Consider the following 121,896-nt stretch of genomic DNA (forward strand, 5'->3'; position numbering starts at 1 on the left):
CCCCACCTCTCGCCCGTAGTCAGTTGGGATAGGCTCCAGCCCCCTGTGACCCTGACGGATAAGTGGGTATAGAAAATGGATGGATGGATGTTGCTTTTGGAAAAACATCCATCCATCCATAAATAAATAAATTAATAAATTCCTTTGCTCATGATAATCATTGAGCTTCTGTCATACTGAGTCCTTTAAAATGTTCCACTACCATCTGCAGCACCCAACTGTCTCCATAAAACCACTGGCAGGATTAATGATGCTAACATTTTATAAACATTTAGTTGTTCAATTAGCCAAACTACTACATGACATCGTTGGTTGCTATCTGGCAATCATGTAACTATCAGTCTCTAATGTCTGAGTTGTTCAGGAGTGAGATGCCACTGAATTGTTCTGATCTAAACGACTGCATGTTTTTTGCTGTTCATGAAGACCCACAGAGTGAGGACTCCATCAGTCAAAAAACACTCGTGTTAGCTGCCTGCATGTGCCACTTTGCAGCAATACATAAGTAGGATAACAGTCAAGTAGTGACTGGCATCTGATGCTAGCAGATAGCAAACAATAGTCAAAATCCTTGAGGTATACTTTGAGTACGTAACTTGAATTTGACTTCAATTAAAATAATCCTAAAATATTTGTCAGATGAGGCCTGATGAAAGCCAGTGAGCCTATTTTGTCACCTATGTTTGCTCTGTATGATTTGTGGCACTCTACAGGTTTATAGCTTTAATTGTACTGGTTATAGGTTCTCTGGAGCAGTTACGCTATTCTCATTGTTTTATGCCTATATGACTATTAAAATGCAAAATTCTAAGTGAATCTTTCTTTCTGTTGAAGTGCAAATACACTGAGTTTCAAGTATTTTCTTTTGTTGCATGTCTACTATGTTAACATTATTATAAGAAGCACCAGAAACAAATACAAAGTATTACTATTATTACCTCATTTTTGCTTCTCTGAGGTAAAACACTCACTCAACTTTGTCACTGATGTGCACTTCAATCTCTGTGAGTTTTTCCCTCATTTAGCCTAAAGGTAACACCGTATATTTACTCTCAACACCTTGGGGTGACACTGCTGTGCTTGCCAGTGGAATTTAAGCTGTACTTCATACCAAAGAGCTGTTTTGCAGCCCCCTCAGACGTCGCTTGTGTCGATTTGTTTTCCCACAAGCAAAGTAAACACAACACTTGTTGAAGGACCCTCATTCACATATATTTAAAAGGAATGCTGTTAGCCTTGCATGTCCCCCTCTGCCCCCACTTTACTCTCTATATTTTATCCCTTATCGTTCTCAGAATAAATATCCTTGAGATAAACAGAAGATACGACTAAATTTTAGATATCTCAGCCTCATAATAGAAAACATCCCTCTGAGCAGGAAAAGAGGAGCCAAGGTATAGTATTTCAAGGATAGTGCCCCCTTATTTAGAGGCGTCCATGTTACTCCAGAGCAGGGACCTTGTGGGGATCAGATCCTGTCCTCTTGCTTTCACCAAAGTAAGCTTGACAATCTGCAAATCAGAAATTAGCCTTAACAAGGCAAAGTTGAAACAAAAGTGTTTTTTTCTGTAATCTGATGATGTATTGGCCATGAGGGCAAGGTCAGTGTTCATTCAACAACCATAAGATTGTTTGTGTTAACCAGTGAAAAGGCCAGTCACAGGTATATGATTTCACTTTTTCTACAGTTAACAAGACCTTTTGATGTTGGCAACCATATAACATCTGCTTTCAAGTTGGATGGATCGCGGGAGCCCCATTTTCTCTCTCTTTTTTTTGTCTTAGGGTGGATCCGCATTGGGCAACGGAAAAATCTCAGGCCTGCAAAGAGAGGTTGATCTAAAAAAAAGAAAGGAGATTGAGAGGGAAATGAAATAATCATATCCGAGTGGAAATCCAAACAATGACACAGAAATTTTAGGCAAAAGCAAAAGCATAACAACATGCTGGTTGACACTGGATTTTATTTGTGAGAATCTGTGTTTTCAGAATTCAAAATACACTTCAGGGCTTTTTTTGTTGTTGCTCTTCTTCTTACAACTTAAAGATCAAAACACAAAATATAAACAAGAAAATTGTTTGTGTAGTTTAGATAACAGTCTTTGAGCAGCAGTTTAAAGTAATGAATTACAGTTAATCAAGTAGAGTACTGTACTTTACTTATGTATTTCCACTTTATGTTACTTCATAAATATACTCCAGTACAACGCAGAGGCAAAGTATTATACTTTTTACTCCAACAGTCCAACAATATGTAGGTAAAATACATGTGGGACTCCAGCTTGTAACAGAGTAAATGATCTGAGCATTTCTTCCACCACTGGTCTTCAGATAAGGGTGTGTGTGCGTGCGTGCATGCGTGTGTGTGTTTGCACTGAGATCAAAACCATAAATGGTTAAGGAGAGAGCAGAAATGTCAGGTTTTTGTCCATGGACAAGAAAATATACCATCATTAGATCCTCAGCCTGACACGACATGGCTGCAGAGGAGCTGAAGACAAAGACAAATGTTGCAGCAAAAAAATATTTTTAGCCGCATCTGGATCTAGTTGGGAGTCGACCATGGAGGGACTTCCACTGGCTGAGCAGCAAATAAGGAACAGAGGGCCCAAACGATTGAACTGTCATTGGTAGAATTGTGATTTCCACCCCATCAGGGGCTCTGACTGGCACTTGGGGGCCTCAGTATGTATCCAGCTTACACAAAAATCTGTCTGGTACCATTTAATGCTGAGCTGGCACAGTTACCAGGACACGAAATCAATCAAGACAATTTTCTTATACCTATAGCAAAACAAGAGCCCGAAGTTTAAGTGAAGTGATAATGACTGCCAATTGGCGTCTATGTCTTTTTTTTAAACCAGGATGTACAATCAAAAAGTGTCATCATTTTTTTCAAAGGTGTAATATAAGCCTATTTGACCTCACTACATAATTTAGCTTTTTCCTTCCTTTGCCTTGACCTGTGGGAGAAAAATCAAAGTGGCTATGCAAGGGCTTTAAGAGGAGAAACATTTCCCCTACATTGCATTGGGCCTCTGAACTTTCAGCCGAACTTTTAGCATGTGTTAAACGCTACACTGATGTTATTGAAATCGACACTGCTATGCTACGAGAGATGAGGGAGCAGCTCAGCGTTCTCCATCATCATACACCCACATCGTATGCACGCTCTTACACACGCACAACCCGCTGAAAAGTTCACAGCCCAAACCCAATGCCAGGAACCGAGAAGAAAAATCCAAAACAATCTTTTTTTTTTTATTTTTAAAGAAGAGCAAATCTAACTGTCAGCTCAGTGAGGATTATTCTACCACGGTTGGCTCCCCAACTTCCCCACCGTAATCCACCCAAAAAACTCTTGGTGAAGCCTTTCAAAACAATTTATGCAAACAAACATCAAGCACAGCTATTTGTATTGGCACCACTTTGCAGTAAACTAGACTGAACCAATACCAGATGGGGCTGGGCCTTTTTTGTCTCCTTGTGGTGCAACAGCTCAGCAGACGTGCTCGACACAGAGCACTGTCTTGTGTAATGGAGAGTGTTTCAATATTTAGACCACTTCTCATCACATTTCCCACTTCTGGGTGTATATGTGTATATGTGTGGTGGGCTGCCACAAGGACACATAAAACCACAGGGGAAATATTGCAACCATTTCTGTGTTGTGTTGTCATTTTCTTTCAAAATCTTTACTTGTTCCCAGTGTATATCCTTAAAGGAGGCTACTATCCACATACAATGGGTTGTAGATTTCCTTCACATCTCGTAGTGAGTGAGGTCTTGTATCACTTCCTACTCTACTCAGCTCTTGCCCTTGCAAAATGGATAATTCACAAGAGTAGATTATATTAATGTTGATAACCAGTTTTATTAAGCTGTTCTGCATCACATGCAAGTTTCCTTTACTAGAAAATTTGGCTATGCATGAGAGAAAAGATGCCGATACATACTATGACCTGTCTGGTGTTGACAGCAGTGGCTGTGCTGTGGCCGGTAATTGGACTGACAGTAATAGGACCTGTCTTTCTGCCTCTGTGGGCCCTAGAGATGGGCCACAATGCTGCCACGGATTTAGCAGCTGCAGTCGGATGGAAACCATGTAGCTGCAATTTTCCTCGTCTTCCCTTTTCTTCCTCCATTTGAACGCTGACATGATCATTTATGAGTTGAGTGAATTTCATGACCCCCGGGCCCTTGAAACCTGGTCAACCGCCAGTATGCGATTTCAGAAATACATGGTTGTCAATGAGAAAATGAGCCCTCCATTCGTCATTCCAGAGGAACTTGTTTTTTTGCAGATACATGTATTTACCCGACAGCAGCGTTTTGCTGCTGCTGGCCCTGCGCCTCGAGGGAAAGTTCGGTTTGAAGTCAGCATCCTGCTCGGGGAAGACCACACATGCACAAACACGGGCATAGTAGCAGGGAGGTAGACTTCACAGGCTCCTTATTGCTGGTGAATGAAAATACATATTTGATTATATTCATGTCCAAATGTGAACATTAATTCACGAGGAGACGTGGATCCATGCAATGCCACCGCAGCAGCTATGACACGCCCAGAATAGACATGTAGGTCTGCACACACCACTTGCTGACAAGAACACACATAGACAAAGAGCCTCAGGCCCAGAGATGAAAGATGGCACATAGACCCACACGTCATATGATCAACCCACAACCTACCCGTCCACACACACACATATATCTACAGACACCCCAGGGAGAAAATAGACACACATTCCTCCTGCTCGTTCTCCTTCTCTCTATCTCTCTCACACACACCTACAGCCGCACAAGCTGTGCAAGCCAGGCTCTCTCTCCATAAGCAGTCATTTCCCAGAGTCACTGCCAGGACTCTCTCGCTCTCTCAGTGACAAGCTACAAATCCCTGACACCACCACTGATGATAGCTTTACAGTAGAGCCTCAAGGGGACTCTGCCAGCCAGCACACACAAACAACACTCACATGCCTCTTTCTCATTCTGTCGTTCTCCCCTCTGTCTCTCTCCTTTTCCCTCTCCCAGGAGCCCCAGGGGCCTCTGGGATATGCGGCTCCCAACGCAAAATGCCTCGGGTTTGTTTGAGTTCAACATCCGAATACAAGCAATCAAAGTGACGAGGTTACAAATGAAACAGCAATTATGCCTGTACATTAATGTGCAGACTTGTGTTTAAAATGTAGAAAACAAAAGCTAATGGACATATGGATAATTATGTTCTTTCGAAACACACACTGTCTTTGCAAGTCAACCAGTCAAAGAACAGTGGCACTGCTTACACAACAATCAGACTTGTACTGTAATCACATACAGTTATTGTTGTTCGTTTGTCTGCTTCAGATTGATTTACTGAGACAGTGGTCATGATGTCATACTCACCCTATCCCTTTTCTCTCCATCTGATGAAGCTTTAATGACTCCCTCTGCATGCTGTAATTATCCACCAGCCCTGGAGATGTTTGTTTTGGTGTTAACCGGCCACTGCTGTGACCATATCCGCTACGGCTCTTTTATTTCTCATTACAATATTTATTACTGTTCCTTCCATTTTGGATAATTTTGCAGCACTAATAATGCTCTTCATGGGGAAAGTTTGTGTGTATGCAGTGTGTGTGTGTGTGTGTGTGTGTGTCTGTGTAGTAATAATTCCAGATCACAAGTGCCTTGGATTTATTGGCATATACCAATTTGGCTTTAATGAGATCACACACCTCCAGGTAGGTGCAGCTTCATCCCTTGCTCAGCTCAGGCTTCTTCGTCTGTCTGCCCTTATTACCATTTCATACAGCCCCCCCCCAACCCCTCCACCTCCAGCACCATCGCTGCTAACCACCACCACCCCCACCCCACGCATCTGATGAAAAACCAGAAAGGCTTTGTGTGGTTCATTAAGTCAGCATAGGAAATGTATTAAGTAGGAGAATAGGGCTGGGAGCTATTGAGTGTTGACTTAACCTTTCCCAGGTTTTTTTTCTTTTTCCACCCAGTGATGCTTCTAATGGAGGATGCGTGCATTACTCAGTCTCATTAGTAACCGCATGGATCCGTTAGAACAAGATATAATAGAGGTTTGGACTTGCTTTTTCTTAAATAACATGAGTGAAAGTACTATGAGGGTGAATGCCTTTGTCTGCTAGTAGTTAAATGTTCTATTACATGACCAGTCATGGGTCAAATGGTATGTCTACATATTCCCACTGCCAGAGTTTGTTGCAGCCTGTTTTAAGTGGAGGCAGGGTTAGTTTTTCTATCACACAAATGTACGTTTGTAGGATGCTAAACACTGGAAATGATACTAAAGTTATGTGCGTTACTTTTTTGTGATGATCTGAACTTTTTGTGGTCTTTATGTTTACTCTTGTCATCCCTACAAATATGGTAACTCCAACAAAGATTATATAATTGTTTCGTTTTTGTTTCACTTGTTTGCAAAATTGTATTTGACCACAGGCCCCAATTTATATAAACTAAACAGAGTGGCACCTGTGGACAAGGGCAGGCCTTGAACATGGTCACTGCACCATCCTGCTGCTAAAGAAGCTGCTCTCTGTGATAAAATAAGATATTACTGGGAAGGTGGTACTCCTTTAAAATGGCAGATTTTGCCAAAAGTTATTCTATGCAAGAAAATAAAAAAAACATGGGAAAGAACAATCTCTAATCAACACTGTCAGCCATTTAACTGCTAAGAAAACAAAATCTCGTCATTAGCTTATTATGATGACTAAGAAGAACAGATAAAACACTATAAGAAAAATGTCTCAGGGTTGCCCCGTGCTTTAGAGGGAAGGGCACTGTGGTCTGTCTGCAGTTACAGTTAGCACCCATTTCTGCCCGATTCAGTGAGATTTGGTGAGATCTACACTGACTGCTGGACATGCATTATGCATGAATCCGTCCATATGCACTTGGGCCATCATGAATGCCCTTGTAGAAATGCATCGACCACTGGCATGCAATTATATTAAGCTTGTTCCAACCTTCTTCTTGTGCACTTTCTCCAATGCAATAAAGGTTAGGACATGAAAGTGCTTGTTCTCATATCCATCATTACTGGTAAAACCAAGAATGTTAAATTTGACCTACTGTTAAAATGTGTGTTATACCATGCTAAACTCTTTTCACTGGCCAGGTAAAACCATATATAGCCAAATACTGTGATTCTGAATCTCTCTAAACTGACGGATAGGTGGTCCTTTAGGAGTTGGGAAAATTCTACTATTTCAGTTTGATAAAGTTTGATAAACCATTTTAAAAAACAGTGAATTACCTAAAAACTGCATTGTGACAACCCTGAAAACAGGGCTATTTTTCTTTCCTGACAAAATATATGTTCTAAATTGTTTGGCTTGTTCAAATATATTTGATCCTATAAATGATATTTGCAGTGCCTTTTCACATTTTGTCTTCACTTACCCTACTTTATGGTTTCATTCATCCCAAAATAATTTATCTGGAAATCTTGCTATGTTATAATCAAGTTGGTTTGTCCCTTTCATCTTTGGCTATAACTGAATTTACGTTTCCTGTTCCCTGTGTGTGTATTTTTGTGAGAATTTTGGCAGCTTAAAGATTTTGGGTGCAGAATGAACCTGAAATTTCATGGTTCAAAAGTGAGATGGCTGGAGAAATGAGTGGACATCAAATGAATCAACAAGTTGAAATAATGGAAATGGATTTTATTCAAAGAATAATCAGAAGGATTGACACAGTTTGATAACATAGACAGTAATGCTTTCTAATGAAAACCATGGCGTGCTATCCAATAGGTTCCCTGCTGTAGTCACCTGTCACTAGCACTTGTCAGAAACCAAAGACTTGGTGAAAGTGAGAGTTGCTGTTGCCTGTGGGTGTTTACTTCCCTGAGCGTGGACCATAACTGTTCTGTCCACTTTATCTCTGAGGAAAATCTCTTGACGGGAGATCTTCATCTCCTACACGCGGCTCTTTAGCGCCCCTCTGAGAGAAAGCCCATAATCGCAGTTGGGTCTCTAAGGGAGGGAGCCCCATATATCAGATTTGGAAAGGCAGGGTACCGGCAAATTTGGCACAATGTATCAGTCGTGACAATGGAAACTTTACACAGCCTTAGATTGCCAGAAACAGGCAGATCATATGACTCAATAGGAACGATCATCGCTGTCACAGTGAATACTAGTGTGAATAGAGGAAAACAATAGACACACACCCCCACCTCCCTTCCTGTCCCAGCTCAACATCACACGAGGAGGGGGCACGCTTGTTTATGTTTATAGGGGAGAGCAAGAGAACTTGTGATGGTTGAGCTGCTGATCTAATAAGGCTTAAAATTATTTCTCGTTTCATTCACTGTGAGGCAGCATCATTCCTTACCCATCTTTCAAGTGAGCATCATTCAATTAAAATGCAATTCTCGTCGCCCCCAATCCACGGATATTTAATTAGACTCTGGAGCAGGGCTTCACAGTCTTTTTTTCCGAGCACGACTCTTTGGATTTCACCTCTAAGGCATATTTTCACTCGTTACTCGTTGGTTAAACAAGGGCATGTATCCATTTGTTAATTGATACAATTACGCATTACGCGTAATGGTCACGTAGGTCTCCAGGCGCGCATCAATCACTGGTCTATTGACCTGCCAAAAACCCCTCTAACCGTTCCTGCTGGGACTGCCCCTCTCTCTAATAGAGAAAGATAGAAACATCATCGTCATTAACTCCGGGATGGACCTCTGGCCAGAGAACCAGAGGCGAACAGAGGTCGAGATAAAAAAAAAAGTCTTCCATGTCTTCATACAATCATTTCATTGTGATGTATTTTAAATAAAAGAAACTATTTTAATCTGCAGTTTTTCTTAACAGAAAAAAAAAAACAAAACTCTAGTTTACATGTCTGATTCCTGTTTGCCTGTGTGAAAAGGAAAAGTAAGATCTTCTGCCGAATGAGATAACTCACCAGACTGCCAAAAAATACATAACAAAGTGTCTTCTTTTTTTCTAATTCATTTAACTTCTCAAAGGGTTTCCGTATGTTGCCATGCTACAACCCAGCTATAGTGAACAATAATACAAATTATCTCAGCAAGTCGGTGAAGAATTCTATTACAGAAGCGGGACAGGACTGTGTACAGTGCACCTTAAGAAAACCCTGCGTTGGACGTGATTGGCAAAGACATTATTCTATCCTTGGTACCCTGCCGTTCCGGGATTACAGTGACGTCACGCTGATACTCTTGCATGGATGAATGCTAAAGAACTATAGAGCCACAAATAATAGCACAAGCAGAGTCCATATCTTGCAAGTCTTACGTTATCCTTTAAGCCTCCTTCAGCTAACACAACAACAATTTTTTTTTGCTCTTAATGACGCTTAATTTCATTTCTTATCGGGTCCTTGGGGGGGATTATTCATTCATATAAAACAATCTGCAGCTGGTGCCAGCCTAAAGTCTCCCTCCTATGAGTGAAGTCATCTATTATTGAGCGAAAGGCCGTGCGTGGAAATGTGTGTAAGACGGTGGATTTGAAGTAGAATTGGTTGCAATCGATCAAGGGTGAAGAATATTGCTGATGGTAACAAAAGAAGCAGCTATGTCTTTCTCGCAGTTTGGATACCCTTACAATGCAACTTCACAGGTAAGCCACTTTGCTTTTTATTTCTCCTAAGTTTTGTGTACACACACACGTGGGCGCGCGCACACACAACTGGCTTTTTTTGGGCAATTTTTCTTTTATTTCGCTTTAGTCAGAGCACTTTTCTCCGTAAGAAACATTCATGAGAGAGTGACTGCTTTGACAGTACTGACAGCTATTTTCGCGCGGTGTTTTTGTTGATGAACGAAATATCGATATCTACGTACCCGTGTCCAATTACACTGAATTATGAATGAACTCACGTGTTTTTCTGATGACAATAGAGATGAATGTCACCTAGGTGTAATTGGGCTATAAAGCTGCGCACGCTGTAGCGACATATTCGCAAACTTTCTATTTAAATTAGTGGTACGTGTGAGATGTTAGACAAATGTCATTATCCTGAGAGCGTTTAAAACTCCATTCAAGCGGTTTATTTAGATTTTAAGACACTATTATTGCTCCTCATGACAAGTTCGAGGAAGTTCAAGGCGATCAGAGGACAAAAGTTACACTCATGTAAAAGTTGTCACCCAACTTTTATGTCGATTTTATTTTTCAACGTTTAGTAGATTATAGGTAAAAATCAAATATTTTCACATTGAAATAAGATGGTGATTTACCAGGCAGTGGCGTTATTTTCGCTTTTTCTTAAACAGGTGCAAGTTCAAAAATTTTGAAAGCGATGATAAACTGGAGCAGGTCACTTTTACGCACGGATTGCGCACTCTTCTTTACATCAATATCCACTGCTAAAAATATATCCCCAATGTCGTTTCCTGCAGTATTACATTATATATACATATATATTATTTTATTTTTTGTTCACACTGTAAGCTACTTTCTTTCATTCCAGAAATTCTCTGAAAAGTGACTTACCTTGATTTAAGGCAGGTCACAAGTTAAGATAATGACACCTGGTTCATGACAAGTGATGTGTTCAAATGAAACAACAAACGAAAGCAGCGCATATTTTCACTCTTTTTTAGATTTCGGGATTCAAAACTGGACACAGATATCTTTTTGCAGCGCTTCACCCACAGTCACTTCAGAGTTATCACATACATCCAGATAAGAGCTGAAACAGCCAATGACCATGTTTATCCACGATTCTCTTCATGCAGTTTTTCGTGTCGGCAAACCCCAGTACGACTTGCTGCGATTCGATTTCCAGGTCGGTCTCTGACGGGACAGGCGGCTCCCAGACTGCCGCTGCCGCCGCCGCTGCCACCTTCTGCTGCCCGTCCTACGAGAACCGGCTCCTGGCGAGCAGCCGGACGGAGCTGAACGCAGCGCTGGGGATGTACAGCTCCCCCTACGCCGCAGCGGCCGCCGCCAGCCAGAACTACGCCAACTACTTCCCCTACAGCACCGACCCATCCGCTATCTACTCCACTCTGGTGGGCTCTCTTCAGGCTCATCTGATGCGCTAAGGGGGGAGGGGGGCACAGATGATCGATCATTCGGCTTTTCTTCATCAATTTATCTCACACTACAAACACATCCGTCTCGACAAGCAGTTTAATCCAGCATCCATGTCTTATATGCTTGCCTTTTAAAACAAGTACAAAATCCTGTCACTGCGGTGAGAGTAAGTGCACAGGAACTTGTCTCACTTGAATCAAATGCGATTTTATTATTATAAATTGATCCTTCTGATTCTGCCGAACTTCTGCCTAATTCAGAAATTGTGACACTTGTGTTTTACTTAAGTAGCATCTGCAAAAGAAACCATCCTTAGTCAGAATTGTTCACTTTAAGTAGGACCTAGTCATGTCACATTTTGGAGTGGATAAAGGACTAAATTACAGTGCAGGTGAAACTTTTCTTTATTCACTCCTATTTTTAACACCGAAAGTCAGCTAAACTTTGCTGTCCATGGAAATATTGCACAATATACCTGAAAGAAGTAAAAAAAGAAAAAAAATCATGTTTAGTGTATTATTCATTTAATCTATGAAAATACATTAAATAAAACCTAACTGATGTTGTATTTGGGCATATCTCAAGTCACAGTCGACTGATTTATTTTTAGTTTAAGGTCATAACAGAACAGAACAGAAAGAACAACCTTTCATTTATGTTTGAGATTGTTTTAAAAGGTCCTAAAAAATGCTGATAATTATTGAGTGCTGCATACTTCTTACACCTTCACTGTCTTTTACAGAATCCACAGTATGAAATTAAGGACAGCACAGGCACTTTACACTCTGGCATCACTCAGTCTGCTGCATACTATCCTTATGACCATTCGCTGGGACAGTATCAATATGACAGGTGAGTTTTATGTTCATTTTTGCCCACTATATGTAAAATGAGCATTAGCAGACCTGCCAAAATGTATTCTATTGCTGTTCATTAAAAGCAGCCATTCACAGGGAGAGTATGGCACATTCAGATCAAAGGTCACAGTGTAACTCCATACTGAGTGATAACTGCATGGAGTGAAGTTGTATATATACTTCAAACAGCAGGGAGTAGGGATATAGGATATCTGAATGCATAGTCTATGATATCCTTCACTGGCTGCACTAATGGTGGCTATCTGTGCATGTGAATTTGTGTGTCCCTTTTCAGATATGGGACAGTAGACTTTAATGGCACAGCCAGAAGAAAGAATGCAACTCGTGAAACCACCAGCACCCTGAAAACATGGCTGTATGAGCATCGCAAAAACCCCTACCCAACCAAGGGAGAGAAGATCATGCTGGCCATCATCACCAAAATGACCCTGACCCAGGTGTCCACCTGGTTCGCCAATGCCAGGAGGAGGCTAAAGAAGGAGAATAAGATGACCTGGTCACCAAAGAATAAGGCCAACGACGACAGGAAGGATGACCTTAACAAGAGCGACCAAGACTGTGTCACCAAAGGTAAACATCTGTCTACTTTCTGGTAGCAAAACTACTTACACTGTTATGAAAAGCTAAAAATATTATTACTTACACCAAATTTAGGAGATTTCAGTGCTACACCAAACGTGGGTTCCAGGGAAGAAAGTATATTTTCTTTTTTATATATCTTTCTTTCTTTCTTTTCTTTTCTGAATAAACTATGTCTCTTTACATTTATAATAGTCAGTGTTCAAAACAGTGTTGCCTAAAAATCTTCTTTTTCCACCTGCAGATTCCAGTGATTGCAAGGAGGAGAAGGATTTGCATCTTAGTGATCTTGAGGACATGGACGAGGATGACTGTGACAAGCTGGACAGTGACTGTGAAAAGGTGGCTGCAGATGAGCAGGACCTTCAGAGGGCCATTGCAGTATCCGGAGCCCCTCAAAAGAGAGACTGCAGCTCCGAGCTGCACCTGAGTTTAACTAATAGCTTCCACACGTTCCCTTGTGCCATCAAAAGTGTCACCAGTCTCCCTCCTCTCCCTTCCGACTTCCTGGATCCTGTAGTGTCCAAGACCTCCTCTTCAATTGGCCTCACTGGAACGGTGTCCCTGTCTCACTTTGAAACACCGGATAAGCCTCGGATTTGGTCACTGGCTCGTACGGCAGCTTCAGGGGTCATACTGAGTCCTCAGCAGCACGGCTCGGAGCTGAGGACAGGCAGCTCAAGCGGGGACTGCCAGCTCCAGAGTACCAGGCTTACCGGGGCTCCTGCTGGACAGTGTGGGGCCATGAGAGGCCTCCATGATTCTGGCAGTGTCACCAGTACTGAGAGCCCATTCTCAGAGGGCTCATCCTTGCACTCAAAAGTCTATGGCACTGGCAGCTACAGTCACAAGGACCTCCAACTGCACTGTCCATCCTATGCTGCTCTCCCAAACACGTGTCAGTACTCCACTATTGAAGGTACGTCATCTTATGCCTGCAATGTTTACCATATTGCAAGGGATAAAACTGGTCTTAAATCTCCCATGCATAGAGGTTCTCTTTACACAGATGGTAACTTCCATTGTCTGGTACATAGAGGCACATCAATATCGCTAAATATATTTTTTAAAAAGATCCACGCTTTGCTGGATTTAGAAAAGCCTCTGTATTGAGGTTATGGAGCGACAAGACACTTTATGCCCACTTGCATCCGAGGCAAGTTTCTCAGATGTGTTTTTATTTGGGTGTGTAGGATTCTCTGGTGGCAAAACAGAGACACAGCCATCTGACCTCAGTGAAGCTTGTGGGACCGTACAGGATGACAAGGTCACTGCTTTCAGACCAGTGATGAAGAGGTGAAGCAGGTGACAATCTGCACTGAGCTGGAAGAAACCAGAAAAGTCACCACACACACACACACACACACACACACACACACACACACATTCACATCCACACCAAGGAACAGCACCAAGAAACACTCTCAAGCGAACATGGATACACTGAGGGGCTTATTTTTATTTGATCAAATTGTAATTAGTGCTAAAAAGACAGGCAACATTTTACTAATATGCATGTCAAAAGTAATTTATAATAACCATCAAAATATAATACAAAACATAAACATTTCTACTGCAATCAAGCTATCTGAGTATATATATATATACGTTTTTGCCATGATATACCTTATTATAAAGACTGTTTCTCATTTTGGGAGCAAATTTTAATTCCTGCTGTCTTCTTTTTGTCATAGATTACTGGAAACTGTACCACAACAAGTAATGGGACATTTATTATGCACTAACAGCGGCCTCAATACGACACATGGGAGCTACCTGCAGCAGTGAGAGCTGTCAAACTGTGGACGTGGCTATCATTTTGCACAACTTTGTTTTTATGGTGGTGAAGACTTTATGCAAAAATTCTAGATGCAAAGAAACGAGAATGGTCAGATAAAAAGTGGCCGAATTTGTGTATGGCAATCGTGTAGTGTAGCAAACTTATTTATTTCTCTGTGTATCTATTATTTTTTGTTATGTTGTCTGTTCATTATTTAATGTGTTTATGGGTTGAATTCGTAACTCCTTTAAGTATTTTGTTACATGTCGCGTTTTACTGTGGCTTCGTGTCATTTTGCCTGATGTAACAGAGAAAAGCTTGTCGGACATACAGCTGACCACAAAAGGAATGGAACCCCTGTGTTGGCCGTGGACCTGAACAGTTTTGTCATTGTGTTCAAATGTGAGCTTCTTCTGTGTTTGCCACTCATGACATTTTTTTTCTAAGAATACATTTTTATCCAAGAACTTTTCGTTTTCTGTGTCTTGGTTAATTAAAAAGCCGAACGTCCTGATCGGCCAATTAAAACATTTGCGAACGTGCATTTGATCAAAGTTGATCATCTTGACTCGACATGAAGCCGCAGCTCTGATGGAGGGTCATAATTCAGAGGAGGACGTGAGTGAAATCCACAAGTTTTGGAAGAAAGGGGGGTGCGTCATCTCTCTATTGTCAGCATCTAATCAGAAGTGGCATCAAACACTTTGTTACTGTTCAGGCCAGGCAACGAGGCAGGGACATAGGATGAATGCTGCCTTGTCCCCTGTGTAGTTGCTGCCATAACTTCACATTGTGTTGATTAAAAGGTCATTTGTATGATCAAACCCGGCAGAGAAATTCACATGGTCCATCAAAGTTCCTTTGATTTGGCTGTTTTGCCTATAGTCCACCTCGTTATGGACCAACTCTCGTGACTCTCCTACAGACAGCTGTAATAAGATGATCACTGTAGTCAATGATTCCTGCTGACGGTCTGAAAAACTTTTTGATGCTCACATTTCAAACTTTTCAAATCGAACAGTTCCGAAGCAAACGACAAAAAGGCTGCTGTGTAAATTAATTGCGGTCGGGATATTGATTTTGACGCATTATTTTGCATTTTACTTATTTAGTCTGACAAGTCTGTGAAACTTCTTTCACTTTGCTAATTTGCAGGAAAGACCCGTTAGAACGACTCCTCTGCGTAAAATAAAAAGGGAATAGCTCGGTTCTTATATATAATATAAACTATACTATGTAATCGAAATGATTAAAGTAATAATATTAGATAGTGTGGGTTAATATCCTGTTTCCTTTCTCACTTCATCCCTTTTCTTGATTCCTGAAACCAGTGAATCGCGATTACATCAGCAGGCAAAGATTTAGATTGTATGACTAAGTTTGAGTCTGGATCATCACTGAAACAATACCTGCAAATAGTCCAAAACCTCTCAAAACGTCATGTCGGGTCGTATTTGGGGGATTACGCTTGTAATAAAAGTCTTTCCTAGTATTTGGGCAATTCGGGCTCAGGTCTGAGGCGCTGGTCATCCTGTGTGTCCTTGACCAATGGCGGAGCTGTCAGTAATGCACAGAGCCTGGCAAATCCAGCAAAATTACATGATGAGTCTGAAGAAGGTCAGGAATAATAACTTAGGCCTATTTAGATTTTTTTTCCCCAGTTCAATTTCCCCTTCTTCGTTAATCTGAGAAACAATGACTGATCTGCGCGGATCTGAAAGTAAAAACAATTTTGTTTTAAATATAGCCTAAATATATCTGTTTTAAGAATACGGATATTAAGGTCTGGATCCCTCATTACCCTCAATTCTGTCATAAGCAATAAAGAGGACACATGAAGTTGATTGGCATCCTTAACAGTTATGATCTGATATATTTTCAACCGAGGGTCACCTCTGGGAGATTCAAGGAGCTGGATGGCTTTCCACATGCCTTGACTGAAGCAACTGTGGAAGAGCAAATGAAAAGCTACATGCACAGTAATGTGTAGAGGGAAAAGCTACCACTTGTGCGCTTTATGATATGAAGTGTCCAAGTCCAGATCAGTCAGCAGACCGATACTGTAACAGTCGTCCTGCTAATGGCAGGCTGCGAACAGCTTGTACTGACAACATGCACACGAGTAATCAGTCTCTCCTCCTCCTCAACTGTCATCAGTCATGACGCCTGCTGATTCGTTCTTTACATTAGAATGTAGGGTAGATGTGCATCAAATATTTACAACCAAATTCAATTAAATCGGAGGCTGTAAAGAAAAACTGTCTTATGCTTTTGAAGGTAATGATGCATGCGCAATGGGATTACCGCCATGGCGGCGTACCTGGGGGAAAGCACAGATAATGGCCATGATGGGCTCATAGCAGCAGCAGCTAACAGGTCAATTATATGGCTAAAGCAGCTGCGCAGAGCAGAGACAAGCAGGAGACACATCTGTAAATTGAAGCTGGTCTGGATCAGATCATGGATCAGAAAATACATTAATGCTTTTCACATTTATAAGGAAAAAAAACATAATTTAAATAAAAGGAATGAAATACCCTAAAGTCAAAATAAGGCTAAATAAATAGGTGTTTAGCATAATTTTGCGTGTTATTGGTCGTGGACACAGGGGGAGGGGACAAACAAGACATTTTATTTGTCTGACATCTTTAATCTGAGGCGAGACATGAAATCTGTGGAAAACTACAGTGTTGGAGAATAATAAGTTGCTTAGGTAGCCCATATATGCACAACTAAATCTCCCTAATACACGCCTTCCCTCTTGGTAAATTACATTTTTCATTAGGGAGGGGTGAGATGATGGGTGCCTATGAGAGCATGTTTGCATAATCCAAAACAGATTTTAGATAATCTGTGAATGAGGCACAAATATGCCAAAAAAGAAAAACAAGCTATGGTAAACATGAATACTTAAATAGGTTTGACATTATTAATCTGTGACCATCCCTTGTATGAAATCAGAGGGTGTCTTTATACTCATATGTCTGTTATTAGACAGACCCCCCCCCCACACACACACACACCTCTGCTGTCACGGATCATTGATCTTTTAAGGGCCAAGTTGCTGCTTGCATCCTCTGCTCTTTTCAAGTCAAAAGTCCAGCTGACGGTCAGAACTGGGAGGTTTTCTGTTACAGTCACTGCTTAAATGTGTACATGTAAAAAAATAAATATTAAATAGCACATTTATAATTCTGAACATGATAATCTAAAGTAGGGCATTACCTATAACGGGGGTGGGTGTGGCCTACAAATGCCCTCAGGTGATAACAAGACGTATTTATTGTCAAATGATTTTATAATATTAAACAACAACACTGTAAAATAGTGTTTCCAAGTTGCATTTCAACTATTTAAGCATGTAATCTTCACTTACGTAGAATATTAAATTAAAACACTCATTCTATAATAAAGGAAGTAATTCAAACAACCCTGTCAAACCATCTACATGACCCGCATCAGCTTAAGGACCAAATGTAATTTACGATGTAAAAGTGAAGCATACAAATACAAAGTCTTTGTTTTATGCTTTATTATTGTTACTGTCAGTTCTCTCAAACAGATTGACAGTTTAGACAGTTTAAAATGGCTGTAACTGCAGGAAGTTTTATGATATAATACTTTAGGTCAGTGAGGGGTTAACTTCTGACCAAGCACTGTAAGGAACATCCATCGCATGTGCACTTTATATTTAGGCCCCCCGCTTAATGAGCAAGTGCCTGCCATGCAAAAGAATATGAACTATTCTGACAAGATAGCACTGGCCTCTCCTTATAAATAGGAGCCAGAACAACAACAACAACAACAACATCTCAAACAATAATTTGCCCTCTAGTCTGACAAAAGAGCCAGCATGGAGGTGCCATTTGATGTGTCCCACGCTGGGCAGCTAAGGCTCATAAAACAGAATCTTTGTAGCAGTGGCTCAGAGTTCACATGAGGGGGACAATATACACACTTCATTACATTTTGTCAAAAGGCGCAATGAAATGTGTGTGGGGCATTGTTTCTGTGCATGTCTCCCTCCATGGAATTTCTGATTGCAAATGTTACTACAAGGTCTCTGCTAATGAGTTTTGTCAAAGACAATTATGGACTTGGTGGAATAGCCATCGAGGGGATGAAAAGCTGGCTTTGTGTAGTTTGGGTAGATGTTGCATTGCGACCCCTGCTTCTTTCTATACCCTGTGTTTGACCTGTGCTGTTTGTGTCCGAAAGAATCCAGGCCTCCGTTCCATCGCTGGTGCTGTGCTCGAGGCAGAGTGATCTGCTCCAGCACCTTTGCCCTTTTCATATTAGTTCCCAACCAGATCCCAACGTGCCAGCGTGGAGCATGGCACAAAATGATGTCTGTGCTGCCATTTCCCAGGGCATTGTGTGTGTGTGTTTTTCTTTTTTGTTTGTTTTTTAGATCTCATTCCCTCCTTGGAGTGTTAAGTATTAGTTTTTGACAGTCTATTGTCAGTTGCTATATGCTAAAGTCAATCTCACAATCTCACTCCTGGACCACCTTTAACTGCTGAAAGGAGTGCAAATGGCAGTCAGAGGATGACATGAGCAAAGACTGATGTGTTTACTTTGAGCGCAAACAGAAATAAGCAGGTCAAGAACCCCCCACCCCCCATGATAAAAGGCTAACCCACAAGGAAACACAATGAAATAAATTCTAACTGAGTACAAGAGGGGCTCTCATATGCGGCCTGAATCCCTACATAGTATGTGTGGAGTGCCAAACTGTTTGCGCTTTTGTTTTTGTTATCTTGCTTGTTCTTCTATGTTTGTCTCCTGAACTAGCAGTTTTCTGTTGTTGACCTTAAGTTGGCATCACCAACATCAGTGTAATCTTCTGTGTCATTTTAATGCCCTTTAATAATCCCCCCACATCTCATTTTTAATCTCGCTCTCTCCTTCTGTTTTTCTTCCTCTTTACTCTGGGCATCTGTTGGCCTTTAATGCCTGCTGTTGAGTGTCTATTTGACTTTTTAAAAGGGTGGATCTTGTCATAGCTTGACTACAACATACAACCCTGATTCCTAAGAAAGTTAGTTAAACCTATGTAAAACATAAATAAACACAGAATACAAGTACTTGCTAACAAACTGCATCTGCAGACAAGGGTTTACAAAGTGATCCCAAGCTCATATACTAATATCCTTTGTACAATCACGAGTTTCACAAAGTGGTGAACAAGTAAGTCTCTTAAGGATGCCCCTTTACCTGTGACCATCGAACCTATTTACCTGTAAACAGGTAAATGTAAACAGGTGTTTTTCATGTCTTGTGTTGGCCCTGTCCCATAGCATGAGATTATAATATTTAAAAAATAAGTGAAGTTGATGAGATTAAACATTAATTACATTGTCTTTGTATTACTTTCAATTGAGTGGCATAAAAGGCAAGCAAATGATGACATTCAGTTTTATTTATGTTTTATACATCATCCCAACTTTTTTGGAACTGAGTTTGTCAAGCACTAATCCCAAATTCTACAGTCTCTGCAAGCTGTTATGTATCGCACCTAGCACCTAGTCAAAAGAATTAACTATCACCCACCTCTTTTGTCTTATTTTATTTATTGACGGTTTACCTGCCTCCAAACTTAAAGTACTTTGTGACTGAGTCTCAGCTGCTCTAATAAACATCTCTAATCTTATACATTTAATTTACATAATCTTATAAAACTGCTGTACATAACCTGTCCACAACCAGACCACAAGCATGTTAGCAACTATCTGGCGAACTCAGCAGCGCAACTGACGCAGCAATTAAAACTGAACTAAAAGTAGAACGAAAATCGGATCTACTGGTTTAATCTTTAGTTGCTTCATGTTGTTTTCTTTGGTGTTCAAACACTGATCAATGCAGTTTTAAAATAGATCTACACAGATTATTCTAGTCGTTGAACCAATATTGACCAAGGTTATAACTCGTAACTTGAAGCTTTACCTGAAACCAAGCTGTTGCTCAATATTTATACACAGACAATGTCAATAAATTGTGTTATGCAATACTGGCCCTGCATAATGTAGGCAAGATAGCAGAACGTGTATTCAGTGGTGTGTCTATCAGTAGTAGTGTTCCATTGTTTTTGCTTGTCTGTTTAGAGGAACATTCAGTACATAATTCAAGTACAGTGCCTCCTGTTGAAATAGTTCTCTAATTTTATATAATGCTTTTATGGTGTCAGGTTTTGTAGAAGGGATGATAAAACTGAAATTGTGCAATAATTCTGAACCTGTACTGTAACTGTTTCATTGTGTGATGGTTGGTATGATAGCGAAGATCCCATACATATTAAACAACATGCTGACCCGCACTCACAAGTGTAACCTCAAATTACATGGACACAAATCAATTTCAGGGTCAAGCTTTAGGTTTTGGATGATTACGATGATTCAGGTGAGAATTGTGTCACAGCAGGTTTATTTTTGTAAAGCTATATTGGTGACAGCCTGAGGAGAAGTTCATTTAAACTGCAGACTGCAACAATGTTCTGCAACAATATTCTGCAAAGCAGCAGCAGCATTATCAATTCTCTTCAATTTGTGTCTCCAAATTCCAGGGCTCAGCCTGTGCCAACACCAGTGCAGATTTGACAGATGAAGTCGAGCAGCTTGTCTCTCTTGGAGACTCTGCACCTGAATGTTTTTATTCCCCCTTCCTCAGAGATATGCAGCACAATGAGTAGCTGTAGCAGTAACACCTATAATGAACAGCCTCCTCCAACTGAACACAGAGAATTTCCACTACATTAGTTTCAATGGCATCATGTGGGCAGGAGGAAAACTCACAGCAGGGCTGTGTAACAGTATGGCGTCGACAGCACTCTTCTCCACCAGGCTCTGCTTGGGGGCCTGCCTCTCTGTGTGAAGCTCCTGTGTAGGATTAGACACTGGTGTGCAAGTCAAATGGTTGCGAGCTTTAATGGAACATCCACACCTGCCTGATGTCTACATCAGCACTGCTTACTGTTACTCAAGGCCCTCATATATCAAACAGACACACCAAGGAATGTAGAGGCATTTCCAAGAACAGTATCTCCATGATTACGGAACGTATCATTACTGTGACAATGCTGACCTCAAAAACCTATGCATGCAAACTGACTAAAAATTACAGAAGTGCACTTTGAAGCAATTATGTCGTGTTGATTATCTACATAAGGCTCTTGAGCAAAAACATACATAATTTAAGACACTGGGGAGCCTCGTGGCCTGTAAATCAAAATCAAAACCTTTAAATATACAGTATGATGGTCATGAAATTTGAAAAATTGCTTTGTTTATCACAAACCGAATAGGCTCACACCAAGCTGCATCAATGCATGGGCAAGCGCCCCACAACAAGCATCAGGGTGGTTGACAACAAGGTGCTGTTGTTGTGGTGGTGTGCCAGTCGTGATGTGGCTTTGATACTGCGGAGCAATGAGAGGCATCAAAGAGTCAAAGTCAAAACACGCCCCATATTCTACAGCAGCAAGGTAAACAGCTGAGGGGAGAGGAGGAGGAGGTGGTGGTGGTGGTGGAGAAAGACGGGGAGGAGGAGGGAGCAGTGGAGGGAGGTGACACACAGACCACACATTTTCAAAGTTCACTCTTAAACACAGTACGCTCATAAAAGTACAGGTCCCATTATTCACGGGTGGGATTTCTCTCTCTCTCTCCCTCTCTCTCTCTCTCTCTCTCTGTGTGTGTGTGTGTGTGTTATAGCATACAGGCAAACAGCCCAAACCCCCGAGCTGTGTCAAATGATGGAGCATCATAATTACGCCCTTTTTATTGGCCATCTTATTCCAGCTATGACTGATGCAGCTCCCAACCCTAAGTGTTTCCATTTGCACTTTCATGTGGCAAACGAACAGAGAAGCCACGGCTCGCCTGCCTTTCAAAGGTGGGCTGACAAATATTTATGGCCTGACGGGGAGTCACTTTTAATCAGGACTGGTGACCTGTTCTTGAGGAATCTGGCCGCTGGAACATGCTTATCTCCTTGGTAATAAATGAGCCTTCAAAGGGCTCACTGTGCTTGCATTATGCAGTTGTCTAAAAATAATAACTGACACATTTTTTTTAGAATCGCTCATAATCAAAAACCCAAAGGAGGCAAATGCAGATCCCTGCTACAACACGGCAGAAATAAATCAATGACCTCCCTCTACTGGTCAGAGGCCAAACTACAGTAGAGTGAATTACCAGCCCTCTGACTCTGTCTGCTGTCAGGACCAGGGAAGAAAAATACAGATAAGGCGAGCCAGAGCTTGTCGAGAAAATATTGTTTAAACATAAAATACACTTCCTACATTTCGTTTTGGGATAACATAACATTTAAAATATTAAATTAGTTTTAATATGTCTTTTTGAATAAATTTAAGTCATGTTAAATTATGTGCACACGCAGAAAGAACAAGGGTGAAAACTGATATGTTACATTTAAAGGACAAATTATACATATCCTCTGAATGCAAATCCCTTTAAAACTTGTGGATAGCTTGTATTACCTAGCACCAGTCAAAAGTTAAGACAAGTCCTATTCATTTTAAAAATGTGTTGTAAATCCTCTTTATATTACTGTGGGCAGCTCAGGATGTGATGGATGACATATGAAGCCAAGAAGAGATCTGTTGATGAAGCACTTTTAATAGAAATTACCTCAAACTTCCAGACTTCATATCCAAGCCAGTCAAGATGTACTGTAATCCTTTGCTTTGCTCTAACTTCTTTGCTATTGTCCCCATATGTAACCCCGCACTATGTTTTATGCTGTCTAGTTTGAAATCTAGATTTATGACACCAATATGTTCTTTTCCATGCTTTAACAGCCTATAAGGCATTATGGGAGGGCTCCCTTAGTGAAAACAGATATTTTCCTCCATATTAGGAGTTATGGGGAGAGTGATCCTTAAAAATGAAAGCCATAAATCATGTCCCTCCACGATTATGCCATTAACAGGAGCATGGTTTTGTCGTTTAGGTCATGCTAATAGTTTGGGCTTGAGGCCGTGACCATGAGGAAGGAGCATGGAGCTCGTTCCCCTTTGCCAAAGAGAGGGGAGGCGTTGTGAAAGCTGAGTTTGTCTTGGTGGTCCTGTGTTAGTGCTTCAGTTTTCTTAGTCTGATTACTGTAGACGTTATTCGCATCTGCTCTGGATTTCGCCTTTCTTTTTCCCCCTGTCTTCCAGTCGGAGTTTCTATATTGAGCCTGGTTGTGGTCTTCCAGAGAGACCCCATGACAAACTATCGGAGCATTTTGCACTCTACAAAAGGCACCGGATGCCAGCGGAGTACATATTAAATTTGTTACTAATTTTAAACTTGGCATGGAGGACCATGTAGCTGCCACTAGTTCACTGGAAGCAGGCGGGTTCAGCCCCACTGTGACCACAACCACAATACAAACAAAGCATATGGAACAGCAGCTCCCAGTGTACTACTGACAGTAAATGTTTAGAAAAGGAACTTTTAAAAATAACCCAGTGTAATAGAATTAGTGAAGAGAGAGGCGCCTGGCAGCATGTTTTCCCCTTTTTTGACTCCTATACCAGATTAAAATAATAGTTTGACAAGCATAACCCAAACAAAGGAAAGGATGAGGCTGTTTTTGTGTTTTTAAGAGGTGCCAGTGGCTGGGAAATCCTGGGGCATCTCATCTTACTATTTTATTATTTCAATGTTTCCAAGTGATCACTTTAAAATCTGATAATAGTAATTAAATAAACTATGTGCATCCTATGGTGCAGTAGTTATGTGATTAAATTGGGGTTAAAAAATAACAGTGAAAGTCAGTGGTGGAAGAAGTACTCGGATCTAAAAGTTTCAGCGCCACATTGTAGAAATAATCTTTTGCAATGAAGTAATAATTCAGCTTTTACTAAAAGCTGAACTATTGAAAATTGAAAAGTGTCAGGGTCAAAATACTGTATACTTAAAGTACCAAAAGTAAAAGTAATCAATTTCCAGAAACATGGCCCATTTCACAATAATACCACTTAGTGGACTACAATTATTGGAAATGTTATTGTTACTGTTATTGTTTTGTATGTATCACTTTGATGTTGAAGCTGGTAAAGGTGGGACTGTGTTAACTACTTTATTCATAGTAAATTATCACATTTTGTTTGTTAGTTATATTTTAAGGTGATAGTCTGAAAACAGGTAATTGAAGCAACATTATTCAAAAATTCAAACTCCACTGCAACAGCAGTGCACATGCATTGGTTACAATTAAATTACTTCTAACAAAAATGTCCAGCTCGCCAACAACTAAAAGACAGTTTGATATTTACTACAACCTTTTCTTGGTTACTCTCTTGTTCTCTTCCTAGGTTCCTTTGTCGGCATCTTCTTTGGTTTCTTCGCATCTGTCATGATGTCATGAGAGACTGCTGGGTCTGATTCCACTGACAGCTTGCTCAGTTCCAGTTATGGTGTCCATTCTGGTGCCGCTCTCTGACAGAGACTCTCTCCAACGATCCCATGCTAGAAGTGCAAACACCAATGATCTCCCACTACACTGAGTTTCCACCTAGGCAGTCTGCTAGCTGTATGACTACAGTTAGCAATTAGTAGTTACTTCACTATGCCTCACTTACTAGTTGAGGCATGTGTAACTGGAAGACATAAGAACCAAATCGCAAAATGTTTTCCCCATAAAATATGATCCAGTTCCACAGATATAGTCTGTGCTGTGTGATGTGCTTCTGTAAAGCATAATGTACATCTCACAGGAGATTTTACCCGTTTACCCAAGGTAGACAGGCTTACTACATGAAAAGGTAATTGATTCACAGAGTGACAACGACATAGTCGGTACTCTCCCTATGAAAAGCCAGTATACCATTAAAATTATTTTTAATCTGTCATGATACGGAATATATATGCACAGTGTTGCTGTAAAGGTTTAAAATATATCCTGTGAAATAAAAAAGTACCTTATTTACCTTTGAAATGTAGTGGAATAAAAGTATTTAGTATCAAATGCTGAAGTAAAGTACAAGTGCCTCAAAAATGTACTTAAGTACAGTACTTTAGTAAATGTCATTAGGTAAAGTGTACCAGAGGGATGAGAACTTGGATAGATTTCATTTCCTACCTTGACTAACAGCAGACATGTGAGATGCAGTCATGGAGTGTTCTGTGTCAGCGTGAAATCACTTCTGTTAGCACCCAGTAGCTTCATGTGGATTTGGATCTGCAGCTTTTGGTGACAAGGTTCCAAGCTTTGTTTCATAGGTGCATATCTGTCTGTGTGTGGTCTTTTGACACGGTGAAACTCACTGTGATATTGTCTGGTTTCTTTCAGCTCTTGCCTCTTCCCTCCAGTCCATATCTATTGTCTAAGTGGCTGTGTTAAACAGGATGTTTTTGCTGGCCTCAGCTACATCTGTCACCCATGGAACTGCAGTGACCTCTAGAGACAGTTCTCCCCACATACAGTGTGAAGTCAACCTGAGGTGTTTCGGCACAAATGGAGGTGAGGTGAATGTGTGTGTGTGTGTGTGTGTGTGTGTGTGTGTGTGTGTGTTAAGACTGGCTCCAGGGCCAAGTCTGAATGCACTTGCACAGATTGACACAATTGTTGGAACACAATCACACACACATGCTAAATAACACACTCTAACATGTGCACCCATCATTAAAAGTGCATACCAGCGCTCACATTCACTCACACAGTTAAACAAACACAAACAGATGAGACCCTGGGCCACCCTGCAGATCGCCCTGATCAGTGTGAGAGCTGTGTCCTCTCTGATCTAATATGTTTAGCAAACATTCATTTATTCTCCCCCAATCAATAACACAGAGCAGCATGTGTTTATGACTCTGCCTCAACTCATTCAGTTCATCTGCAGTTCACTGAAGCCGAGACACTAGTCTAGCCCCTATCTCTTTTGTCTTGCAGTAAATGACTATGTCTCTGTCACTCTGCTGCCAGTTAAAATCTTTTGCACAATACTGAAGTAAGAGGGAGGCCAAATAGTATTTTATGCTTCCGCTTCACAACTAAAAAATGTTTTGATAAGGGAGCAGATGGAGAGAGACACATTTCCAGCTCATTCTGATGTGCAAAACCACCACAGAGACAGTAGGAGAGAGAGAGAGAGAGAGAGAGAGAGAGAGAGAGAGAGAGAGAGTATTACCTTCAGCTGCACCAGAAAAGTAGAGGGACTCTAGCTTAGAGAAATGATTATACGGCATCTTCAAACATGCTGAATGATTCGCTATGGAGCCTTTACACCCCAAAATTCCCAAGGTAGAAAATGATCCTGAATAAAACGTTCCAAATTGTAGCCATGAATCAATATCAGCTGCAGGGTGAGTTTCATTTGAGGAAAACTGGTGCTTGCTTTAGCTCTCCACTGAGGAACACAGAGCAGGCCTCTCCAGTAAGAATATAGCTCTTTCATACTCCCAAGCGCAGTTAGGATTTTTTTATATGGGTAGTTATTATTGTTATCATAATTATAATTCTGTGTGTACCATAAAAGTGGATGATGGAGGAGATATGGATGGCTGAGGCTGTAAATAACGGTTGTGGTGGAGGGCTTTAAAGCTGCCCCCTCCTTTTTGTGTCAGAATAAATACCATGTGTGCATGTGCTCAGTGCAGATCTACACTCAACTCAAATCTGTTTTGTTCTGTGAGGTCAGTGCTGTGATGCTAAATTGTCATATTGGAAGTTGCTGTCCATTTATAGTTCTAAGTGATTAAAGTCATTCTGACTTTTGTAAGCTGGATAAACCATTTCACATAAAGGGACAAAGCGAATGGATGCAACTGAACCTTCCTGAAATGTTGCAATAACACACATCCCAGGTGTGACTATGTTTCATATGGTGTGTGTGTGCATTTACAGTACAGTACGTGCTTCCCATTAACCGTGTACAGTACAGGGGCCGATGCACAGATGCCCTGAGTGGTGCCATACGGCCGATGGCTCATTAGAGCTCAGATGGAAGACATGAATCAAAGGAGGAGAGGAGAGGAAACAATCAATCTGCCTAATGGGAATCCCCTGTGAGGAGCGTGGGCCAGCCCTCCCAGTGCAGCTGTAGCCGTTTTTAATATGTGACCTCCCAGCTTAAACGACCCACCAAAACGACCCCACTGCTGCCGTAGCCACAGTTGCTAAAGCACACAGGACACACACCAAAAGACACCAAAGCCCCAAAACAAGCTATTACTGCAGGGGCCTCCCACAGAGTGTGTGGGTGCTGCATGGTGGTGATGTGGTTTCTAAAGCGGAGCCTGGGAGACCTGACGTTCCCATGTGTCTCCAGCAGTCCCCCGCACATGTGTTGTCCATATACTTCGTTCCAGGGAATGACACCCAGCTTTAAGTGTTAGGCTATCAAAGAAGCAATTGGGACTGGATTTATAGTGTGGAGGGCGCCTGTGTGCTGGGAAGCATGCAGAAGTTGTGTGCTTGCTGTCATTGTGTGCAGTTGTAGCCAAAGTTAAGACGTCATTGTTGTGGTATAGGGTAACTATCACTTCATGAGGTCAAGGGTTACCTCCCATAGTTTACCTGAACTTGGTCCCCTCCCACTTCTGTCTTCAGACAGCTTCTATAAGCTTTGATGTGGTACACTGCATGATCTCTGCCTGCAGAGGACTACTTTTCTATTCAGCGTGGGGTTGCGAGCAGTGCTCTAAGAATCAAGTTATGCAAAACAGAGGTTGATTTAAACCAGAGGTTGACCTCTGACCTGGGCTTAGAGGATAATGTCCCAGGCAAGGAGAGCAAAGTCCTGTTACCATCCATGAATCAGACCCCCACCGACATTATTTCAAAATTGCTTAGTTGCATGGAACTCCCTTTAGTGCTGAACGGACTTTCATAAAATTGATTTTCTGAGTACACCCTTTTAGCAGCTATAAGCTTGAAATATGAACCCTTCATTGCTGAAAGCATTTCATTTTTTTGCCCCTGTGACTAATGATCCAGGGAAGAAGTGTGTTTGAAATTCTCCTCTGCAGCCATTTCCATAATTAAACACTGCTAATTATAGAGCTTTGGCTGACTTTAAACAAACAGGCACAGTTGCCGAGCATGCTTTCACGCCTTCCATTTGGAAATTTATGCAAATTGTATCCATATCGAGTGTTTTCTTAGATAGACTGACAACATTAAAACACATCGCTCACTCTCACAAAGATCACACAGTAATGCTGAAAGTAATGCTAAGGAGAAACTGACAAGCCATTGGTGGTTTGGAGGAAATACCCAGAACAAGCAGGATAAGGATCAAAGCTTACAATGAAAAGTATGAGATGAGTGAATGTGTTCACATACATATGTGTTTGTGCATACATGAATATGCATTCATTCATTACCATGAGTGCCCTATGGTACAAAAAAAGCCCCTGTCTTGGCCAACAAACACTCCTGCATTGTTGTTTCTAGTGCTATGATACTGCTTGTCAATTTATCAGGCTTTGACAGCAAGCCACTAGAAGCCATTATATCAGACAAATGATAATTATATATGAAGATTAACATCAAGTCATTTGTTAGGGAGAAAATAACACTGCTAGGAAATAAACAGGGCACAGGACTGAGAGCTATGCTGCCAGTAATTCACATATCAACAGCATTTAAATTATTAAAAAGATTGGAAATCATAATTGGCCATATATTTTTCCCATTCTTCTCCACACAAATGGCTCGCCTGGGGTACTTGACATTCACCAGTGGTTTGTAATGTAAATTACAGAACGTATTTTCTCCATATCTTAACAGCGGATGGAGTGATTGACTACTGAATATAAGCAAGCTACAGGTGGGGGTCAATTATCATTTGAATAATCGAGCATCAGTGGCTGCCTAGCTTGGCTGTGAAGTGTGACACATTTTTATCTCTATGCATTTCAATGAAGTCAGACTGGAACATAAAAGGTTATCACCTAGGAAACATATTTGCCTAGGCACAAGTTAAACAGGCAAGTGAGATCAGCATAGATATTCAATTTAACCAGTCAACCCTGACCTATAAATATTTCAACAAAACCCAATGAGGACCCTTCCCTCCACCCCATCCCCCTTCTTTCCTTCTTTGATCCAATTCCATTTCAGCAGCGGGAGATACGGGGGAAGGGAGGGAGGAAGGATGTGTTGGGGGGTTTGGGGGTGGTGGGTGGGTGGGAGGGTATGAGAAAAGAAAGTCAAGCATATTGTAGCTTATCTATTAAGTGAATTGTTCAATGCATCAGCCATCTTCTCACCCAAGGGATGCGTGCCTTGTGAGTGGGGAGAGGGGGGGCAGATTTACACTACAGGGCACTGGTGGCTCCAAAGTTGAGGAGGAGACATAGACTAATCTATAGTTGTGAGCTGACAAATCCAGCCTGACATGGTGCTCTGTAGCAGGTAGACTCAGGAGATGGGCATTAATCACATAGTGAGCTCTGCACAGGCACAGGCACGCTGGGGACACCTCAAAGTGAGCTGGAGGTTATACAGGCAAGGGGATTAATCAATACAGCACCATAATAACAGCCAACCGCCAGCACTTAAAGGCCCACTGGTACCACGGCACAACACTCACTTCGGCCAACTCACACAGATACTCGCTCACAGATAAATGGAGGCAAGAACTTGCCCGCACACCTGCACATTTTCCACTCAAGACAGTGTGAAAGCCATTCTGTAGTCAGGAGCATGTAGGCACCTCAGGCAAAAGGGAAGTGCTGGTTCTATACAAAGACATTCATTTCCTCTCTTTTGTCAGGAAGGGTATTTTATGTTGTGAAAACAAAAGTAAACCTAACTGACTGGTGATAATACAATTTCTCTGCGGTTGTCATAACTGGTAGCAAACAAAGGGTGGACAGTAAAATAATGATTCCTCTAAAGGAATCTCAAAGGTGGGGCCTTTTCATCCAAAGGAATTGACATTCCCACTGTGTCAGTAATTACAGTAAAACCAAAAACATCCACACTGAGCACAGATCCGTTCACAAACAATCACCTCCATCTCGTGACCACACCTCATCTGAGAGATCAGCACACACTCTGTAATGCCTCGCTGTGCTGTGATTACACCACTGCCTCACCAACACCAAACCGACAAGCCCTCTCAGCTGGGAGTATACTGAGACAGGGTTTAGGTGGTGCGCGGGGGAGCTAGAGTGGACCAGGGTGTGAGATAACTACAGTTGCCAGTGTGAAAAGAGCCCAAAAACTGGCTCAAGTGTTCTGTCAATGACCACCCCTCCCTCTCTGTAAGAGTCTGCCACCCACAGAGACCTCGATCAGCAGCCCCTGGCCTGACAGCAGATCTGTCAGCTCTCTCAACCCACCCCCCCTCCTTCATACAGTCAGCGAAGGCTGGTTTAGCAGGAAGCAGACAGTGTAGCAGGAGGTGAAAACTCCAGCTATTTGTCAACGTGGCGCCCGTGTCAAAATGTCAGGCCCAGGGACATTCCCTGTGCAGCTGGGCTGTTAGCTAAGGAGACAGGCCGTATGGTCGGAGCAGGAGCATGCTGTCAGCGACCAGTCAAACTGCCTGAGATTGGCAATCTAGAGGCTCTTTCCCTCTCTCACTCTCCCTCTTTATCTATCTATCACAGCTCTCCTCCATGCTCTCACTAACTCTATTTATCTATTTTCAGCTTTTTTCCCCGATTCTTTCAATTTCTCGACCCATTCACTCTCACTCTGTCATCCTCAGTTTCTTCATTTTTTATTGGAATCTTTCAGTCCTTCATTTTCGCTCCTGTTCATAATTCATCAGCTGACCAGTCTGTCCTTTCTATCACTTTCCTTCCACCATTATGGAAATGGAAATATTTTTATTTTAATTTGTAAATAAAGTCACTAAAATCTCCATCTCCATCTTTACCCCAGCATTTTTTTCACCATTTTGAAAAACAATGGGAAGTGTGGATCAAAATTGGGATGAACAAAACAAAAATAACCTAAAATTACATATTAAGATTCAGTCAATCACTGACAGGGTGCTGTTCTTTCTAAACATTATCCTTACATTGTGAATTCTGTCGCTTGCAGCACACTGATAGCTTGTCAAAAACAACTATTCTGGTTGAAATCTCATATAGAAAAATAGTAAACATCTTAGTATTTGCTTAAAGTGCCAAGTCTGGAGGTAATTTCATTGGCTATGAGCCTGGCTAAGAAACGCTCACCCTGTAGAGTTCCAATCGCAGAAGATTAAGAGCTGAAATAACAAAAACAGAAAATCAAATCAAGTAACATATGAGACGTGAAAAAACAACATTAACTGTATTCATGAGCGACAAATTCATTGCTCTATCTTTTCATAAGCTTCTTTGACTTGGCATTTACTAGGAGAGGGTGGAGGATTTACTGTGGCAAAATGCAAACAGGGTATTTATGGGTCAGACACAGCCTAGCTGGCTTTATGGCAGATTATGCCCTTTTTTCCAGGAGAGAACATAAATTCAGTTTGATAGTGGCTTGATAACAATTTACAGCATTTAATTCTGATTTTTATTAGGTCATATAGTCATAATGCCACAGGATTGGTGCAGGGTTTGGGTGGGGTGTATGTCAAGGTTTGCTTATTGTTCACGACAATTTTGTCAGTGTTGTAATTGTTTTTGTGTGGGAGTGTATGCATGTTTTTCTCTCCCCTTTTCTGTCCATTTTGTTTTTAACACCCCTCCCAGAGTCCATCTGGTACCTTTGCTCCCCCTCAGAACGTGGGCCGATGGAATTCCCTGGCCTAATTAATGAGCAGACTCTCACAGACGGCCAAAGGCTCACATGTCTGTCTCTGTGCACCTCCTTGCCTCAGGAGGCCTTTTATTGAAAAGGGAAATAAATTAGATCAACTGGGCAGAATTTACCAACCAACAGCATGAAATGTCACACACAGTTTTATAGCCGATAAAAGCACTGAAAGATGATCAGACGCTTTAAGACTGAAGTTGCCCAAAGACAGTGTTTATGTGACAATAGTTTAACCATTTCATTTCACAAGGCAGGGGGTCATTTGAAGGGAGATGCCATCCTCCTTGTTAACAAATAACAAAAATTTACCCCCACCCCCTTGTGCTCACGCACAGCGAGTGCAGAGGGAGACGGGAGTTGTTTAGTTGTTAGGATAGTCTGCCTGACTCACTGATCCTTTATCTGAATGAGTTACAATCTATGGCCCTGACCATGGAGAGGAAATATCCTATCCTAGCCTAACTGTGCTATGTGTTGATAAATCCATTGCCCTGTCCGTGGTGCTGAAGGAGCAAACAGATTTGAAATTCTATTTTTCTCTCAGTCTTGCTCATAAAATATATATGAACAACATTTTTCGAAATATCTTCTGAACTATGTACAATATATACTCAATTCAACACTATACTGTTGCCTGCATTATGGCCAAACAGCATGCAGTCTCGGAAGAGTGTGCGGTTCATAGAGCACACGCTGCTGCCTGTATAAGCTTCTGTCATATTCCTTAAAATTTCTATGATCATTCAGTCATCAAATACTGTGTGACGAAGGAGCTACATTTTAAATGCACAGTATGTACTTTCTGTCATTAGGTGGTCTCTCAACCAAAACCATAGCAAAATGACTTTGTGAAGTAGTGTGGGATCATGGTAGTCATTGTTGTTGCTGTTAAACAACCAAAAAAACAGGTTGAGTGAGCAAACAATACTGAACAATACAGTGACTAGCTGGTTATCCAACTCCCTTCCTGTCTCTCTGATAAACCATCTGGTATTTCCTGTGGCAAAGGGAATATGATGCCACTGACAGGCGACCAAAAGTTCTCTGGGTTTAACCACTGTTGGAGTAATTTGGGGTAATACAATTAATTAATTAATGTGGAAATGGTACATATTATTATTTTCAGGTATAACTACAGCAACAGCCATCATGGTGGCACACTGAAGCCTTCATCTGTAGAGTTGCATGTATTTAAGTTTACTTAGGCTTCCATGATGTTATCTGCTTTTTCTCTACAGGCTTAAGACAAAAACACACAGCCTATAGGTGTGAGTTTGACTTTTATATCTGTCTTTCTGTGTTAGCCTTGTGACAAACCGGCAAGTTCTCTAGGGTGGTTTCTTGTCTCTTTTTCTGCACACCCAGCAAGGCTACAGTACACCCATGATCCTGAAGAGAATAAGGGACTCTAAAAGAGAAATGCTAAAGAAAAACAATTATTACATTTTGTTTAACATGTTTGTATGAGGAAGAAAGACAGCATGAGGTTATAGTAGTTGCCAGGCCACCCAGAGAGCCAATCTGGGATCCAAAAATTTACCAATGATTTCATCGCTCTGTCTCTTCCCAGGTGCCAAACAAGGCCTGGATAGCTCACAAGACAAGAGAGGAATGTACAAAAGAAACTACAAAAGAGATACACGCAGAAGGCTTTCTTTCTTGTCTGTCTCTGGCAGAATAAAAATGAACAAGAAATGATGTGTTTGAAAATGTTTGCTTTTTTCTTGTCTTCCTTTGACTTGTGACATTATTAGTCATGAGGGACATCAGTCATGTAGTGAGTTAATGACACATCCAGCCCATGAATCTTTCAGCTCCTTTACCTAACCTCAACAACACATGCTGGTGCTGTTCCTGCTCAGCAGCTGCTGGAGAGAGGCTGTGCTGGAGCCCAAGCGGATTTGCCAGCACCGACACTTTGATCTCAGCTTGTGGAACAGATAGCTGTGATGCTGGGCCTGGATCTGGATAGACTTGAGTCTGGATGCTGCGCTGCATGAGGCACACACACACAGTAACCCCACTCCCACAGGCCCTCGCTCCCCTTCCTCACCCAATACGACCCCTGTATACGACTGAAAACCGGTGCAATTATGTGTGCAAACAACTTGGTTAGGTTGGTTAGATTCAAAATGATTTGAATAATTTAAATATAATAAAAGATATCAAATATAACACAGGCTGATTTTTTTTTTTTTTTTTTTGCCTTCTCCACTACGGAAATATCATAAACTATTTAACTGCAGCAGCCAGCATTTCCATTTCCATTTTTGCAATCATCTGTACAGTCCTTCTCCTATCTTTTTTGTTCCTGAGGTCCAGAATTCAGGAACAGCCTGCTCCATTCACACTCCCTGGGCAGCTCCACTGACATACTTTCCCTTTTAATGGGGCCACCTGCAGGTCTGAGCAGAGCCCCGTCCGGACAGTGTCAGAGGGGAATGCAGACAGAGCAGGCGGTGATGTGGGCGGGCGGTGGTTCTGGGCATCTGTGACTGGCACTAGCATAAGAGCTCTTTCATTTCCCCCTGTTCCGCTGAGTGCCATGGGCACACACACAGAGCCGGGCACGGGTACAGGCCAGGGCACCAACACATGTCAGGAAATACTTTCTCTGTGATCCGAGCGAGCAGGTCCTGAGATAATACTCCCCTGACATTTGGATTGCAATGTGAAAGCTGCACAGAAAAAAGGATCATGCAGAAATTTCAAAGGGAGGCCACTAATTTTACTCAAAACATTTCTAAACACCAGTAAACTGACATACTGTACATTTGTTTGTATGAAGATTCTATGTGCCAAAAGTATTTCCCTGGGGTAAATTATGGTGTATGTTAAACTGCATTACCTCTTTATGAGGTAAACTTAGTTTTTCATTGAGTTCAAATTATGTTCTTATCCCTTCTTTATTCCACTATATACTGTACATCACAGTATGGCACAACACAATGTGAAACCATATGATACAACATGATAGAAGACACATAACACTCTTTTACACAACACAATACAATATGGTACAACAAGTTGTAATACCTTACACAATATAATCCAACATGATAAAATATATTATACAAGACCATACTATGGTGTGATACAACATCAGCCTTCCAAAGCTGTTACAAAGATTTGATGAGATTTAGGCACAAAAACTACTCAGGTCTAGGAAAAGATCATGGCTTTGACCAAAATTACTGTGTTCAGGTAAGAGAGAGCTTCATCATCATGGTCACAATGGTAACCACTTGGATAAGGTGATTGATGGAAACTCAAAACAAACTGCAGCCTCCCATATTAAAGTCAAATATTTTACTGACCCATCCATCCACCCTGACCTTCTCCACAGACTCTGACACGCTATAACATGCAACCTGACTTTGTTTTCCTTATAATTATACACACACGTACTACAGCATGATAGAATAGTGCGTAACACAACATGATGCGACATGATGCCACACCTTGTAGTACCAAACGATCTGATAATTGTGATATCATTCAATACAAAGTGACAAAATATGTCCATCGTCCAAGTCACATGTTTACTCATCAACACCCCGCAATATGCCTATCTGATCTACATACTAGTGAAAATTCACTGTTTGCAGCAAATACATATTGCACAACTTCTGTGACACTGAGTCATTCAACTGCCAAAGAATAAATGAACGCCTTTACCAGTTTAACTTCATCTGACTCTTCTACCTGAGGGCAAAAGCTGTATTTCAAAGCAGAGGATGAGACTAAGGACAGACAGTATTTTTATCCCAGACAGCTCATACAATAATTGTGTTTTAATTTGTGTATTCAAAGCAGTAATTATGAAAACAAAGCTCGCTGTAGGAACGCGTTGGACATCAGTGATGAAAAGGGCATTCAATTAACAAAGCCTGGGAGCGCCTGCTACCTGGGGTGTAATTTCCTTAAACACCATCCTCAGCAGATAAAGAGGGGTGTTAAAGAGAAAACGCCACGCAGTCCTGACACACTGGGCCCTGCCTTGAGGCAGCTGTGCAAATTTATGGGTGTACTTTGCTCATTACACCAGAGAATTATCAGCCTTTTGAATCAAACCTCTAATTTTCTGGGCCTCTTAGGTTCACAGGCCTATTCATATTATTTTGCTGCTCATCCTACTGGAGATTTCAAGAAAATATACCTCAGTCTATTAGTATCTATAGTCTATTTCTTTTTTATTGCACCTATCTTTGTGTACTAAGTGTAAAATATATGTTATTGCTTTTGTGTTTGTAGTTGTTCTATTGGAATAATATAATCAAATCCTCACTCTAAGGCTCATTTGTACATTTTTTTGTAATATGAACATACATTGAAAAGTAATGCACATAAATGAAACACACATATGACAGCCTAATCACACACAGCCCTAACAAGGTACAAATAAGAAGAGAGATTTGGTCTAATACATAACTACCCAACCTGGAAATACTATAGAAAATAAAATTAATATTAAAATTCTTCGCCATAACTTGCTTTATCTTATCAATGAGCCATACTTCTTGGCTACCAAACACATACACACATCTATGCACAGTTCACTAAACACTCCATCACTGAAAGTGGAAACCTGACTCTTCATTCAGAACAAAGTGGAAAAACACGGGCCGAGTTAAAAGGGAATCAAAAGGAGAACGATTTAGAAATTCAAGGGGATCAAATGGTAGCTTTATTAGGAGCTGAAGCCGCAGGGCTGGGTGGAATGAAAGCCTGGTCTGTGCCTAACTGACCAGGTCAGGTGAGACACCCAGCGAGAGAGAGGGAGCACTCAGTCCTGGAGGAGCCTTCACACCGTCAACCAAACCCTCAGGGGTCATCCCACCCTCCTGCCTTTGCATACCACTGCAATAATGTCTTTCTCAACAGGTACAGTGAGCAGGGGGGCAGCCAGGTAACCCAATGCCGATGGGATCATTCAGCCTCTCGGCAGGCAGGGCGGTCGCTTTTTATGATCATCGTGTTAGCACGGTTGCTTATGAGACGCCAAGCTTTTAAGTGAATGGGCTCAATGAGTGGGAAAAGCATTGCACTGAGCAGTGAATGCAGGTGATGACAATTCAGGTCAAAGATTATCTTGCATCGTGCAGGAGTGTGTGGAACAAATCCAATTTTTGCAGCAGGGACAGAAAGTAAAGCAGGCCAAAGAGGATATCATTTATAATTACAAGGCTTAACCAAAGCAAAAGCTCCCCCACAGAGAGCTGCAACAATGGCCTTAATTACATTTTTTCCTCCAACCTAACCTCAAAGTAAAAACATGGATGACAAATTTGGCATTGGGATTCCAGCTCATGGCTACTCTTTGTGCCAATTTCACTTTTTTGCTTGTTGCCAAGACAAATCATATTAACACATTACTAAAGAATACTAAAACCTTTTGGCTACATACCAGCGTACCAGTGCCAGTAAACTTCATTAAAGCGAAAAATGCTTTTAGGAAACCTTTCCTCAGTTGCAATTATAAATAAGTTCCTCATGGAGCCCCTCGTCATGGGTGGGCTAGCAGCCCAGGGGCCACTGGCGTGCAGACAAATGATCACTAGTCTGAAAGGAAAGCAAGCCCAGGGAGCCAGCTCAAGTAACTGCTTTGTTACTGAATAAATGTCGCCTGCACCAAAGTTTACAAAGGACCATTTGTCAACATGTTTATGCTGTAAAGGTTATAACTATGGTGAAGACAGCCAAAAAAAAAAAAAAAAAGGTGTCTGAACCCATCAGGGAGAATAAAAATTGCTTGGTCTGACATAACACAAAATACTCTTGGTGGGGACTGGTTATAGTGCTTGGATTGAAGAGCACAAAAGATTCAGTGCTTTATCCAGTGTGAACGTGTAAGGTGAGATGCCTGGAGCTTCTGTGTACTACAATACAGGAGACTCTTATACATTCCCGCCAGAGCCCCTGTCTCGGTCTGCCGTCGCTACCAATGAAAATAAAATTCTCCCTTAGTGGCTGTCCCAAATTGAATAAAACCTAAACAGATTGAATATGCAATTCATTAGAAGTGTTCACAAATCTGGCAATGCTCACAGTTTTGCAGCCTCCTTATAGACCCCAGAGGCATGGGCAGGCATGTAATAACATATTCATTTAGTCTTAAATTGCATTATTTATTACTTCACTTATTTGCTGATGCCAAAATCTGGGAAACCTTCATGTTTTACCTGCCTGCAAACAAGCAATTTGTTTAAGAGAAAATGTTCCGAACGTGCAAAACATTTCTATTAAAGTGGACACTGTAAAGAAGTGCACTACTACAAGCCTGAAGCACTCAAAAGCCAAACAAATAATCAAATTAAATACTGAATATTTCATTTCAGTGAAACTAGTTAAAATCCACTCATTGTGCCATATTCACAACAATTTTGAAGCCATAAGCCCATAATGATATGTAAAGAGTTAAAACACAGGGAAGTGGCCTCATTCCTGTTTCTTTCCTGGCCTTGATCTTTCCTAACATGGCATGGTAGTTAAAATACAATTAGAGATAATTATCAGACAAAGGAAATCAAATTTTGAAGATATAACCACTCTCATATCTTGTATGTAATTGTTTCTGGTTTGAACAACTTGTTCGGCAAGGCGTTTTTCAAAAAAGTAGCTGAACAAGAATTGGGGTTTGGTTTTATGCAAAGTGTTCTTTTCATACCCTCATTAGATAAGGAGAGCTGCTGAGTGTTGAGATCCACTGACAACCTATTAGGACCTTTTCTTCTACAGTGTGCCTCTTGAGACTTGCTACAGACAGGGCCATGAATGAGAGACCTGTTCGAAGAGGCCAACCAAAGGCAGTCCGCTGTCTCCTCACTACTCCATCACTCAGTGACCCCTCCACAGGACATGCCAAACCAATGAGTGGAAGGGCCTTTAAAAAACTCACCCTACCTGTCCCAGGCAATCGGCGGTGATAGACAGGGCTGAGGTAACTGGAGGAAGGCCCTCATTTCAGAGAGGCCATTAATCTTTCTTTCCTTCTCATTCTGACACCTGAACCAGAGCCACACAGCAGCCAGCCGCTTCACAACAGCTCCTTTCTGGACTTGATAAGATCTGATCAGAGCCACGCGGCAGGCCGCCTGCAGAGGACCAGCACCGCCATACTACCTCCAAACACATGTATGAACACATATGCATGCCATGTAAAAAAATACTTTATATCCTGACACAGAAACATACACTTTTTCTAAGCTCAGTCACAGGAAACCATCTGAGACAGACACTGACAGCAAGCCGATCCCTTCCCCTCACCTCTCCCACACTCACATATACACAAATACATCCCTACCTGACAATTTCTCTCATTGTAGTCAGACACCAAACGGAAGGGAGTTGAGGGGCTTTAGAGATGACTTCCGACGCTCTCTGCAAAGGAGGCGCCTAAAAGATGCTCTTGAGGATGGGGGTTTGCCTAAATGCATGTTTGTTTGAACGCACACACAGGTGCACTCACATCCAGGTGTTATTCCAGTGTTACTGACACTAAAATGATGTTTCTCACTGAAACCCCTGATGCTTCCTCATGAACCGGGTGGATGATGTGATGACAGTAAGTTCAGAGGATGCTCATGATGCGCAGTGATACGACAGCTTACAGCTGTGATACCTGTTTAGACAAACCCTCTGACAACAAGATGTGTCACTAAGCAAGGCTTTAGCACAGCCGATTCCCTCATAACAAGATGCGGATTTGCTTGCCTTAGAAGTGTGGAGACTAGTTTCCAAGCCTCTCTTATGACGGTTAGCGCTAAGCCACAATGTTTACACAGCCCCTCGGGGCTATTTCACTTTCCGGCACCAAAATAGCAGTCATCTCCCAAATCTTCTTGTGAGGAGAGAAAGTCTCATTGATGAGGATAAGAGGAGAAAGGGACAAGACAAGCTTGGGGATTAGAGGCCCCGAACTCCTTCACAGCACACTCCACCGTCTGGTACTGTGCATTGAGCTGTCTTGACAGGAGGGAGCCGTATGGCATTTGAGGAGGTTAGATGGGGTCATGGAGTGTTGCTCAGAAGGGATTAGAAGGCGTGTGGCCCCCTTCGCTTTTAATCAAACCCTTCCAATCAGGTCAGATTACAATGGGATAAGCAGCTTCAGCACATTGTGTGGTTAATACTCCTCTCTTGACAGGTCGGCCTCCCTGCAGAAGGAGGAGGAATGTATCATGTCAGAAGATTGCAAATTATTTTCATAATTGCTTTTGTACAAAGTAGGTTTGGTAAAGAATTATTGCTATAGGGATGTTCCTATGATTTTTGTGTACACCCATTTTTTCCAGTGACTTACAAAAGTTTTCTGTGGTGTCTTTACACCCTGGCTCAAGACAAAAGCTGTGCCCTGTAATACTACTCTTGTGCTGCATATTTGATTAAATCTGAAGTAACTTTATATGAGACAGGTTAGTAATGACTAATTCTTGATTGCTATACATCAACATCAAAAATCTAGTTGTCAGGTAGGGGACGTTATCTCGAGGATTTATTGGTAAAGAAAAGAAAATCAGTTAATGTCTTAGATGAGTGGAGCTGCTGGTTTGATTCACATGCACCTCTTTAGATCTCTGTCAGGCAGATCACAGAGGGGTTTTGTCACAACTGACTGTTTTACTAGTTGTTTCAACTCTGCAGAGCTTTTCTGAAGGGTTAGGTAAACAGTGTTAACAAGGTTGAGGTTTTCATGGTCTGACTGAACAAAAGCAGAAGACGAGGTACTTTGCCTGTGCTACCATCCAGTATGATCACTATCCTTAATCTGGGAGTCAGGCTGCATACCTTCTGATTTCTCTGTTAGAACATGGAGAGGAGAGTGGTCCATGGAACTTCAAAGGGGCAGGGAGACGCACATGGCTGCTAATTTTTCAGACTGGGCATATGTGGCGGAGAGCTTGGATTTGAGGCTCTCCTCTCACTTCAAAGCCAGGCGCCTTAAAAGGTCTGGCTGTGTTTTGACGTGAATCTGCAGAGGTGAATGAGAATCAAGCACCCACTGCAGACCCTTCAGAAGTCAGGCTCACTCTGTTTAACCCCCCCTCCTCCCCGATTCTCCCTCTGCACACACTCTCTCCTCCCTGTCTTGACAAAGAGAAGAAGAAAAACAAGAAAATTCAATAATGCCTTTGAGAGGCAGGATTACCTGAGGAGACGCCTGCGCTGCTATGCCGCGAGTGAAATCTCATGTGCCCTCCTCTCCGTCTGCTCTCACCACACCCCTCCCTCTTTTCACTTCGTTCTCCCTTCTACTCCGAACTTGGCTAAAGACAGCCCTCAAAAAGCACATCAAAACTCTCCTTTGATGCCATGGCAGGCAATTAACCCCTCGAGTCCAAAATTACAGATTGCTGGGGATGTGACACATTTTGGATGGGTTGGGTGGCAAGTGTGCATGTGCCTGCTCAGGGGGAGGATTGGAGTGGGTGGGTGTATTGTTTGTTTGTTTTAAAGCAGGCTACTTCTTTAATGAAGTGATGCCGTGGCAGATTTGAGACAACCCATTTCTGTCAGTTTGAAAAGTAAAGTAGGGTAAATCTCCAGAGAAAGGGCTAGCTTCACCGGAGGAAGTGTTTGCACTCGATTATTTGTACTCCTGCTCACTTCTGATGAACAATGCTGCAATACAGAGGGAACAAAGGAGCCGGGCTCCTTGCGAATTTTAATTAAGTCGTGGGCGCAGCCAAACAATGATGAGGTCTATCCCAATTTCAACTGTGTTTTTGTGTCACTCGCTCCTCTTGTGTTGCTTTGCATAAAAAATAATTAGGCTGGGATGGAACAGCAGTGGTGGATGAAGAAGGCAGATGAAGCCCAGTGTTCCCTTGACTGATGTAGGTGATGAAGTACATTATACGTCACTGGGTATTAAAACAGATTGAATGCCATTTGTTGTTTTGGGACAGCAAAACGATTTACAAAATGTCTCTATTTCGGAAACCTTCGCAGGGCATGTGGATGCATTACTTGGCAAACAAGTCTTGCCAAGTAATGCAATGACACTGTGAGGTGTGACAAGTGCTACACGATGTGACAAGAATGTTGTGAAGTGTGAGCCCAGTCATCCTGTGCCCCGTGACTGGCGACCCCTGGCAACAGGGGCTGTCTCTCCGATAAAGTGCTATGGCTGTTGCTGTCCTCGCTGCCGACATTAAACACACCAAAACACCTGAGACCTTCCTCACGGGGCACTCAGCCCCGGCAGACTGCACGCTCCAGATAAAACACAGCACAGGCCAAATAACCCTGTTAGAGCTGCAAAAACGACTGATGAAGATACACACCTTTATGCTTCTATTATTCATGTGAGGATGGACCTACCGCAGCTTTCTCTCATGGTGAGTGCTGTTTGTGGCTTGCACCCCTGGGTCTTTCACCTGCTGGCTTGAGAGATAGCAATGCGGTCAATCACGGCAGTGGGCGTCCTCAACTCTGTTTCACATACGAGGCCTCAGAGTGTTTCTCAGTACACTGCCAGGCTCTCGCATGCACAGTTACCTAAGTTCAAGCAAACATGCAGCACTCTGATCTTGACAATTAGGACATATCACAGCGGTGGGATACACAGCATAAAGCCGCAGTTTTTCTCCGCTGACGACCAGTGACTCATTTTCCCCCCTCACTGCACACTCCCTGCCTTTTTATCCTGCCAGATACAGGAAAAGGCTTCTGATCTCCCCAAGACAATGTTTTACGGAGGGCTTTCGCGCCGCCCTCCCCTGGCAGACAGTGAGATTACACAGTGATTATAAGCAACTCAATATTGTATGACAGCCTCTTCCACGTGAGGGACTTACGATCATGTTTCATTAATTCAGCTTGAATGAAGCCTCATTTCAAGCATAGAGAAGCTTAAGATTTATGTGAAATTAATAACATAACAGATGTCTTTGGAATATTGTATCTTTGGTATAAATAAGGGAATTCAGATTTTTTGGTCAAAAATGCATAAATAAATAAATAAATACATAAAAACCTTAGACCTCAACTTATAACTTACAACTTGGCTTAGAGTGTTGGTACCTAAGAATTCAAGAGCTCCTGACTTACATCAGACATTATAAAGTACCAGAGGGGGTGTCAAGTGACAGGTTTGTATCAAATGGCCTTATTTAACACTGCCTCTCGGCTTTAATACTGCCAAGCCATAACAAGAATCATGTTGGATATTTCAATAGGATGTAAGCACCCGGGGATCTTGTTGAAACATGCTATGCATCAGAGCTTCCCTTTTTTTAATTTTCATGAGTTGCCATTACTTCTCATCTATTCTTTTCTTCTGTAACAAAATGCATCTGTGTTTCGAAAATGTCTCACGCACTTTGTTCAAGCTCAGGGAGCCCTACAGAAGATAGCCTCAGGCCAGAACTGCTGTACTCCCTTTCCCTTTTGTATGCACTGTCTCTCTGCATAGACTAAATATGGGGACAAGAGCTTCACAGTCTACTGTCTTGCATGGTGCTGCCCTCCCCAGGTACTCCACCAGCGCAGCTCAAACAGAGACAGTGGGGAGACAGCATTTCTCGCTTCAAAGAGGGGAAAAAGATAAATCATTCAGGTTGGGCTTTTGTTCCAATATGCCACGGAGCTGCGATCACAATCCCTTTTTCCACTCCCTTTGTTTTCAAACTAAAGCGTCTGGATGTGACAGGGAATCTGACTTCCTCTGCAGGTTGTTTATGCAGCTCAATCACTATAATTCTTCAAATTTAAAATGACACCAATGACATGCTCACTTTTAGAAAAATAGAGCCTCTTGTGCAAAGATTGGTCACATGTCATTTAAGAAACAAGTATATATACACACATTGTTTTTATATCCAAATACTTGAATATATAAATTTATATATACTGTGGATATTTTTTGCTACTTTGTGACAATACAGTAAGTGAAAGATGAAATGTGATTGAAATATGATGAATAGAAGTTAAACTGACAATAATCACTGTTATTTTTGAAGCTATTTGAGCTGACACAGATATTGATTAACTCTATAATTAATCTAATCACATTTATTCTGCTCCACTAAGTCAGTTAAACTATGAATTCAACTTTTTGTCATCCTTACTGAAGAGGGCCTGTATTTATTCATACTCTGGGTCATTGATGTGAGCCCTGTGTACATCTTTGTCATGTGAAGCTGCAGAACTTCTGTCTATGCCAGCCTGCCATCCAGCTTGGTTAAGTCGTTTAAAGGAATACAATGCAAACAGAAAAAACAATAAAGAAAAATCTGAGTTATTAAATTGGATATTGCAGTAATGCATAATCTAACTTCATCTCAATGGATCTGATGGAAATTCTTTGTTTAGCCAGAGAGAGCCGAGGCACTCTAATAATTGAAAAACCAATTCAAATTTATATGAGAGCCGGGTCTATGCAAAAGTGGGCGGATGGAAGAATGAGGTGTAGGGGTGCATTAATCTTTATAACGTTATTATTTTTTCTTCATTTCGAGAATAACAATTGTCTGCTGTATAATAGGATCAAAGTGAGTTTGCTAATAATGTCTGAAGAAGAAGGGGCTTACAGTATGTCAGTCAAACACTTTCTAATGGTGTCTAATTCAGTCTGAACTCGGCAACCTTCTGCACTGTTCGCTTTGCTTTACACATCAATGGGCACAGTGGCCCTCCAGCTACTGCAGAGAACACAGTGAGGCAGAATAAAACACAGCATTGTGCTAAACTGTCTTTAATCTATTCACCGTTAGGGCTCAGCTAATGTTCAGTGTTTCTGTTTTATAATTACATCCAGACAACATTTAGTACAACTCTTAACATTCATCTTACATTCGTGCTACATCGCACCATCACACCATGGAGGTTGTAAAGAGAAGCCACTTTAATGAAGCAAAGCCTTGTTGCATGCCTGCGTAAATTGTATTTTTTTCTTTGACTGACATCCATATACTACAGGTCACGGAGGTGAGTTAGGAGACCGGGAGCAGGTGGTGGGCAGTTGAAACTGTATCAGCGTGACGCAGTGTAAATTTACTAATAAACAAGGCAACGTGGGTCAAGGGGGGTCCAAAAGAGGGAAAGTTCTCCTGCTTGTGGTCCCTGGGGTGATGTGTGAAGAGACATGGGGCCCAGAAGCTCTGGCCACTTGCCAGCGCTAACTGTACTTCTCCTGCTCCTCCCTGCTGAGAGAACATTCATCTCTCTCTCCCCAGTCTGACACACTGTTTATTCCCACATTCATTTGTCATGTCCCCAATCAGCTGGATGAATAAAAATGTTGTGACAATGATGGATGGTGATTCTAATTAAGACCAAAAAGAAAATCTACGCTCATCTAGAGACACTATTTTCCCTTTTTCTCACTCTTTCTGTTTATCTAATAAGAGGGTAGCTCCTATCTTTTCTCCTGCTGGTGGTGAGAGATGGCCTTTACAGTCACTGTCAGTCAGCAGTAGGTCATCTGACAGCAGATAGAGAGAGTGAGAAAGACAGAGATGGAGAGATAGAGAGAGAGAGAGAGAGAGAGAGAGAGAGAGAGAGAGAGGCGGGATGGGGAGTGGGGGTAACTGAAGTAACTCTGGACCCAGGACGCTTTTGTTTGTTTGTTTGCTGTGTTTAAAACAAAGAGCGCATGGCATTGAGAATTCCATCTGAAGGAACTCCCCTCAGAGATTAGTTATTCAAAGGCATGCAAATGACATTGCCATGTGCTGGTTTACAAGGGGGTTGTGTTCATTTTGGATCTGCTTAATTGCTTCATTTCTAAAATAACTTCTCTGTTGTTTACCAGCACAATACAGATAAAGGCTGCGAACAGCAGAGCAGTAGTGCATTTGATGCATCTTCTTTTTTGCATTGTGTGAGCATTATTTTGCTGGTTGGTCTAGTAGATTTATGAAAATTCAGTGGCTGCTTTTTAAAATACGGTATGATGTGGGTGAAGGCCCCTTTGACATCAAAACTGCAAGCACAAAAAATGGAAACAAAATAAATGAGCAGCAACACAACTTGAACTTCTAAAAATTGTAAAAGTGTCGTCCCACAAATGTCTTCACAAATGATTGTGACATTGTGATACCTTCATTGTATGCCTTTTATTTAGGCTGATTATTTTACATCCAACAATGGTTGCCAAAAATCTCCACAATATTAAAAGTGAGTGCACTCTACCCTTGGGTAGTCTTCAAAGAACCCAAGAGGAAAATTCAGTAGGTGTGTATACCAACACTCCATTTTAACTTGCTTGTTTAGAAATAAAATAAATTTATTTAGATTATTTACAGTCAAGGGGCTAGTGGTGGCCCTCTCTCCAGCTAGCTCTCACTTGGCGTAGCTCTCTGTTCTAGCTGTCTTACTGGCTGTTTCTCTCTGACAGCGTGAAATAACTGTGTTTTGGTTTGGTTGTTATCACTGTTTTGTTTAATTGCAAATTTAAAAAGCTGTTACCACAGAAACTATACAAAATATTTTTACATACTAAGTATGTTAGAAAGTCAGATTCAGGTCTTAACTGAATTTTGAGTTTGTATCTTTGTAGTGCAAAACTAAAGCAAAACAATAATATTTACATTTTCAAAGCCAAACCATTATTAGAATGGGTCATTATGCATGACATTAAATGGAGAAAAGTATTGTCAGTGGGCGTAATCTAGGAGAGGAAATTCAGAAGTACTTGTGTCCAAGGGACGTAATCACCTTGGTTAGGCTCAGAAAGGCCAGATGAATTACAAGAAAGCAACATATCTATGAAAGTAAGCCATGCGTGACATGCCTGCGCCCCTTTTAAACATGCAATGCCGGCAGGGGCCTCAGCATTTTAAAATCACTGAAAAGAATCAATTACTGTAAATGCAACAGGGGCAGTCAAGCATGTAACACATGACATATCTTCACATTTCAGTTTTGGGGAGCATAAAACACCATTTGGACTTTCTATTGTTCGATTCTGATAGCTGTAAGATGTGCCACATACATCCCATTGGTGATGCAGGATACATTTTAATGCATATTTTGTGAAAGACTAAAATCAGCTTACAAAGAGTACCAGATATGTTATATAAAATACAACATACAGTCACAGGTTTTCAGCTGTCATTCAACCATAATAGGTGAAATGACTGTCCATTTAAAGAGAGAAAAAAAATGCAGTTTGTGATAGCTACTTTACTTTAAACATATTTCTTGATACTCATTTACTGAAACATTCTATTGTGTCTTCAAAGCAAAGTCTTTGATGAAAACTGGTGTGAAAGCTGCGGTTTTTGGATTGTACTCAACTAAGCCTTTCAAAATAACCCCAATATTGCTTAAATATTCTTATTATGTACATCACATAACCTGCTTTACTTCCAATCAGCCCAGAAGCCTTACTTCAGCTTTATATCAGCCGTAACATGCCTAATCCCGTGTAAAATGGAATAACACATAATAATGGGGAAAAAAATAAACATCCTCTCATGGTCAAGGCCTAAATCTCTTTTCCATGTCTTTCCTGAGTGGACAAGCAATGTTATTTATTGCGAAACAAGGCGGGGACAAGGATCAGGGCTCCTCTTTGGGCACCATCCAAGGACTGAACCACTGTTTTCACATCATACCCAAGTGTATACAAGCTGTAAACCCCACGCTGGTATGGCCTGGGCCCTTTGTTAACACTTGTATACTGGTCCTCCTCTTGATCAGACATACTCACAAATATTGATCGCTACAAATTTTTGACATTGTCCCCATTGCTAGAACAGAGGTAATGCAGAAGAGGATTGCCTGTTTAGCTCTGTCTGTGTTGTGGAATGACACCCTCCACCCTCCTCCTTCCTCAGTGCCTGTGTATGCTTATGCTGGCTGTTCTTGTTTGAGGGGCATTGCCTGATCATTCATTATTAGCTCATGTCTGTCAAACCAAACAATGAATATACTGCTCAAAATTGATGACTATATAGAAGTGCATATGAGCAAAAAGGCTTTCATTTAGTGCCCTACTCTCCATGTAGGAGGTGACAGCTATGATGGATTTGACACTATACACCAGATTTATCTTTGAAATGGAATAATTATGCACTTAATGCATGACTGGTGGTCTGCATTTATACTGATAACTAACAGGGTAGGCGGCACGATAAGCAGAGGGGGTTGGACAGTAAAATCCCTGAGGGTTTATAGCCTTAGGCCCCATTGGAAATCTTTAACTACGGGAAAATACATTTTCTTTGGTCAAGGTTAAGATACAAGTCTACATCTGGCAAGTGACACTCTGACAGTGTCACCTCCACAGGGACAGTCGGCTCATTGCAAGGTGACCTTAGAACAGCTAATGGTGACTAATACCCCTGTAGAGGGAAGCAAAGGGTCATAACACGCCACACCACTTACTCGAGAACGATACAGAGACACCAGCGAACACGATCAATATGCTGCATTACAAATTCCACCATCTCTCTTTGTTCCCCTCTACAAGATCAGACACAGTGGCACATAATGTAGAAATAATGTAGATTTCCATCCAATCTCCTGTAAAGGCAGAACACAAACACCTGGCATGTATAAAATGCTCACTGTTTCAAAAGAATGACTTTCCATTACAAGTTCTCAGTTTGGCTGTTGCTCAGAGAACTGAACAAACAGCTTTACATGCAGCGCTGCCTTTATAATTGAATGTGCATTTCCCAGACATCAAAATGATCTGAATGTTGCTGCAGAGGCCTCGCTCTTCATTTTGCCTCAGCCTAACTTCAGACATGGGTTTCTGTTCTTATACCATGGGGGGAGGATGGAATCCCTCAGTAGTGTCGCCTGGTGTTCTGTGTAACACTAGACAAATAATCCTCCTTTCTCGGAGACATGAATGTATTTTACAGGTATCCATCATCCAAGTGTCAATCCTGCCGGCAGATTTCACACGCCACTGGCACCGCTGCACCTCTGCTTGCTCGCTTCCTGATTGCATAAATACTCCCAGTGACACAGTGGACTGCATGCAATTCCACAGACACTAAGACATCTCAGGCTGCACATGCACAAGTCATGAGACAGAGAGAGAGAGAGAAACATTAACTAATAAACACACAGCACCAGATAAAGACAGAGCGAAGCTTTCATCTGCAAGACTGCTTCTCAACTTGTGAACTTGTTCTTGTTAAAAACTATATATATGTTTACTCAAATGATGCTGTCAACAAACAAATGAACAAAGTTGAGAAATTTGTGCTTGGGGAAAAGGGTCATCAGAGTGCAAAATAGCTGATATTAGGTAAATACTCTTTGTCTCCACACCTCAAAGACAACTACTCTGTGGTTAAAGTAATTGCGGTCATTAGCCTTGCCTGTTTCTAATAAAAAAGAAAAAAAGAAAAAAAAGAAAAAAGGAATTCTTAGAGGCTTAGTATGATTACGCTGCAGTGCTGCGGCCTTTTCAAAAGCCACAAATCCACCCTGGTGCTAAGCTATGTACAACTGTACAACAAATGTTATTATGCCAAATTCCAGGTACAGGATGATGAACAGCAGCTGAATGGGAAAGGGTTTCCAATCCATCTGGAGGGGTCCTTTTCATTTTTGTTCCTGTGGTTTTAAAAGTGTGCATTGATGGTGTGCTGCCGTGCCTTTGATCAGCTGATGGAGACAATGCCTCTCTCCTCAGCCCTGTGGCACGGGGGTTTACCTGCTGCTAAGTCAGGCATCACAGCCAGGGACCAAGCACCTTAAAGAGGCTTTAACCCTCCTCTGGATCAGGCTGACATGATTCATGTGGGCTGGGTGTGGATTTGTGTCCCTGCTGTGGCACAGTGTCTTTCATGTCAGGCTGTTTATGAGAATATGGAGATGGGTTTTGCGTGCTTGCGGGTGTTCCTTAAAGCAGCGATACGACCTCAGGCTGGGCTTGATCCCTGACGAGTCAGAATCTACCTCTCGATGAATCTCTTGTAGCACACTTAATACCCATAAGAACATGGTGCACGAGGCCCCTCATCTTGGTAACAGAAAAGAATTTGAGAGCAGATTAATATTATGAACAGTAATATTCCCCCGGCGGCATCTGCATGCGCCAGGGATTACAGGGCTCTGGGGTGATTACCGGCAGGGGAAGAGGGGTTACAAGTCCAAAAAACTTTTCATCTTCACCCAGGGCACAAGAGCACACACACAGGAAGACATATAAACACATAATAGAAGAATGTCTATGTGCTTGCATGTCTGCTTAAATCTGTGCCGTGTTACGTTCATCACAACAATATACTTCCCTATATAGGTACCATGTTAAGATGCATGGATCATATTTTTATTTGAACTTTATCTTTTTCATCTTATGTATATCATTTCATTGGTTCTAGCCTATGCTCTAGCCAGACCTGTCATTATTAATTATGAATTACCACACTACATCTAATCTTTACAGCAGCTTCTTTCTTTGATTATTTAATCTTTTTTCTTCCCCCTGATGTGTGAGCGCAATACTAGTTTAGTGAATTAAGAAAGGAAGCATATAAGGCAAAGGGTAGCAAAGCTAATCTCCCATAGGACGGCATCAGAGATCCCTCCGGGCTCCGTGTCCGGCCCACTGTAGATATCAGTTTTCTGTGAGGCATGAGAACCTGCCAGGTTTAAGGCCCTGCTCACTCTAAGCCTCATTATTCCCCTTGCCACCAGGCTGACGCCAGGCCACGCGTGCAAAGCAAGCCGAGGAAATCTCCTTCAGGACTCGTCTTATGACAGAAGACTCAGCAATTTCCTCAGCACCTTTTGCGTGAGGATAAATACAAAGTCCACTTTGCCATGTGCAACCAATAAGTCAGCTTAATGAATGCCAGGCAGCGCAGGAAAAGGGGGGCTAGAGAGGGCTGAGACAGGTCTCTCATGTCTGAAATTATCCAGAGGAAAGTGGTCTGACACGCTGTTCTGCTGCTAGGTGGTGGCGTAAAAGAAAAGAAACAACACTGTTTCCATTTAGAGTTGAGTCTGAATCACAGTCCGCCAGAGATTGCACACATTTGTGAAGGAAAAACAGCAGGATATTTCCCTTCTTTAGACTCTAATGTTGACTTTGTAGATTCCACAAGGTCTCAGGGATTTAGCAGAGGAAGGAAGGCAAGGGGCACTGCAGTACTGCCATGCAGAGTCTGAGTTTGTCAGCAGCTCATAAGACTGAAGTTCAAAGAGCAATCTGATAGAAAAGTTGTCTTGGCAGTGGTTTCCTCCCATGTGTTTGCCAGCAGACTGTTTCCGTCAGACTGCACCCAGTAGTCATCAATTAGAAAACTGAAGGGTGCCATCCACACTCAAGCACAGCCAAAATTTGGGGTGTGATATGAGCAGACAGCATTGCTGAAAAGATTTCAGGCCTACAATCATACGGGACCAATAAACAACAATGTTATATGATAGTGTGTGACACTCCTTACTGTTTTGTTTGAACAGCTTAAAAAAAGCTAAAAACTGTTCTGCTGGTAAAATATTCAGTCTGCTGCAAATGAAACAGAATGAAGTTTTGATAGGTAGTTTAACATCTGCAAACGGAAGACAATAATTGTGAATACATTGTGTATTCATTCTTAATAAACAACACCTTACTGTGTTTCACAAAAGGTATAGTGTGTATAAAGACAGGGTAGGGTCCCCAGCATAATATTACACAGCCATTAGAAAACCAACTTTAAGTTGCAACAAATGTATCTTTATGAAGTAATACAATGTCTGTGTGATTATTATTGTTAGTGGATAGTCCAAGCCAAGCATGATTGGAAATCTGAAACTATTTTGGCTCCATACCTTAACTGGGATGAGGACTTTATTTCCCTAGACAATGATTGGCTACTTCTATCTCAGTCACATTGTGCCGAAGAGAAAATTGAATGCCAAATTTGTGAATTAAATTCTAGTTCTAAAAGTTCCAAAGTAATGCCTGAGTACGCTGTTTATCAAGGATTTACACACAGCATGCTTTTCTGTAGTTTGTCATTTTTGAGGTCAGTTTTAAAACTTTGGGTGGAAAAATCAAAGCGGCTATAAAAGACAGATATTTATATATATATATTTACCTCAGGAGCTGATGAAAACCAGCACAACGATTAAAAAGAGAGAGAGAGAAAGGGAGAGAGAGAGAGAGAGAGAGAGAGAGAGAGAGAGAGAGAGTGAATATTGGCTATCAACTGGCCAGTACTGTTTATACACCGAGCTAACGAGTTTGCCACACCTAAAAGGAGGTAATATGTTAGTGTGTTCACGGCTTGTATCTTCTGCCCTCGAGTGGCCAAAGGAAATCAGTTATTACAGGTTTAAAGAGGCCAGGATATTAAATTTTATTAATGACATTGACACTTGTTCGAAATAAAAATTGTGACATAAAATTGCAAAACTGTTTTAGTACGGGATAATTTAAAAGAAGTCCTGCCAATACTTCACTGTGTCTCACCATGTCACAAATTGTGTTTGAGGATAAAATCTAAAGTCTGCTGCAGCAGCATTTGTATTTTTTTTTTTTTTTAAAGGCAAGTGATCCTTAGACCTTTTCCCTAAATATTATTTAAAATCTCGTGTGAGGAAACATCCCAATTCATAATGCTTGAAATTTATCATTATTGGGATAATGCGTTGAATGAATTACTTTGCAAACGCCAGACGCCTTGAGGGTGACCTGTGACAATTCCATACAACACCTTTTCAGAGCTGAAGGAATTCATTTTCATCTCCCACTGGCTGTCTTAATCACCATGTTTCATTGTGACAGAGAGTTCACTGTGACTGCTCACATTTCATGAATGCAACTTTAAATTGATTTTACTGCTGTCCAGTAACATTCCTCATGAGTAGTAGCAAAGATTTTAACTAAATTTAGACTTCTTGATCATCAGGTTAGTCTCTGCAATGTCCTGGTTTTTGGGGACAGCAAGTACAGAGGTGACAGTCAGCATCAAAAAGAATATGACCTTTACAATATGTCATAATGTATTAATCACAGCTGGCTATGTGAGAGGTTGACAGGATTAGCATTATACCCAACCATCTGTTTCAGTTCTTCTTTAATCCTCTGATCTTCAATTGACAAGTCTCATATTCACAATCAGATTTAGAAAGAACATATTTCAGAAAAAACATTGAAAAAAATCAGCATTAGTTGACTGTGCTGACTAGAATAACATCAAATAAGACATTATGAGTTAAATTTTGTTCAACATAATACAAAACCAGCTTTCAACATTAACTAAAACATAAAAAAGACCAGCTTTGTTGTTCCAGGTTGTTTAAATGACACTAGTTGTGGGGTTAAAGTTGTGGATGGAAACTGCGGGTATCAGTAAAAGGAGAAGTGTGCAAGTACAAGAGCCAGGGTGCTGTAGAAATCAATAGCCCATTGCATTTGCATTGCTTTGATCATGTACAGCAGGACCAAGAGATTAAGTAATACAGATTCTGCCTGACAGGCCAATCATTAACACTAGTTTGCAATCTGTCTGTGCATCTACTCGTCCTGTCTAATGCCTTGGGAAAGACAAGTATTCTACATAAGTGAATTTAAGAGGGCATATGTAAGACAGAGGCTGTAACAGGCTGAACTGCATGCTAGGTGAGTGTTGTCTCTGTAAATCATCATCTGACTTCACTCACAACTAACCTCGTGCCACTTAAGTAAAGATAGAGGTGTAGGCAAAAACAAATGCTGCAGTTTCATGGAAAAGTAATCATCATCCTTGCGTCTGAGCAGGGATGCAATGCTAGAACCTTTGCCCTTTGTTTATCCAGCCAAACAGGTCTTGATCTGGTTCACCCTATGCCATGTAATTCAGTCAAGGGTCATTCTACTAAAATGAGTCAGCACACTCATCCGCAGATGCAAAGTACTTATACTTTTTTATATGTCATTGATATTCACAAAGCTCTGCATATGGATTTTCTGATCATGGTCTGCCCCCTTTTGCTTTGTCTTAACACATACATGCACACACAGATATGAACGATAATACAGAGTAAATCAGGTCTCAATATGGCCCAGTTGTGGAAATCACTGTCCCTGATATATTACAAAGATTTAGAATATAATGTGGTGGATTATACTTTGATATCAGCTCTTATTTAGTATTTTGTGTTAGGAAAAAACACCTGCCCTCTATCCCAACAGGATCAGCGGATTAATCTTGGTAAGACGTAACACACACACAGATGGTCAGACAGGAAAATTAGAAAAATATGCAATATGAATACATTTGTCTTGCGTAATATCAAATATGATTCATCTATCACGGAGATAATGGCTTGATGCATTGGTGTACTTACCAAAGAGACAAAGTTAATTTCTTTATAGGCCAAATATTCCTACCAAGATCTCCCTCATAATAAAAATGATTCTTCTGGGAATATTAAATAAATTAAATGTTAGTCATCTATCTGGTTTGCATAGTAATAGAAACAAGACTACCTTGTGCACTGATTCATTTCTAGTCACATTTCAGTGCTGCAAACACAGTGCACTCAGGAAGATATGTTACCACCTGCCATGTGTTATACTTCATAGCCCGATGTAAAAATCAAACTGAGACCACATTACTTACTTTTGCTAGTTCTTTCAAGGTAAGGAGAGCCCATTGCATGAGTGTCAACAATCATATATCTGACTTTGTTGTTTGTTCGGATGAAAAAGGAAAGGTGATATGGTAATTTTGAGCAGCACGATCACTGCTCCCCAGTGGCCAGTGGGCCTCAGCTTCCTGACAAAGGTCTTTTCAATATCCTGCAAACATGGGCAGTGGCGGCAGCAAGCTTGCTATCCAGCACTTAAAACGCAGGGGGGCTCTACAAGACTCAGATCACAGGTAGCAGCAATAAGAGGAGGCATGGTCAGAACACTAGCTCACACATTGCTGTGTCTCTGCTGCTACATCACAAAACAAAGCTGTTTTCATGCAACGTAGTCTAGACACTGGACTCATGTGAAATAAGCCATTACTAAAGCTAGACATGCAAAATCAGTAATACAAACCCTCTTTTAGTTGAATGGAACCAAGCTTTGAAGGCTCAGAATCTTAGTGCCTGGTAAAATGATCACCAGTCAACCTCTGCAGGTACGTTATGGTTATGGTTGCTATGTGGTTATGTTTGAGTTATGTTATCAGAGGTTTAGAGAAGACAGCGAGTCTGCAGTGTTTCAAGGAAGTCAGTAGGATAAAAAACAAATCAAAACTGTAATTCAACCTGTTTTACCAACAGGGTGACCAGGGGTCAAGCAGAAAAAAGAGAAATCTTTATTGAATCATGCTTCCTCACCTTCAGAGGACATCAGGCTTGTTATTGACAGGGAATAGGAAATTCACTTTTGTCTGGAATTTGTGACGGTGAACCCAAACCATAATAAAGAATGACCCATTGAACTTTAAAGACATGACTGTTATCTTGCAGGAAGCAGGTTCAGTAAGGTGACTGTGAGGATTCGTTTGAACCACTTCAAATGAGACTTATGTTTGAATTTATGAGGTGGGGGTGAAAAAATAAGATTAGGTCCAGCTGTCAAAATTTGCTGTTTCACATAAAGAAGGCATGCCAAACATAAACATCAAATCAAATCAAATTCATCCTGTTTGTCTGTTTGCGTGCTCCAATTAGATTAAACATGATTACTTGGATGTCTTTACTTTTCTGTGAAAAAGACCTTTCAGCTCTAAGGGACAAGCCACAAGAAGCCTCACCTGACTGTGCGGCATCTTCCCACAACTGGGGCATTTGTGAAAATGAAACGAAGACCTGGCTTTGCTTGGTAAGTAAGGCCTCTGCAATGGCAAATGTCAAATGTCAATGTCAAAATGAGGCTATTGGCAGTTTTAAAGGATTTTGACTGGCCATCCTTTTACAAACTGACAATAGATGATAGTGAATCTGATATCAGGGTAATGCTTATCTTCTGGTTTCTGACTTTTGCTTTATCATCTAATTATACACCAAGTAAAAAGTGACCACTTACATAAAAAGCTGGTATTAATGTATGAACTATGGCTGAAGTGGGACTCTCAGATTAAAGACCAAACTATTTGTAGATGTTATTATATAATCACCCCAGGGAAGGAGACACATTTCCACAACCTGTTTCCATCTAAGTGCACTGATATTTAATATAATTAATGTTCAAAATGATAAACTTTAATGTTCTTTGTAAATATATGTTCATTCTGAAATTAATTCCCTTGAGACATTCAAACAAAGTTGGGACAGGGGCATGTTACATAAATTTGTCTTTTAACAACACTTTAGGGACTGCATAAGGACAAACTTATTGAAGTTTGGAAATCTTTTCCCATTCTTGCTTGATGTATGACTTCAGTTGCTAAACAGTGACAAACTATATTTACCAATAATGCTTTTAAGTGTTCCTGAGTCCATGTAATAACATCCTTTCAAAGTCTTTCAAAGATGCCCCTTTAATACCCAATCATGATACTATCACCGATTACCAATGAGTCCATCTTCTTGTGAAATGTTCTAAGCAGGTACTTTGAGTAGTACACAGCTTTCCCAGTCTTTTGTTGTCCTTGTCCCAAAGGGTTTGAAATGTTTTGGTGGCAATAAATTTAGAATAAACATGTATTTACAAAAATCAGTGAAGCTGGTGAGAAAAATATTAAGCATATGGTCTTTGTACTGTTTTCAATTGAGTATATATCAAAAAGTATTTGAAAAATAATTGTATTCTGTTTTATTTAAGTTTCATGGCCCAACTTTTTTGGAATCGGAGCTGTAATTCACAGGCTAAAAGCGACTGCTAGACAGACAGAGGCTTTCCGAGTCGACATGTGCAAACAACATAATAGCTCATCAGCGGCACAGCTCTCAGAAGTGTCAAGAGCACCAGACAGAAGGCAGCATTTCAACACTCCTTTCACTCACTTGCATCATGTAGCATTCATTTTCATCCAGCAATCCAGGTAGCAATGTTCCTGACTTATCAAGGCTATCCATTTACTATGACGGCCAAATCAGATCACTGTTGAAAAATTCATCCCCTAGTGTCAGCCTGCGCACAACACGCAAGAGCCACGGCACTCCAAAAATACCTCTGTGAATATTTTAGAATTACTAAAAGCAATCTGAGGCGGGCATTCATATTTCATCTGCGTGTCTTCGTACCTTAAGATATCTCTGAGAGTAATTTGTTTTTGATGTGAGAAAGACATCAATATTTGAATTTCTTAAAAGATCACACAACAGGCCAATAATGTCTCCATCAGGAAACATTGCACTAACAAACAAGCTGTTTAGTTGTCCTGATTCGTTATAGCTACAACTCATAGTTCACATTAAACCTGAGAGGCCTGAGGATATTTGGGAAAGCTGAGGATTTTATAGTAGAGGTCCTGAAACTGACAACTTATTATGTTCCAGACCTTTCTTTAACAGTTAGGTTGCTTATATATTTAGAGCTAAATATAAGTGTCCACTTCCAAGGCAGGCAGGAAAAACAAGAACACTGGTCCCTGAATTAAAAGAATTAAAAGACTAAGAGAAAAACAGACTTCATCAACGCTTAAAGGGAAATGGAGACACTGGAAAAGAAAGAGAAGTGCAAAACCGTGAAGTGCTGTAGCGAGGTCAGCCCTCCCCTCTCTTGCTTATTTCCATCTGCTGTTGCCAGCCTCTGCCACACTGTGGTGCAGACACTGCTGTCTTGGAGTGAGGCAGGGCCAGCCCTGTGTCCTATAAACACACACAAATCATTTACATGCTGTACTCATCAAAGGCAACTCTTCTTCATCCCCGCCGAGATTTGCTGCTGATCTGAGCTTCCAATATTGCATCTCAGAACGTTGCGGCTAACCTTTGCAACTGCCAAGAATGTGATTAATTTTTTAAATACAGCTGTTGACCTATTATTGAGATGGAGAGGAGCCACCAGAGACACTCATCTCCTCTCTTCTGTATAATGGAATGCATTATTGCATCAGTGTTTACAAGGCGTGCTAAAAGAGAAACAGAATGTGGGGGAAAGCATTAAATAAAGCAATTCGGCTAATGTCGCTTTGGGCCTTGTGCACACACAAAATGTCAATCAAAACTCGCAATTCTTTAATTCATTGCAGTTTGCTCTGGCAGTTGCATATGAGAGAAGATTGGTGACACAATGTGGAACAATAATTACCCTGCAGTGTTAAAGTCCTCCAGTGTCTTGGTGCATTCATAAATAAAATATGTTCAAGATAATGGATTTATGTTCAATAATTCATCATCAGAATGTTTCGAACAGAGTGATATAATATGTGTCACAGTATTCTGTAACACAGTGCTTAGCCAAATTAAGTTATCTTGAAACAGATTTATTGACAAGGCCGTTGCTGCATTCATTTACTCAACAACCATTGCTTAATTACTCCTGCAATGCACATAAAACAAACAATGCCAATAGGCTGATTCTAAACCACTCAGTGTCATTATTAACTACACACTCAGGCTGACTATGTATCCGAGCCTGCACTAAATAGCACTGAACATTATCCTCTCAAGCACTCTGAGTTGAAGTGAGAGGAGAGCAGCAGACTTAGCAGCAGTGGGATTTGTGATATTTGTCATTCATGACCTTGGTGCTAGCCAGCCATACAGGCAGTTTGGTTTGATGACCCATCAGAGAATCTGTCTTGGTCCTTGTAAGAGCCAGAGGACCGGGGTGAGGGAAGACGGTGACATCCAGTTCTACGATCTGTTCCACTGGACTCTGGTCAATCAGTGGGCCTGAAGATCCAGAGCCAGCTGGAGAGCCATAATACAACTGGCCTTCATGTCCAGAATGTCCCATTCCCAGTCACAAGAGGAGGCCATGCTGGCACGTTGGAGGAAGCCACTCATCCTCATAATTAATGACATGAGTTTGTATGGAGTGGGACCAGAGCGAGCATATTGCAACGTTGTATTAAGTTGCATGTGTATTACACATAGAAATCCCACAGAGTCATTCAAACTAAAAAAGAAATTGTCCGTAATGACGATGACATGTGTGATTTATATGTTGTCCTGTAAACTCTGAAGTACAAATCAGCTCCACTGTTGTAAAGCACTGTATAAAACCTAAGTGTGATTAAATCAGCCATCTCAGCAACAAACAAATACAAATGGGAGAGATGCACTTGCAATATACAGCAGCAAGACACACGTTTGTTAAAAAGCCCACAGTGTTACATCAAAACACACACACATACAGGTTGTGAGATTCTTCAATCTAGACGAAGCTTAAGCATTCAAGAGAGGGGAAAAAAGAAAACAATTTACATGCAAATCAAACCTTATCATCTCAATCTCTTTATGCTACTTCCGCCCGCAAAATTGCATTCATATGCACAAAGGCTTTCAATTACTGTATCTGTGGCTCAACTTCTCACATCTCAGCATTTTCTATTTGGAGAGGCAGGCCCATGTACATTTAATAGGTAGCCATTCGGTTCCCCGGCTCTGCCAGAGATCACTATGAGAGTGTCAGTTGGAGGAGATGGCAGCATGTATCAGTGCATGAAATAAAGCTCCTGCTCCAAAGTGACAGGCCCTGGATATTGTTGGCAAATGGATGTTAAATTCACTCTGCAGCCACCAACAGCAGCACTGGCTATGAAAAATTAACTGCACTGTGGCTAAAGGGAAAGGAAATTGCTTTGCTAGATATACCACAAAATCCTGTTTGTGAGCTATCCATCTGTCAGATGTCTCTGCAAAAAAGAAAAAAAAAAGTCTTGCAGTTTTCTCTATTAAAGAGTCATACCGGATTACTCTGAACAGCATATGAGAGCGGAAACAAAGTGATGTCAAAGAGAGTTAGAGATAATGCCATATCTATGCCATAGACTTCATGTCAGTGAAGAAGACTGGCTCCAAGGTCCTCAGAACAGACCCAAATGCTAGGCATATGCTAGCCACTAGAGGGCAGTGAAATTTATAACTCTTTACTGCAACCTCAAGCAACTTTGTACGGTTTGCCTTGAATTTGTCTATAGTTCAGAAGGTGTGAGTCACTGTGTGGTGTTATTACTGGCAATGATTAAGACCTTGTTTCACATAACATTTGGATTGTGATGAGTCAGTGATCCAGACTGATGACTTCTCAGAGTCACCAACATTCAGTGCCTCCCCAGAGCTAGAGCTAAGTAAAGTACATTAAGAAAAGCAATCAAGATTAAATAAATTAATTAATTTATGAAAAAAGGTTTAAAATAGATACTTACAATACAATACTTGCATTTAATTATGAAGACAGCATCTTTTTGTACAATGTACAATATGAAATGTAAAATTAATTAGAATAAAAAGAAAAGTAATTAATTTGTGGGTTAGATAATGAGCAAAGATGCTCCTTGCACTCACAGTGCATCACGGAAATCATAAAGTTTATCTCACAACACTGGAAATGACTCCATCAAACAGTATATGTGTAGACCTAAGTGAATACAAATACATGGGTTTTTCTATCTATTTCAAAATGAAATATAAAGTATGGTGCAAAACAACTAAAAATAAAAAAGGTTAAACCATTGTAAGCAGATGTGGTTGTGGTTTTAGGGACTAAGGTGAATTTTCACAACTGACCACCAGATGTCAGTATATTACTATAAATGACTTTTGGCGTGTTTGTATCTGTAAGCTACTGTGTCTTCTACTAGCAAAGTAATTTATTTGGTTATGTTATATGACTAAATCAGTGATAGAGTCAATTCATTTGTTCCCTTCCTCATGTCATATTAGTGAAAGGACAGAGGTGGGTGCAATTTGGGCTAGATTAATTGCCAATAACTTGTTCATCTACAGGTCCCTCAGCAAAATAGGGAAATGTTGCTATGATTTTCAAACATTACAAGTAACTGCTGGAGAAAAAGGTTTTACTGATATGGAAAAAGTAGTAAAACATCTGTAGCAGCAAAGGGTGTGGCAGGGACATAGAAATAATTAGGTGCAGGGAACAGACAACACCCACTTAACTTTTGTAACGTCAAGTGAAAACAGTAGTGTGAAGGCATTTTGACAGAAGGGCTTAAAACTGAAATGAACAAACAAAATCAAAAAGCATTTTGTTTTCAGTCATCAGCTGGGGGAGGCACAACTGACCTCCCAGCACGAAGTGAAACAGGGGGGAAAAGCTAACTATTCAAGGTTTGCAATAGTTTCCACATTTAGTCCTCATTTTTAGCAAGGGGTCTAATATGCAAATAAGTGACTGAAATAAAATGTCCATCCAGAGCCAGCAGTCAGCAGCTAGTTGTCATTACTGAACATTCTATCCCTTTATACACCCTCTCAGTACTTTGAAGTATGTAAAAACAAGGCTGAGGGAGAAATAGAGTGAGTAAGCATGGAATGATGCCTGTGTTTTATTGTAGACACGTATGGGTCCTGAGTCACTCAGATAATTCACTCGAATCCTACAAACGACAGAGATTCAAGAATCCCTCGCTTCATTAACCCAGATCTGTTGAGTCCTTGGCTACAGTTTTTGCCAGCAACACATATAAATACAAAATGATAAATTGCACCATTCATTCTAAGTCGTTGTTAGTAAGAAACCATTGCAAGAAATAGCATAAATGACATGGACTAGCAGTGATTGCTATCTTATTTGTCAATGGAGGACTCAGGCACCTGACAAAGTCAAATTAGAAAAACTTCCTAGGGCCACTCACAAAGTCAATGAATGGGGGTGAATGGAGTGAAGTTGCTCAAATAATTATTTCCACCTACTTATGGACAAAAAGCGTATTTTAGTTTTTGCAAACATAGTATGGATTATATATCAGAACTGAAAAGAAGAAACTCTGATGCAGATTTGTTTTTGTTTCAGTACAGAAGCTTTTGCCCATAAAGTGCTAGCATTCTACTAATGTATGCTGATTGGTCAGTTAAACATTTAAGCAAGCAATGTTACTTCAATCATCACTATGTGACTAACCACAAAAAGACGGTATTTCGTAACGATAGCTACAGCAGAGCTTAAAAACGTGGTTAAAACAGCATACAAACTTAGTGCTTGTTTGATGTGTGAGACCGCAATACCGAATGCCGTAAACTGGCGTGCATGCTGCAAATACTTCAGTAATAACAGAAAGGCATACCACAAAAAAAAAAACACAAAAATTTAATTTCCTGCAGTGATATCCATTGTCTTTACCACTTACACCGAAAACATAAAGACAACTGTCAGAATTTTTTTTTTTAACACCAAACTACATTTTTTTACATTTTGGGGCTACAGCTCCATAAGCCTCCATTCATTTCCACCTCGCGTGCGCCCCCTACATAAATGGATGTTCCAGAGTGGGAATTCTCCCCACATTAGAGGTTCTGTGGTCGGCTCTCTGAGTCCCCTGATGACGAATAAGGTAGCAAGCACTGCAAATCCATTATGCTGATTGTTGCAACAGCTTCTTGCTAACTTAGAACATGAACCTTTGGAACTGGTTTTCACCAGTAGGTTCTTAGAGACACGATTTATTGGTTTTAAGTGATTGTTAAGTACTTTGGAAACCTGGTTTTTGAGAGGTGACATATAAATAAAGTTATCGCTATAGTTATGAATTGTTGTTATTATTATATACTGACTCAAGTGACTCAAAGGACTCGGTTCAGTGTATTGACTCAAGTCCGTACGCGGAACCGGATTTTCCGTGACTACTTAATTGTGGGCTCCCCAGCTCCTATTTCTCAACCTGGAGACTGCGCAGAAAGCTGTCGGGGAAAAGTGCATGTGCAAGCAGAACTGGGAAAGTTCATAGAGTCGAGGTGCAGGATGTCCCGTTAAAGAGAAAAAAAAGTCCTGCAGAGCAGCAGAGGCAACACGAGCTGACGGGCTGAAAAGACTGCAAGCCAGAGCGAGCGACATTTAGCACGGCTAGCACATAGTAAAAGAGGGCAAAATGGGCTTTCCGACGATATTTAGCTGTCGTCGGATTGTTCTTAAAGTGTTTTTGGTGCAGTACTTCGCCTTTCAAGCAACATATGCTGCCCCCTCGCCTATTATCAGGTTTCCTGGAGACGATACTACCCCCAGAACAGACAAAGAAGTTGCTCTGGTAAGTTTGTTGGCTGTTTTATAAGAAATGTGTAAGTGGGTCAGACAGCTGCTAAGTTAACAGTTTATACTCCTGAAGTTTTTTTTTTTTAGCTTACCTATATATTGCAGTTATGTCACAGAAACTTGTTCTAAGGGAGTCTAACCATGTTTTTTTGTGTGTTTGTTTCTCCTTTAGCACTATCTGAATAAGTTTTATGGATGCCCACAAGACAGATGTAACCTCATGGTGCTCAAGGACACTCTGAAGAAAATGCAAAAGTTCTTCTCTCTGCAAGAAACTGGAGAGATTGATGCCAAAACTGTGGAAATCATGAAAAAGCCCCGCTGTGGCGTTCCAGATGTGGCCAATTACAACTTCTTCCACAGGAAACCCATGTGGCAGAAGAAGGACATCACTTACAGGTCAGCAATTAACATTACCTTTCCTGAAGAAGCATTGGTTTGTCTTTCAGTGCTAATTTTGAGCCTGTAAGGCTAAAGTTTTATGATGGGAGTGGGTGCCAACTCATTTTTAAGTAGTGTTACTCAAATAATGCCATTGTGGAAGCATTAAGCAGTATAGTTTATAAGAAAGGAAATAATATCACATAACAACTAATACTGGCCTAATACTGAAGTGATAGATGGCCTTATACTGAAGTGGTAGATGCCTGTACCGCATCAGGACATCAGATGATGTTTGCCAATCACAGAAAGGTAAACTAACTTTAACCTACCCAGCTACTGCTCGTAAATCCACTCATAAATCATCAAACTGTAAGTATTGAGAAACACTACTTGGAATATGTCTGAGTGCACAAAAGGATTGATGCAAAGACTCGCTTGGAGAGATGGACCACAGCTTGGCCCTGTCTACCCCCCCCCCCCCCCCCCCCCCCCCCCCCCATCCTCCAGTCCACCCCACCCCCATCCAGACAGTCCCTGTGCGCTTGCATCTTGTGTCTTGCTAACACCAGCATTCCTACACAGTATGCGTCAGGTCTTTTGTTTTTGTTCTGTTTGAGGTTTACAACAATGTGGAATTGGTTTATTTATATCAGCGGTTTTGTGTGCCCTGATCATTCCATCCTGTCTGCCTGTGTGTTTGTGAGGGAGACTGTGTGCCAAAGACAATAACAACTAAGAGATCTTAGACTGTTTTTTAGGAAAGGGCTATGTAGACAGGCTTATAACAGGGTTGTGGCTGAACACTGGTTCAGGAGCATTTTCACCACATGATTCATGGACAGTTGTTATCACAGATAGTTTGCTGGGTTATTTTCCATGATCTCAAGAGAGAGAAGAGATATCATCATATTTCTGCCTGATCTTCCAACGATCAAAGAGCCACCATGGCTATTGTGTTTAAACACACCTTTTGTTTTTATGATATGTGTTTCCTTGTGTGTCTTGTTGTAGAGTGAAACTGACTCTCTGTTAACCCTGTAGAATCCTCGGATACAGTCCAGATCTGGATGAGGAAGTCATAAATGATGCTTTCTTCAGAGCCTTCAAAGTATGGAGTGATTTCACTCCACTCACGTTCACCCGCCTCATGGACGGAGAGGCTGACATCATGATTAATTTTGGACGCAATGGTAATGCATGTATATAGACAACAGGCAGCATGTGGACATTTCACTTAAAAGAGTATAGTCAGTTGAACTATCGACGAGTTGTCTGTCAGTACAGTGAGCCTTCGTCTTCATCTGCTCTCTTTTTTGTGTATATAGGAATATTCCATGCTCAGTAATGGGGCACAGGAACAGTATGGGAAATTAGAATTCAAAGACTTTCTCCAAACTTAGAAATAATTTCCGACTACTTCCTAAAGTGTAAAAACAACTCAAGTTAGGAAAGAGTTGGGCAGAAGTTCACAGCCGTGTTGGCTAAAGGTGAAGGAGCACATTTTTACTGTGACTGTGCATCCTGCCAACCTGTATTTTAGGAACACTTTATAACATAATGGGAATTATAGTCTTCATTCCAGCTTAAACAACCATTTGATATTTACTCACAGTGTTGTTATATCATTCTGTCTAGCCACAGCTGATGTTGTCGAGAAAGAATCTGATAATTATCGTGGAACACAAACGAAAGGCAGCCACTTTAGAAGATGTGAAACTGTTGTTTCAGAGACCAAAATGGAAAAGAATATGTTGACATTCTAATACACTCACAGAAATCTTGTGTGAGAAGTATTTTTGCCTTAGCAATTGTCCTCAAACTACTTGATTGTGCCTGTTTGAAAAAGAAAATGGCCTCTTATTTTTGTCTTGAAGTGTTTATATTGCATGATGTCATCAACAGAGCACGGAGATGGTTACCCTTTTGACGGCAAAGATGGCCTCTTGGCTCATGCTTTTGCTCCTGGGCCAGGAATTGGAGGAGACTCCCATTTTGATGATGATGAGCAATGGACACTGGGCGAGGGCCAAGGTAAAGGAGAAACGCTCTAAAACAAAAAACAACAGCATTTGTGTTTCATGTGCTAATAGTATAGAACTCATGTCAATTTGTCTGAAAATGCATGAGGGCCAGATAGGTGGATTTTGCATATTCATATCCAGTTTTTTATTTTGTGTCAGTACCAGCACAAGTGATTCGATTAACAACAGTGAGATGACACATTTGACTTTCAGATACTTACGACGTTTTGATTGTTTTAACTTTGTCTGAACTTTCTGGCACCCGATATGACAAACCTGAGCCATCTGGAAGCTGAATAGAAAAAATAATCTCTGTTGCATGCGTTTGTATTTGCATGCATTGACCCAGATAGTTGTATGTGTTTCTCATTATTCAGGTCCTCTTGTCTGAATTCATTATTTGTGTGGGAGTAATCTGTAAACCTATTTCCCCTGTCTCATGGTGAACAGACATCTCACAACACTTTGAGTGAATGGAATATTTAATGTTGAAATGTTTAAAGTACCTGTATTAAGGAAAAAAAAAACAGTTCCAGATAAAATGTGAAACATTTCATTATGAACCTTTTCAACAGTGGTGAAGGCGAAGTTTGGCAATGCTGACGGCGAATTCTGTAAATTCCCCTTCCTGTTCATGGGCACCGAGTACAACAGCTGTACGTCTCAGGGCCGTGACGATGGCTTCCTGTGGTGCTCAACCACTTACAACTTTGATGAAGATGGGAAATATGGCTTCTGTCCACATGAATGTAAGTTTGTCCCCATGAATGCAAGTTTTCTTTTTTTTTCTGATTGACAATATGGCATTGTGACGTCTCCTCACACATTTCACTCTGGTGTCTGTGTTGATTTATAATTTTGGGGTCTTACTTGACCTCAGCAGCACTGCTGTCGTGCCCTACTTGTATCACACTGAACTAAAGTTAAAGCAGTGTTTCCTATACTGGCAGCGAGTAATACTTTATATCAGATTGTTGCTATATTCAAAGCTGTGCTGCTGATTTTGGACAGAGAGAAAGTAGGTTGAACTGTATGCCAGGAAAGTGTTGTTTTTTGTTTGGAGTGGATTATGGAATATTTCTTTTCCAAGTCTCTGCCCCACTTTAGAACATTGGGCTTTGTTAAACATTTTGTTTATCTGTGTTACGTTGCTGTCCATGGTACTAACATGATCACATGCCTATTGCATCTAAGTGCCAAAGTACACATGTACTAAATTGTTTTATATGGTGAGAACATGAGTTCGTACTTGTGCCGTCTGTTCTGTCAAGCTTTTGAATTGATGTAAAAATAAAATTCCATTGCACTTATTTTCTCAATTCAGATTTCTCTTCTTAGTCTTACACCATCACTCAGGGGTCAAAGGGTGTCATTTGGCTGCATTGATAAAATTTTGGACCTTATTCTTTGTAAGCATTGAAAAAATTTTGTGTAATGTGTAATGTTATTAATCTCTCTCTCACACATCTTTGCATTCGTTGATGTTTGTTTTCCAGTATTATTTACCCTGGGTGGCAATGGAGAGGGCGCTCCATGTAAATTCCCCTTCACCTTCCAGGGAGAGAAGTATGACGGATGCACCACTTCAGGCAGGGATGATGGTTACCGCTGGTGTGCCACCACTGATAACTATGATGTTGACAAATCCTTCGGGTTCTGCCCTGAAACTGGTAGGTGGTGTCATCTGCTGTCTGTTATGTTGAAAACTTACAAGAATATTACCTAATGCTTCAAGTAAAACATATGACAGACATCGTCAAATGTGTGCATGCATGCGTATACATTGTCTTCTGCTCATGTGTCCTGTTTAAAGGTTAAATGCCGGCTCAGAGGCACACGGTGCATTTTAGTGGCTGTGTTTATTTGGATGTACATTGTATGGTGCCCTGCTGTGTGTTGGTTTACAGGAATGCTTCAGCTGGGGTTTTCGGTCTTGCTCGTGGTCTGCTGAGTGGCTGTAAAAGTATTTTAATGTGCAGTGGCAGGGCTTATTTTTCCATTCTGTCAGTAGGGCTGGTTTTAAGGTTGAGGTTGTGTAGAAGGAGGAAGACAGACAGACAGTGAGATAGACAGAGAGGTACAACCACTCGAACTTTCATCTATTTGTAATTGATTAGAGTTGTAGCTTTGTTGTGAAGCCATGTGCGGTAGCTTGTGCTGAATAGGAAATTACATAGCTGAAAGCAGAAAACAACATGAAAGCCGTCTTGCCAGATTGAAAATGATCTCTCTTTGAAAGAAAATCAATTTGGGCAGGTGCTTTTTGGTATGGTGCCCAGTGGATTAGTTATTGATGTCATGTGTGTTGTGCCAGTGCTTTCATGATGTTGTTTTCAGTATCATCTGCACTCATGTCACAATATAACACAAACTGAAGAAACATGTTGCCGCTTGAATGAGTTCATTAGACAGTGAAGTTGAACTGTATATTTCATGTTGACAGTTTTACCTTTTGTTGCTCCGTTCAGCCATGTCAACGGTGGGAGGAAATGCGGAAGGAAGCCCCTGTGCCTTCCCCTTCACCTTCCTGGGAAACACTTATGACTCTTGCACCTCATCTGGACGCAGCGATGGCAAGATGTGGTGCGCTACCACCAAGAGCTATGACGATGACCGCAAATGGGGCTTCTGTCCTGACCAAGGTATGAATAGTCTTTTTGGACATTTCGTGCTGTGGTTCTGGGAAACGGACTTGCCACAAAGAACACAACAGTGAATGCCACATAGTTTGTTTAGATGATTATAGAAAAGCTATGACCTAGTTATTTTGTTAGCCTTACACAGAGCAGAAAAATAGAGCCATTGGTCGGTTTAGTTGTCAGTTTAATTGAGAAAGGGAAATGCACGTCTTTCTTGGGTGTGCAAGTTTTGCACACTTTGTGTATCAGCTTCCATGAAATAACAGCACTAGTAGACTTTAGCTAACATCCAAAAGACCTGTGTATGTTATCCAATTCCCATTTTCTACTGTATAGTATCAGTGGTTATATATATAAAGGAGTGTATAAAGGAGTATTGACTGGCTACAGTGACATGTCTTCATTGTGTTGCGTGTTTTCAGGCTACAGTTTGTTCCTGGTGGCAGCCCACGAGTTTGGTCATGCCCTTGGTTTGGAGCACTCTCAGGACCCTGGAGCATTGATGGCCCCCATTTACACGTTCACTAAAGACTTCAGACTTTCCCAGGATGACATCAAAGGCATCCAGGAGCTCTACGGTAAGATGAAGTGTCATGTGTGACTGGTCACTTCGACAGGGATTAAGCCTAATACTGGGAGCAAAAAACACATTTTTCTCATTAGAAGTCAGGAAAGATTAATGTAATGTGGGTGCGTAATTGCTTCTTCAAAGATGAAATATTCTGTTAAATCTCTCATGAACAGGTGTCCCGACAGACAAGCCTTTGCCTCCAACCCAAGGTCCAGTCACTCCAATGGACATCTGTAACGAGCCAGTTGTCTTTGACGCTGTGGCACAGATAAGGGGAGAGACCTTCTTCTTTAAGGACAGGTAATAAAATCAAGCAAAAGTCGTCCTAATTTTCTTTTGACCTAAACTAGACTTCCGCTTAAGTACTTTCACAATCAAAGTTCTTGACTGTGTTGTTTGGATATGCTAGCTGTAATGTTTTCGTTAGCTTAGTCTATGTTTGACTCTGTTGGAACTTTCATGCACTGCCAAAGTCTGTTTGACTTTCCTGTCTGTGATCTACAGTGAGAGTGACTAACAAAACCCAATAACCTGCAGCTTTTGTTTTGTTTCCTCTTGTGCAATTGAAATAAGGCAGCATACACAAGTTGAATTTCATAATGATTTTCCAGCAAACAATGAGCAGTTTGGCATGAGGTTTCTTGTTAATTATCATTTGTCATATTGCAATTTTGTGCCTCTTGAACATTGTGGTTTAGATGCTTGTTTTGTGATGTGACAATTAGTAAGAGAGGAAACCAAAATAGTCATCAGTTCTAAACAGTCTACAGTCCTCCTCTTCAGCGGCGCCAGTGAAATCCCAAGTCTTGTAAGCTTACTGTGTCTACTGGCTGACCCTGTGTAGAAGTTTCATCAAGTGCTGTGGTTTTGTCAATGTTCTCTGTGAGTCACTGTGTTTTCCCGTAGGAAGGTGACCAGTTTCATCACAGCAGCTGAAGTTTGTTATGTACTAATTCTCCCAAGAGTCACTTTTAACAAAAACAGCAATGTGGTAGAAAAGGAACTGATAGAAAAGACAAATAGAATCCTTTTTAGTTATGATGTCTTCACACTTCTAGCTGGGCTGAAACATTCAAGGTTAACAGAGCTGTATACCTGTCTTGGCCATTCTGGAAGTGTGTCCAAAGCAAACAGGCCCACATACCTCCAAACCAAAGAATGTGGTCTTTTAGTTAGCCTGGTTTTCCTCTTTGAGAACCTTGAGTTCGAAACTGGGAGGAACAAGAAACTCCATCCTGCTCACAAATCCTGCTTTAATAGAAAATTATTTTTTACCTTGCTGTGGCTCTCTTCCACACATTTGCTGTGATAAAGAGAGCACACAGAGAAACATACGCCCATTTATTCAAGCTGGGCTTAAACTTTATTCTCTGTGGCTTGCCAGACAGCTCAGATAATGCTTTGGTGGCCAAAGATTCAGACTGCTGAAAGATAAAACCAACTGAACTGTTCACGATTCTATAATCTCATAAAATAGCATAGCACTGCTTTCCTCTCATCATCAGTCATAATGCCCAGATACCAGAATTCCATGCAGGAGCTCGTGGGGTATTGGTATTCATTATATTCCTTATGCTGTATTTGAGTCAAGGGGCTTTACCACGTTTTGAGTATTTACAACTGGGGCAATTTTAGATGCAATAACAGATGTGTAAACCAAAAGGGAAAAGTGAGAAAGGCACATTCATCTGTACATATCTTGCATTGACGTAAGAGCTGTTATAAGATCAGCTTCAGAGAAAAAGTGTTTCAGGGCTAACGGTCACTTGACCCTCCCATTGTAAAAGTAGTACCCTCCCTTTTCTCCTGGCTCGGCGTGTTTATGATGCAGGGCAAATGTTGACACAATGAGTAATGCTTGTAGGACTCCCGGAGCTTAGCATAAAACTGTGTCTGTCTGGAGGATTAAGGGGAAGACAATTATTAAGTCTGTCTCATGAAAACAGTTTGGACAAGTTACTGTTTAAAGCAACTCATACTTATATGCTTGTATCCTAGCATGTAGCCCAACAGACTCTGTTTGCAATATATTACAGCTTCAATAATTTGCTGAAGCTGTAATCTTTCAGTCTTGGTCGATTTGGTGAAGGGCCAGTAGTTACCGTGGTAGCAGCAAATGGTTTAGTACCAAAGCAAACACTCACCAAGTAGCTACTTTGTCAGAAATAAATAGAAGACCATCTATTGTATCTTTTCACAGCACAGCCAACGAAACTCGCCTTGTTTTAATACAGACGCTGATCAAAAATAATAGCTACCACATTCTGGTTTTTAATGCTGCACACAATGAGAGCAGTTATCTGTACAACAGCAGGTTACAGGAGCAAGTTGGTTCTTGCTTGTTAGTGTGCAGCTTGTAGCCAGCAGCTCTTCATCTAACACAGCTCACTTTGGCTGCTTCATCTTCTTCTCTTATTCCTTTTCAAATTTTAAAAATCATCCAATGTTGAAACATGCTGACTGGCACTGTTTTGCACAAGCATTTTTGATGAATGATCATGGTCAGTACTCACCGTTGTGACAAACACATCACGTTTCCTGTTAGCAATAACCTATTCCAGCTCTGACTGTGAAGACCTTGAACAGAGATAATTCCACTGGATTACAGTCATGCATTTTTCAGCAAATAATTTGTGCTAATTAGGCAATATGAATCAGTGCACTTTTAGTAAAACTACTATATAATAAGGCAATTATAGAATGTAAGCATATTGAACAGAAATTGTAAAAAATAAATAAATGCTGTCTATAAATAATGCAATGCAACCTAAACATCAACCTTCATTACCGTACAATTTTGACGTTACTTAGATAACAACAAATGCAGAGAAAATTGATTACCAACATGAAGATGCATATAGCATATAATATATTTATTTCTTGTTTTCAATCAAATAGAGACGGAAAGACAAGACAGAAAAGCTCTCTGGATATTGTTGGTACATTGCATGAACTGGAATAACGCAGATCAGCAAGAGCACTGCTAAAAAGCAGTTTATAGATGGCTAGTTCAGAGTGAAATATCTCTTTCATACTGATAAATATTTACAACACATATGTTAGTAAAGTTTTGCTCTCATCATTATTGCAACAAATCTTTGCAATTGGCAGATTTTTTTTTTCTTTTTAAAAAATAGGTCAGTGGAAAAGAGTTTGGGAAGCTGCAGTTGTTGTGCAGCTGTGTATTGGAAATCCAGGCAAGATAGGTCTTGTTCCGCTGGCGTCGGCAGCCTTAGTCCTAACGAGAACCAGATGCTCATGAATCAGGCCATTGTGGCTGGATCAGCCAGTGAAGCACTTGCACTAAAACCTCCTCTTACACACACACACACACACACACACACACAGACACATACACACTCACTCCTCATCACCCCCACTGCCCTTCTTTCACTCTCAGCCTCATTTTATCCCCAGCTCATCAACCGTAAGATCGCTCACCCATTCATCTTCTTTGTGCCAGGTTCCTGTTCAGGTCAGTCAACTTTAGAAGCAAGCCCAATGGCCCCATGCTGGTGGCCACCTACTGGCCAGACCTGCCTGCCAAGATAGATGCTGCCTATGAAAACCCAGTGGAGGAAAAAACTGTGTTCTTCTCAGGTATGCTGGAGTAAACAAGAAACTGTGAGGAAATGGCAGATTTAACATTTCTGAATACCAGTGTCATATTACATAAACTCTGGAATCTGTTCATGTACTCCCTGTACTTCTGTGATCATCAGACAAATGAGCAGTTTCGCTGGCATGAGTAATGAAGGCAGCATCTTCAGTCTTTAGTCTTTTACCATTTCAGTGCCTTTCCCTACAAAGTGAAACATTAGGAGAAGCAGGAATGTTGGCTGAGCAGTCTTGTGTGCAGTGTGCACTCTTGGGACACTTGAGATGTTCCACCATAGTGATTAGTGGTTTATAATACATTCTTTGCATTTTACTAATATGACAACCTTCCTGAATACTGATGAAATCTACATAATGTATTTGTCAGCTGAGCTGCTTTGGTTATGGGAAGGGCTTACACCCTGAATGGTTAACTGACAATCTCATGTAATATTTGGCTAATAGATTTGTAAGACTGTGGACTAACACCTTGATTAGACAGTTCTGTATTAGCATAATTACACTGCAACAATAAATACAAAAAAAGTTTTCAGGGTTTTTAGCCATGGTTTTACATTTTCACTTACTCTTCCTTCCCAGGCAATGAGATGTGGGTCTACAAAGCAGATGAGTTGGAGAGAGGCTTTCCCAAGAGTATCTCCAGCCTCGGCCTCCCTACAGACCTGGAGCAAATCGACGCTGCCTTCAGCTTCAGGAAGAACCGGAAGACTTACTTGTTTTCTGGGGACACATTTTGGAGGTGAGGATTGAAGCTACTGCAACTGTTTGTAGGCCTGAAACCCTTGTCTGATGCACCCTAGCTTGTTTTGTTGTTGTTGTTGTAATCACCTCGTATTGCTGTACTGGGTTACATCTGGATCCAGTTAGTGTTTGGTGTGACCTCTTCTGTGTTGTAAACCACCATACCTCTGTTAGTCCTTGCACAGTGCTGGATGATAAACTGTTTTATCACCATGGAAATGTGCGAGTGGTGTGTATGTGTGTGTGTGTGTTATTGAACTGTGAAGCACCGTTTAAAGGAATGTACAAATGCACTTTTACTATGTGTACAGATACGATGAAGATATGAAGAGAATGGACCCTGGCTTCCCCAAACTTATTGGTGATTCGTGGAACGGCATCCCGGATGGCATTGACTCTGCCTTTAGTCTGAACGGCATTGGTTAGAAAATCTTTCTTTTTATATGAATTATAAAGAGAACTTAAGAGTCTCTGTATGATTTCAAGAAGGAATCTTTGATGAGAAGATGAGAAGCACAAACCATGAATGTATAAACTGAACCTGTTAGAAAATTTGGGGCCATCATGGAGGTTTTGCAGCATGGTCCTTTGCTACAGATTATATATTCTTCATATTACTAGAAACCATTTTCAACAACATGAGTCTACACTCATGCTAGCAGCTCAGTGAGGCCTTGAGCTACATGCTAACTTGCCCACAATGACACAATGACAATGTCAATATACTGATAGAGAAGGTATACTGAAGTGCAGATTTTAAAAAGTGGGCAAATTAAAATTTGGACCTTATTAGGAACACTTGAATAAATTAATGACGTGAATGTCGTGTCCATCCTGTAGTGGTCAAACACGTGGCAGGGTAAGATGAATAGTCAGGTGATGATCAAAGTAATACATTTTAATCCTCTGGGAACCATGAATGCTTGTACATCATTTAAAAACAGTGAGATATTTCAGTCTGGCTAATATGGCTAGAAATTAACTAGTGACCGCATAATTTTTGGACACTATGAATATCACAAACATATACTAATCTTTGACCAATCGCTCTCAGAACGGATATAAAAATGTGAAGGAATAATGATCCAACAATTATCACTGTATTGGTTTTAAATTAACAAGACAAAGTAGCAAAATGTGTCCTCTGCCTAAAAATCTGTTTGAGTCTTTAAGGAGACTTAGAGGAAAAAATGATTTTGTGGTGGTTATGGTGCTTTGGTTACAGCTGTATCAGAGCTGGTGCTCTGTGGTGCTTTACTGTCTTCAGACTTACATTCCTTGTGGTTACATTGCAGGCAGATCCAGTCAGCTCTATCAGTGAATCTGGCAGTGAGCCTCTGTATCAACAAAACTCCTCACATCCCACAATCCAAAAAGCAATGACACCATTTAGTGTCAGAACCCAGAAATGAGCCACTTAGGGGAAGTGATAGTGATAGAAAACAGGGAGGTACAACAAGCCAAAGGGAGTAGTTCTGAACTTAAGGAGTCAACGGTGGTCTGATGTTCAAAGAGGTCAGAGGGAAAGCAGTTGCTTAATAACATCTCATGCTGTGAGTGGATACCACACTGCTTATGTTGGCCTTACTTGTTGGTGAGTAGGGCATTGCAAACAGAGTGCGGGGAATATATGATGGTGAATTTTTGTCATGATAGTACAGATAAAACTTCACTGAGACTGTCACTCAACCATGTATACTTGAAGTTAGAGGTATTATACAAATTTTTATCTATGGCAAGCAACCAGGGATTTTTCCATTACTGCTGTCCTAACATACGCACATCACTGTAAGCATCGCATGGCTCCTTCCCCACACAGTGAGCAAACATATTTATATAAAGCAGGTCTGTGCCCCTTTACAGAGGTGCCTCTGTATGCCTCCTGGTTAGCATGAATCAGACAGAGAGAGACAGAGACAGAGGGAGACTTGACTTCAGCAGAGCCTGACTGGCTGTTATAATTCTCATCACTTTGACTGAATCTGATTCGAATGTTGTCTGTATGTTTTTATAGAAGCTTTATTATTTTTGCTGTTATGTAATGCAGCTAACAGTGTGCATCATGTTTGCTTTTCACAGATTATAGCTACTTCTTCAAAGGTAACCACTATTTCAAACTGGAAGACAGCAGCTTGAAGATTGTCAAGTTGGGTGAAATCACAAAGGACTGGCTCGGCTGCTGAACACGTCAGAAATGTCTCGCAACTGGCTAATTCTTGTGTTGACATCTGGCCTCATGAGGACATTGCCCTAGTATCACACATTACTTGCGGTCGCCGCCGTGCACACTGTTGTAAGTTTTTATCCTGGCAACTCTGCACGTTTCTGTGGGAGACATGTCACTTCCAGCCTGAATAACCAGACTCCAGCTTTGTAGAAAGGCACCCCGGGACCTTATACACCGGCTGAACATAGGCAACTGGATATTTGCTATATTTCTGTGTGATATTGACATTTCATTTGTTATGCTGATGCAGATTTATTACAATATGTACCCCCTGTTTTATTGTTTTATAGTTTTTTTTTAGTTTGTTTTTATAAAAATTCAGACATCAGGTATGTCCACACTGCATTGAACGCAGTGCTATACTGTGCTGTGAGATATTGCCGTTAATGCAAATTTAATTCTGAAAGACTGTTTCAGACCATATGCGGAATTCATGTTGGCTTAGAATTACTTCTATGTCCAGTGTAGTAAGTACAGTTTTCTAAATGTATCACTTTTGTTTAATTTTCTCATGGTTGTGCACTACATTTGGAAAAATGAATTTGCACAATGTGTGACCGACAATGGTGCTTTAGAGATGGCTTTTTGCATATAGTCCTATATATATATAAATATATACATTTTATATTCATATCCTCTGGATGTCAGAAAGTAGTATTTGCAGGCATACATTATTCTTCATTATTAGCACTTTGTATAGGACTATACTTGGGAAATGCTTCGTATGGAGAGCAAATTATTTTCATGGCAACTGCATGTTGCATTTCCCTTCACTAAAGGTACAGGAAGATTAAAGGCACAGGTTGCCTCCAGACATTGGTTTTGTTGCACGATGGAATCATGACAAGAGTACCGCAGTAGTATTGTTTAATAATCTTTTTTATAGTCTCTTTTCTCTCTTGGGTTTTAACAATACAGTAATTGTGATTTGTGTTGTTTTTAATGCTTGTGCACTTTGTTACTGTCATCAATAAAGATGGTCAATATAGTATGGGTCAGTGATAAGTGCTTGCAAAAAAAAAAAGATAAATAAATTGAAGTAGATTATTGAGACACTGATGGGCCTTCACTATCAAGCCTGTAACAGTGCTGGAAGGGGTTTTCATTTCCATTTACTTGAACAGATGTAGGAGTACAACAAAGCAAAAATATACTTCTAGTACCAGATGTAAAAGTACTCAGTATGCAGAAGGGCGTATTTCAGGGGAATCAACGCTAAACTACATTAATGGGTCATAATAACTGATGCACTAATGTGTTCATCACTGCTGAAGCTTGTAAAGATGGTTTAACTACTTTGTAAAATTTATCTGCTGGGTATCTTGTGATTTCCACTCAGCGATTAAAAAGATTAATCTTCATTTATAATACAACAGAATGTATTTGTTGATTACATTATATATTGTTAAACTAAATCTGCACAATAACTAGTTATTAAAGTTGTAAAATAAATCTTGTAGAGCAAAAAGTACAGTATTTGCCTCTGAATTATGGTGGAGTAAATGGAAATACTCAGATAAAGTACCAGTGCCTCAAAATGGTGCTTGTGTAAATGTGTTTTATTACTAAGTGGAGTAAGTGGATACCATAAGAATGATCAGCACACTGTACTTCTATATAAAGTAAAAATACTCCTAATGAAGGCATGCAGACCCTGTTAATGTTTTTTGTGTATTATTTGATTACAAAATCTGATGCTTTAATGTGTAAACATAACTTTAATGTATAGCTGGCAGTGGCTGAGCAATTTTTAAGTACTTTATATATTGCTGGGTAATTTTGTAACAATTCACTGCATGTGATGAACATCATGTGTTTTTTTTAATGGAAAATCTGCAGTCATTAGTATAGGTGTAAAGTACATGTAGTTGAGTAAAAACTACAATATTTCCTAGAAGAGGACTTTTTAGGGCAGCACCTCATGAAAATTTGTTATGAAACCGCGCCATCTTGTGGACATATAAGAGAGCACGCAAAAAAATGTTAACACGTTATTCCCTTAAATCGTTGTTTATTCGCTACATGTGAATGCATGACTTTATATTCTGCACAGCCTGATAAAATTGTAGCTAAAACCTCAGTCATTTTCTCAGAAGGAAATGCGTGGTCACCCGCAGCTAGCACTACTTTAACTTTTCCTTTCATCCGATTTGCATATAATACTTAACAGAAATGAATCCAACAGAATGATATCACCCTGCAAACAATCGTAATGAGGCTTCACGCAGCGCACAAAGTGTTGCAAATGAGCCGGCAGGGCTCGAAAAACACCCTGATCGGTCTTGAGCCCCGCAGCAAAAGCGCGTTGGAGGTGGGGCTTCTAACGCCAGACAGTCCGGCTGCTCTCGTCTGCTCGTGTCTGCGCTCGACCGGGCGATCGCCTCGTCTGATAACGAGGAGAAATGAAAGAACAGGCTCCCTGCTGAGGAAGTGAGATGATAACATAACGGCACCTCGACTTGAAAAAAACAAACCAACCCCACATTCGCCTGTCGCTTCGTTCAGTGGACTGCAATGCCGCCTCAGCGAGTGTTCGCCCTTCCGAGGCAGCAATCCCTGCTCCTGCCTGCGGTCATCAACCCGTTTGTTCAAGACACCAAACTAACCAAATCTGCTATACTTAAAGTGAGTATGACGTTTAAGTTCAATGGAAAGGCGAGCATTTGTAGAATATGGTCATCGCTTTGAGCAATACGGCACACACGGTGCTTCATCCGAAGTGTGAGATTACACACACACACACACACACACACACACACACACAGACTACCATGTAGCCAGGGCCCATAATCTCCAACGAGGCTTTGACAATCGGCTTGTAAAGCTTCGTTATGTGCAGCAGCAACAACAATGAGAGCTTTTGTGTGCTTTCCAGAAAGCAGTCCAGTGATATGGATTTACAGAGTCGTGCATGTTTTCTGCTCTGAGGTGTGTCAACAGCCAAGCTCTAGTTAACTCTGACAGCAGTCCTCCCTTTATGGTATAGGCCTGTAACTCATGGTGTGTGTTTGTGTGTGCGTCCCTCTCCACGCAGTGTGTCTTCCTGGGAATCTTCCTGGTCCCCGTTCGTGCCATCCTTCTGTCCCTGGTTCTAATGGTGACATGGCCAGTGGCTGTCATCATAACCTTCAGGCATCCCCTGAAAGGAGCCGTGGAACCAATGACAGGCTGGAGACGGTAATTAGGACGCAAACACCATGCTACTGCAAAACGGCCTCCCACGGAGCTCCCCATGCCTCACACCAGAACAGACTGGCACGAGAAGTCACACCTTTTTGATATCAAACTTAATCATTTATAAAACCTAGGTCACTGCCATATTGACACCAGTCCTGTTTATTGTACAGCATTGTAAAAATTTATTTTTATCATGGTTTCCTGAGTAAATTCAGTTCAGTTCAATTCAGTTTTATATAGTGTCAGTTCACAATAAAAGTTATGTCTTGACACTTTACAATTAGAGTAGCTCAGTTGGCATTTGAGTTTGGCCAAATGCATGTTTAGTTGCACAGGTCAGAAGCCTGCCTTGACATTTTTTTTTATTTTCTTACCAGTGCAGTGTTGTGCAAACCCGTTCTGCAAAATAACTGAATACTGTGACCATCATTTTGTCACCATATAATAAACTCCACCCAGTGCATGCAAACATAGCTTTTGTTTGAACAAATACGTTGACATTTAATTACAATATAATGACTTTCACTGCACGACAGCAGTGAATTGTACTAAAGTAAGAAGTAGCAGAAGCTGCTTTTCCCGGCTTCATAAGCTAAACAGTGAAACACAGCACAGGCAGCATATTCTCAAAATAATAGTTCCTGACATGACTTGAAGACTATGCAGCTGCTTGCAGTACTGCCAAAACATGCTTCTCTAGATCATATCTGCAGCACAGGCTCAGTTCTCTAAGAGGAAAAAGTCAAGTGGTACTAGCAGGGCTTAGTAAAAGGAACTGAAAGAGGAGTTTATCTCTTCACAAGTAGCCGAAAGTTATTATCGTGAAAGTGAATTAAATGTGTCATCCAACTGGACAGTGTGTATTTACACATTATGAATACGCTATGTAAACAAGGTACTTAGCAAGAAATAGTTCATGTATTGACATTAAATGTAAAATATCTATTGGTTTGATTGCAGTATTTTACTTTTGAGTACTAAACAGGGTCTAGCATTTTAAACCGTACAGTTGTGCAGTTTTACAACTAAAAGGAACATTTTTATGACCTTAGACCACAGCTTTTTATGTGAACATGGCCAAACACAGTGTCAGTGAGAAAAACAACGGAGGAGCTTATCTGGTCATATTATAAGTTTATGGCTTTGCTGTTAACAAGCTCAGATATTCTCAGTGTGATATGGATCTTGCAACTTGAAGTTCCTATGTGGGGTTATCCTAGAAATGTTAAAAGGCCTGTATTGCAAATTTATCTGAAAAGAAACAGCAAAATTTGTAGATCCATTTCGGATCACGGATTTCTATTTGCCGCCTTATGTTAGTTGAGTTTTCACCAACCTGTTTATTTAAAGTGCATACATCCACACTGAGCTCAAAAGTCTGAGGATCCTGCCTACTGTTGTTGCTCTGTGTATTCTGCTTATTTATGTGGTACATATCTTAACAATAATAACTTGATCAGCTGATAGTATATCAAGCTGTTGCTGATAATTGGTGTAGAAAGCTTTCCACTCTCAAAACTGTCAGGTTCCGTTAAGCTTACTGTCCCATTAGCCCAAAGATAAATGTGGCTTTAATTATTTATAGGTTAGTATACTTTGGACAAAACCTTCCACATCGTCTTTCATTATTTTGTCACATTGTCTCTTTCTATATTATGATTTCCTACCCTTTCTCTAGATTATGAGGAAGTAACAGGAACATTACAACAAGAAAGTACAAAATGTTGCAACTCTTCCTGTGTCTAAAACAGTTTTATAGAATGCATTTGTTAAAGAAAAACAGACATCTTGGTCATGGTCACATAGTGGTCCTGGAGGTGAATATTATTTGTAAAGAAAATCTAACGATTTAGTTCACAAAATGCACTGCTGTAAGAGAACACATTTTATCATGGGTGATCCCGATGTGAAACAAAGTTGTGCCTTTTGAGTCACATTTATTTTTCCATGTAGCACAATTTTCCACAGTCTCCTAAATTCAGTAATCTGAACCGTTGTGCTTATCTTCAGGTTCATGTGTCGGAAAGTGATGGCTGCCTTGGGGAGAGCGTACTACTTTTGCATGGGCTTCAGAGTGGTGGTCAAGGGCAAGCAGGTCAGCAGCAGCGAGGCCCCCATCCTGGCTGTGGCCCCACACTCCACCTTTTTTGATGGGATTGTGTGCATTGTTGCGGGCTTGCCCTCCACTGTCTCCCGTGTCGAGAACCTGGCTACACCCATATTTGGCAGTGAGACACTTTTCATTTCCTTTGTTGCTACAATAAAGCAAAGAGCGGAGGGAATTCTTGTCCTCTCAACCTCCAGAATGTGTGCGTGAAACTCGAGGACAAAGAGAAATGTGAAAAGTCTACATCATTTAGTTATTTCTATTTCAGTAACTGTACAATTTCACACCTTCTGTGACACCAGAGAACTTGTTCCACTTAGTAACTGTCACATATTATTAGTATCATTACTAAGTGACCATATAATGAAATATCCTTGCCTATTTAGTGCTAAAAATCCATGCAGTTAACTAGGGACTGGAGATGAAATAACCAGTGAAAAATATGACAACAAACACTTGGTATTTTGCTCTTATGAATGTTTTTGTTAAAGTGTGTGTGGGTGTGTTGCACTGTCTGCAGGGTTTGTGCGCTGTCTTCAGCCAGTGCTGGTGTCCAGAAAAGACCCAGATTCCAGGAAGAATACAATCCAAGAGATTGACAGCAGAGCCAAGTCAGGAGGCCACTGGCCCCAGGTCTGTCACAGCATCCCACTAGAAAGTTGCCCGTATATTAGCCTGGTATTAGAATGGATTGTAGCTGCAAAGAAAACTTACAGATAGCATCTTAGAAAGGAGCTATGTGTGAGGGGTCGTAACCCAGGATGTTGGTTTGGTGTTACAGTTTCCTTTCTCGGTTTTACAGGGCTATGCAAGGCTGACTCAAATGAAAGTATTGTTATTTCTGCAGTACACTTTGCCTGTTGTAGGCAGCCAGTTGTCTAACTTCGTATACCAGTGCATCAAAATTATACAGAATATGATTTAAACATTAACCAGCCGTGCTTTGCTCCTCAGGTTCTTATATTTCCAGAGGGAACATGTACAAATCGGTCATGTCTTATCACTTTCAAACAAGGTAAGATACAGAATGTTTTCTTTTGCAAAAAATAGCAAAATGTTAACAGACAAAAGAAAAAATACTAACAACAATAAGCTATTTACTGACAGTTCCATTTGTTGCTTACAGCAAATCTGCCATTTTCACTTAGCTTAAGTCCACTGAGCAGAAAGCTATAGAACAGAAACCACTCTTGATACTACACTGCCCCATTTGTCATCTCTGCCAGGCGTACACCTGAAGGGGATCATGCGTTTGGTCGTGTCTTTCCATGTGTATCTGTACACAGCTAATCTTTCATGTTACTGCACCCATCAGCCTTATGCTTTTTATGCAGATTCATGCCTGTATACTCAAAGACCTCTCAAGGTTTGTGATTCGCAATTTTTGAAAAAAATTTTTTTACGGACTGCTGTGTTTTATAACTCTGTTATATACTGCTGACTCCTCACTCCCCTTAACTGGCCAGTAGAGACCACAAGGGATCAACAACTTCTTCAGTCTGGAATCTTGTTTCCATTAGGGACTCTCAATACAAACGGCCTAGCAGAATTATTTCTCTGTTACAGAGTACCTGTTCCTATTAGATGATTCACAGTGCCAAATTTATCTCCCTTGAGAGTCATTTGTGTTGTAAATTCATGTAAATATTGATAAGAGTTCTCATAAGCCTATCATGAAGATTAGACTTTTGTCTGTTTGGTGTGATTTGCTACTTCATGATATGAATTACATAGCAAAAGGCTTTTCCAGCAGTTGGCTAGACTAAAAACAAGGCTTACCTTGTCTGTTGCAGGTTGCAGATCACATTTTGGCCTTTGTCATGGTTCAGAAACTGACATCCAAGTTTACTATCAGTGATATTTTAGTTCATTACATGATGTGGTTTGTGCATGGACTTGTCAACTGATATATATAAGCTGGTATATAAGAAGTTTTTAAGGAAAGTGAGAGAATTGGTTTTATTTAGCCATACAGGACACAACAGTTCAGCTTTCAGTCATTTATAATGAAAAATAACAGTGTCCTTGTTTTTATACTAGGTGCCTTTATCCCAGGGGTCCCTGTGCAGCCTGTGCTTATTAGATATCCCAACACACTGGTAAGTAATTGTGGTTTTAATGCAGCATTAATGTATTTCACCTCACATCTTGAGAGCAAACCTGACAAGAGTCCATGCTGTACTAGTTTGCACAGAAGATACATATATTGAGGCAGAGTCAATAGATGAAATACATCCTGTTGGGTTACAGTAGAGAGAGATGCACGAGGTACAGCAGCTTATCTTGATTGATTATTTGAATTTCCTGACATGCCAACAGGATTAATCAGGATCTGATGTTGAATAAGGTCACACACACACTTGAGGTTCAGGCAATGAAATTGTTTGGAGTAAAGCAGCTGTCCTCCTGATAAATCCTGAGCTCCTGCAGAAGTGTCTAAAATTTATTCTGTTTCCTTTGGAGAATTTCGTCTGCCTTGTCAAATTTATAACTGCAGCTTTTAGTTTTGGAGGTGTCAGCTTCCGCATTTGAAGATGGAGATATTCCAAAAGAAAAAAAATATATATCTGAACAGTTTTTCATGCTCCATCTTTGCTTGCTTGCTTAGAAGCAGTGTGATAGCAAAACTAGTAGCACAGCTGTATCACACACAGCATGTGTAGCCAATCCTTCCGTCTCAGGAGGCTCTCCACTTTGTTTTTTCCTCCAGGACACAGTGACTTGGACTTGGCAGGGTTTCACCTCGTAAGTATGCTTTTAATATTTGTGTATCTGGAAAAGTTTTTCATAGTTGACCTATACTGTGTACTATAGTATGGTGAAGGTGGTGTCTGCTGCAACCTATTCTTGGACAATAAACATGATTGTAACACAATAACTGCTACGTAATTTAACAAGTGTTGCTATTATTGAATTAACCGACTGTCCTGCTTGCGTTGTGTGCAGGAGGACACTGCTGCTGCTGACTCTGTGCCAGCTGTACACCACAGTAGAGATAGAGGTAACAGGCATTCCCATGTTTACGATATACTGGCAAAGACACTACAAACAAACTGTTGTTCTTTTAGACGTTGCAGAATGGTTTTATAAAAAAAAAAATTATGTGAGGAGTGATTCATGATTTTTCTCCAGTGTGCTGCTTGATATAACTGCCAGTGGTCGTCCACCACGCATTTCATTCTGGAGACCATTGGTTGGCTTTTTAAAAATTATTTCAGCCTTAATTTTAGCATATGCTAATGAGTTCAAATAAAGAAAGTTAAGAATGTAACCTTAAGTTGCTGAATTATAGCCATTGGATGTTATGCTGTACTCCAAGATAATATATGAACCAGATGTGGTGTCTGCATTCGCAGATTTGGTTTCTTTGCTGAGAATTGGTAATTTACTTTCTGCTTGATCTTTCTTGTGACATTTTTCATCTGTCTCTGTCTCTGTTTTTCAGTTCTTGCCGCCACATATCCCTACAGAGGAGGAGAAAAGAACCCCAGTTCTGTTTGCCAGCAGAGTGCGTGATACTATGGCCCAGTAAGTGCCCACTGGCCTTAAATGCTTCTATAGCTTGAGCACACAGTATAAATCTGTGCAGTAAAAAATATATATAAAAAATAACAAATAAATATATACTGCAAAAATATATCTACTCCAAACTCTAATAAATCCAATGTAATTTGATGATAAAACTAAGTAAGTAGTGAGTGGTGGATATTATGCTGTTTAATATGATTTTATTTCATTTTAATTAAACCAACAATTTTGCATTTTTACTGACATTCTAACTACATTATTGTATAGGGTGTTTGCTTATTGCATTCCTCTGATCTGTCTGACTTTTTCATATCTTCCTGGCTTGCTCCATCCAACTCTTCACAAACATTTGAGCAGTACATTTTAAGATAAGATCAGATAATAATAATTTTAATTAAATTCAATTCAGTTTATTTATATAGCGCCAATTCACAACAAAAGTTATCTCATGACACTTTCCAATTTGAGCAGGTCTAGACCAAACTCTTTAATAAGAAGTTTGGGTGTTAACAAACAGGAACAGGAGTACAGATAACTGGATGAAACTAATTCTATATTGTATATGTACATAGTATATAAAAGAAAAACGAGAAATCATTAAATAGAAACTATACAAGAGCAGTTAAACTGTTTTACTTGCAAACTGTGTGCATTCAGGGCTTTGGGAGTTCCAGTAACAGACCACACATATGAAGACTGCCGTCTGATGATCTCAGCTGGCGAGCTAACACTGCCCATGGAGGCCGGCCTGGTTGAGTTCACCAAAATTAGCCGTAAACTCAAGTAAGAGCATCTCATTTAGGTACACTGTTGGAATCACCAGGCACAATGACACATACGCCTGCTTGTCCCCTGCTTCCCCAGTCTGAAGTGGGACAATTTGAGGAAAGAGCTGGAGAGTTTCGCAGCCATGGCCAGCTCGTGTAAAGGGGGTCGAATCACCATCGAGGAGTTCGCCAGATTCCTAAAGCTACCTGTCAACCCAGCCCTCGAGGAGCTATTTGCACTGTTTGACAGAGTAAGAGACATGTATATAAATAGTACTATTATGAATGACTATGAAATACTGAAGTTGCTTTGTTGGCACACAGGCGGGGTTTTGGAAATGGCCTTAGTACCTTAAAAAACTGTAGGCCCTGACACAGCCTTAAGGAAGCACTCTATAAATAGCTGATAAATAATGTGAAACAACCTTAATATTCACTTTGCAGAATCCCATACACATTACATCACTGCATATCATATGTACCACTGAAAGTAGAACTGGGTCATCATGGCGTGAGTTCAGGATTGCTACAGCATGGAGTAGGAAACTATGATCAAAGTAGTTTGGCCTCTTTCCTTGGTATGTCTACCAGAGGTTTGGGTGGAAAGAGAAGCCTAAAAGTGCAGCACAGCCTCTAACGTCAAGTTCAATGAGAACCCTTTTTCAGAAAATATGTGTCTTATAACTTTCCAATCTTATTTTGTATGACTGTTTAAATTCCTCATGCTCCCCTTCATATTCAAAACTGTAGATACCAGAGAAAAGTCTATAATTCTAAACCATGAAGTGTAAAGTACTAGCTATTATTATAATCTGTGCATTGACTGTCTTAAGGATTTTTATTGCTGTTTCTTTCACTCTTTCCAGAATGGAGATGGCACCGTTGACTTCAGAGAGTATGTCATTGGCGTGACCATCTTGTGTCGACCAGCTAACACTGAAGATGTTCTTCGAATGGCTTTCCAGGTAAGGAAGAAATATTCTCACACTACTTAGATCCTGCTGGGTCTGAGCAGAACTATATTTTAATGTAAATGATATGGTCATGGCATCCACTTTGTTGGGTCAACTAAGATAGGACAACACAGATGCCATAAGACTTCTTCTCTGTGTGAAAATAGCCTGAATTCTGTTATCAACATCTGTATCAGAAATGTTCCATGAGGGTTATACTGATTCAAATGCATCATTTATTTCCTGCTTCTGTTTGTGTTTTAATGCTGAATATTTTTGGACCAGATTTAATCATTCTATCCATGCTAAACTGTAGTTGTAGTACAATGTAAAGCAGACAGTTTCAAAGAGTCAAAATGGAGGATGCAAAGGCAGACAGGACAGCAGGGTAAAATGAACAAAAAGACTTTCATAAATAAGCAAACAAAAGAAGACAAACTAAAGAGCTGAAGAGGCAAAAAGAATAATCCATAGCACAGAGGAAAACAGAAAAACAGACAGGAGGAAAGACAAAGCACTGCTTATATAGACAAAGCAGACTAGACACAGGTGAAGGCAATCAGGGTGGGACAAGCAATCAAAATAGGAGGGAAAACAGACAATGACAGGAAATGAGATAAGCTAGGCCTTTATTAGTTCTGCACTGGGAAATTCACATTGTTATGGCAGCACAAGGATAGCAAAAATAAAGGTACAGGTAGGTCAAGTAAAGAAAGATATATAAAATAAAAAAAACTAACCTGTCAAAAACATATGATACACACCCACGAATTCCTCAATGAAATGAAAATCTGAATAACACACAAGCTTAGGAAAACCATGACAGTAATCAGAAACGGCAATGAGTGATCTATAACATATACAATGTTTACCTTTTATACTGCATATAAACAGAAATTACCCCTAACCCTAACCCTATTACCATTAAGATGCAAAAAAAAGCTCTAAATTTGAACAAATTCACCAACCCCATCTTTCATTTGATATGACAGCACAATACTGTAGGAAGAACAGAGGCAGCATTCAGAGAGGCTTGGATAATGTCAAGTTAACAGTGTGTGTCTGTTGTGTGGAGCATGGAGTCATTTTACTGGCCATAAGGTCAAATGTGGCTTTGGACAAACAGCCCTGGTGTTTATGTAATGTGACTGAATTTTTTTTTCTTGTCTAACTAATTCAGCAAAAGTGATTTTCTCCAACCACCACCATCCATTTTTACACCTTAAACAACTTTGTTTCTCCAAGCATACAAAAACTGGAAAGTGAAATACACCTTTCTCTGTTTCTGTTCTTTCTCACACAGCTGTTTGATACAGATGAGGATGAAAGAATCACACGAGAGGAGTTTACTGCTTTGTTGCGCTCAGCTCTGGGTGTGTCAGATTTAAACATGGCCAAGCTCTTCAAGGAGATTGATGCTGACGGCTCTGGTTTCATCACCTTCAGTGAGTACACTCTGGCTTAAGACAAAAGGTCAGACTCCAAACTACATTTTGGTCTTTTGACCTCCGTTTTTATTTCCACCAGGTTGTTATGGAATGGGAGTATCTGCAGTTAATAAAAATATCAGCTATTTTATCATCATTTTTACTTTCCTTACCCCCAAGTTACACTGTATCCCAATGCTTTTGTGTGTGCCTGTGTTTTTCAGGTGAATTTCAAGGCTTTGCCATGACCCACCCGGAGTACGCCAAGCTGTTCACCACTTACCTGGAGCTTCAGAGGTACCAAGCGATCCGGGAGGCGAGGCCAGGTGATCTTGAGTTGGCTGGTCAGATGAGTTCAGGGGAACAACAGGAAGAAAGCACCTCTGACAAAAAAGATGACTGAGACTGGGGATGATCCCAGACTCCCTTTGCCACTGCACTGAGAATAAAAATTTTAAAGATTCATCTACCCCTAGCAAATTTGAATCATTTGCCACAGCAGAGCCATATTTTAGGTTATGTGATTGCCTTTTTTAGATGTTTTTAGAGTGCTTCTATTTTCAAGTTTAGTGCCTTATAGAGATTTTGAAGAACCACTTCACCCAAGCTACTGCACAAGAAATGTCTTCTTTTAATCCTTTCATGTTTTGTGTGTTTTGGTCATGTGTCCAAATAAAAAAGCAAATAAAAGGCTAGTCAGAGGATGAAACTATGTCACAAAACTTCTGTGGACACTGTTTAGTGTTTTAACTGTCTAAGCTCTGCATATGTCAGAGAGTCAGAGTTCTCATGTTAGTAACAGTATTTTATGATGTGCTTCAATATCTTTTTTCCAAATTAAACTGCCTCTCGACTTGGATACATCATTCTGTGTACCAGGAGTTTGACCTTACTTGGACTTAGATGAACGTAGCTTTGTGTACCTTCTCCTTTGTCTTTGTGATCCTCTGTAAATGAGTGAAAAATTGCCAAACCAACACCTTTTTAAATATAAGCAAAGAGTCCTCATGCTTCTGTGTGTAATTAGTGTACAGTAAGCTTTATTAAGATCTTTCCAAGCTGGCAACCCACATATGTCCTGTATTAAAGTTCTATCTACGAAGAGCATACATGCTGTGCATTACACTTTTTTCCAGCGCTCAGGGACACAGACCTTGTAAGACGGCTGTATAATTAGCCAGAGGTTTGCTTTGCATGTGTATCCATTTGCATTTCTACTGAAGATTGTTGTTGCTGATACAGCAGCATGTCTGCGCAGCTTTAAGCTAACTACAACAAACCAGCCACTGAAAATAGGGCAATTTGTGAGCAAAAAGGCAACAGGGCTTCCTCACAACGGCATATTCCTATGGGGTATGCTTTCAAATTAACAAGCAGCACTGTTATTTATTTAGCAAGGTGCATTGCAATTATGTGATTTCATTTTTGTTAACACTGCAAAGTTTGCTTTTTAAAATAAAAAAGAATACATTCTAACTCTCCCTGTGTATTTATACTCACTACTGGAGGAACTTGAAATGACTTTCATAGACTTTGTTTATAATGAGGCATACTGTAGGTGCAATGGAGGGGATGCAGCTGTACCGCTGGTTCCCTAAATCACCACCAGGTGGCAGTAGCTCTCTATGTTCTGCTTGTTGGTTTCAGTTTGAGCTTAAAATCCTTTGTCATTTTGGCCTGTCCTTTACATGAATGTTCTTGAAGTTCTGGTCAGTCAGATTAAAGTTGAAGCTAGTATTAAAAGCAATGGACTTAGGCAGATATTCTGCATATATTGACTTTTTTTTTTGGCTTACCTAAGAGTCATGACTCCAAACATGAAAAGCTTTGAACCGAATCATTAAAAGTACCCAGGAAAAGTTTAAGTTGCAGCAGCAAGTTTCACATTTAATCACTGGTAACCCCCTGTCCTAAAACAAAGGGAAAGACGTGAATGATATCTGTTAACATTTTTCTATTTTCACACCAGCAGAAAATAAAGTGAATCTTTAAGCTTGAACAGACACATTTCAAGGAATTAGACTGCATACAATGGAATGAAAGATTCTAAAGTTTGTTTCTGTTGTTAAACACCATTTGTTCTATTCTGTCAATATAAATTATAAAGAAGGGAGATTTTGTGTAAACCATGTAAATCTGTCTATAGAAAACATTTTTATCAGATAGTCTCTTCCTTTTGTAACACAGAAGTTTTCTATCTGCTTGTTGGTCATAGCTGAAACCATGAATCCATTCTGGCCCAACTGCTTATTGGACTGTAAAGAGGCCATGATGCCAATGTAAACCTATAGCGCCTGAATGTGCTCCCATGCATACAAACACAGGCACAGACACACACACACACACACACACACACACATAAGCACAGTCTTGCTCCATATGCACACAGGAGGCTGAAATGAATGATGGCGAACTGGTTGCTTCATTAAAAGCCCGCTGTTAGACAAACTGTGATTACCAGCTGTGATTTCCAACTTCAATTTGTTTTAACCTTTTCAAACGTACAGAGGCTCATTTCATTTTAATCAAAATTGATGAGATGGCATGGAATCAATTAAGTCACATTGTTGCCGCACTTACAGCGGTCTTCCCTACCCACAGCACCCGCACTCCTCTTTGGTCCCACACCACTCTGTCCTCTCTCTTTCCTCTGTATGGCTGTTGTATATTGCTGTATCCATTTCAGCCCTGCCTGGGGGGTGATCCTGTCACAGCTGATTGTGGGAGATATGTGTTGGTAAATCTGATTTGGTCTCCTCAGGACCTGAAGTGAGTGAGCAGCCTGTGTTTGTGGACCCACGCTGGACACAGGTCTCATCCAGACAAGGGACTATCTGTGCTAGGCTGGGAAAGAAAGGTCAGAAGCGACAGGCCTCGCTGTTAAATTGATGTGACACAACTGTGTGCCTCAATTTAACCAGGTAGCTCAACTGTCTCAGACAAAATCAGGAATCCTATCTGAGTTTCACCTGACAAGTTTACACCCAGTCAATGATTTATTTCCAAATCGCTGAGGGTATTTTACCTGGTGTGTAGTGTTGATGGTCTTTAGAGGGTAAATACTGCATGTATTGCCACAAGTTTATTAATACCAGCTTAAAGTGCATCTATCCATTGTGACTATGACCACATGTTTTACATCTCTGTATGAACACTATATATGCTGTCCTTGCCCTAGATGCACATTTTACCTGCATGAATACAGAAACAGAATCCAATGTTGACTCTCTGTTAGTGCTATGATTCCATAGACAATTTCAAACGAAAAGCAACCGGGCTTCACTAACACAAGGAATTTTAAAGAATGTTGCATAAGAGGATGTTTTTTGGCTTTATGTCCCTACAGAATGGACCTTTCTCGGTAAAACAACAGGATACCTGGGTGTGGGTCTATACACTGCTGTGACCCCTCCTTTGTCCTATGTGGTGAGCATGGATGTGCAGCCCCAAACATTCTGCACAGTGTGCATTAACATTATTCTACAGGTTAGAGGAGTTTGGGTAAGTTGCTGGCTGTAGTCACAGAGTGAGCGAAAATACGCAATGCACTGGATGTTAAATGCATTTAATGGTATTCACTCCTATACCCCCTACATGACTGAAGCAATGATTTACAGTGAGTGAAACATTCAGACACAAGATGCTTTGTTTTTCATGGCTGTCGTCATCCATTGGAAATATTCTACATGTGCTGGACATTATTTTACACAGCATGATACGCTGAATATTTTGGCAAATTTTGAAACATCAAGTATAATTTGCAATAAAATCCTCTGAATTTCGACAATACTTGGCAGCTTGAAATATTTTTGTAATGATGGGCCCACTGTTTTGTCCTCGCACGAAACAGACATGGCTTCCATCCAGCTGCTCGGTCCAAAAAGTTCATTTAACTCCTGTGGGTGTTGTCTTCTGTAGATGCTGGCATGGTGTGGTTTTTTTACATGTCCTGCACTCGCAAACACACACACCCTCACAACAGCACACACATCTCGCACCACCTTTGACTCCTGCAGGCTTGAGCTTCGCAAGCTGTCTCCTTCAGCTCTTAGGGGAGTTCCTCCAAACCTCATTGTTACGTTTCCTTATCGCACTCGATGACACCTTGTTGATTTTCTCTCTTCTATTATGCTCTCAGGAAAGTGATTGTTCCTCATTTCCTGCGTGATGGTTTATAGGAACAGTGAAGGTCCCTGGCGAGGGCAAGGTTTGAGGAACCGTATGAAACATCAGTGGTCCAACACTGTTTTCTTGTTCAGTGTTTTGGGTCTTTCAGATCTCTGTTTTTGATTATTTTCCAGATGTTTTCAGATGACAGGCAACAACTTTTCCTGTGTAACGTTCAAGGATGGGTTAGCTTGAGGTTGTGGAAAAGACATTTGTCTTTTACTTGTCAGTGAGAGTGGCCAAATAAGGTGTGGAAGTGTTTATATGATCCAAATAAACTCAAACGCATCCCTCTGCGCTCTGAGACAAGAGATTTCTACTGTCGAAACCTAGTATGATGTAATGTGGCATTTAGGACTGTGCAAGAGTAAGAGAAAATTTCAAATATGAGAATTAAATTAAAAAGAGAAGTTTATTCTGAATCTATTCTTTCGTCTGAATTTTACTGTGAGACTTGTCAGTCAAAAAGCCTTTCTTTTTTCTTTTTTCAAGCACTCTCACAGTTCAAACAGCAGTCATGCCAATCCTCCTGCTGTGAAGTCTCCCTTTTTGTGCCCCCTAATTACTACTCACCATTCAATCTCAAATTGTGTGTACCCCTCTATTGTGTCCTCTATTCACAAACCTCTTGGGGACTAAAGGGGTGTAACCTGCTGAAAGATAAAACTCTTTGACATATAGTTGAATCTGGTTATTATTTGAAACATTATGAAGACAGTGGCACCACACTGATTTTGGAGCGTAGGTGCCGGCTGAAGCCCAAGATCAAGTGTTGCTAAGGATCGCACTGAAATGGCCAGCACCTACTTGTGGTGCATACACACATTTTCCAGATGTGCTGCTGAGAATATTACTCTATGAGACTGGACACCTGACTTGCACTGCTGTTTCCTCTCACTTAATGTATAAAGCATGCAGGGAATACGACTTAACATTGCTGAAGTGCTTAAATCTTTGCAGATACCAGTCAAGCCCAGATAGAGAAGCTTAGTGACACTCCTCCTTTCGTGAGGCCTGGAGAGATTTAAACCAGAGTTTTAATGGGGTGCAAAACAAAACAAACCCCACTCAGTGCTAATACCATGACCTGATTACGATGTCGTAATGACATGGTACTTTAAGTACATGGAATGACAAAATAAGAAATGGCCCTCAATGTCAGAATGTTACTTTTTTAAAAAATATCAATGTGCTCTTTCCTAATTTTAGAATCCCGGCTCACACATACACAGCACAATCTGTAAGGTTTCAGTTAAGCTGTGCTGTGAAACATCTAATAAATGGTCATTCTAAGTCATTCTTAACTGTACCATTTGAGTTAAGGTGCTTTTTATGATGTAAGCTTGACACTAATGGTAGAGTTAATAGGTTTTACTGAGACTGAAACTGTGAGGTCATCTAAACACTCAGAGAGGTGGGTGAAAGGTCATGATGTAGTGGTGTGTATATGTGTGTGTGTGTTTACGGAAGGAGTTGGGAGTTATTATCGGTTTAGGTGGCTCTAGTTTATTAGGTAATGTAAAGAAGTAGCAGCGCATGCTTAAGAACAGGCAGCAGAACAGAAAGAAGCAGCAGTGGAGATATTAGCCGTGACCCTAACCAAATGCAAAGGTTAAACCCAGAGGGTTCACAGCTTGACTGCTGAGAGGCTGTGTCTTCTTTCATTAGCTTCTCATTCTCAGGCCAACATGGAGAAGCCCGACCCTTAAGACGCAGGCAGAAGCAGACATCCAGGATATCCAAGGTAAAGCTTGATGAATGATATCATATTGCCTCAAGCAGCCCTGTACGCATCTACGAGAGCAGCATGATGGTCAAGGTTACACACTGTTGTTGTCTGTTCTCAGTATGTCACCTATGTGACGTGTACACCTGTTTTACATCTGTATGTCATTTCTAAGGAACAGTTTCTAATAAACTATGCTATTGTAAACTACCTTGAAATTGTAACAAACCCAGCTGCTGCATGCACTGCAACACACAAGTAGATTTAGAAATACACTCACCACCACATACTATTATGGTCTTAACACAAAACATTTGGTCTTTCTTGGCTCGAGATATCTGACAGTACAAAGCAAAGCGCAAAAGAATAGAACTAATTCACAAGACAACAACAGTAATAACACATTATCCACCAGTGTTACCTGTTCCTTTGCTTTACCATTGCTGCAGTTATTCAATCTTCACAAACAAAATGCCCCAAACCAGCCCTGTTAGGGTTTTATAAAACAAGCACTGGAGAGCAAAGAGGACATTCATTGACTTTAATGGGATGACCTGATCAACCATATCTAATAGAAATCATTGCCACTGGCAAAAGCTGCTGTAGAATTGAATTACACATGGAACACAATGCTTTTACGGCTTCTTAGAAAACTGTAATTCAATCTGTTTAGTACAGAGAAGAAACAGATAAAGTCCAAATTAAAACATTAAAAAGTTTTGTTGTATGTGAAATTCAAGTACTAATATGAAGCTCAAGGTAAAGTGATCTTATGTCTCTTGTAAAACGTTAAAGCTATGCGCCAATCTGACAAGCAAAGACACAATCTGTTCTTTTACCCTGTTCTTGAAATGGAAATTACTTAAATAAACCCGGTCTTAGCTTATAAAGTTCACATCAAGCTTTTCTGAACAGAATAATTGGCTTATAGAAAAGATAAGGTGTCATATTACTCCCACGAAACGTGGATTAATCTTAAAACCACTCTTCTCCCGACTGATTGTTGCACTGACAAGTCAGCAGCGGATGAACAAGTTTATGGGAACTTGAGCTCGGACAAAAAGCGATCATGCCAAGTCGACATCAAACTGGAGAGAAAGTGTTCAATTATAAAATATCACGTGGACGAGAGAGAGGAAACCGATTTAAAAGCTCGCATTTAATATCGTCTGTGCTGAAGAAGGCGAGTCTTAAAGTTCCTTCAGAATGGGCAGTCTTCTCTCAGATGCATCTGGACAACAGCAGCATCGGGTCATGGAGAGGTGTCCCTAGCTTCACCAAGGACGGAGAAAGCCTTTCAGTCGCAGACCGTTAAATTACTTAAGTAATGTTGACGTATTGAAATAACCATTTATCTTTCTCATTATCCTTATGAGTAATGTTTTTAGTTAGTAGTTTGATTACTACTATTCAGCGCACAATGCGCTCAGTGCGCGTGGTGACGTAGAGAGGAATTCGCTGTGAAGTGTCTTTCACTTGACGCCTGCTATTGCTCTGCATCAGACCACAGATACAATGTTCTGTTTTATTGTTGTACTGCTATTAGTGGCACACAGGCACCGGGTCTGTCTGCTGTAGGAGGAATAATGTCACAGATTCCTGTTCGGCAGTCGTAACCTGTATTTCTCGCTGTGCGTAACTGTAGTGAAACTTTACGCACAATCACCAAACCTCTCCAAACTCTGTTTCTCTTCCCTCCTCTCCAGCCCATGTACGCGGAGGCATCAGCTATAGTTTCGGCGGAGAGCACTCCCTTGTCCGTTTTTTGTCAGCCGGATTGCCGTTCTTATCCAAGCGCATAGACCAGCTGCTTTGTCAGAACCCGCAGGGGGCCGTGAGAGCACCGGGCCAGCGTGGGCATCGTACGCACCAGAGAAGATGAATATCCAGGTTATGCCAGAACACAAGCTCTCGTCGGTGGCCCCGCTGAAACAGTGCAATGTGGAGAAAAAGGAGGTAGAACTGATATTGGTGAAGGACCAAAATGGTGTCCAGTACACCAGTTCCTCCATCATTCCCACCCCTGGTCACCACGCAGGTCCTCCCGGATCCGAGGACGAACGAGAAACTTGGGGAAAGAAAATAGACTTTCTCCTGTCGGTCATTGGCTTCGCGGTGGACCTGGCCAATGTTTGGAGATTTCCTTACTTGTGCTACAAAAATGGAGGAGGTGAGTACCATGTATTACTGATCGATTAATGCGCGTACTCAGATGCTTAAATGTAGAAGAGGTCACAAAGCTGAGCATGGCACGCCGCCAAGTTCAGGTACTAAATCCTTGTAGTAGAATAACATAAGAAAAAAGTACAAGGCGGGATTACGTCCGCCAGATACCCTGCAAATTACGCTAAATCCACAGAGTGAAATAATAGTGTTTATTCCCTCTTTGTTCTCTTCTTTCTTAGTTCTGTTCTTCTGTTTTAGGGTCAGGTGCTAAAAGCGTCTCTGTTCTTACTTGTGTCAAATGTGTCAACACCGTTTGTCATTTTCAATTAGATTTCAGTTATTTTGATCTGTCGTTGATCCAATTTTAGGTCCTTTAATCTCCTTTAATTGACTTTATTACAGTCCCAGGTGCATTAATAGGGAAGCGCATTTAGCTTTCAATTTAATGAAGGAAATACCTCATTTCATCAAGGCATGCACATGGAAAAGGATATTGTGCAAAATTTAACTTCTAAAATGCCAAATAGTTAATGAAAAGTGACAATGTCCGCTGATTGAAATTCATGAGTTTATTGGCTGCTGTTGAAAGTACATTTGGGCTCATGGTCTGGATGCAAAGTATCCACCATTAGAACCACTGGAAACTGAAGGTGCACTGAAGTGGTTGGGTTAAAAAGAAGACAGTGTGTAGCTGAAACTAACAGCAAGTTGTTTTAAAGAGTTGTTACATGTTGATAAAACTATCTTAATAAGCAGCTTACATTGTTATCTTCAAAGTGCATTAATATTGTGTTTCAGTTCTTTAAAACTATTAACCTGAATGTGGTTTACCGTAAGTGATAAAGAAAACAGAGGAAGCCATTGTAGTTCAAAATCTTGCCTTTATTCTGTCGGATGATCAGTACTCGCAAAAGATATAAAACTCTGTTTAATCCAGTTCGAAATGTACCGTAAGGTTTAATGTCTGGCCTAACAAAAAAAAACAAAAACAAAAACTGAAAACAAGTGTCTGAACTCAGTTTTGTTCAGTACATCAGCATAAAGGAGTAACTGATTGCCAACTTGCAGTGTTTTCAAAGCAAATAAACACTGAAGCTGCGCTGTAGTGAGAAAAAAAAAAGTACAGTTGAACCAACAAAGGGTTGCTTTAAACACAGTGTTGGACACTCGGACACTCATGACAACAGAGTGCTCACTAGAAGGTGTGCCCCGTCCTCTGTTTGCCTCTGTGTCCATTCATTTGCTGAAAATCAACATGTTGTGCTTGGTGCCCCAAAGGGTCAACTACACCGCTGGCCTGTCAATCATATTGGCCCTCAGCAAAACGTATTCATTACTACAGATAATGTGTCATTTGTGATGGACAATGTCATGAACAATTCAATTAGGAGAGGTTATTTCCTTGTGCTCCTCAGGCACAGCATGAAAATAGCTCTAAGCCTTCCTGGTTGTATGTTACGGTGTGTTATTTTTTTTGTCCAGCACTTAATTTTTCCTGTCCTGCAAGAATTAGTTTTTTCAGTTTTTGTTTGATTGATATTTTGTGTGCTTTATCCCACCATCAGTGAATTAGCTAAAAAATGTAATTATTTCCCTTTCCAGGTGCTTTTTTGATCCCCTACATTCTTTTCTTGGTCATTGCGGGGATGCCATTGTTCTACATGGAACTTGCCTTGGGCCAGTACAACAGGGAGGGGGCAGCTACAGTTTGGAAAATATGCCCTGTCTTTAAAGGTGAACTTTAACATAAGCAAACACACAAACACACACATATGAACCTGGCTGTCTTTTTACTTCAGCCTTTCTCTAACCTCTTAAACTGTTTTAGTTAAAGCTCAGTCGTGTCCTTTTTTTGCTTATCTTCAGTGTCTTGCCCTTTTATTCCATCCCTTTGTTCTTGTCCTTTCCTCCTCACAGGTTCATAAGTGTCACTAATAACTAATGTCTCTGTCACATCTCCTCTTTTTCTGTTTAACCTCTTTGTATTTTTTGATCTCTCTCTCTGCTTGTACTTGAAACCCTATACCCCTGTCTATGTTCTCACAAATGTCGAGTTCAAATGAATGAAACAAAACCAAGCCAAGGCATCGTCAGTGACATGCTGAGGAAATTTGGTTTAGTTTAATGGAAAGTCAATCAACTAAATTAATCAGAAACACAAACAGCATTCTAAAATCAAACAGGGTGTATTATGTACTATCATTATAGGGAAAGCCATAAGCATGTAAAAAAACTGCTTGATGTAAATTTCTGTTGTGTAAACTCGTAATTAAAGTTTACATAAAGCTCATTGTGCAAGTGGAGATTCACAATACTATCTGTTTTCCATTAAACCATCCTGATTAGAGCATTAGCTCACTTACAAGAAAAGGAGATCTAATAACCATAGACTGTATCAGAGATCAGGGTCTGACACGTGAGGCTACTTGTGAAATTCTTTACAATGGGCAGTAAGGGACGACTCCACTGTTTTCAAAAAGAAGTCAGATTCCATGTAAGTTTATGAGAAAATGTTTCAACTTCTTACTTGATTTATTGCCTCAGCATTTTCCCTAATGAATTCATGGTCTCAACCCTTAATTTCAAATCTTCTTCAACACATCCTGATGTTTATCTTATTTTAAAAATTATGGTCCCATTTATAGTAAAATGGAGAATAGATTAGGGTCCACAGTGCAATTCTTCCCAATTTACAGTGTAATTTGTTGTACTAACAGTGTACTAGTAGAGTACGTAATGATATGTAGATACAAGGGAACAAGATGTAAAGTTAGGGAATAGAGGGGGGGAAACCTGGGGCCTTTTAAAAATTATTTGTAACAAAGCTGTTATCTGTTTTCTTATTAGTACAGCATAATCATTAATGAGCAACAAAGTAAGAAGGTTGGGGAAAGATGGTGTAATGAGTCCTGTACAGCATGTACTTTTTTTTATTACTTTGATTTTACCCAAAATGATCAAATGCTACTTAAGATACGTATGCTGGGGTACAACACTGTGAGGAGTTCAGAAGCCTGAGGTGGTATCGATTTATGTGGATTCTGGAGTTCTGTTCACTGTTAGTGTACAGGGAGTAGAAGAGCATTTTATGAACAGGCAGTTGGAGATGATCAATTTTATGTCCTGCCACAGTGCAACTGTCATGAACAGTAAAAAACTCCATTGCACATGAGACCTGACTTTTCTGTGACATTTTACTTGGAAGTCTCTTATTCAAAATATATAATTTAACGCAGGGGTTTTCAACCATTGTGAGATTAATGCCTCCATCTGCACTACTGAATCAGCACCAGTCACTGCTATTGTTAACCTCAGCGCTGAGGAGGGTTTGTTTTTTTTTCCTGCCTAGAATGAGTGGGTGATGGGTTTATGGCTTCTATGTTTTCAAGTAAGGACATTGCATTCCAGTGGAGATAAAACAACTCACCCTTGAATTCACCACCGCCTCACCCTGCTGAAAAAAGTGCAAAAGCACAAAAGTAAGCATTAATGCTCGGAGTTGTAGAGTAATTTGGAGAGGTTTGACAAAATTACAATATGAATGTACTCCTGCGTGAAAGATATATGCCTCCAATGGCAATGATTAGATGGTGAAAAGGAATGAAAATGTCTTGCAAGGATCGGAAGACCCCAGATACGAGTCAAAGATGACAACGGTTTGTCATATCAACAATTTACAAATTTTCATTCATAGAGGTATGTAACTCAGCTGACAGTGGAAGACATTCTTAGAGATGCAGCATCTCTAAGCTGTATCTGCTATCCATGATTTATTTGTTTTAGGTTACGACCATTCTTAAAATAAAACATTTATTCAGTGTCATTACAAATAAAAGAAATATCATTAGCTTTTTCAATACTGGCATACAAATTGTTTGGAAAAAATGAGATTATGAAACCTATATTAAGAAAACTAATAAAATACAATGTAAAGAGAGTGTGTATTAGGTGAGTTTACTCTGGGATGATGTTGGACAACACTGCAGAGAAACAAATGTTGCACAAAATAGTGTTGGCACGTAACATATAAATCCTATAGATTAACATTGTCTTGTACAGCATGACAGGAGAAACCATCAGTTTGTTCTTCCTCACTAATAAGGCTGTGTTCCTCAGGTGTGGGTTACACAGTGATCCTCATCGCCCTGTATGTTGGCTTCTATTACAACGTTATCATTGCCTGGTCCCTCTACTACCTGTTCTCCTCCATGACCAGTGAGCTGCCCTGGCTCAAATGTGGCAACAGCTGGAACAGTGAGAACTGCACCGACCCCAAATCCATCAACGGATCCGTCCTTGGTAATGGAACGTCTTATGCCAAATACAAGATCACCCCGGCAGCAGAGTACTATGAGTGAGTAATTTTTGATTTCTCTGAATTCATAGTAGTTAAATCATCAGATAATGATTTGTGTGGATCATTTACATTACATGCGACTTAAAAAAAATATAACAGAACCACTTTATGGTAACCTGACCTTTTCAAATTTTAACAGGAACATAATATTGTTATTGAAACTGTTGTTAAGACAAGGAGGCTGAATCTATCATTTAAAATCAAAGGCAAAGCAAATGTGGCTGATGTCAAAATGCATACAATGATCTTAATCACTGTTTGCTTTTTTTGCAGTATTTTCACAAAAACAAACAAACAAACAAACAAAGAGAAAAACAACAAAACAAACACAAAACAAAACAAACAAACAAACAAACAAACAAAAAAAACAATCAAGGCTTTGGCCTGCAGTGTCTTTGTAAGGTCCTTCATATTTGCATGTTTTGTTTATTGTATATTTGTAGAGGTTTGTTTCATTTGGACAGTGTATTGACTACAGTCCAACCAACAACAAACACCATCACCTGTAAGTGATGGTTTTGGAAGTTTTGTCTGAATACTAGTGTACTATTTGTGTGTAGATTCTCAGTCATCCAGGTCATCTCTAGCTTAAGTTGGGGCAACAGGACTTCAGTTTAAAAGCAAAGATGTTTCACCTCTCATCCAAAAGGCTTCTTCAGTTCTGATTAACTTGGTCGGGAGTCCCAGGTATTAGACTAGTGCACTATGCGGGTAATAGTATTTAAACTAGTGCACTAAATGTGTACATCCCCATGAAATAAATGTACACTGTCCATGTGAAGAGGGTGACCACTGAAACATGAAGACTCCAGCCGTATCCTTATCCAGCCGTAACTGTTTGCACTCTAAAAAGTGTATACATAAAAGTTCAAATGCACTCTTTGAAGTGCATAAAAAAAGCTCCATCTGTTTATACTTCAAAGACAGGCAGCTCTTCCCCAGCTTCTGTGAAGACTGACTGTGCAGCCCAGAGGAAGTCTGTGAAGTGACTTGGACAGTCCAAGGGACACACGCTAAGCATGACTCACAGAATACCCTGAGCAGGCATCCCAGCAAATAAAAGTTGATTGTAAAACTCCCACTCCCATTCTGATGGGCTACACGCTCTCAAACAGTTTATTTAAGCAATATCTTTCAATTTCCAGGAACCCTCAAATTTGATATAAGCAATACATTTACCCAACATGATGAGGTCACCTTTCATATGAAAGTTCCAAGCTTGTGAATTACTTCAACAATGTGCTATTGCTCAACAAGTAGATGTTGGTCCATAAAATCAGAAGGCAGACTGTACTATGTATCTTCCAGGTGGACTATTTCACTTCACGCAGAGGAAAAAGTCCGTAGATGTGCACAGACATACTGACAACAATGAGGTACTTAGGGACAGATCTTTCATGGAGTTAGGCTCTGTAGGGGACAATAAATCCTCCTGGTTACAGCAAGCTTTGAGCACAGGAGCAATGCCAAGACACGGCATGAGAAATTGTGGCTAAATGGGTCCACAATTCTCTTGCTTCACCATTTATTATCTCCTACACCCACAACTCCTCTTAGTCTACTGTCTTCAGTTATCGTCACCATAGATTGCAGCAACATTCAACAGTCCAGAATTACTCATTTGAGCTGGTGTGCTTTGCTAGTTAGTGGAGTTCATGCTAATTCACAGAGGTGCTACATACAGTATACAGTGTTAATCTCACAGCACAGCTGATTTATTGCGTAAGCCTAACAGTAGGTTAATCATAATCACCTACCATTTCTGTATGTAATTTAGTTCATTTAGAGAACATGCAATTTCATTGATTTACTAGCACTGCAGATAATGGCATTGTGTAGGAAGATGTAAACACTGCATAGCAAACAGTTGCCTATTTACAAATCAAACATGAAGCAACATTAGCATCCATTTGGAGTCGGTTTCCTGGACACTTGATGAATGTAAGTCCACTATTCACCCTCCTTTTAGTTCTGTTTTCAGATCTTGAGAGAAATAACTGCTACATTCTGCACAAAGTTCACCAGATAGTTGCTATGTATGTAGGTAACGGACTCTGGGTTTATCAGAGTGTTTTCAATAACAGCTGTCTGCTACTTGAAAGAGAGTAAACCAAAGGGTAAACTTGCCGGCCATAAAACCAGAACAATGAGCTGAAAGATGCTAAAATGCTGTGTAGATCTGAGGGAAATGACAGAGTCTGTGTTAATCCTTTGTGTGTTCGACCCTACAGGGACCCTTTTCACATATATGTAGTCATATGGTCCATTTGGGGATGAATGAACCTTACCATGCATTCTTCAACAAAACAAAAAACAATGAAAACATATAGTGCTTAAGATAGAGGATCACAAAAGTTAAAAAAAGCATTTTCATAGGCTATTTTAGCCTTCTTCCATGTCTTTATAACACATTAAAGAAAGATAAACATGGATAAGCATATTGCTGATTTGGGACTACAACTGATCCAGCTTTTAGAGAACACCCAAAGTGACACCCAAAGTGGGTAATAATTCCATAATACCCTTTCAGCATATAGTAATTCAAGTGATCTGACAGAAAACTAGGCTATTACACCTCTGTCCTGACTCTGGTATCAGACTTTAGAAATTCTAACCCAAGACAGGCGACTTTGGCCAACCGCTGGCCATTTCAGACAGAGGGAGACTGGCATGCCTGTTGGCATGTTGTACACCTGCAGATGTGTGGGGCTGTGCCTTCAGATGGTGAAAGACTGATACAATGGCAAAACACCTGCAGAAAACCCTGCAACTTGTGATAAATTTCTCCTTTGCCTACAACAGCATAGAGAACAAAGCACATTCTGGCCCATTATGATTGATGCCATGGCACTCATGTCAACAAGTTACAAAGAGACATGGTGATAAGGTGAGGAATACCTTTAGAGGGGGCAATGGTGTGTGTGTGTGTGTGTGTGCGTGCAGTTTACTAGCTGTGCATCTTTCACTGACACAAAGCATATCCATTTTCCTTTTACGTGTTATTAGAGGTTGGGGTGACAGTCCAGTAAGACCATACCCTCTGAAATCTGCTGCTTCTCGCCCGTCAATGCTGAAGCAAGGTGTTGCAGAGGCAGTTAAAAAAGGATGTCTGGACCATCCTCTCAGACTAGACGGGGAAAGGCAGCTTTGAGAATACAAGTTCCAGTGAAAGGGACCGTGTGGGGCATGAGGTTTTGCAGTGCAAACAAATTCTGCTGCCTTTTGAAGGTGTGCATTTGGAGGGAGGGGCTCAGCTGAGAGATGCGAAGGAGGAAAGTCTTCCATTTAAATGTTAATTTCTTGCCTTCTATCGCTTTAAGTTGTTTTTCTTTTCTTTCTCATAACTTATCACATATACTGCAACTCACTATCATCAAAGGTTGTCTTCTTAGTAACTCTCGGATAGTTCACCACTTATATGAGCTATCAGCTAAATGGTAATACATAACATCATTAGACTGCATCAGCCTCATATCAACCAACCTTGTAAAGATGGAGCACACAGTAAGCATTCAACAAAAGGCTACTTTGCCACCAAATATTATATGAGGAACAGCTAACCAGAGAAATTTACAGTTATTAATATGCATGATCAGACTTTCAATTTAGCAGATGAAAAAAATTAGTCAAATTTCAGCAAAGGTTTTCATAACTTGCTTTCAACCTCCATTTTATTCTCTACAAGTTATCTAACAGATGTTAAGGTTTATAGTACATTGTTAGTTGTAGCACTGAAAAATACATACAAGTAGATTAAAAGACTTTAACAATATTATGTTAAGATATTCTGTATGACTTGACTCAGTGTGAATAACATGAAAATGAATTTTAAATCATATGACAGGGCTTGTTTGGATGATGAAAAGTAGAGGGGGCTATGTGAGGCCAGCCAAAACATGACTTCTGCCAAAAGACTGACCTGGAAACAAGAGATCTGGGCATTTTTCTGTGATTAATTTGATAACTTGTGCAACCTCAAGAGATCAAAGGAATCTCCCAGATGTGTGACTCCCAAATCACAGCATCATGTCTATAGGCTCTACAGAATAAAGCTGTCTTAATGCTGTCTCAATGCTTAAAGACATACAGATCATGAAGTAATTGGGATGGGCTTAAGCTTAAGCTTCACCAGAGATGCTTTTCAGATGGCTGAATATCTTTTGAAACTTCCCTCTTCTCTCACCTTTCCGATATCAGAATTTGGACTGTGGAGGCATTGTTAGATTCTGTTAACATTTAAGGGAATAGGAAAAAACTATCTTTATTTAGGCTTGATTTGAAGCTTAAAGCTTTAAGCTTGTTTTAAACTGTAGATGAATATATGAATGATCAAGGTCAGCCACAAAAAAAAAAAAAAAAAAATGGAAAATGGAAAATGACAATGACGACAACATCAACTCGCTTCATTAGCACATATCCTTTTTGTTTATATGTAGCCTGAGGCAAGCACATCTGATTTCGTGTCAAGGATAACTAGACTTGATAAATAGCCCTCATTTAAGCAAAAAGATCTAATTACATAGACACTTGAGAAGATTGCTTTCACTTCAATCTCACACACAATTTAACATATTTGTTGAAAGACTTACTTTTAATAACAAGGACAGAATCATTTGTAACTAATTAAATAAATAAGTCTGAAGTTAGATAGAACCCCTCAGCTGAATTTTGATCCTTATGTCTGTAGTCCTTTTTATTTATGTATTTTTTCACATGCTCTGTTTGTCTTTCTATAATCAACATTAAGACCAGGCTGCACGCAACAGTATGCCAGCCTCCAGTATACAGAGACCTGCTAATGGCAACACTGAGTGTCAGGATAGCAGCATAACCAGCTTGCTGAGTGACGATAAGAGTAAATGTGTTTAGAGTAACTGGGCCAAAGGGACCTGGACTGATGTTATAGTGTGCATTTACTGGCAGCGCACTATCAATGCTATCAGATGAACAAGGAGGCCTTGGGGCATTACAACACAACACCAACACAAGGTCAGAGCATAGACTCTAAATTTCCTTCCCCAAATAAACTGATGTCTTCAGGGTGTTATCTGCTTCCCCAAAGACCATATAGCTTTGAATTTATTATCAGCCAAAGATAAGTAAATTCTAAAGAGGAGTTTCACAGATCCTTCTGGTCCCTTCGGACTGAATGTCTGAACATACTTCAATTTGCGTGTTTTTTGTGTCGGACTGTAGTGTAAGCAACCTGAATATCAGATCCAAATGCAGTTCCGCTGTTTATCAACCCATTACATCACATTCCCACTTAACTGAATCTTTCTTTTACTAAGGTTTGAGGAAAAATGTGAAGGAAGCAAAAATGCTATCAAATGTTTATTATGGAATACTGATACAAACAAAATACAACCTATTAGTGGTTGCAATGGACACTTTGCATACACTGTTCTTGGTGTGCTACAGCTAGATATTCTCCTCTCTGTAGAATTCAGCTATGATGAAGAAATGACTGTCCACGGTCTTTTCCAACAACATTGTCCATGATAATAAATTGTTTGTTTGAAGGAGGATTAAAGCAACTATGGTCTCTCCACATCAATTTACTATAGAATGGGTAGAGTATGACTGTAGCATTAGCTGACTTATGCTGCCCTCTATTGGTGACACACTGGTGCAGGATAAATATGTAAAAGTAAAAAAAAAATATCCATACAATAATCACAATTTGGTGCAAAAGGTAACCATTAACAAATCATAGCATAGATATGAACAACAACAAATACTAAACACAAATTGCTCCAGCACGTAAGAGAATGTATTAACAAAATAAGACAACCACACACATACTGAGAAATGCCCAATCCCTTGCACTGCCTCATGGTTTTGTGCTAGCTCAAAATGTTGCTCACTGTGAGAAGGATTAAACTTACCTCACATAAATAACACACAGCAATAATAGCTGTTCATCACTGTGAATGAATTCAGCTGATCCAAACCATATCAATTTGAGTTACAAATTTAATGATTTTAGACTCAACATAACCAAAAAAGACTTGCAACTCCATTTGGACTTCAACACCAATGACTCATGACTTCACCTGGACTTTAGCCTTTTGACTTGAAAATACTTGGTGCCTTTCTCCAAGCCTAAAGATTAGAAAGTATTACTGTACTGAAATTACCGTATTTCAAAACCATGCCACAAATCAATTATTTTCCTTTATTCCCCGAATAAATTAACATTAACTCCACGGGTCCAAAATTAACACACTTCGAGCGTCAAATGTTAATTTTCTGTTTGGTAAGTAAATTTCACCAAAAGCTATGCGCCACAAAGGCAGGTAAACATTTGTACCAAAATAGTCATGTAATAAAATCATGCTGAGAGTATCTACTATGTTTTGGTATCACTCATGGGTGCACCGCTTCAGAGTCTTCAAGGTGCATTCAGCTGCACCTTGCAAATCTATGCTTGAATGGTCACATAGGTCATTTAAAATGAGAATGTTTCTCTTTTCACTACATTATGACTTGTTTAGGACTTGAATTTTAGGGTTTAGGGCTTGACTTGAGACTTTGCTTGTTCTGACTTGGACTTGAGTGCAAAGACTTGAAACAATGACTTGGACCCAACTCTTGTTAGAAGTGTAGTACAGGATTTGTAACAATTTCAAATATGTATTGTCTTCAACTGAATTAATACTTATTAGAAACAAGATACAACAAAATAGAAACAAGATACATACTTTATTCCACGATAAGCTAAGCTCAATGCGATTCCAGCATGATTCCATGCCTCACACACAGACCACAGATAGATATCACTCTTATCTGAATCTCTGAAAAGAAAAAGAAATTCAGAACAATTGTTTCAAGAATATCCTCATGTGACTATTTTCTCATGTGGTCCTTTTTAAATGAGCTGAAAAACATTTTGGGAATATTATGCTGGTACCTGCTGTCACCAGATGTCAGGACAGCATACAGACAACAACTTCTGACCAAAGTGGCCAGAATAGTTTTGTAACATATCACAATAATGCACTAATGAATCTGAAGTCGTATTCTTCCTTCCCATTACGTTGAGCAGACATTCGAAGAATAAACTCACAGCTGGAAACAATGTTTACATGGGGATTGAAGGGACACCATTCATCTGCCTTTGTTTCATTATGTCATGATAAAACACTTGAACCTTCAAAACCTCACCTTAATCTGACAGTGTGATCTTAATCTAGAAGTGTTTGGCTGTAGGAGAATAGCTGATAATAGTGACTCAATACTGGACGTCATTATTGGCAGTGTCAGCGTATTTTGTGTCAAGTTGGGAGAGGAGGGGAGTAAGAGAAACACAATGAAATCACTTTAAAAACCAGTTAACAGATGGCTGCATGATCCAACTTTTGTCTTTACCAAAAAGGATAGCTCTACATTAAATAAAACATATATAATCTACATTACGGCTGAGTTCATTAGCTGTAAGTCAGTGAATACTCTGGCCAGTGATGAATGTTGGTTGAAGGTGAAGTTCTGTTATTCATTTTTTCCTAAGCAGGCTTCTGTTCCATGTCTAATCTCTCACCTTTACCTCAGGCACTTTAAGTGCAAGCTGTTTTGTTTAGAAGAAGAAGAAGAAGAAGAATCAGCTTTATTGACAGTATATATATTTTTACATACACACACTGAATTCGTCTTCTGCATTTGACCCATCCTTAGTTGAACACACACATGCAAAACCTGGCAAATTACATGCAGTGAAACACACACAGGAGCAGTGGGCAGCATCAAGCGCCCGGGGAGCATATTGGGGGGTTAAGTGCCTTGCTCAAGGGCACATCAGCCGGCTAATGGAGGGGGGCATTTTTCGCATTAATCACTTCACCACACCCAAATGACTCCCACAGATACAATATAATTTGGATGGGCTGGATGACAAAAGCATCTCTAGGTGTTGAGATGTGGACAAGAAATGACTTGCCATACCACAGAAAAATTACATTTATGGCAGAAGTTAAACAATGTCTGCTTGATGTAATGATAAAGTATATGTTTTTCTGTTGGTTATGTGTGTCCTTCTGCAGACGGGGTGTGCTACACCTCCATGAGAGTCGTGGTATCCACGACCTGGGCCTGCCTCGCTGGGATCTGACCTTGTGTTTGGTTGTGGTGGTCTTCATCCTTTACTTCAGTCTGTGGAAAGGTGTCAAGTCCTCAGGGAAGGTACAGGCTCTGGACCACCAAACAAACAACTGTTACTTTCTATTTTTTTCTTACTTTAATTTTAAAAGTTTGAACTCAAATCATTTAATGACAACTGTAATATCTGTACAGCATTTGTAGCTGTTACAGAGAAATTTTGCGGTCAGATGTCATAAAGCAGCTAAGTATAAAGTGGTGATACTGGATCAAAAAAGCCTGGTCAAGAGGCACTGATAAATATTGTGAGGGTCAGATATAGTCCCCCATTTCATCCTTTACATTAAATGCTATATAATATACTGTAGTTACTTGTACTCAAGCCACCAAATGTAGCAAGCATGATGATTTGAAGTTGCAATCACAGAATTTAAGTTACTATACCATTCCCATATGTTTACATGCCATACTGATGTCACACATAACCTCATAATTCAGACAGTGAGAGAGGGGGAATGGAGCTTGTTTTCTTTGCAGTTAAAGTATACTGTATTGATAGAATGGTTCAGTTAAACAAGTGGTTATATTATGTATTTTTTCCCTTTTGCTCAATTGTTCTGTGCATTTCAGGTGGTGTACATCACAGCTACTATGCCCTATGTGGTCCTTTTTGTGTTGCTGATCCGAGGTATAACTCTACCAGGGTCCATGAATGGCATCAGGGCATACCTCCACATCGACTTCCAGCGGCTCAACAATTTAGAGGTAAGAGACAGTGCATGTTGTTTCACAGGCCATCCATGCGTGTTGGAGAGATTTTGAAAAGGATCACTGATGATGAAAAAAATAGGATTGATTCTTGATCATGAAATCCCAGGTTTCAGTTGCAGGCAGGCCTACAGTTTGAGTAAACCTGTGGGACTTTCAGATCCAGAGCGGATTCAGAGAGCCTTCTTTCTGTGTTACTGTCATTTGTTGGATGGAATTACTCATGCTGTGACAGTTTAAGGCGACATTCCCTGTGCACGTAATGGATGTATATTAATGAGTGTGCTATGCACACACACTCAAGATATGGTCTTCCACTAGCAGGACTGATGTACATGTATAACGGTCGAGTAAAAGTTCAGATTGTGTTTTTGACACTTTTTATAGTTAATTAGAGTTAAAAATTAGAGTTATTTCATGTTTTGCAAACCAGAGCCAAGTGTTATAGACTGATAAAGAGTGGAAAGATGTAATTCATATTCAAAAGCTCATGTTTGTCTTTTATTTTTGCTATAGGTGTGGATTGATGCTGCCACCCAGATATTTTACTCACTAGGAGCAGGATTTGGTGTGCTCATTGCGTTTGCCAGTTATAACAAATTTGACAACAACTGCTACAGGTGAGAGCTTGTGCTGTATTTGTGATGTTTGATAGTCCAAAACAAGCCCACATTAGCATGACATCCTATTGTTTTTTAAAGCAATCAGTCTCCTCCAGCATGTAACCAGATCATGAGGGAGCAGAGGTGATGCTAATCTGTTCAGCTGACCCCAATGACCAGGTGTTAGCAGGACAGATAAAGTACAGGCCAGGAAGGGTTGCCAGATCATAGCCAAGGGCTGTATGTTGACTGGTTGTCACAGAGCTGCTGTCCTTCAGAAAATGTTGTGTGCTTTGTTAATCTTCCGCCACATTATTAATAATTGGCAAAGCATCAGTTTAGGAGAGGGAAAAAGAACGTGAGCTTCTCACTGAAATACATTTAAGAAGACTATTCATCTGTGAGTGTGAGGGTTTTTTTTTATCCAACCATTCTATGACTGTTGCTGTAGTACCACTCACCAAAAAATAAAAAGGTTTTTATCAAACAAATTAATTTACAGTGAGTGAAATATATTGAAAATTGTCATCAAAGAGGCTTTTCACGCCCCCCCTGTAGCCTCTGACTTCCTCCACCTTCTTCAATCCCACACATGGCCTCATGCCTTCCTCCTCTTTCATGTTCCATTTATTGATGTGTATAGACTGCTGGCAGGTGGGATTTGGATTATGCCCTTGCTGGCCAATGAAAAAATCTGAATTAAGCAGCCCGGAAGATGTAAGAAAAACAAGCACTGAACAGAGACTTTTTGTTTGTATACCCAGACAGAAGGAGGAAACCTGCACAAGTTACAGCAAAGAAAATGATTAGCGGTGTGACCTCCATCACACCTAAGGAAAACATAACCCCAAAAACCACGGAAGTACCATTTATTAGGTTTAAATGTTTTTCCTTGGCTGGTGGAAAACTGCCAAAGCAATTGACAGAGTAAAAGAAGAGGATGCAGCGTTGCTGCAATTCTTTGTTAGGTATGTCTGCTGCTGTAGAATATGTTAAATATTTTTCTAAATTCAGTTAAAATGTTAACTTAGCTGAATTATTTAAAATAATATTGATTGAAATAATTGAAATGTCAGTGTGTCATGCTTAAAATAAAATGAAATCTTAAAATTGCACTCAGATCTAATTTGATTTTCTCTTATATTGCCAGAGCTTTGTATTTGAACTGCACAGCTTCAAGATGTGAAATGGACAGAAATTCGTTCGTACTTGTCTGATCTTCCTTGCAGGGGCAATATATTTGATTATATTTTGAATCTTTAAGTTTGTCATAGAGATAGTTTCAAGTGGGGCACTGTCTCTTTGAGTGTGTTAAATTGTCTGATAAACCAGAGTGAAGAGTAAGATGAAAACTGAAAACACAAAATGTTCACACCGCCTGCGCGCATTACAATAAGATCAGAGAAACCAGAGGGAAAATCAGTGGGAACAAAGTGCTCAAAATCACTACCTCAGCCCAGGAGGTAGTCAAAGGTCAGTTTGAACTGGTTCAGATTGAGAGACAGCTGCAGATTAGCGGCTTCAGAACAGCTCACTAATTACCAATCAAACCACCAACCAGGAGCACACAATGAAAGCTTTTCATTAACTTGAATATCCTCTCTAAAACACAGTGATTGGCTGAAGATCAAACATTGGAAAATTAACACGTGGGCTGATTCTGGCTAAATGTATCTGTTATCTTGAGTCAGTTTGTCCCGTTAAAAAAATAAAGGAAATCAGTCTTCTTACAGCTGCGACTGGAAACGTGGGCCTCCGCTGTATTCAGAAAACTAAGATGTACAGATGTGAAAGCCTGCTTTCCTTTAACTTGATTTTGTTGTGTGTTTTCTGTGTCTAGAGATGCTCTCCTGACTAGCACTGTGAACTGCGTCACCAGTTTCTTCTCAGGGTTTGCTATCTTCTCTGTGCTTGGTTACATGGCTTACAAACATGGGGTGAGAATAGAAGATGTGGCAACAGAGGGTGAGTGTTTACATACACAATGCTAAAAACAAACAAACAAGCAAACAAAAAGGAAAACTCTCATTCAAAAAGGCTTTGCAGTATTCTTCAATACAGTATTCTACAGAATTTTGCAGTTTTTTTTGCAGTGTTTTTTGCACTATTCTTATACGGAACCCAAATAACCATTTGGTTTTTAGAGTATTGCCATTTTTGTTTTTAAAAGAACAGTTCACCCAAATATGAAAACATTTCATAAAACGTCACAGCCAAACACTGCAGTGTTCTCCTGCAACGCAAACATGCTCTTCTGAAAAGAAAACAGAATGATTAAAAATATATGCAAGTTTCTTCACATGGCATTATAATTTGGTTTACTCTGTTTGGTGATTGCAAAGCAGCATTGTTGTGGGACTTGTCAGAGTTTGTTTGTGAGAAGCCAGTTAGTCTCAGCAACTTGTGTTTGGAGGCTGTGAAAAGTGGGATTTCTAGAGGGCCCTTATGAACATTAATTAACAGTACATACCTACCTAATTCTGCTCTACATCCGTCTGTTGATGTCTTTCTGTGTACATGGAAAACACATCTGCAGTATTTTACATGTAAAGATTGTGTTGGAGGTTTGTCCTAATGAGCAGAGCCATGCTGACTGAGTAAACTCCATACTTTACTAACATTCAGCACAATGGGCCAGATGATACTCAGATATTTTAAGACAGATTTTATCTGGACTTTACAGATTTTCAGCTTAATTGCATAAGAGCTCATTGAGCTTTTTCTATTAGTTCATTCACTGCCATATTTGAAACTCCCTGATGGTATTATGGTTATACCAAGGTAGGTATAGCTCACACTATGTTCAGTAATATGAATAAAATGAAAAGAATTATGGTGAACTGGAATTTTTTTTCTCTTGACATCTGCAGCATTTCATGATTAGTTTTCTTCATATTTACAGCCTGGACCCACTTCTGACACTACTGAGTCTGTCCAGCTGTTGTTGTAGTCCTTGCTCAGTAGGAGACAGCAGGTCACCAGCACCGTGGTATATTATTATATTATTCTAATTATATATCATATGTCAGCCTAGTGACAAATTGGCAACCTGTCCAGGATGTAAACTGCTTCTCGCCCAGTGTCAGCTGAAATAGACGTCAGCCTCCAGGCAACCCTGCAAGGAATAAGTGCTGATAGATAATGGATGGATGGATGGATACAATTATATATTATATAGTACGTTGCTATAATTCTCTGTATTGCATGAACCTTTGTAAACATTGTTTATGAAAATCATAACTTTTGTGTGTTTATGTTTTGTTTGTTTGTTTGTTTCTGTATGTGTGTGTGTACAGGGGCAGGATTGGTGTTTATCATCTACCCTGAGGCAATTTCTACACTGCCTGGCTCAACATTTTGGGCCATTGTGTTCTTCATCATGTTGCTAACTCTGGGCATTGACAGTGCGGTGAGTCCTAATGACCACTACAGCTGTTCTACAGAACATAATCATATTCTGATGACCAATAGTAGAAATCTTTGTAGCAGGATGGGATGGGTAGAGACAGCTCTGTTACATAGTCTACATAAAATGCACAAGTGGCAAGTAAATTAACATTTAAAAATTTAGTGGGTACATATATAAAAGTATAAATACAAGATCAAGACAAAGCTTAGTGGTGAATATTACTGATGAAATGCATGCATACATGCATTTTGTCCCAGTGCCACCTTCACTTTACAGAACAGACACACTGTCAGAAATGTCAGCTTTATAACAGAAAGTTTTGCTGAGGTGCCCATTAAACATGACTTGTGTGGGAAAATCACAGTCATTGCACATTGAAGTCCCCTCCCAAGCACCAGTTTTTTTAAATGATAGGAGGTCACCATGTCTTATCATGTAAACAATTATTCTGCTATAACATCAAAATAATAGAATGCTCTTAGGGTGACTAAATAAATGTGAAGGGCAAATTTTCTTTTTTTCCTTTTTTTTCATACGTCACCCCCCCTCCCTGATTCTAGTCAGCTCATGGTGTGAGCAATGGTTATACAATGTAAGTAATAAGAGTAATGTAGAATAAACAGTGTCTCAGTGTGGTCAGCGTTACTGTAAACTAAACGGTCTGCTGCTACAGCTGCAAAAGCTTCCTTCTTTGACATTTCAAAAGCCAGCAGTAATTTAACAAAACATCTGCCCCATGACTCACTCGGGCCCTAAATAAACAAAGGATGATTCAGCTATCTCCTTTCTGTCAGCAAATGTCCTTAAGTAATTCTTTCAATCATTTGTCAAGTGATCAGACCATGTCAGTATTATAGAGAGTAATACTCTGTTGTACTGAGCTGTGTGTTTTGTTTTTTTTTTATGCCTGTAGTTGATTTTTATGCCCAGATCAAAGCAAAGATAGATTCATTGTTCTGACAGATATATGATGTGTAAACTTAGGCATACCGGCTATTAGAAATCGTCACTGTTGGCGAGTAGAGATTTTGTCACAAGTGTTATGTTTCTGTTTGTGTTCACCAGATGGGCGGCATGGAGGCAGTCATCACAGGCATGACAGATGACTTTAAGATCCTCAAGAGAAACAGGAAGCTCTTCACCTTCGCCACAGCCTTCTTAACCTTCCTGATTGCCCTGCTCTGCGTTACTAATGTCAGTATCACGTTTGCCGTAAATTCAAGTGCCATGAATTTACACTCATTATTTGAATTGAGTATACTTGTCAAAATCCCATTTTAAACACAATGTTTGCTGATGTATTGCTTCAATTTTTGTTTTACTCCTCCTTTTTAAAAAATATATTTCTGGACTCGACACTACAAAATTATCTGTCTGACAGCAAGAAATTTTGGGTATACCTAAGAAGGAATGGCCTGTGGTGTCAAGACATGACAAATGACATCTAAACTGCATGTCACCACTGCACACAAGGAAGTATTCAAGTCTCATGATGTTGTGGGGAAAAATCTACTTAAACAATTTCACAGACCTTCAAAGAAATGATCAGAAATGATATTGCATCACACCTTGTTAAAAATTCAATACAGCTGTATTCAGGAAACAGATTCACATGGTATCAGCACCAAGGAGAAATGTTTACCAATTACGGAAATACAGACTTCGGGAAGAGGAAAGTATTATGTTAGTGATTCACATGGTTTCTTCCCTTGATCAAATCAATACCCTGTTATTGGGAAAGTGAATGATTCCTTTCCCATGCTGGTTTTCCAGAACAAGATACAGAGTGTATCGCTCAGGATACAAATCTACAAATGTATTGTCCAAACCCTCTGATGCACACAGAAACCCCTCATTGTTCAGGAGACGCTTGGCTGCACTGCATACCTTTGCTGACTGACTTCCTACACACTTAATACCACACAGACACACACCCAGTGGTGGACCTTTACTCAAGTACTGTACTTAAATACAATTTTGAGTTCAATTTTCTATTTAATGTTACTGTATATTTCAAACCTTTGTTGGAAACCCACTAATGTTAACAGCTCAACCAACTATGTTCCATGTGAAAATAGTCCAGAAAATGTACACGTTTAATACTTTCATTACACTAGTATGTACTCTTTTATTTGTCATGCAGAAGTTTTACTTGTAATGGGGTATTTTTACAGTGCTGTATTGATAGTTTTAATCGAGTAAAAGATCTCAGTACTTCTTTTGCACGCACTCACACACACACACGCACTCACTTTGTCTGTTTCTCTTTCCCTCTCTGTAGGGTGGCATCTATGTGCTGACCTTGTTAGATAAGTATGCTGCAGGGACTTCTATACTGTTTGGTGTGTTGATCGAAGCCATTGGAGTGTCGTGGTTTTATGGTAGGTACTTCTACAATACATACTACTTGCTAGATTTCTATTTCGAACTCTTTCTCACTTTTCTATCACCAATCATATGAGGAAAAATAGCTGACCTAAGTAACATATCAAGCTTTGTCTTCCTTGTCACCATCTGTTGGTCCTCTGAAAAGCGAAGATAAAATTACATTAAAAAAATATGTAGGGGAAAAAAAAAAGACCTAGATGGGCCCATTTCAAGAGGGATCACACAGCAGGCAAACTGGAATAATAATAAAAAAAAACCCAATAAAAATGGATAACAGCATGGGATCATCTTGATAAGATAATGAAACAAATAACTAAAAGACACATGACGAGCTATGTCAGATCAAGGTCAGATCAGAAATGTGCTGCAAGCCATGTAATCCCTCCAACTCTCTGGTGAGGCTGCATACTTTGAAAGAACTTGCTGCGTACAATGATTCAGTCTTGATTCTGTGCAACTTTACTCTCCCCAGTAACCTTTGCTGTGTAACTTTTCACGTTCACTCCAGGTGTGGACCGCTTCAGTGAAGATATCCAGAGAATGATGGGCTTCAAGCCAGGACTCTACTGGAGGCTGTGCTGGAAATTTGTCAGTCCAGCTTTTCTGCTGGTGAGAGAATAATAACAACAACAACAATAATAACTGGGAATTCTGACATTTTTATACTTGGGCCCCTGTGTTTACTAATTTTGGTGCGTAAATGACCAGCCATGATAGCGGCAATGACATAATCCTTTGGAGCTACTCAAAGTTGCAGTATAAGTGCTCATTTTCCCACTCACCGTTACTGAGACCGTTACTGAAACCATTATAAAAAAAGAGTCCCCACTAAGACAGATCTTTTTATTAAAGAGTAAAATGTCTTGCTCGAGGAGAAGTCTTTCTGTGTAACAACTTAGGCCCAAAACTTTTTATAAGTAGGCATCATTTACACACCAAAATGTGTAAATATAGGGCCTTGGCTTAAAAAAATTCTTGAATTTCTCTTCAGCAGATAAATTTACTAAAACTATTTTAAGAATTGACAAACTGTTTTAATGGTTGACATCTTCTAGAAACTGTCATTCACAGATGCATGCAAACTATGTGAAAGTATCATTCATTCCAGCAGGCAGCTGACACGCTGGCTGTGACACTTTGCTCACCAAGTCAGTTGTGAGATTTAACCTAGAGTAAGAACTGCAACATTATGAGAACCAAAACCTAAATTTATCTAATGGGCCCAGATTCAGTCATCAGCAGTGGTGCTTCTGGCTTGTACCCAGAAGGATGGTGGATCAAGGAGGATAGTTTAACAATTGTGAAATAAGTAACTCTGTAGTCCACGTGTGGAGGAAGCACATGGTTGCCTCCACTGCTGCTCCATGACTGGGTGTCAACAGCCATGAGCTTCCCCTAATACAAATGGATGACAGTTTGAGTTTGCAGTAACAAGGGCTACAATGCCTGAGAATTGGTCATTCTACTTTGTGAGAAAAAGGGACAGATGCAAAAATAAATAATCAGTTTTGCAGATATATTTTGGGCTACTGAGTACAGTGCTAATGACAAGCTTTTGTACTCTAAAAGAGTAGACGTCCTTGTCAAAAAAGAGTGCAGTGTTCACATGTCCTCCGTGTCAACTGAATGTTTTCGTCATGCATTATTGTAGTAGAAACACAGGAGATGAGTAATGTGACTGGAAAAAGAAAACATACAACACCACACTGGAACCATTATATTACAGTTCATCCAGCCATCTGTGAAGGTGCACTGCACTTATATTTATGAAGAGACTTCAAACATTACAAGCAGCACCAATACAAATAGATCTAATGCACCTTATGTCTTGGCTTTTCTTTTTTATTCTTTCTCTTTCTTCTCTCTATCCCAGTTTGTGGTCATAGCCAGTACTTTGACATCATCAGGCCTGAAGTATGATGAGTACGTCTTCCCTAACTGGTCTAACATAGTTGGCTGGGGTGTAGCCATGTCCTCCATGCTGTTTGTCCCCTTCTATGCCATGTATAAATTCTTCAGTGTACCAGGAACATTCAAAGAGGTCAGTATCAATATCTGGTTTGATACTATTGCACCCTGTAAGAATGTTTTTACAATGTCAAATATGTTTACAGGGTTAAATAGTAAAAAATAGCAAGTAGCAATGAAATATATTTCTATTTAATCAAGCATAGCATTACTGTGTGAAACTGACTTGTCTTACAATCTCAGATTTCAGTCCACTGAGTTAAGAGTCTGTTTTGTTTTCCCCTCAATCCCAAAACAGTTCTGTTACGATCCAGTTAAAATCAGGAAGTCAAGATTTAAAAAGCAGCATCTGTTTTCACGGTTAAGTAACAGTGGTTATTTACAATATGAACCTGGTACTCACAGCACTGTTGATCAGTCAGTAAGTCAGAGGTCAGTCAAGTTGGCAGCATTGGGCCTAGCTCCAGCAAGCCCCTGGAAAAACTTCAGCTGGGATATACACAAATCCACTGGCTTATTCCTCCTTCTGACAGACTCCAGAGTCAAGGTTTCTATTTACCCGTTTACTGGTAAGCTACTCTGTGTCATCTTTGAAGTATGGATTCAAGATAAGTATTTTTTTATCCTATATACATAATCGGTAATTAAGTGTTTCTGATGGCACATACCAATTAGATAACCAATAATATAACATTTTTGAATTTCAATAAAAAGTTTATAATCTGTAGTTTATGTACAAATTAAATTTAAATTACATTTAGTTAGTTTATAAGCAAAGACTGATGAAGTAAATCTAATTACATTTGTTGTTTTAGCCATCACAGACTTTCAGGTGCAGCAGTTTGTTCTTGTTTTTGGTCTTTTCTGTGTTTATTGGTGGATCACAAAATAGCTTTATGGTGTTTGACTGATTTTTTATTTAGAACTGAAATTGTGACACTCTGCTAATGGCACAGGCACAGTTTGTACTGAGATGTACATGTATGGTAGAAATAAAACAGGTTCACACACACAGCCTGGTGAATTGTACAGTTGTGACTAGTGGCCACAGGCAACAGTATGTTCCTCTGTCACACAAAAGTTGAAAACAGCAGCATTCAGTGAGTGAGCTTTAGTCTCTCAACTCGATGACACTGGCACTGTGAGAACACTTTAAGATTTTCAGATCAGAAATGATAAGTTCAAAGCAATGAGAATTTGGGATCATAATCATCAAAAACACCAGAGGGCTATTTCCATCCTTCAGCAGTCAGCCAGTGTCAGCTTCACTCTACTGTAACGATTCCCACATTCCATCGGCATTTCCTGTTGGTACTCAAGGTTGAAGATTCTTCTCAGGTTCTCAGAACGCACAGTCTTCATAAAATCTCCCGTCATGGCCTATCAAGCTTTGGCTGTCTCCTCCACATGATAACCAGAATAAACACCTCTGAAGTTCTTGATAAGGGTTACTCGTGCATTCCCGAAAGCACTGGCATATCTTGTCAAAGATAAAGTCCATAATGACTGTTTTACTAATGGTTTGTTTTGAATTTGATTGGCATTACGTGGATCCCTGTGATGATTTGCAAATGTGAAAATTTATTTAAGAAGACAAGCATTTAAAAATCAGAAACTATTGTGATTTACTGTATGTATGCCTCAAAGATGATACATATTGCTGTGTGAGAAGTCTTGAGAATAGTGTGTTGTAATTATATGTTTTGCAGAGGATAGGCTATTGCATCACTCCAGAACATGAGCATCATTTGGTGGCTGAAGGAAATGTACGGCAGTTCAAAGTAAGGGCAATGTTTTTTTGTGCTTTTCTAACAATGTTCATTCAAACTGGGAAAATGGCAACAGTTAGGCTGGATTTGAACACTTTTGCTATTTGTAAAACTTTTGTATTTATTAAACGAGGAGCTCAGTTAAAAAATGGGTGAGAATATACTGTAACAACTACTGTAAAAGACTCTTTTAGCAAAAACGGACATCAGTGAGTGAGCAAGAAATGTCAGCTAAGGACATTAAAATAGAATCAAAAACATTTTACATGAAGTCACAAAGCAGACCCAAGACTTTCTTTTGTTTTTCAGCTCAGACATTGGTTGGCCATCTGATGACAAATACCCAGAATTCCCTCATCCACCCTCACATCTGGTGTTTGGAGTTCCTGTGTGCCACCAGTGGTCAGGCTGACAAGAACAGCGACAGGCTCCAGACTCTCTCAGCAGCCTCCTCTCTTCTCCCAGTGCGTTTACTACCCAAGGCCTTTGTTGTCAACAGTAGCTTCAAGCACTTTGATTTCAGAATTTTGCCTTTTAACATTTCAGTTCAATTCTGCAGCTTCAGCTCATAAGGGAGGTACATTCCATGGGGAATACAGTTATTTGCCCATGGACATAATTATCATTTTTATATACAATTTATGATTTTGTATAGTTTGTGAAGTGACTATTATCTGCTTGAAGGGACAGAAACTATAGTTAAAACTAAAACAATCCCATCTCCCTGTGTATTACTGTACAGGGGGCCAAAATATTTCATTTGTTAAAGTTTTTAGGCTTATAATTATTTATTGTGTTCATAATAGAAGAAAGTCTCTGTTTTTGCAGATACGTTGGCAGAGTTGCTTATCTGTGTCAGTGCCTTATCAAGCGAGACACTCCATGTTTCTTACAGTCCGTACACAAAGAAAAAAAACTGTAGCTATTGACTCAGGAACCAACTAAATCAAACCACAGTTTGTGAATGGCAATCTCTTGATTTGACCCAGTCTTTTGTTATTCAAATCAAAGAGATGGAGGCCAACAGTGCATCAAGTGCTTTAGTTAAGAGAAAACAGGCCTGGTGTAATGCTTTTTGTCACGTTCTATTACAGAAAAGGGAATAATTCATTCAACACTCCAAAGCTTTAACTCATAAAAAGACTAATGGTATCTTCACAGAGAACGCAAAGTAAAATTTCTCCTTGCATTTCTTGCGTGAGGTTTACTGTGGGATCATTTAAGTTTATTTATGTACTTACACGAGTTTGTGGGATCATTTGTGCTTATTGTGCTAGAATACCTTGCTATACATTAGCTGTAAGCTAGAGAATGATGTCAGGCATAGTGAGTCTGTGTGTGTGTTCAGTTCAGCCTCTGACTAGACTTAGCTTTCCCCCGAATCAGTTAGTAGAGTATGAATCTTTCTGTTACTGCCTTGCATTCTCTCTTCATTTTCCTTCCTCCTCTCTGTCCATTCATTAAGTACATTTTCAACATGGACAAACAGGGGCCAGTTACAGTGCATTATAACACTCAGCAGTAGAGGTTGACACAAGATGAAGATCTACTTTTTAATTTTAAAGGTTAAATAAAATGAACTCTGGGCTCCAGTACACGGCTCGGCATCAGTGCAGAATCCAGTATGACTGCAGGTGTTTTTCCTCTAGAAACTTCAGATCTGCCCCAGATCTTGCAGACTTGCATAGTGTCATTTGCAACACAGTATGCAATGGCACTGCGCAAAAATTTTGCTTGGCTTTCTGTGTGAAGACACCATAAGGCTGATCAGTGTCTGGTTGCTTACTAAAAGTGAAGAATTCAACAAAACAAATGGCTGTTAATAACTGTTACAAGCAGTTTTGTTTTATTGTTGGGTTACTCTTAATTTACAATTTTTTGTCTGCTAAATGCTTCTGAAGAATATGTTGCTTCTCATACAATGACACAATGAGAGAAAGAGTGAGAGAGATAAAATGTGTGTGTGTGTGTGCGTGTGTTGGGATTTTGCTGTTAATATACAGTACAAAGAGGAGTGACAGCTTTTCATTGCATAGCAACTCTTATATTTTAATTTTAAGCATATCTTGTGATGTTTCACTTTTTCATCACCGTAGAAGTTACAATATGTTCCTTCAAGAAGGCTTTTGATTATCTTATATTGGTCTACTTTTTTATTTATTGGAATGAAGTTGAATTTTAACCTTGAATCATCACAGACCCTTGCTGAATGGAATAAAGCCACAAGGAAAAAAATTCAAATATATGTCGAATATATAAGAAGATATAGAAATATATTCTTTTGTTATATCTAATCTTGTATTTATCAAACTGTTTATAACAAAACGTGAATGTAAAGTATTTTAAACGTAACTGTCCACAGTCATAACATGGTGTTTGATGTATAGCTAAGATGAAATATTTAGAAAAAAATATTCTTCAGTGTAACCCTGGACTACTTTGTCACATATGTGAACAAATATACCCCAGCTTTCCTGGACTATGTTTACAAAAATACTGTGTACAATACCAATGTCCTGTTGAACGTGAGTGACAAGTATCTATAAAGAAGTCTGAAGTATACATAATAAAGAATTTCTTCTACACACTCACACACTTGTAGACCATGTGCACTGATTTAATATTGGTTTTCAGAGATTTTAAGTATAGGATCATCTTAACTGTTTCCTTTTACTGCTGACTGTGGAGTTCTCATAGTGCCTAACTGTGACTTTCAACTCTCTCTCATTTTGTTAGTCTGTTGTGCCACTGGCACATGGGGCCTTCAGCGTCCGATCTGTGCACTTTTGTTGGCTGAGTTAGTATTGTTCACAGTCCGCTCCTGCACACATGCCTGTTTTCCATGTTCATCAGTTACTCTTACAGAAATAATTTCCAAAACATAATGCTACATATAAATTAGTATAGAAATAGAGTTGTAATATGCAATTGCACTTGTATTTGACTTAATACAGTCTGGTTGTGGGTAGGTGTTCTAAATGTACAAGTTACACTTTCCATTTCTTAGTAAATCAACTCCACCCCTGGTAGCTTGAGTTCACACACTTTTCATATTCCTGCCTGTTTAATTTATAGGGCAACCAAATAGGCTGATAATGGTACTGATTTTATTTTCCCTGTTGCTCCTGACAAAAGTTTTCAAATCCAAACTGGTCAAGAAAAGACTTCAGATTTGGGCAGTTGTGGATCAGCAGTGAGGGTGTCGGACCTGTAAGCGGTGGATCGCTGGTTCGATTCCCCGTACCGGTGTCCATGGCTGAGGTACCCTTGAGAAAGGTACCAAACCCCCACTGCTCCCCGGGCGCTGCACGCGGTCGCCCACTGCCCCAGGTTTGCTGTGTGTGTG

The 121,896-nt window shown here is 40.2% G+C and overlaps 4 protein-coding genes and 1 long non-coding RNA gene across 7 annotated transcripts in view; all 5 read left to right on the plus strand.

Annotated features, from left to right (window-relative positions):
• The window catches only part of LOC124074532, an 8,431-nt gene extending 7,996 nt beyond the window's left edge, over nt 1-435 (plus strand). The window contains exon 3 of the long non-coding RNA XR_006845873.1: nt 1-435. This exon is cut by the window's left edge and continues 1,206 nt beyond it. This is a non-coding gene — a long non-coding RNA (uncharacterized LOC124074532).
• A 7,779-nt stretch (nt 436-8,214) lies between these two features.
• Nucleotides 8,215-14,741, plus strand: irx6a (iroquois homeobox 6a). Of its 2 annotated transcripts, none has more exons than XM_046417680.1 (7): nt 8,215-9,623; nt 10,745-11,020; nt 11,788-11,897; nt 12,198-12,493; nt 12,747-13,421; nt 13,696-13,807; nt 14,197-14,741. In XM_046417680.1, the coding sequence occupies exons 1-6, from the start codon at nt 9,558-9,560 to the stop codon at nt 13,800-13,802; spliced, it is 1,530 nt and encodes a 509-aa protein (XP_046273636.1). In that variant the 5' UTR covers nt 8,215-9,557; the 3' UTR covers nt 13,803-13,807; nt 14,197-14,741. The 2 variants fall into 2 exon arrangements, with proteins under 2 accessions (XP_046273636.1, XP_046273721.1); XM_046417765.1 differs by having other exon boundaries at nt 10,795-11,020.
• Nucleotides 14,742-62,592: 47,851 nt separating this feature from the next.
• mmp2 (matrix metallopeptidase 2) lies at nt 62,593-76,165 on the plus strand. Its single transcript, XM_046417890.1, has 13 exons — nt 62,593-62,971; nt 63,149-63,375; nt 64,402-64,550; nt 65,263-65,391; nt 65,957-66,130; nt 66,878-67,051; nt 67,850-68,023; nt 68,443-68,598; nt 68,765-68,891; nt 72,055-72,191; nt 72,789-72,948; nt 73,262-73,371; nt 75,030-76,165. The coding sequence occupies exons 1-13, from the start codon at nt 62,816-62,818 to the stop codon at nt 75,131-75,133; spliced, it is 1,977 nt and encodes a 658-aa protein (XP_046273846.1). The 5' UTR covers nt 62,593-62,815; the 3' UTR covers nt 75,134-76,165.
• A 1,319-nt stretch (nt 76,166-77,484) lies between these two features.
• lpcat2 (lysophosphatidylcholine acyltransferase 2) lies at nt 77,485-88,243 on the plus strand. Its single transcript, XM_046418018.1, has 14 exons — nt 77,485-77,802; nt 78,212-78,354; nt 80,365-80,582; nt 80,982-81,094; nt 81,416-81,476; nt 82,502-82,560; nt 83,172-83,206; nt 83,408-83,462; nt 83,907-83,989; nt 84,647-84,772; nt 84,854-85,007; nt 85,623-85,721; nt 87,013-87,154; nt 87,361-88,243. Exons 1-14 carry the CDS (start codon nt 77,692-77,694, stop codon nt 87,537-87,539), a joined length of 1,578 nt encoding a protein of 525 aa, XP_046273974.1. The 5' UTR covers nt 77,485-77,691; the 3' UTR covers nt 87,540-88,243.
• A 5,686-nt stretch (nt 88,244-93,929) lies between these two features.
• On the plus strand, nt 93,930-121,148 carry slc6a2 (solute carrier family 6 member 2). Of its 2 annotated transcripts, XM_046418140.1 has the most exons (15): nt 93,930-94,353; nt 94,736-95,199; nt 96,798-96,929; nt 99,312-99,549; nt 107,592-107,730; nt 108,277-108,411; nt 108,931-109,034; nt 110,857-110,981; nt 112,313-112,425; nt 113,491-113,619; nt 114,707-114,806; nt 115,322-115,422; nt 116,687-116,854; nt 118,491-118,562; nt 118,860-121,148. In XM_046418140.1, exons 2-15 carry the CDS (start codon nt 94,908-94,910, stop codon nt 118,881-118,883), a joined length of 1,872 nt encoding a protein of 623 aa, XP_046274096.1. In that variant the 5' UTR covers nt 93,930-94,353; nt 94,736-94,907; the 3' UTR covers nt 118,884-121,148. The 2 variants fall into 2 exon arrangements, with proteins under 2 accessions (XP_046274096.1, XP_046274176.1); XM_046418220.1 differs by lacking the exon at nt 93,930-94,353 and having other exon boundaries at nt 94,399-95,199.
• The last annotated feature ends 748 nt before the right edge of the window (nt 121,149-121,896 follow it).

The sequence above is a fragment of the Scatophagus argus genome, chromosome 1 (genome assembly GCF_020382885.2).
Source record: "Scatophagus argus isolate fScaArg1 chromosome 1, fScaArg1.pri, whole genome shotgun sequence".
NCBI classification, from domain to species: Eukaryota; Metazoa; Chordata; class Actinopteri; family Scatophagidae; genus Scatophagus; species Scatophagus argus.

Bases quoted from the DNA above. Each gene is read 5' to 3' on its own strand.
- mmp2 (XM_046417890.1), top strand. From the start codon at position 62,816: ATGGGCTTTCCGACGATATTTAGCTGTCGTCGGATTGTTCTTAAAGTG. The intron at 72,949-73,261 runs GTGAGGATTGAA...CTATGTGTACAG, and splicing joins TCTGGGGACACATTTTGGAG to ATACGATGAAGATATGAAGA. The intron at 73,372-75,029 runs GTTAGAAAATCT...TGCTTTTCACAG, and splicing joins CTTTAGTCTGAACGGCATTG to ATTATAGCTACTTCTTCAAA.
- irx6a (XM_046417680.1), top strand. From the start codon at position 9,558: ATGGTAACAAAAGAAGCAGCTATGTCTTTCTCGCAGTTTGGATACCCT. The intron at 9,624-10,744 runs GTAAGCCACTTT...CTCTTCATGCAG, and splicing joins CTTACAATGCAACTTCACAG to TTTTTCGTGTCGGCAAACCC. The intron at 11,898-12,197 runs GTGAGTTTTATG...GTCCCTTTTCAG, and splicing joins GGACAGTATCAATATGACAG to ATATGGGACAGTAGACTTTA.
- lpcat2 (XM_046418018.1), top strand. From the start codon at position 77,692: ATGCCGCCTCAGCGAGTGTTCGCCCTTCCGAGGCAGCAATCCCTGCTC. The intron at 80,583-80,981 runs GTGAGACACTTT...CACTGTCTGCAG, and splicing joins GGCTACACCCATATTTGGCA to GGTTTGTGCGCTGTCTTCAG. The intron at 83,990-84,646 runs GTAAGTGCCCAC...GTGTGCATTCAG, and splicing joins GTGCGTGATACTATGGCCCA to GGCTTTGGGAGTTCCAGTAA.
- slc6a2 (XM_046418140.1), top strand. From the start codon at position 94,908: ATGAATATCCAGGTTATGCCAGAACACAAGCTCTCGTCGGTGGCCCCG. The intron at 112,426-113,490 runs GTGAGTCCTAAT...TGTGTTCACCAG, and splicing joins CTCTGGGCATTGACAGTGCG to ATGGGCGGCATGGAGGCAGT. The intron at 115,423-116,686 runs GTGAGAGAATAA...TCTCTATCCCAG, and splicing joins TCAGTCCAGCTTTTCTGCTG to TTTGTGGTCATAGCCAGTAC.